This window comes from Cryptomeria japonica, chromosome 3, assembly GCF_030272615.1.
Source record: "Cryptomeria japonica chromosome 3, Sugi_1.0, whole genome shotgun sequence".
Lineage (NCBI taxonomy): Eukaryota > Viridiplantae > Streptophyta > Pinopsida > Cupressales > Cupressaceae > Cryptomeria > Cryptomeria japonica.
In genome coordinates, this window is record NC_081407.1 from 173,511,095 (window position 1) to 173,655,273 (window position 144,179).

Here is a 144,179-nt window from a genome sequence, read left to right on the forward strand (position 1 = left end):
ATGAGCTTATCCTAGATGTAGAAACAATCTAAAAAGTAATGTGATGCGATTGATTCAAGCAATATCTAAAAGATAACTTTGGGACAAGAACCTCTTAATGTTTTGAGAGTTGGAATGAATTGATGATGAAGTGATGATGGATGAGTAAGATAATGGATGGAATATTTTCAACTTCAATAAAAACTTTGTGTCACAAATGGAACAAACTCTACCTCTTCTCTTTCGGGTGTTGGTGGTATTTCTCGAGCTGTGTTGTATGTGATACAGACGTTTGGGAAAAAGTTGGGATTAATCTTACCTCCTTGGTTTTTGTGATAACTCAGAGCTTTATATTGCATAAAAGCTCTGTGGTTCAAAGTCTCTGAATCAAATTTGTTTGTTTTGCCTTGAAGGTAGAGACGCACGTGAAGAATGGTCATAAAATTTGACTCTTTGTTGTTTGCACTTTGTTTTTGATGTGTTTGGTTGTTTTGAGAAATGTTTGGTTGGATGAATACTTTGTTTTTGGAAGTGATTTTTTCTGATTTTTCCTTGACAAGAAAACAAAGCAAGCACACAAACACAAGAATGTTGCCTAAAAAGGCACAAATGAGTATGGGTCTAGATTAACCCAATCTTTGGACTTGTATATGAGTATGGGTCTAGATTAACCCAATCTTTGGACTTGTATATGACCCTTCATTTAGATGTATTTTAAAGTGTATTTCCAAAGCCTGAAGTCAGCTCAATTTGCACTTGGTCTTTAAAATGAATACACTTCAAACACTTTTTATCCCTAAGGTCAAATGGCCAGTTGTGATAAATTTAGCCCACATCTTGATATTTCTTCGACTTTGGTACTACATACCTTATGAATCCCGCTGTGGCAGGTAAAGATGTGATATACTAAGTCTTGCACGAGCATAACAAATAGATGATCCCTATGATGGGGGAGTCACCACTTTTATCAAGCCATAAGTGACTTTTCAAAAAGCTATGTTTCTACTTAAGGAAATATGTATGGTGAGTATCTTGGGAGAAAAAGCATCTATGTTCTTGCACTAAATTATATCACAAATATCCTCAATCAATAGAACGGGTGGGCTACTACTTAAAGGTGTTTAGTCATGTTCGATGCTTTTGGATATAAATTCATTCTGCAGTGACTCACTTAAGAGCCTTGTAACTGGTGGTGGGGCCCATTTGTCCTTTCGGCCAGTTACATTATAGGAATAGCTATACCCAAGGCTACAACTTTCGCTCTCACCTGATTTCTATAGCAGCTCGAAGGATTTACCGCGTGAGGTCGTTCCCAAGAGTGATGTGTCTCTTGGCAGGCCTCTATTAAAAAGATAAATTTTTTGAGTGTTACTAACACTTTTCTCTTGCATCTAGGACCACGAAAGCCAAGGGAGAGGATAGTGTGTGTTAGAAGTGGGACCACTTGACCGACTTTTTGCACAAGTGTGCCAAGCACGAAAAACACTTGTTCTTTTTAATCCGCCATTGCAATGTGATCTAACTATTTGGAGATGTTGCTTCAACAGTCATGGTGTTCTTTTTAACTTCAAAGGCAAAATATTTTGTAAACTAAGAACTTTGAAATCCTAGTCAACAGAATTGAAAACACGTCTTGCTTGAAGTAAAATTATTTTTGAGCTTGAAGGAAAAATGGCTTGTTCTTTTTAGATTGCCCAAAACAAAGTGTTGATTGTAAATTTCTTTAAGTTGATGCAAGAAAATAAATTTTGTTTTGTTGATTTTAAGCACCAAAGCGAAGTTTGTTTCCTAACTTGCAAAAAATAAAGTTGTTTTGTATAAGTTTGTGGTTCTTTTTACTTTGGACCAATGAAATTCTTTTTAAGAGCCCAAACAAATGTGTGATTCTTTTTTTAAAAGCCCACATTTGAAATGTGAAGTGAATTTTAAACCAAAATAAAAAGTGAATTCATTTTTAAAACCAACTTTGAAAACAAGTTAGTAAAAAAAAAAAAAAATCTACTTTTTAATCTAATTTAAATCTGCACAAAAGAGAAAAATAGTTAGTAAAATCTGCCTATTCGGTGGGCTTCTACAAGCCTAATTTTTTTTTTGGTTTTTTGGTTACAAGGTGATTTTTACAATGTTCTGTTACAATAGTGTTGGTCTGCGTTTGAACAGAGGCGCTATTTAACACAAACGCGCTAAAAGAAAGGGAAAGACAGAGAAGGCAAAAGCGCTGAAACAGGGTGAATAGTGCCAAAACAATGTCAAACGTGCCAAAACAGTGTCAAAAGCGCTGAACTTGATACAATAGCGCTATTGTAAGAACAATAGTGCTAGAACAACAAGTATTGATAGCGCTAGAACGAGTTCAATAGCGCTAAAGCGCAACCTATGTGACATTTTCAACATTCAAACATGCTATTGGTTAAAAAAATTGATCTTTTTGGTGTTTGGATTCACGTCGGGTTCACCAAATGATGTGCTATAAAATGGACAAGGTTAACAAATGACAAACAACACAAGACACAAGAAAATCGTTAGTGTTAATCAATCAAAAACTAATCTAAACAGGTATCAAGAGAGATACTAAAAACATGCTAATATATCTAACAAATGAAACAAAGATAAAGAGGCATCTCCAAATGCCTCTTAGCATGTTCTTAGCTCCTTCTCCCTTGTTCCTCTCCTCTCCAAGTTCCAAAATAGTGTAGCTCTTAGCAACTTTTTGCACTATGGATGCTTATGGAGGATTGAGATTGAAATATTGCTCTAAATGTAAATAAAGAAGCTAATATTAAGCTATTGATGCTAAAATGATTTATTTTAACCAAAATGACAATACATGAGTTTGCTATGCTAAATGCTCTCTAAAATGCTTATAGGTTAAATGCATACAAGTTTTCAGGATCTGGATTATGAAGAAATGGGCTCTATTTATAGGAAAAAATGGAACAATAGATGGTTGAGATTGAGCAATCTCAACAAGGGTCAGGATTGAATGATTTCAAATCCATGTGTGAGCTTTCAACCCAATCCTATGATGACAAGTGTCAATGTGAGATAGGTTGAGAGGAGAGGGAATAAACATTAAATGCTTGATATGACCTTGGGAGTTTAAAGTCAAGGTCAGTTGAATGAATAAACTCTTTATTCAAAGAATAAAGTTTTCATCCAATGGATAAACTCTTGTGCAAATGTGAAAAGGATAAATATGGTCAAAACAATAAATGTTTGGGGAGACAAGTTTGAAATAACCATAAATGGTTATGTAAGAGCCATAAATGGTCATGTAAGAGCCATTAGTGGTCTTGGAAGACTTTGGGGGTTAATTTGTTGAACACACAAAACATTAAATGCTTTTCAAAGACTTTTGAAGTCTTTGAGAAGTGACTTCATTTTGCTTAGGAATGTGACAATAATTAGGGGATGGATTAGGCTAATTAGGAAGGGGTTAGAAGAATCTAGAAGGGGTTTAGGAATGCAAGTGGATTTGGTGGGTAAGAGAAAATAGGATTTTTATTTAAAATAAATTAATTTATTTCAACAAATGTGTGCAAGTTGCATTTGTAGGAAAATGCAAGTGGGGGGGGGGGGGTAATGATTATTTAATTTATTTAAAAGAAAAAAAGGGGATTTAATTCAAATAAATAGATTTTATTCATTTAATTGATTGTGAATTTGATTTAATGAATTAATTAAAATAAATTGAATAATTTATTTAATTAATAGAAGAATGTTTGGAGATGAATTAATTAAATATTTATTTAATTAACTGATGGCTAGTGGTTTTTTAATCAAATAAATAGCAAATATTTATTTAATTAAGCTGGACAGATTTGTGTGACTACAGTTTGTGTTCTATCCAAATGTTGAGAGTGCAAATGTGGGGAGTCATTTTTACTCACCACTTATATTTGAGACGATTCAGAGATGTGAACATGAGTGCTATTTTGTCCATTGAAACCTATCGATGGTGGGAGCTAATCGTGGATGCCTTTGATGTAGTTAGGATGGAAAAAGTAGGTTGTAGAGAGAGCTCTTCATTTGTATAGGGTGGGGAGATAAAAAAAAAGTATCTGGGAAGGTTTAGCAACTATGTGAACCTTTTGGGGATCTATCTCTCCCTAACAATTGTCAAGAATTATTGATGTAGCTAAGAGTCTGATGCATATTATATATTGTATTGTAAACCTTTTTGGATTTTAATAGAAGGGAGAAACTCCTTTACAACACTCACCCAGATAAATTAAAAAATTCTTAAAAAAACATATAAAAAAATCTTAAATACAACGAAAAAAAATAAAAATAAAAATTTAAACCATCGTTTAAAAAAAATAAAATAATTAAAAAAGCTCAGATCAAATATTTATAGATTTAATTTAGATAGATGTATTCAGATATTATATAAAATTTAAGGAAAATAAAAATTAGTATAATTTGATGGGAGTGAAAGGGTGGGCAGTTGATATAAGAAGACCCCGGTTACAGAGCAGAACTCCCCATTCCAAATGAAAGCCGGAGGAAAAATTAAAGATGAGCAGAACCATGGGATGTTAAACTCAGTAACCAAAGTCTTACTATAATTGTTGAGCTGCGTGAGTGGTGGACAATTGGACATACATCATCAGTCATGAAGCAAATGAGGTATTCTACAGGTGCAAGTTCAAATGGTTGTGGTCTCGTGGATCGGTTATAACAAGGTATCGTGTATCTGCGCGGAAACATTTTATTTCAAATTATGGATAGCTTAGCATTACTATCTTCCACTACTACCCTCTACCGCCCTCTGTTTAGCCCTCCTATACTAAAATTTAGAACCAACTGCATATTCAAATCCAAAAGCAATAAAAAATTGCAGTTTATTGCATGTCGTTGCAGTTTGGGTAAGGGTGAGTATGGTGGTTGGGATGATTTTGATCGTTCCAATGCTTTGAGATCGAAGAATGGTATTCTAGGAGATTGGCTGCAGAACTGGGAAAATGATAGAGGGAAATCTTTACTTGTAATGGGTTTTGGAGTCGTGTTTGCCTGGTCAGTTGCAAGGCCCAGAGCATTGTGGTGGGTGTGCTTGCCACTCTGTGGCTTTATGTTGCTACTCTTCTTTCATGATTATACTACACAGGATGAGAGCTCTAGGTCTAGGTCTAGGTCTACTGCTACACCTAATTCGAACAAAACTTCGTCAGAGCAAGATGGCATTAGAATTAAATCTTCCTTAACAAATCAGTTTGCAATTTTGTATGATGTAATGCTAAATTTTTTATCTTTAGACAAGAGTGCACAGGAAACTCTTTCTGTGCATAATGATATCAGTTTTGGTGATCTTTGGCAATATCTAAAAACAATTAAGGCCGCAGTCTCAAAATCCAATAAATCTACTGAATCTGAGTCTTCGTCTAAAGAGTTCAAGTTGGAACCCCAAATTTGGAGACGGATTCTTGAAGAGGATGGGCTCGATGGAGCAGGTGTATCAGACCCAAAACTCGGATATGCTGTTTCTAAATCTTCACCTGTTGTAGCAGGGGCCAAAGACATAACTTTACGTAAAAGCGAAAGACAGAGAAAATCATCAGAATCAAGAACGAAGGAGTTGATCACCAATGGATACTCACAACAATCATTAGTTGCTGAATTAGGACAGGGTAAGCTTAATGGAAGGAAAACTCACTCTGGTCCTGTCCAGAGCGCTCACGGTCAGGAAAGAGAAATTAACATTGTTGATTTGGAAAGGAGCAGAAAGGGAGACAACAACCAGGGTGAAGAATGGAGAAGGAAAGTACGTTCACAAAATTCAGATGAAAGTGCTTCAGAGGAGCCCTCCACAACTAATTGTGGGTATGAGAGGGATCAACGTCCTCACAAAGATGGATCCGTTTCCTTGCAGTTAGGAAGTAGCAAGCGAAGTGAGGAATTTGGTTTAGAAGGCCAAAAAAGTTCTTCCAACTATAGGGGAATGATCAGCCAATCAGCAGAACATCAGGATGAAGAATATGCAGGGCAACAGAGGTTTGATGTATTACATAATTACACAAGAGGAAACTCTCAGGCCGTTAATAATCATGTCAATGTTCCAATGCCATCTAGTGGGATAAATGAAAGAGTTAAAAACCCCTTAACAACATCTGCTGCAGGAAATGAAGGGATAGTAATTGAACATGGGCTTTTGCAAACGGATAAGTCCTCTTCATTTTTCTTAGATGGAACAAATATTCTTCAAACTTCCTTGCATCTTTCCGAAGCAAGCATGATTGAAGAGCCAAGAATTAGCACACAAGATGGTAGTCATGAACGCAGAGGAAATGTCAACGACAGATATGGAGAACAGAATGGTGTTACAGAGAAGAAGTCTCTGGTGGACAATTCTGATTCTGACTGTTACACTCAAGCTGCAGTTAGCCGGAGAAAGGTTGCAGCCAATTCAAGTCAATCAGAGCATTCAGAAACTCCCAAGGCCCAAGATTTACCATTCTCAGAAAACGTAAAGGAGTTCTTTCAAATGTGTCTAGACAAGGGAGGAGCCCTTCTGAAAGATGCTAAAAAAGGCTTGCAAGGGAAATCTGAAGTAGTTGATGCTGAAGGCATGTTATATGAGGCTGCAGTTATATTTTCTACAGCTTCTGCTCTTGACCCTTCAAGCTTGGTAGCTGTAGGACAGTGGGGGAACACCTTGCTTGTTCATGGAGAATTTAAACTAAAACTAAGCCAGGAACTAAGGAGTTTGCTTCAATCGAGAAATTATTCCTTGTCTAAGAAGGCGCAGAGATACCAGCCTGATGAGTTGAGGCTAGCTATGATGGACAGAGACACGATTGCAGAAACTTTACATCAGGTGTGTGAAGAGTGTGATAAGCTTCTAGTTGAAGCCGGAAGGAAGTACCGGAAAGCATTGCTGTTGGATAAATATGATTTAAGGTCTTTGTATAACTGGGGACTTGCACTTTGCTTTCGTGCTCAGCTATTTTCAGGAGGGGGAGAGGTAAAAACAAAATTTTCAAGTATGTCTCTTGCTAATAAATGGATGGTTTTCAGTAATTTTTGGAACTTTTATTTTACAATTTTTCTGCACTTCAAATCTTCTGTCCACATGCCAAGTTCTTGTCAGTGGAAGGGAAAAAATGTAACCTACTTTGTTGAAGGTATAAATATACTAGGGAGCTTCCCTGTAAATAAAATTCGAGGAGTGAAAGACTATAACTGTCAAATTTACAAGTGTTAAACCAAAAAATGCAAATAGAAAATTCTTTTGTTACTAAGAGGAAGCACCACACTGTAAATGCTCAGTCATCCACTACTATCTGTTCTCAAAGATTCATGGGCCCACCAAACTTTAGGACTGAATTCATTGTAGCATATCTGGTTTCTTTTCTTTAGTCCTTCCGATCTTTTTCTTGTAGACAAGTAAATCCGATAAAAATACACTTCAACACTAAATCATTGGCTGCAATGCATATCCAACATTCATTTTAGTGCTGATACTATGTTCACTGATCACGCATCATGTGTCTACACTTTACAGTCTTTCAGCCCAATTGATCTTGTTATACAACATTATCTTTGAACTTCCCAAGCCCTTACCTTGTTATGCATCTTTATGCAAGTCATACTCATGACATTTGACAGTAAAGAAGAGACTGAGAGGTACAAATAGATTTTATTTTGGCAAGAAAAATGGGAATGATAAGTGAAAACCTTCAATTGATTTGTAAAAGAGATCTTGACTGCTGCAAAATTGGCACTCATACCTTATTATTAAAATTTAAAGGACCTGAAATCTCACAAGATACCATGTACACACACATTGTATATTCATGACCAGCTCATTAATGAAAGGACATGTGATACACGAGCAACCAGTCATTGTTAGCTGATGGTGAGAACAGTAGGGACTCAATTGTATTTATAGTGCAGAATTTTTTACAGTATTCCTAAAACTAAAAGCAATGCTTGACACATATCCTTTTCATCTTTTACTGGATTCTCCATCTTTTTGCAATTTAATGAGCACATGGTTGGTTCTATTCTATATGTTTTAGAACCCCACTAAAACTTGTATAGGAATCTTTCAAAGTTTAAATCATTGGTGAAAGCCCCGTTGCTTTTATGGGTCCCTTTGATTGTATGGCATTGAGAAGGTTGTTCGTGAATGTTCTTCAACCTGCTAGTAATCTATGTTGCTGTGGCACCGCCCTTTGTGTTCTTAGCTTGCATATAAATATATCACAATATAAAAATGGTGGATTTCAAGCTGGTTATACATTTCTGAAATCAAGGGTTCCAATTCCATGTTATGTCTGTCTGCTAGTTTTCCAGTCCCTTGAGTTCTTATAACAAAATTATGCTTATTATATATATGGTTTGATTGTTATAAATGCTGTATACTTTCCATGTTTAGTAGTCGGGATGTTGTAATATCCCTGTAATTTTTTTTGTAACAATAAGAGATACAAGCAATCACCACAACCCGTTAAGGTTAGAGAAATAATCCAAACTGCTGAAAGGGAACCCTTCCACCTTTTGTTCACCGAGAGCCCAGTCTGGGAGGATGAGAGCATACAGTGTTCCGGGGATCGTTAGCAACAATAATCAAACTGAAATTACAATGCCTGGGCGGCAAGCCAGCCCCTTCTGCTTATCTAGCAGGATAGAAACCAAACTCTTGGCGGTAAACCGGCCAAGGGAAAATGACAAGAAACTGAAATTCAATCACTCTACCGCATATTTCAACGGGAGGACATTACATTAAACTATCACTCTACTGCATATTTCAGCAGGAGGACAATTGCATTAAACTTATCACTCGACCACTTATTCAGTGGGAGGACTGAGTACATAAATTGAATTTCAAAGTAAGAAGGCGGCTAAGCCAGCCTCTTCCACTTATGCAGTGGGAATTACAAAATAAGGACAGCAAGAATGATTGATTAGTACTACTGAAACAACCTTACAAAATTAGAGATGAAAGGAGGAGAGTAATGCAGATTTCTACAGCAAGAATATAATTTTCTGTTACAATCAATCTGCAAGCTGAAAGTACAAAACAACAGCCCATGGAAACACCTAAATGCTCATAACTCCCTCATTTCTCATCCAATTTGACTCAAACCAGTTCCAAACCCACCATAATTCACTCACAACAGCAATCAATCAAAACCACGACCCAAACAACCCAACAATTATTTGGCATGCATCCCAATGCAAGCACAAAACCCAACGCTAGACCTAGGAAGTTCGATTTTGTCTAGAAAAATCATTGCTGAATTAAACTTGCTAAAAACTTACATAATGTATCGCCATGGCTAGGAAGGAAGGATGAGCTAGTACCCAGAATGATGGAAACGCCTGGTTAAGAGGTGTGAGCAAAATATACTTTCAGCAATCCCACGACCAGCAACTAGAAAACACTCAAATCCCACATAGAACACTCCACAATCTGCAACTCATTCACCAACAGCAATGGGAATACAAGGACACAGCTAGGTACTATCTTGCAAGTACGAAACTGAGACTTAGCTAGGAAGCCATACTTCGAAGCTCAGATTTTCAGTAGCCAAACCGGTAGCATAGCGATGCAATTTTCAAAGATGTCCCAAATGAGAGCCCAAGGCTCTTATTTATAACTTTCCAACAACCAAAATCAAATGCAAATTCCTCCAAACGCCACTTTTCATAAGTCAAACCTCACGCCAAAAGGGAAGGGACCCACGTTAATCACTTGGCAAATAATGGAGATGCAATATAACATAATATTCCTCTAAAATATTTTGCCATCCCATAATACACATGAGTTTCGCCAAACACTTAGGATAAAATAGGCATTAATCCCAAATTTAATAAATCAGTCGCAAATAATCAGATTAATTAAATATTAAACCTTAGGATAAGGAAATAATATTTAATTATGTCGCATATGACTCCCGTACTGATTATTAACACAACTAGGATGAAACCGAGCCAGGATGACCACAAAACTACTGCAGAATCAGAACTCCGTCTACTGCCAAAAATAGAATTGTGCCACACTGCCACTTACTAAAAATAGTAAGTCAAGAACTAATGCTCAGAAAAGCATGATCATCGCGTCCAGAGGCGAAACATGGAGTCCTTAGTAGGACAGTAACACCAGAATGGCCATTCCCTGATTTACTAAAAATAGTAAGTCCTCGTTTCATCAATGCTGGACCCTCATTCTTCATTCCACCTAGCCTACGGGTCTCAGGAATAGGCTAATGGACCACTGGAAGGTCATCAGTGAGAAGGGGACATTATAGATGTGGTGTGAATTGGGTGCTAATTTCACCTGGCATTGCCAAGCCAGAAGCATGCTTGTCTTTGACTTAAACACTATTGCTTGCTTTGGGCACAGATTCTTAATGCATTTGCTACTTCATGGAACTTTTTGGCAGAGTTTTTCTGTGGCATTGCATATTGAAATGGTTCCTAGTTTGATTGATTTCTTCCTCTTTGAATTAGGCATGCTTTGTTTCACTCTTTGCCAATCTTTGTGCATAATTTTGCATGGATACTCCATCCATTTTGTTAACCAAACATTGACAGCTCAAACACTTAAGGCTTGGGTGTGATTCCTTCATCACTTCGCTACTTTTCCTTGATGAGTAGGTGGAAGATTGAGGTGGCTTTGTCACTTGAAAGGTGCGCCACTTGAGATTTGTCTCGGTCATTCTTTGTCTTCTATCCATTGCCGAAGCTATCATCAGGAGGAAACTCTCCGTCTTTTACTTGGACTAGTCCAATGCTGAGCAATTTTCAAGAATTGTTAGGTTAAAAACTTGACCATGAGTGGACAACTTGCAACTTGATTGAGGAAAAACTTAGTTGACGTTGATTAACACAACAAGTATGACCTGATTAATGACAACAAATGGGCAAAGTGAGTTTGTATGGCTATGATAATTGGCTCTTTTTGGGGATGACAAGACAAACTTGGACTATATGAGAATTTTAAAAAATCGGGTATAATTTTTACCAATATATCATCTGCTGGGCAAGAGAGTCAAGCCTATACTAATCTACCTAAACAAAAACCTAGAATGAAACAATAAACAAACACATTACGCAAAAAGGGCAAAACATTACAACAACATGAACATTGACAACACATCAATCACCTACCTTTGACAAAAAGAAAAAACATAGTGGCTAGACAAAGTTGTTTATAGGCAAGGAAAAATGACAACTTCTTTGTTGAAGTTGAGACTTTAACAAGACATTGTGAAAACCTCTATAAAATTCTCATGAAAAGCCAAGGTTCAAGAATGTAGGAATGATCATGTAGCAAAAAATAAGCACAAATTGAGTCTTGTGCATTGGTTCTAGATGCTCCTCAAGGGAAACCTCTCCATCTTATGGCTGTATCACATCTTTAGGAATTTAATCACCACATATCTGATTTGATCCTCCTAACCCATTACTTCGGCATACTCAATCTTGAATCAATCAAAGTATCACCCCTTGAGAAAGGTTGAAACTATTGAAGAAAAATCTCTTTCAATTTCTCTTAGCTTTCCAGATCTACAATGGGTATTGGTTGTGCACCTTCAGCTGGCAACACTAATTCATCATTCTCATTAGTTGAATCTTCATTTGACAACCCATCCAAATCTGAACCTTCAACCATTAGATCATTCATCATTATCAAAGTATACATTTTGAAGAAACGTATCATCTTTTGGCACAAAAGTAGGAAATGATCTTCTAGTGCATGCATTCCTCTTTAAACTATGGGTCATCCTCAAAACGAACATGTTGTATGAAAATATCCATCTCTAGAAGTAATCCTTGCAATGTGCCCTCACATGTTGGTGGGCATTGGGCAAACTGGATCTCCTTGGTTTCATTAAGACAATTTGTTTTAAAGAACACATCCATTAGAGGAAGAAAACAATTAAGACTCCTCAGTATCAATTGCATAGCTGCGATTTTTTTACATAGAGGATGGAATGGAAACATAAGTTTTAGGTAACATATTTTCTTCTTCATACGTATCCAACCCTTGCATCAACTCATTGGTAATTGTTTACTATCAACTTCTAGTTCTTCATTGGTGTTCTTGTGAGATTTTGAAGATGAGGATGAGTCAAAACTCAAGATAAGATTCACCGTATCTTCAACAGCTCACCTGCTCTCAAGTTGTTGCAAAAGAATATCTAGGTTTTGCAATGAATCTTTTGACATACCTTTGACATAATACAAGCCTTCAGAGCCACATCATCTTCAAAATTAAGTATCTTGTTTTCCATCCAACTTTGCCTGATGGAGGCCCATTAGAGAGTCCGTCAAATGTGAAGAAAAATTCATTTGATGAATGGCACATCTTTATTCATGGTGCAATTAGTGGCTTTTGTCTCAATAGAAATAATTGGATCATCATTAAGCTCATCAGATGCTTTTGAGATTTTCTCTTCTTTAGCAAATAGGCGATATGCATTTCCTTCTAGTCCTGACATAAAAGATGGTTCCCTTTTATCATGGAAATTGAATAATACATTTGCTTGTGAGGTAGATGGGAAAATCAACTCAACTAATGAAGGGGAAAAAATAAGTTTTTGAAAACACATCACCATTGGAGTTTCCTTTGATCGATCTTCTTCGAACACTTTCCTACTTGCAGCATTTTGACTCTATGAACATGTGTAGTCATTTATAGTATGCACTTCTTAAGTATGAATGGGTTTACTTTGAAAGCATCTATTTATAGGGTTGCCAATGGCTTCATCATGAAGATGTTATAGGTTACCCAAGAACCTTTGATCGCTTAATTTTGAGTTAGCAATGAGTTGCATTATTTGGAGCATCTTCAGAAAATTTATAGCACTGTGTTTTTCTGTCACATGGAATGAATAAAAGGTGTTTAAGATGATTTCAGGAGGGGCCTTTGATGCAATTCTTTCAGATAGAGGAGGCACTCTAAGATATATTTTTTTTCTTCCTTGGAAGCTACCCTTGATACTTCTACGTTAGAGCATTATACTGAAACTATCTTTTCATTTAAGTCACATTAGTCACTACTTTTTGTAAGAGAGGCTCTATAGAACTTGGGACCATTTGCTTGGTGGAGCCTTTATTGATTTTGCTAGGGGTCATCATTTCATCTTCCATCTTTACTGCCTCTTCTTGAGCTTCTCCTAGTTTGTCAATTGCATAGATTTGATCGATAAAACAATCTTTGATGGAAACACATTTGTAGGAGTGTTTCTAGAGATGATTTCAAAGTTGATTTAATTCTTCCAATGACATAGTTGAATTGAGCTACAAACTCCCTCATTGTCTTGTTGTTATCTTTCTTTGCATTGGAGAGTTCAGAAAATAGAACATGACTATTTTCAATTGGTTTGAAGTGTGATAGTGTTGACGTTTCTAAAGTCGCAGAACTACGACTTCATCTGGCCAACGCAGAATATAAATTGCTAAGAATCCTATCCTCTCGAGATAATGAAATCCCTAATGCTGTGTGAATTTGATCAATGGGGATGACCTCAATGTTTTGTTTGTCAGGTCTTGACTGCAGGATAGCTTAGTAGTTTGATGTGTTTTGTTGGAAACACAAAGGGGACTTATGGTTAGACGGAATTGGTTTCGCACAGGTTCCCTAGAGTTTACAGTCCTATATCATCTGATTTTGCTTCTAATTGATGTTATTTCAGCTTGACTGGATGGTTTCCTTAATGAAAAAAGGGAAAAAGAGAGAGGGATAAAGAGTGAATAAGAATAACTAACTAATTCTAACTAAGACAACATATTTCAACACATAGACGGAAGTCTTAATATAACTAGAAATTACTTTGCCAGCCAATTAGTATAACTAGGTAAAAACCAGTGCAATTGCCTAAGGGTTTCGAATTTTCAAGCTATTTAGATATGATTGATAGACTCTTACACCTATTTATCCAAATCTAATAACCGCACTCAGCACAAAAGGGGTTCAGACTAACCATGCAGAGGAAACAATAATCAACTATTTCCTGATGGTATGAACCAAGATTTTCCATCAAATATATGCATAAATAACTGTCTAAAATTAAACACAATTGCAGAAATATGAAATAAATGGAGAAGAGGACCATGCACTCATAGTAAAACAAACACAGCTCTAACATCCATCAAATCTTGTATGTATTTTGCCAGAGTTTTTGCAACAATCTTTGTTTTTTCTCTCCTTACAAAGAGGAACAAATTCCTTTATACAGAATTCCAAAAACGGATGAATGGCCAAGATTAAACTTATACAAGTGGGCCAGATTCATCCTCTATCAAAACTGCCCATACCCATAAATGGGAGGCAAAATATCAGCTACAACAAAAGGAGAAACAATAACTACCAAAAAGGTAATTAATAACTACCCAAAAAGCTGCTCCAAAAAGTGCACATGCACGGAGCTCAAGATTTACAACTGTTTTGGCAGTTAGAAATGAACTTTATGCCTAAAAAGTGCTTTTTAAGATTTTTAAAAGAAACTTGCACTTTATGAAAGCACTTCTTCCTTTTCTGCTGTAGACCCTTTTTCCAAAAATTCATCCTTGTTGTGCAAATACTCCTTCCAGATGTCCTGACCCGCTGTACACTCTGCCCGAACATATTCTTGAAATCTGATGCATAGCTGGAACAACACCATGCTTTGGGGCATGGGAGGATGGCGTATTTTATATTGCATACCCTCCAAGTGGCGATCTACATGCTTTAACCCCTCCTTCCAGTCAGACTGATGAGCCTCAAAACTTAATATGTCCGAATGCAACCCACTGACAAACTCTAGGTCCTCCATGGAGTATGCGACCTTATCAATTCTCAATCTGTCCTCCCAATCTGGTTGTACTTGATCATCGGACAAACTATTTTTCCAACCTAGAACCATTGATTGGAGGATCTTTCCACCAAGATCCCTCATGTTTTTCAAGATTTCCTTGCATTCCTCCTGCTCTTTATTAATGGTGTCTTTTGTTTCATTCTTCATGTTGTCAGTCCATTACCATTCTTTAAAAACACTGATGTTATAAGGATCCAGGATAGTGGACAATGTGGGAATCTGCGTGTGGGTCCAGAAAGAGCCCTCATGAGGGGAAGAATTGTACCAACCACCTCATGGACCCTGAAACACTCCTTTACCTCGAACAATTTGACAAGAATGGTCTCTCAGTGGTGGGCCATTTCCTTTACACCTTCAATGATCCGCTCACCCTTTTCCCTAATGTCTCGAATCCATTCCTTGACAACTTTGGCGGTATCACGTACTCCTTCAAACTCTGTTGTAGTCCTTTGTGCCAATGCCAATGGGGGAACATGGGATTTAGGGGCATGTTGCAATAGTTTTAGCAGGTGATCAATAAATCCCTCAGCCTGCTCAGCACGAACTCGGTACATATTTCTCTCAATAGTCATTTGGTCGAGTTGTCTGAGCATATTCTGCACGGAATCCTTGAACTCTTCCCTTTCTTGCTCTTTAGTGGCTCGCCCCATCGGGATGGTTGCAATGCTATAATCGGCCAATGCAATTTGATCTGCTGGCTTATCGACAGGTGGGGTAGCAATGTGAATGGTATGGTTCCTCTGTTCATCCTTGGTGATCCGGGAGTAGGTCTTAGGCTTTTTCTTACCTTTGGACTTTATCTCTCCAATGCGAGAGAAGATATCCACCAAGTTGATAGGCGGCTTGACGACTGCTTTTTGCTGTGCACGAGCAATTAGCGAGTCTTGAGGGATGGTCTGTTCGGATGTTATGGCCAAATTCCCACTTTGCTCCTTAGAGGTTTCAGTTGGTTCACTACCTATCTGCAATTGATCTGTCATAGAAGGAACAGATGTAGTATCCAGTCCTTTACTCATAGCTGAGTTCTCCCCTACCTCACTAAACAACTGTTGGGTATCCCCTTGTGATGGTTGTTCTTCAGTTTTGTCGGGTTCTTGGGTCTCATCCCCCTTTCGTTCTCCCTCAACGGTGGTGTCATCCTTGTCGGCGCTATTCAATTGTAATTCATGCCGACTCCCCTGGGTGAGCTCACACCTACTAGCCTCTTGATTAGGTGGAATTTCTCCCTCCTCAACTTGATTTCCAGGTTCATCAGAACCAACGATCTTGACTTCTGCATCCAGCTCACCTTGTGTTGGAGGATTATTAGCCTCGAATGCATCCACATCACTTTGGGAGGGCAGAGCAGGTATATAGTCAAGCTCGACTACGTCATCCTCGGAACTGGGGTCTTTGGATGACGAACTGACTTCCGGCCTTCTGATAGGGATCTTCCCCCTTCTAGTTCTTTTTGATGTCCGAGTCCCTCTATTAGCTCTGGCTTTCTTCCTCTTCTTTCCGGGTTTGTCAACCTCTTCTTTCGGTGCACTTGAGGTTCCCCCATCCTCCGAAGACTAGGAATCGAGACTGCCCATCATATGGTATGTAAATTGAATTCCTTCATGGGTTAGTTTCTCAATCTGTTGGGATAACCAGTGATTGGTATATCTTCCTGAGCTGCCATAACTGCCTCAAAATCAGTAATCGGGACTTGAGACCAATCAATGCTCGGCAAGAGATATTTTACTGCCTCAAACTCTTGGACTTGCAAGCAATTGCCATAATCTGTCACTTGATCTGGGACCTGACGATACTCATAAAATCGCATTCGCTGCACACTTAGCCTTGAATACTCACGCCGTCAGACCTCATAGTCATTGAAACAATTGCTCCAATAATCCTCAATTGATGCCTTCACTCTGTAGCGCCTGCCATAGGCTCTTTTTGCCAAATTGTCATGATAGAAACACTTCCTTGGGAAATGTTATTGTAGGCCATAAGATGCTAATTCAGCAAGTGACTCATCAACTTGTACCGAATTCTTGAAATGCACATCGAGGGCACCCAAGATCATAGGGAAGGTGAATCCAGACTGTTTCTTATCTCTGAGTAAGCTGCCCGCTGCATGTGCTTGCCTTGTGACTTCCATAAGGACTATTTTGTCTGTGGGATAGCGTGGAGGTCAGAATGGAGCTCCCTCAAAGCCGCCTATCCTGATATAGGTGAACCTAGGGAATTGAATAAACCATGCGCCATACTTTTGTACCAAAATGGTAGCCTGCTCTGAGAGCCTTATGTGCAATCCCCCTTGCATCAACCTGACTAGGCGCATTGTAAAGGCGTCATTGACATGCTCATATTGACCAATTGCATAAGCAACGTTGTTCTTTTCTCTTTGAGCAATGTCATAGTAGTGCAGTTGAGGGTAGCATTCATACACCTTGACTTGATTTGGGCCGTTCCTGACTTCACCCTTCTTGATTAATCCTGTTAGTGGCTGGTGTCAGGCAAACATGTAAATCAGGTAGGAGGTCATGGTGAAGTACTTCTTTTCCTCAAGTTCGACCAGCTATGTATGGATATTATCATTGATGATCTGAGTGTCAAACTTGGATTTCTCGGCAAAAACTTGCTTCATAAAGTAGAACATCCACTCTTCAAAAAAGTTAGACTGAGGGAGTCCCATAACCCGACTGAGTAAGGTGACCATATCACCATGCTCGTTATGAAAGTCACTTCTGGGGGTCTTTTTACTGAGCCTAATATTCAGAGGCCTTCTCTCCTTATACCATTCTTCGTTTATCAATGTCTTGCATTTAGCAGGGTTCATGTCGTAAGCAACTTGTGCCTCATCTATAGTTGTGGCAATGGGATTATTAGGAAATGGGATGTCAAATGCTTCCCCAATGGCCTCAGGTGTGAAATCAGCTGGCACCATATTTTCTAGAACCACTAATTTGGTCTCTGGCTGATAATGTCGAGCAGCCTCAGCTACTAGCTCATAATTTTGCACGGATGGAGGGAAACCTGCTGCCTGAGCGATACCACTCTCCATCATCCACCTAGGCTTGCCATAGGCGTTAGGAGAATATACCCTATTTCTGATCAGTATCACCTATGTTCTCCCATATGCTCTGGACTTTTGACTCCCTCACTCCTCCTCTTTGGTACTGGTACTTCATCTTCTCGCTTTTGCAGGGAATGTCAGATTTAGAGACCCGAGATGTTCTAGTTGCACCAGGTGTTTTTGAGGATTCTACCGCTGATTTAAGTATTTATCCTGCACAATCGGACGCGGATTACGAGACGAGATGAAGGAAGTGAACAAGTTAGTCAAAATAGAGGATGATGTTAGCACATAAGGATCAATGGGAAAACCGAAACTTGAAGAAAGTACGATGCCTTAGTAAACGAGCTTGCTTATCTAGAAGCGAAATGCTATCTGAACAGGAAATTAAGTTCTTTGTTTAAAATTTGCCACTTGGCTGCAGTTGAGTTTTAAAAAATGTTCAAAATTTTCTTAAGTCTGAATTTTACATTTCAAGGTTAATTTTCCCAACAGGCTTTGCCTTTGCGCTATGTTTAATGCTTTCAAATAGACGACCAATTTTGCATAAATAATGATTTGAAGGAGAGAATTGAATCATACCTGGCGAATTGCCTAATTGATGAGCGAACTTCAGAGACTTGGGTGGTTTTGCAAAGTGTTGTGCCTTTCTGCTTTTCCCTCCTGCGCGATATGAGACTACAAGGATTTTGCAAACTTGCTGAGGTAAATGTCGCCTCTCTATCTTCCCCAAACTTGCGTTTTCGGGCTGGAGAGGCGAAATGAAATTGCAAAGATAAAACCCTATCGTGCGGATTCGGACTGGGAGGGCCTTTTGCAAAGTTTGAAGAGTTATAACGCCTTTCTGCCTCCGCAACTTTTATGTGTCTACCGATTTTCGGGTAGAACTACTAAAACACATACTTAAAAGTGATGCCATGTCCTATGCCTTGCACTTTCGGGGTAAAATAACGAAACGTCAACTCCACGATTTACCAGAAAAAAGCCATTCTTCCTTATGCCTTGCGTGATATTGGACTGGGAGGGGCTTTTATTGGGCGAGACCATAAAAATGCATACTTTTAAAAGTGACGCTATGCCCTATGGTTATGCGATTTTCCCTTTCCTACCCAATTTCGGGGGGAAACCTGCTTCTGAAAAGTTAATGAAGTCTAACGCTCTCTCGTTTTGGCATTATCGAGCTAGAAGAACAAGATGCATATGCCAAAACGCCTTTTTCATACTTTGCATGATTCTTTGCTTGCCCAATTTTGGGCTCAAATGACCTTTTGCAAACCTGGTTTTAACGTCAAACGCCCTTTATGACTTGTCTTCGGGTTAGAAGGGCCTTTTGAAAAGTTTCCACATTTAACGCTTTTTACTTTCGGCATTTTCGGCATTTTCGAAAAATTTTAGAGTTCAAAACGTTTTCACTTACTTTTGCGATTTTACCACTCTGGCAACTTTGGGCTACAAGGCGATTTTTAAAAAAAGTTGAGTTTAACGCTTTTTACATTGGCATTCCCAGTGGCTTTGTCGATTTTCAGGCCAAAAGACATTCTGAAAAGTTTTTACACTTTTATGTTTTTAACGCACTTCTTGCGAAGTTCGGCCTAAATGGGCCTTTTGAAAAGTTTCAAAGTCTGCAATTTCACTTGCTTTGCCCAATTTCGGGCTAAAACTCACTTTTGCCAAAACTTAAAAAAAATAACGCCTTTCTCATACTTTGCGAAATTCGGCCCATGAGGCCTTTTTGAAAAGTTTTAAGATTTTGCGATTTAACTTGCTTTGGCGATTTTCGGTGTAAAAGTGCATTTTGAAAAGGTTTTAAGTTATATCGCCTTATTCACTCTTCGTTTTTCGGCCCATGAGGCCCTTTTGAAAAGTTTTTAAACTTAGACGTTTTCGCCCTATCAGGCGATTTTCGGCCCAAAGGCGACTTTTGCAAGCTTTTCAAACTTAGATGTTTCTCCTTATCAGGCGATTTTCGGCCCAAACAGGGAGTTTGAAATCTTAGAAAGTAGAATGCCCTTTTGAAAAGCCTGATCTTGAAACCAAATTTGGCCTTTAAAGCGATTTTGCAAACCCTAGGACAACTGACACCCTTGCCTATTTAGCCGATTTTCAGGCTTATGCTAAAACTAGTCTCTCTTGGATTGATTTTGATCGTTCAGATTGCGAGACTCTCTGCAACATGACCCCTGGGCCACGTGACTTAAAACTCAAACACACCCTTTCTCCTAATGGCTATAAAGCTCATTGCTTCACTACTACTTGTTGGATCCCAAAACGGTGGATAAAAATTCAAATTCGAAACTCAGCAGGACGAAGGTTGGAAATTAAAGAGGGGGACCCTGTCGGCGACAGGGAGTGTGTGCAACACACAACAGATAGGAATTTCATGCACACAGTCTCCTAGTTGGTGATGGAACTTGCAATGAGATGATGGAACCATTCTAGTGTTACTCCAGCTAGGATTTCAACAAAAAGTCTGATTGCAACATTTTTGTGCATTATTCCAAGAATGCTGCAAGTTATGGTGAATGCTGACATATCCTTGAGCATTGTGGAAAGACATGCCTAGCTGCAAGTGCTGCGGGACTAATATTGGTTCCCTATGGCAAAGAAAGTGGAGGTGGATCATTGGGATCAGTGTCACAAGTGTTATCACCTATTACCTAAAATGGTCCTTTACCTTGATTTTGATTTCCTACAAATATACCAATAAGTTCATGAACCAGTGGTGAAGATGAATCTTCACTTGAATGTGCTTGAGTGGGTGTTTAAAAAGTAGGATCAAGAAGCTCTGCCTTTCTTCGTGATCTGATATACATCTTGTTAGTTAGGATGAAAAGGCTCTAGTTGGAGTTGATAAAATTTTCTGCTACAAGCTTGGCTTCTTGTGTCTCTCTACCTAGTAGAGTTGCTAAAAATAATTAGTGTTTGAATTTGTTTGTTGCCAAACAATGCAAGTAGACAAACACATATGGTAGAGTTGTTTTGCAAGTTGTAAGGGGAAGCTCCCTAAGATCTAACTAAACCTAAAACTAACTAACTTTAGACAAAAACTATAAACTAAGTTACCGGTCCAACCCCTATAGAGCTTAGGTTCTAGTTTGGTCCGTCCAAGGTGTGGGTTTGGGTAGGATCTCGCTTAACACTTGTGGGTTTGTCTTGGGCGAACTCGAGACAAATTTGGTGGGTACCTGTTGTGACCATTTCACACATCGCCCCATCGCAAATGGGGACCCCCTCTTTTTGCTTGTTTTTCGCTCGTTTTCGCTTTCGTTTTTAGGGTTTTGTTAGTTAGTTAGTTGTCTGGATTTAGGGCCAAGCCTTAGGGTTTTAAATTTTGCCTTTTCAAGCCAAAATCCAGTCATTTTTGAGAGCTTTTGAGCTTCTTTTCTAGAATGCAAATTTTGAATGCAATGATTTCGCCAAAATGGTCTAATTCTCAATTGGAATGTTCATGCAGAGCTTAAATTTTTCTAAGTGTTGAAAGTGAAATGTGAATTTTTGTCCGACTGAATATTTTGACCAAATTTTGACTTTTTTGAATTTTGATCCTGGGCATTAGAATTGATTTATTTTCGCCTCGTGAAGTGTTAAAATGTGGAAAATCTTGTTATTTTGGCCTGTAGGAGCAAAATCGCTCCTGTCCCTCAGTGAAGGACGGGAGCTCATTTTCAAATATCTCATCATCCTTACAGAGTCCAGACAAATTTTACGTTTGAAGTGATGGAGAACGACGAGATCTTTCCATTGAATATAAATTGAAGATTTTTACGAGCACAGAAATGCCTCCAGGAGGAAAATCGCTCCTGTCCCTCAGTGAAGGACCGGAGCTACAATTCAAATTTCGTCTTGTCCTTGCAAGATTTTGAAAACTTAACAATTTGAGGACGTCCAAGGGAAGATACTTTGCCAAATGAATATAATTTGATATGCAAAAACGAAGGAGAATGACCTATATTGACCAAATCGCTCCTGTCCCTCTCAAGGGACCAGGGCGAGGTACCTTGTAGCTCTCGTCCCTCTCCCAGGGACCAGAGCGATTTCCTTCATTTTGCAAAATCCAGACAAGGGTCAAGGCAAGTTTACGTTCAAAAACAAAGGAGAACATGAGATGAACGCATTGAATATAAATTGAAGATTTTTGGGACGTCCATACCAGTGTTAAATGCCTAGTTCGCTCCTATCCCTCAGGAAGGGACCAGAGCGATTTTTGATACAATTGCTTTTCTTGCAAAGTTACAAATGATGTCGAGGCATGGACGAATAGAGTGAAGAAGGACGAGTCCGTTGAATATAAATTTGGGAGGTGACAAAGTGAAATGAAGGCCACAAGAGCAAGATCGCTCCTGTCCCTCTCCAAGGGACCAGGGCGATACAATGGTGATGATACTTCCTACGCAAGTTCAAGGTCGTTCCTCCAAAGTTCAGGGTCGACACAAGTCAAGACAAGGTGGCGAGGGACATTTCAAGGCATCTTCATCATGCGCAAACACTCAAGGGACGTTAAAATGAAGAAATTGACACCATATAACATAGATCGCTCCTGTCCCTCAGGAAGGGACCAGGGCGATGTTAGATGTATTGATCATTTTGAGCAAGATTTACGTAAGGACAAGATTTCGCAAGGTCTTAGAGGGTCCACGGAAGGGTAGAAAGGTGATGCATGAAGATTTCAAACGTTAAATAATCACCAAAATGGACCTAGGGACCATATCGCTCCTGTCCCTCTCCAAGGGACCAGGGCGATTTGCTTTGGATTCCTTGTTTTGCTTTAAGATCAAGCTAAGTCAAGACGCCCTAAGATTGCATATGGTCCAAGGCACCGTTTGAAGATAATTCGCAAGGGTTTTGAACGTCCAAACATCGCCAAATAATGTAAAGGCCTCACATCGCTCCTGTCCTTTGGACAAGGACCAAGGCGATATCATCAAAAGCACGCATAGGTCAAAGCCAGGCGAGGATAAGCAAGGTAAAGGACATCGTTGAGAAGACGTTGCAAAGGAGATCGAAGTTTAAAAGTCGCCAAGATCAAGGAGAAATCATGGATCGCTCCTGTCCCTCTCCAAGGGACAAGGGCGATGATCCCTTTAATACGTCCAAACACATAATGAAGACAAATGGAATAAGCGCGGAAGGAATGAGCATAGACGTTATTCGCCTTACAATGGAAGTTCGAAGGTCAAAGATACAAGATGAACGTGAAGACATGGAGATCGCTCCTGTCCCTCTCCAAGGGACAAGGGCGATGTTAGGCAAAACACATGATATTCTTTGAAAATCACGTTAAGACAAGGACGCACAAGGTTTTAAAAGGCATTTGGAAGATGATACAAGGAAAGGATTGTACCAAAATGGAGAATTTCAAGCAAAAACCTTAGGATCGCTCTTGTCCCTCTCCAAGGGACCAGGGCGATGATGGTCATAAGATGCATTTGCTCGCACAAGAAAGAAATTCAAATTCGAAGGACCACCAGATGATCGATTTGGAAAGTGGAAATGAAGGAGTTGAACATTGAAAACGCAAGAATCAAGACCAAAATCATGGATCGCTCCTATCCCTCTCCAAGGGACCAGAGCGATGAGGTACGTCCCTTTATTTTCATATTTTTGGCGCCAAATTAAACAATTCAAATTTCCTTAAATGCTAAATTGATTTAAAAATTGAAAATCCTATTTAAATTGGCATTTAATATGGCGTTAAACATTTATTAATTATTTCGCCTTGATTAAAATCGAAATTTGCAAATTAAAAAAAACGCAAGGCATTAATAGTTAATTAATTAATAAAAAATCGAATTGGAGCGCTCATATATGGAGGTCGGCCTTGTTATTTAATTTAAAAATCATTTAAAAATCGTTTGAAATTGTTATATTTTATCAAGTCGGCCTAAGGGGTGAAGGATGAACGCGCTATATATAAGGGGTGAGAGATTTCATTTTCTACATCATTATTTTACCTTCCTTCATGCGAATTGAGAAGAGGCGAATATAGTGCGAGTTTCATTTCATCCAAGGGTGGCGCGCTAAGTTATCAAAAGGTGGTGCGATTTCAAACCAAAGGTGGCGCTAGTATCATCTTGTGTGGAGTGCGAAGTGTGTTTGAAGAGGTGCGAATTCCATCCAAAGTGGCGTAAGCAATCAAAAGGTGGTGCGAATTTGAAGACCACACCAAGTGCGAGCTTGAGGATACATTAAGGCGAATTTGCTAAGGACTTGGAGACCACGCCAAAGTGCGAATTTGAAGATCCATTTGAGACCACGTCCAAGGCGATAATTGAAGATCACGTTCTCTCCAGAGGTGGCGAAGTCAATTTTGAGGAGATCATATTGAAGATTATCTCATACCTCAAATTTTGCCTAGGCGAATTTTGTTTTTGCATTCTAGAGTTAGCTCTCTATCGAGGTATGGCGATTTAATTGTTATTGTTTTATTCATTCATCGTCATATTTCAAGTTTTTGAATTTTGAATCTCTTAGCTCAATCGTTGTATTTTAGGAAATGATAACTCTAGAGACTTATCATGAGGTTTCCTAAAATTTATCTCTCTTATTTACGTTATTTATTGCAAAATCTATTTCTTATAATGAAATGTTGTGTAGGTATGGCGACCCCAAAGGCGGGAGCATCCACCAGTCGCTCGGCTCTCATGAAAGAAGATCAGAAGACCGAAGAAGTGGAGACCAGGATCGTATCCAAGTGGAGCAACATTGGAGATACCAACTTGGGGAACTTTAGCACAAAGAAGTTCCGGGAGGTCCCTTACATCGGCAAGCCATCACCTGTCGCCCGGAGAATAATAGAGAGTGGCATCATTAAGGCGGCCGGTTTTCCTCCAGCCATTCAGTGCCACGAGTTAATGATCGAGTGTGCCCGTCATTACAATCTGTAGTCCAGGACGATTGTGTCCAATGAGGGAAACACTTTGGCGTACCTTTCAGAGGAAGCCATAAGTGAAGCCTTCCATCTTCCAGAGCACAGGGACATGATATACAAGAGCATTGAAGGAGCCAGATCAGTGTATGATGATGATCCAGATGCTTGCCTAAGCATAATCAACAAGAACTGGCTACTTAAGAGTTGTCCCCGTCTGAGCAAAGTACCGAACACACCACACAGGATTGATTTCCAAGAGGAGTACAGAGATTTGATTACCATGCTCAACAGAGTTACAGGAGCACCTCATGCCTTATATTTTGAGAAATGGATGTTTTACTTCATCCAGGTGATTGTTCAAGGAAAGGGTACAATACATTGGGCTAGGATAATTAGCCATTGCTTGGACGTACAGTTGAGAAGACTCAGGGCTACTAAGTCCTTCCACATGAGTTCATACGTCATCTATGCCTTAATCAGGAGCGTTGAGTACGCAGGACTACCTCACAGAGGAGTGATTGGAAGAGGACCCGACGAGGTCAGAGTTTGTGAATCCTATACCTACTTGCATCATCCACCAGGGAAAAACTACAAGTTAGTCAATGATACTTTCACGATGAACATCACAAGGACGTTGCAAGGTGGAATTCACAACAGATTATCTCAAGATGCCCAGGAATTCATCAAGAGGTACGGTGCTTGGTTCATTCAGTTTCCCAAGTTCACTTACATTAGAGTGCATGGATGTCCTTTACCTCCATACATGTTGCCGAGGTACCCGACAGATAGAATTGTGTTACTTGAAGTAACAAGGCAGTTGGCAGCATATGTGAAGGCATTCAGACACAGACATCAGAATGGAGTTCAGGTACCTATTATTTTGGGTAATTCAGTTGAGGTATGTCCTAATGTCTTAGCCATGGATGACGCAGAGAAGGAGTTAGCCTTGTATCCTTTTTCATCTTTTGCTTGGAGGAATAGTTTTGATCCACATGGACACTTAGAGGAGACGGTCGGTAGAAGATTTAGACATGAGTACCAAATTGAAGATTTTATGATGAATCTCCTAGATGATCTCGAAGTGAAACGAAAAATACATTCTAGATTGCCTTTGGATTTCATCAGGAAATGTAAGATTTACAGAGTAGCCGACCAAGCTCAGGACAACGACAGGCACATCCAATCTTCATATGATAGAGAAAGCAAGACAATAAGTTTGAATTGGAATGAGCCCGAGGCCGTGGATTTAGATGATTTGATGGCACTAGTCTTGTCTTGTACTCGCAGATGGGTAGACGTTCAGCATCAGAAGTTGAGAGAACAAGGCATAGCCATGTCTTTTATTTTGGAAGAGAAACCAGCCGAAGGTGGAGCCAGTGTTAGTGAAGGCAATCCTAATCCTAGGAATTCAGGTGAAGGTAACCTTCAATGTGCCAGTGAGGGCAATCTCCATTCGAGAGGTTCAAAGAGAAAGGAAAGATCAGAAAAGAAAGAGCCTTCCAAGAAAAAGCAAGGTGCCAACAAAGATCAAACACCAGGTACTTCTTCCAGGCCAGAGGATAGAACAGTTCGAGTGGAAGAGTCCATGGAATCGATGGTACAGAATGATAGGCAGGAGGAAGGACAGGTGCAGCATGTTTCATCCGATGGATCTCTCCAAGACTATGATTTAGATAATGATAATGAAGTAACATCTCCTCCCAGACAAGAAGAAATGGTACATAAAGAAATTCAAGTTCAAGAGACAAGATCAAATATCCCAGATTGGTTGAAGGAAAGATTGACTAAGGTGATCGTAATTGAGGACGAGGACAGTGCAATTGATTTAGAGAGCCTCGTGGGACGTTCACATATGACAACAGAGAAAAAGAAGGCTACAAAGATGTCCAAGATGATTCGAGATGAGACTGGATCTAGAAAACTGCAGATAGCTACACCGGCAGCAGACAAATATGAGGGTGAGATCCTAGCAGAAGACTATCATATACAGACTATTGAGTTAGGCCCATCTACAGCAGAGCAGACTTTAGATGATGCCACCGACACATTTGAGGCATTGAAGGACAAGTTTAGAGAAGAAGTAGAAAAGAATAGAAAGCTTGAGAAAGAGGTCGGTGCATGGAGGACATATTTCAGTCACATCAATGAACCTTTGGGACGTCAAGATCCAGTTAGATCACCATTGCAGGCATTGCCCCTTCAATCAATCAATGAAGCAGAAAGATTCAGGAACCTGGTCCAGCGTACATGTGGTTGGATGGATAGATCTCACACGGTGGCCATAGAGTTTGTTACAAGGATGTCGAAGATCACCCATCAGGCTATCCAAGTTCTTGAGATTATTCACAGATTGATGGCAACAGTAGCTGCATTTGCCCATACCAAGGACGTTGTCATCCCTGTCTTGAAAGTTATAAGACACACATCCAGAAGAATTTTAGCACAAGAGAGGATCTTAGAAGGTGATTCTCACAGTTTGTTTCAGTGGTCAACCTTACTCCATATAAAGAGTGTTCTCTTCGAGGACATCAGTGTTAGATGTGGTCAAGTTGAGGAGGTGATCAATCCGATCCAGGACAGAGTATTTGAGGTACTTCGTACCATTCTTGGCAGAAGGATCGAGGTCGAGACAGATGTGGATTTACAAGAATTTGAGGATAGAATCAAGATCATCTTTCGCAAGGACGCAGATGTTACAGATGAGCAGTATGATCAGATGTATGCCACCATGCTCCTGATTGATAGAACAAAGGAACTTGAACCTACTTGGGACACAGCTCTTCTAGATGCATTTGATCAGGTTATCCACTTAGAGGAGAGTATCAAGAATCTTCCTGAGATTCCAAGCACAGAAATCGAAGGAATCGTGACAAAATTCATTGCATATGCTAAGAAAGAGAATTGGAAAGGGAATAAGATTCTAGATGAAAGGTTGTTACAGATGACATGACATCTTGTTTCTCATTGGCTGATACCTCTTAGATTTTTGTGCCAAATTTAATATTTGGCTATATATTTAATATTGTTCAGTAAAAAGGAGGTCATTTGTAACAAACCCTAATTAGGGTTTAGGTGTCATGATCTTGTCCATTGATTTACTTTCAATCTGGACCTTTCATTGTAACTGGGGATGCTATTTATACCCCCATTTTTCATTTCATTTGGTAATAGAAAAATAGTGAATAAGTGTGAGAGATAATAGTGGATGTAATAGAGAGATTAGAGTTAGAAGCAATTTTTATTTTGTAGCAAGATTGAGTCTTGAAGAGAGAAATTCAAGCAATTGTTGTATATGATGACTTGGAAATCAATAAAATATTGAAGTTATGGTGTTTTGTTGCAAATTTCTTAAGTTATCTTCATGGTTGTTGGATGTACTTGAATCACGCTCAATCAAAGTAGTTTGTTAATTTGAAAGGCTAAGTGTGAGATTTGATATTTGGTAGGATTCGTTATCTAAACCACTAGCTTCTTGCTGATTGTAGGAACGCCTTGCGTGGTCGACTGGAAAACATTTTGAGTCCTTAACCTTCAAGCATTTTCGCATCTAGGATATGTACCTTCGTAGTAGTGTCCTTGGTCTTTGATGCATTGAACACCATTATTACCTTAGAAGATCGCACTAATTTCAATTGAGTTGTTATCTTATGGCAAAATTGAAGTTGGTTGAGTCTTGCCAAATCTCATTCATGCTAAGTCGTTCATAGGGTTAGGCTAGATTAGACTTCCTTAAACCCTGTCCTTTTTCCATTTTTTTTGAAAGTTCCTTTTAGTTTAGTAAAATCTTCGAACTTTTGAATCCGTAAGACGCCTTGGAGGAAACAGCAAATCACATCATACCACTAAAAAGCTTGTCCACACGTGGAGACCCCACTAAAAGAACCTTGGAGTCTACCTAACTGATCCTTTTTGCAGATCTTCAGCAGTTAGAGACTATTTTCTCAAGAGAGGATAAGATGCCTGTCGGTATTTTATTCTGTGTATGATTGTGTACAAAATACACGTCAACAGTACCCATGCCAAATCGGCAAATTTTACCATTTTTTTATTGACTTTTTTTACACTAAAAAGTGCAATTCGCCCCCGCAAACCCTAAAACACGGAATAGAAAACATCCAAAAGGCAAAAGTAAACTCATTTTCTATATTGTGAATGAAAAAAATACATATTATTCTCCATTGCTGAACTTATTTTCTTGCTTGCCATTGCATGAATAGAGTTGAAGATTGATCATTGAACGTTCCAAGCTGGTTGTTGTGCTATTCCTATGCATTTTGCAAGAATTTGTTGTCAAGGAGATTGTAGAGGAATGTTTTTTTAAAAGAGGTAGGTTTTTTAAATTTTAAAATTTTTTTTTCCCATGTTTTTTTACAAATGAACTCTCTTGTTTTGTTGTGAAGTTTTATGTTTGTTTTCATTCTTCTAGTTATCTATAACACATGCTTAATTTTCAAAAATGAATTAACTATTGAGTTCTATTTATATATTTTTGTTTTCATTTGTTTCAAGTCTTTGAATGTGTTGTTTATTGAACTTGTTGTCTTAGGTATTATAATGGCAACCATTTTTAGCTCTATAAACCAACCTTGCTTCAAAAGTTAAAACAGACTTAAACTCTCCCCTTTGTAAATATTTAGGTATTATAATGACAACCATTTTTAGCTCTATAAACCAACCTTGCTTCAAAAGTTAAAACAGACTCAAACTCTCCCCTTTGTAAATATGCTGAAATGGTACAACAACTTTGAGGTGGTGGGCATTATGTTTGGATTTGTAGTGAATGTAAAGTTAGATATTCGAGCTCTCAATTGAGTGAAAGACCATTTGTGCAAGATCCTTGGACAAGACATCAAATTTTTTCTAGGGAAAGATCATATTGGCATTTCAAAATTACAAGTTTTGGCATATATTGAAGAGCAAGAAAAATCAGATCAAGCTGCAGGCTGTAAATCAAATTGTCCTTTGTTAAAGAAAGGATCTCAAGGGATGAAGCCCCCTCCATCGCCTTCTCATTTTAAACCTACAAAGAACCAACCATTTCTGTACACATTCGAAGAACAACTTGTGGCTTCTATACATAAGAGATCAAAGGGACCGTTGAAAATGGCATTTTATAACAAGTCTTGAGAGATTTCTAATCACCACATATCAAGGTGTGTCTATGTGGATGGATTGGCATTGAATGTTGTTTTCTCACCATATTGGTAACAAATGGTGAAATCAATTAATGAGGCTCCAAAAGGGTACGAGGGCTCGGGTTTAGAAGGTTTTGTAGCACCTTATTGGAAAAAGAGATGAAATTTGTAGAGGATTCATTGAACCCGATAAGGGATTTTTGGGTCTAAACAAGAGTGTCCATCATTTTTGATGGATGGGAAGATATAAAAAATTGGGCATTGATCAATGCTATTGCAGTGTCCTCTAAAGGGGCAATATTTTTGAGAGTAGTGGATTGTGAAGGGGAGGTGAAGGATGGTGCATTTATTGCTAACATTCTTTGTCAAGCCAATAAGGAAGTGAGCCCTTGTAATGTTGAGAAAGTTATAATAGAAAATGCCAAAAATTGTAGAACTATTGTGTCATCGGTTGAGGAGCGTTATTCACATTTTTTTTGGACATTTGTTTGTCCACTCCCTCAACCTTATGCTACAAAAAATTGGCACCAAAATTGATTGGATCAAATAGGTGTATGCTCAGCCAAAGAGATCCAAATGTTCATCACCAACCACCACATATCACCAGGAATATTTAAACATTCTTGAAATTGGTGCTGCTGAAGGTAAGTTAAATAATAAATATGTTTCACATTAGTAAACTCTTCAATTTTATTTTAATTTTAATTTTTGAATAGGTTTGAGACCCATTTTGCCTCCAACACAATTGTGTTGAGACGACTTGTGAAGGTTTATGAGGCACTTTCTAACATGGTCATCAGCCCAAATTGGTCCCTTATATTGACATGGATAGGCCTTGTTTGGGTGAGGTATATGATGGCATTGACTCAATGATTGAGAAGATGAAAGTCATCATAAATGCAAAAGTGCAAGATCTTGAAGAATTTTTTTCCAAACAACTACACAAAATCATTGAAGAGAAATGGAACAAAATGACCGCTTTGCTACATCTTCTTGCCTTTGCATTGAGTCCCAAATATTATAGTGCTGAGCTCCTTTCTGTGACAACAAGAGTTGCAGACTTTTCATTGATCTTGACATGCCGGATGCAATGAGGGTTGAGTGCATGGGTTTTGCAGCTCTAGCGACTTTAGTCTTGATGCTCTTTGGGACAAGTATAAGGTTGATGCTCATAGTCGGTGGTACTTCCATGGACAACCATTGACACACCTACAATCTCTTGCAATCAAAATTTAATCCCAAGTAAGACTTATAAAAAAGTTCTTCTAATTTAAGTTTTGTAACTCAACTTTCTAATTTCGTTTTAATAGGTTGCTAGTTCATCTGCATCTGTGAGGAATTGGAGCATACACTCCTTCATCCACTTAGTAAAGCGCAATCGAATACACTAAAATATGGATGGTGATGGTGATAGTTTTGAAGACCCATATGATTTTTGATCAACGATGCTGATTGTTGACACTTCACATTATTATTTTTTTACTTTAATATGTATCGTGACATTCGATTTTGACTAATATTTGACTGTTCACATGGTGGTTTTGTTTATTATGTAATGTACGCTGCTATGTGTAGTGTATTTTGAACTTAATTACTGCTGGAAGTATGTATATATTTCTGACTTTTATGTTTTTGTATGGACAAATCCAAAACGAACCCAACCCCAAATTTGTTTTGAGCGAACCTGCAAACTAAACCCTTGAAACTGAACCTGAACTTGTACCAAGACCGGTTACTTAGACTATAAACATAATGTACAAGTATTCACACTGCACAAGATTTCATGGGGGCTTTTGCATAAATGCAAATTACTGATTTCAAAAAATGTGGTTGTACACACCCTTCATCATCTTGCTAGATAATTTGCGTACATGTGCTTTATTGACAACTTGTACAACATTTGAGGCTCCAACCTCCTCTATGACATTTAAAAAAAATTGAAATTGGAAGGTTGCATCCTTCTGCTTCCCTGAGAACCAATACCTTTAAGAAACTAAAAGCCACTTTCACATGTGACTATGATTTGATGAGTGACTAATTTCTTTTTTGTCCACACATCCATGATAATATTGCAGCTTGTTCTCCATCACCAAATTCGCTTTGGAATACTTTTATCAAAGTGGTTGGTTTGTAGTTTATTTTCTCTAGGGGTGGGACCAAAATATTTGTATCTTTCAACATTTGTTTGAAGTAGGGAGAACATTCAACATAAAATGGAATGGCATGGGAAAGTCTTCTTTAGCAACCAAAGAATTTGTCACTTCTTGTGATTGCATATTAAATATCCTGACAATATTAGTGTGTCTCTTTCCCTTAGTAGAATTTCCTCCCCTTTGAGTCTCAACATCTATGATTTAGTTAGGCAATTGCAACTATATTGCATGGATTGTACTAGTATTCCCTTATTTCTTGCCTCATCCTCCATGAACAATCTAGACACCCCCACCTTCTAGTTGGGATTATTTTTTCACATCCTTTTACCCCTTATCCACCTATGCACAAAAAATGATTGTAAAGCCTTGTGTATCTATCCATGCAACCCTTGTTGCACAAATTACAGCAAACTTTATTCCCCCTTGAGTTGTTTTCTTGTCTTTGTCTATGGCTGTTGCAAATCATAGAGAATTTATTTATGATTGAATGGGTCCTTTGCATAAAGTTTTAGGATATTAGAAAGGCATTCGAATGGGTTATTTGAATCCATAGTACCTACAACACTCCCACACTGAAAAAAACCTCCAATATCTTTATTGAAATTTAACTTCATCTTCTCTAGCCTCATTGCTCTTCATATTGTTTTTAATTTTGAAAATACAGTTGCAAGTGCAAATGTAAAATAAGAAACCAAGAAAAAGTCTTTAAATGTTTGAAACTTTAAAAAAGCAAAAAAATTCAAAAGGATTTGTGCAAATGAACAATGAGTAGTAAACTTACCCGAAAGATGTAGTTTTGATTCTTTTGTCGTTTTCTCACTGCTGTTCTTTTCTCTTCTTATTTCTGTTCTCTTTCTTTGTTGTCTTCTCACAGAATACAAAATGAGGGATTTTTTTAAGGTTTTAGTGTCTTTGTTTTAGGTTTAGGGTTGTTTTGTGGGATCCTCACGCACCCTCTCACAACCTTTTTTCTTTTTTCATTTCGGTGCTTCTATTTAAAATTGAAACTTTTAGGCTGGACTGTGGGGGATGGCTAGCCATTCCCTAATGTTTCCTACTGTCCCTAGTTATTTTTTCAGCCTACTAAATGTTTTTGTTTTTGGTAAGGGATGGCCCTAGGGATTTTTCTCTGTTTCGCCTGCATCTCTGAAATATCCTTGGTGCAGGAACAGGTGGATAATTCAAGGGAATGTATCCCCATTGAACGTAGCTAATTCAATTGCATATAAATCATAAGTTTTTGGGTCCCATTGACTGACTTTGTTCGGTTTTGTACATTAGTATAAAGTTTTCTCCATCTTTCTTTCTATCATGATTACATTATGACTTAATGTATCAAGTGTTCACCAGTGATCTAACATATTCATAGACAAATGTCCTTGATATTTTAATTCCAAAATTCCTGAATAACTTAGTATGCCAACAAAGAGTCCATCACAAGGGCTAATGTTAAATACACAAGCATTTAGTGGGTGAGGTCTGGAATGTTTGCATTACTTACAACCCTTATTTAGTTTTTATTGTTTGAAGAAGAAATTCTATTTGTAAGAGAGTATTTAGGAGCAAAATCCTTCGATTTTTTTTTTCTATTTTGATCAGTTATCTTTGGATTTGTGAAAATATGTTTTCTTTTTAATTATCAATTAAATCAATCTTGAATCTTTTCAAGACAGGTAGCAATAGTTGATATGTTACTCAATACTTATCTTTCTGGCACTTTCAGAGAGCACTTAAAACTGCAGACAAGATATACCTGGCAGCCATTGACAAATTTGAAGCTGTGATGGGAATCAGTGAAACTTATGCACCAGATGGTATGTTTTTGTTACAAAGACTATTTAGAATTTGAGCTGATGGTGTGTGATTTATCTTTGAAGTGTGTCTGTTATTTTTTAAAAAATTCTTAACAATTATATAGTTGTGTTCATTGTCTGAACTGTTAATTGCTGTTTTAAGTTGGGGTTTGTTTTTTGGTCTGATATATAATAAGATGATATATATTTAGAATTTTAGAGTTTCCTTGAGTAGGAGCTAGAAGTCAAATTTTTAATGATAAGATCAAAGGCTAGAACAGATAATTGAAAATACTTAAAGAAGATTAGGTGATATAAACATATAAAGATGAAAATGTCTTAAGAAAAGCATGTGACTTAACTGAGCTTTTGTAGGGTGATCTACTGAGTGGCATTGTATTTAATTCATTTACTGGGCGCTGGATTATATAATCATGTATTGACAATACTGATTGTTCACAATGCCTAAAAGTTGTATCTGAAAGGATATACTAATTAAAAATTCATCCAGCAATAGCCAATTGCCAAGATACTTTTCTTTATCAATTTGTAATTCTTGGAATAAAAGCACAAAGGATGCTTTTTAGCAAGTTAAAAAAGTGAGTTGATAAGCAAAACCATTTTATATTCTGTATGGTGGAGGTTTTGTATTTTTGTGTACTTTTTATGAGAAAACACAAAAGAACTGGAAAAGAAAGGAAGAGAAGGGCAGAAAAGAGAAAGAGAGATGCCCTAGGTTAGCTAAATACGTAGAGGAAGCCCTGGTGAACTCGGGAATAGGGCAGTAATGTAGATTTAGAACCCTTCTGTCTAATTTCAACACAAAGTTGTGTATGATTTGCACAATTGAACAACTAAAACCTCAACACAAAGTTTTTTTAGGTCAAATTCAACAACATATGGGTGATATGCGGGTGAGAAAAAGACTCACCTTTCAAACCCTACATCACAAAGTATTAAAGAGAGAAAACACGACTTGCAATAAATATGGTTTACTGGGTATGACCAAATTCCATTTGACAAGTTGAAAACCAAATTACGTAGAAGCGAAACTATCACATCTTCATGAGCAACATTGGATTCCATCATGTTAAAAATTGCATATCATTGACAATACTACAAAGATTATAAACAAAGTTGCATCATCATAAGAGAAAAAGAGTTTACTAGTTTCTGATAGATTTAAAAAACCTAGCACCTCCTAGAGAGAGCCTCCAACTTCTAAGATTCTGCTTCCTACTGCAAAATACCTAAGCTTCTCATTGCATCTTACTTTTGCATGATTATTAAATTGCATGTTGAAATTGTTTGCATAATAATATTCCATCTTTCCCACCAATCACAAACTTAGATTTATTTTGCATGTCCTTGCTCCATAATACGTTTTTACACTTTAATAATTTATATAGTTTAAAAAAATGTTATTAAATAAATCAGAGAGCCTCCAACTTCTAAGAAACTGCTTCCTACTACAAAATACCTAAGCTTCTCATTGCATCTTTCTTTTGCATAATTATTAAATTGCATGTTGAAATTGTTTGCATGATAATATTCCACCTTTCCCATCAATCACAAACTTAGATTTATTTTGCATGTCCTTGCTCCATAAATATGTTTTTACACTTTAATAATTTATATAGTTTAAAAAAATGTTATTAAATAAATCTTATCATGTGCAAACTTGAATATAACTTAAAAGTGAACCCTTTAAATGGCTCAAAGAACAGAAATGAGACTTCCCAAAAAACACTTGATGTTCACATCATGACTATAAGTCCATTGGACCACCTAATAACAAATGTAGATTGATTAGTGAAGTAGAATACCGAGCTAGTGCCTTAACCTTTAGACAATAGAGTTGATGAAGATTACATTCTATGTTGTCCTCACTGCTACTGGATTGAGTGTATGAACCACAATTGAAATCACATGCTTTCTCTTGGATTGGGGTCCCAAAGGGGAATAACTTTGACCAGTCACCATGATGATAAACGAAAAGCAATCTTATTTAGGAAGTGTTGATTGCCAAATTGAGAGGCTTCAATGTAATGTCCCTTTTGGTGATATTCCTCAATTTTACCCTGAAACCACAATTCCAATTAAAATTAAGAAATGTAGTACATCTTAGAACATAAATTTACCAATTGAAATGCCCTTTATAAGAGAATTCCTTGTCTAGGTCCTGCACACAATATTAGTTACTGGAAATTGACATTAAATCATTTTACTAATCATCAATATGCATCATGAAATCATATAAACATTACTCCTATCAAAAATCTAATTAGGGCAATAGCCATTCCAATGTGGATTCCCATAATAATCTTATTAGGAATTTGTTGAAAGGCTTGCAAACTGCAGTCTCAAGGTTGGTCGTCCTTGTACTATGAAAGCATGGAAGGTTGGTCGCCCTTCCATCCCTTAGTTCACCTTGGAGGCTGGCCGTCCTCCTCGATCAAGCCCAAGAGCATGGAAGGCCTGTCTTCCATTCCACCTCCTGGCCCATGGGCATGGAAGGTTGGTCATCCATTCCATCTTGGGGTGGCGTACTCAATAAGAGCACGAAGGCCGGTCTTCCTTCACCTCTCGTGAACTCGGAAGGCTGGCCGTCCTTCCTATTTGCAATCCGTTTCTCTAAATTCAAAATAGATTATTAAATGAATCCCTTACATATTCATATTGAAGATAACCAGTTAGATTACTCACAAAAATCATTAATTTCTGCAAATATTATTATAGCATGAACACATATATACATGCCTATAATTTAACTTGATTCACAGAATTTATCTCTAATTTATTTGCTGCTATTAAATATTTACTTCTGCTCTTGATTCAGATCTGATTTCTTATTTTCTGATTTTGGTAAAGAAGTATTGGAGCATTTGACGAATTAAATCCGCACAGTTGAGATCAATCAAAATAAGACATGACCTGTGTTAAGTTTTGGTGATCAGATTATAATTTCAAAATTATTTGCCAATGAATCAGCCTCACCTCTAAGATTAAAACTATGACTTCAAACTGCCCTATCAACGATGATCTGCTGGTCGACAGAGGAATCACGACACAAAGGAGGAACTCAATCTAATTGTTGATTGTGTAATGCAGATTGGGAGATGATAGAAAGTTTGCAGAACAAGAAATACGATCTGCAGAGAAGTATATAATCTGCCTGAGCCTTTAGTCGATATGTATCAAACACGACCCGCTGTTTGGTGATGAGTTAAATACGATAAGATATGAATCTGTTCTATTTCTTATTTTCTTAACACACTGAGGGAGAGAGCGATCCTAAATACGTGACAAGATGTCCTTCTAATCATCACGTCTTATACCAATCATCGTGTCTCTTCCTCAGATCGAATAGTTAGTGTAACTTAATCAACACGTCTTATCAAGTGTTAGTTAACATGTATTAACATATAATCGATTCACAGATGTTAATCGATTCATGTATTAATCAATTTATAGAATCGAGACATATATTAATCGATTCATTCACAATGTTTATTAATTATTATATAACTAATTTGTAGACTAAGTTGTCTCAGTCAGATCAGTAGATTACTGACCGACACTATACTTCAACAACCTGACCCTTGCCATAATTTCTATAATCTTAGCCCTATTTTCAAAAGAAGGGCCTCTGGTATCACCCAACCTAGGAAAGCTTCCAACAATCAGCTTTAGAATCTTTCTCATCACATCATCGTTGTAGGTTGCTACAGGAGCTGTAATTCTTGCGATCTCATTGAGGCAAGAGGTAACTGCAAGTCTTACATCTTCACAAGGATGTTCCATAAGCTTATGCTGGACCAAAGCAAGCATTGGTGTCTTCAAAGCCCAATTTTTAAAATACTCCAACCTGATTGGTCTACCTTTGACAAATATGATTACGATTTCTCCAATTTAGAATATCATCAGGAAATTGCATGCAAAGTTTTAAAACTCGGACTCGGCAAACCAAAAAGTTGGACTCGGACTCGGACTCGTGAAAGACTCGCGAAAGACTCGGCAAAAAAAAATCATAGTTTTACAAAAAAAACATAAAGAAATTAATGCCTTTAGAGAACATAAGAGCCATAATTGAAACATTACAAATGTCATATGATCTACAAACACGAAATATTTGAAATTTCATCATTCATACTCATAGTTTCAACTCTAAAATGTATAATAGCAGCATAAGTTTATAAATGTTCACAAAATTACATATAATGATATGTCCAACTCCAAATGTGAAAAACAACAATGAACAAACCAAAGAGAAGACTACGTCTTACTCTTTGTATTTCTCCTAATATAGCTCAATTTTTCAGGCCTTGAGCTAGAAGTAGTAGCAGTGGGTGTTGTGGTTTCTAAATGGTGAGATGATTCTTCTTCAAAGTCAAAGTCCTCATCCTCGTCCTCATCTTCGTCCTCATCTTCATCCTCCATTTCATCCAATCTTGCTCCTTCTGCATCTTGTGCTGCTCCTCTCTCTATTTCTGCAATTTCTTCTTTGGTAAGGAGGACATCGTCACCATCATTTTGTTCATTCACGGTCCAATCACCATATGGATCAATTTCATCCAAGTCAATGGCCTCATGTGAAACACCCTCCACTTGTCTAACTTGAAGGCGAAGGTTGTACCGAATGAAGACTAGATCATTGAGCCGTTTTTGTGTCAATCTATTTCTCTTCTTTGTGTGAATGCTCTCAAATACACTCCAATTTTGTTCACACCTAGAAGCACTGGATGGCTGAGACAAAACACGAACGGCTATCTTTTGCAGATTAGGCGTGCCAGCACCATTATTATCCCACCATAAATCTACAAAAAACATTTAGAAATATTAGAATTGAGGAAAAAAATGTAACAATCAAGTTTGTAGTTTTTTTCTTGCAGTATTGAACTAAGTTACTAAATTTTTTACCTGGTTGTTGTTTTCCTCTCCTATCAATTGCTAGTTGTGATGAGAAGAGTCTCCCCTCTGCACTCTTGTAGATCTTGAACAATGAACATTTCCAAATTCATAAATAGATAGTCAAAGTGTCAAACTCAAATTCAATAATGAACATTTCCGAATTCATAAATAAAGATAGAGCAATTGCAAATGTCAAATCTCACCTCCAACTCATCAAGAACCTTGTCTCTCAACTCAGGATCAGGTGCCATGTTATCAATGCATGGAATAACACCTGCCATGACCTCCTCATCAGCCCTAAATGAATAAGAGAAGTAGAATTTCACGTTCAAAAAGTAGGCAAAGGCATGTATCGGTTGGTGGAGTTGGTTTGTCCACCTACGATCAATGATGTGCCAAAGGATTTCACATTTTCTTGTATTTCCACTATAGTAATGTGAAATGGCCTCTTTGGCCCTATCCATGGCCTCATAAATGAAACCCATTGGCATGCCCTCTCCATCCACCGTACAAAGAACCCTTACCAAAGGTTCTGTCACCTAAAAAAATGAAAACAAATTTTAAATTAGTACAAAATTAACCCCTAAAAAATAAAATCAGCAAATAGACAAGATTGTATAAAGTTTTTTTTTGTGTTTGCTACTTACCGCAGTCAACTCCTCTCCACTTTTGGTGAACCCTTCATCAAAAACAATGCTCATAATCTTCTCTGCTTCAGGTCTTTTGGAGTATGTAGACCCCAACCAAGCATCAGACACAAACATTTGTTTAAGATGAGGAATGGCACTAAGAATGCTCTGCAAAGTGATGAAGTGGCTAGCAAATCGTGTCACTCCAGGTTGCACAAGGTCCTTTCCATTTGTGTGTTTTCTCATCAAAGCAAGCACCCAAGTATGGCTGTAGATGAATTTGGTGACACTTCTTGCATCTTCAACCACCTTTTTCACCCATCCAATCTTCCCAATGTCCTCTAGCATCAAGTCCAAGCAATATGCAGCACAAGGACTCCATGTAATCGTAGGATGCCTCTCCATAAGAATTCTACTTGCAGATACATATGCAGTTGCATTGTCCGTGATAATTTGGACAACATTCTCAACTCCAACTTCCTGAACCACTCCATCCAACAGATTACAGAAAGTCTCTGCATTTTTTATTTCATTTGAGGCATCAATAGACTTAGGAATACCATTGCACTATTTGGAGCCACCAAGAAGTTGAGAAGAGTCCTATTTCGTCCATCTGTCCATCCATCAGATAAAATGCTACATCCTTTTCTCTTCCAATACCTTTTCTGATCATCAATCACAACTTGTGTATTTTTTACAGCTTTCTCTAGCAATGGCCCACTAAAGTCATGACCTATTGGGGCCTTAAACCCCTTACCCGCATCTGTTAATGCATTAACCAAACCTTCCCAATACACATTGTTTGCTGCATTGAAAGATAAGTTATTGTAAAACCAAAAGTTTGAAGCTGCTATCCTTGCTTGTTCATGCTTCTCTCTATTCCATCCTGTACCTTCAAGTGAAGGTTGTGCACCTGGAACAGTGTGTGGTACAAAAAAATTAGGGTCTGATCTAACAGGAGTGCCACTAGCCTCACCCTCATTGTTAGATCAGACCCTAGTTTTTTTGTACCATGCAATGTTCCAGGTGCACAACCTTTACTTGAGGGTACAGGATGGAATTGAGAGAAGCACGAACAAGCAAGGATAAAAGCTTCAAACTTTTGGTTTTACAATAACCTATCTTTCAATGCAGCAAACAATGTGTATTGGGAAGGTTTGGTTAATGCATTAACAGTTGCGGGTAAGGGGTTTAAGGCCCCAATAGTTCATGACTTTAGTGGGCCATTGCTAGAGAAAGCTGTAAAAAATACACAAGTTGTGGTTGACGATCAGAAAATATATTGGAAGAGAAAAGGATGAAACATTTTATTTGATGGATGGACATATGGACGGAATAGGACTCTTCTCAACTTCTTGGTGGCTTCAAATGGTGCAATGATATTCCTAAAGTCTATTGATGCCTCAAAAGAAATAAAAAATGCAGAGACTTTGTGTAATTTGTTGGATGGGGTGGTTCAGGAAGTTGGAGTTGAGAATGTTGTCCAAATTATCACGGACAATGCAACTGCATATGTATCTGCAAGTAGAATTCTTATGGAGAGGCATCCTACGATTACATGGAGTCCTTGTGCTGCACATTGCTTGGACTTGATGCTAGAGGACATTGGGAAGATTGGATGGGTGAAAAAGGTGGTTGAAGATGCAAGAAGTGTCATCAAATTCATCTACAGCCATACTTGGGTGCTTGCTTTGATGAGAAAACACACAAATGGAAAGGACCTTGTGCAACCTGGAGTGACACGATTTGCTAGCCACTTCATCACTTTGCAGAGCATTCTTAGTGCCATTCCTCATCTTAAGCAAATGTTTGTGTCTGATGCTTGGTTGGGGTCTACATACTCCAAAAGACCTGAAGCAGAGAAGATTGTGAGAATTGTTTTTGATGAAGGGTTCACCAAAAGTGGAGAGGAGTTGACTGCGGTAAGTAGCAAACACAAAAAAAAACTTTATACAATCTTGTCTATTTGCTGATTTTATTTTTTAGGGGTTAATTTTGTACTAATTTAAAATTTGTTTTCATTTTTTTAGGTGATAGAACCTTTGGTAAGGGTTCTTTGTATGGTGGATGGAGAGGGCATGCCAATGGGTTTCATTTATGAGGCCATGGATAGGGCCAAAGAGGCCATTTCACATTACTATCGTGGAAATACAAGAAAATGTGAAATCCTTTGGCGCATCATTGATCGTAGGTGGACAAACCAACTCCACCAACTGATACATGCCTTCGCCTACTTTTTGAACCCGAAATTCTACTTCTCTTATTCATTTAGGGCTGATGAGGAGGTCATGGCAGGTGTTTTGCACGCATTGATAACATGGCACCTAATCCTGAGTTGAGATACAAGGTTCTTGATGAGTTGGAGGTGAGATTTGACATTTGCAATTGCTCTATCTTTATTTATGAATTCGGAAATGTTCATTATTGAATTTGAGTTTGACACTTTGATTATCTATTTATGAATTTGGAAATGTTCATTGTTCAAGATCTACAAGAGTGCAGAGGGGAGACTCTTCTCATCACAACTAGCAATTGATAGGAGAGGAAAACAACTAGGTAAAAAATTTAGTAACTTAGTTCAATACTGCAGGAAAAAAACTACAAACTTGATTGTTACATTTTGTTCTCAACTCTAATATTTCTAAATGTTTTTTGTAGATTTATGGTGGGAGAATTATGGTGCTACGCCTAATCTTCAAAAGATAGCCATCCGTGTTTTGTTTGAGCCATGCAGTGCTTCTGGGTGTGAATGAAATTGGAGTGTATTTGAGAGCATTCACACAAAGAAGAGAAATAGATTGACACAAAAACGGCTCAATGATCTAGTCTTCGTTCGGCACAACCTTCGTCTTCGAGTTAGACAGGTGGAGGGTGTTTCACATGAGGCCATTGACTTGGATGAAATTGATCCATATGGTGATTGGACCGTGAATGAACAAAACGATGGTGACGATGTCCTCCTTACCGAAGAAGAAATTGCAGAAATAGAGAGAGGAGCAGCACAAGATGCAGAAGGAGCAAGATTGGATGAAATGGAGGACGAGGATGAGGACTGTGACTTTGAAGAAGAATCATCTCACCATTTAGAAACCACAACACCCACTACTACTACTTCTAGCTCAAGGCCTGAAAAATTGAGCTATATTAGGAGAAATACAAAGAGGAAGACGTAGTCTTCTCTTTGGTTTGTTCATTGTTGTTTTTCACATTTGGAGTTGGACATATCATTATATGTAATTTTGTGAACATTTATAAACTTATGCTGCTATTATACATTTTAGAGTTGAAACTATGAGTATGAATGATGAAATTTCAAATATTTCGTGTTTGTAGATCATATGACATGTGTAATGTTTCAATTATGGCTCTTATGTTCTCTAAAGGCATTAATTTCTTTATGGTTTTTTTTTGTAAAACTACGTTTTTTTTTGCCAAGTCTTTCACGAGTCTGAGTCCGAGTCCAAATTTTTGGTTTGCCGAGTCCGTGGCGAGTCCGAGTTTTAAAACTTTGGGTTACATTATTTAGTTATGCATAATCTTATGTTTCTTAACGATTCTTTGATTGATGGAATCAAAACTTGTTCATGATTTGATATGGGTTTACTGCTTGGTTCAAGGGGAATCGATGTTTGTAATGGCTGATGATCGTGTCCCCCCCTCACCCTCCGTTCAATTGATGGTTGGTGGATATTAATTTGATCTTATTATCACTTTATCAATAATTGATAATATTGATCGTTATGGTTATTGATCACTGACATGGTATTTCAATGGAAATCGATCATCTTATTCCATAGAGAGTTATTGATTTCATGTTTCTTACTTGATGTCTATTCCTCCAATATATATATACCGTTCTGTATATAATGCTTGATGTCTTCTTTTAGCGGAGTCTGTGAGGAGATATCTTTGTTTTGATTGATTTGGGTGGCAACCCGTAACTGGCAGCTCTGTAATGTCCGCTAAATACTTTGTCATTATTCTCATAAGAAAGTCGCTGCATTTCAACCTTGCTACCAACCGCATCCTTGAGTTTGTTCGCTTTCTAAGTATGTTGGCTTATACATCAATACTATCCTATTTAGTCGTTTATGTAATTTATTGTTATTATGGATTAATTCTGTCTTTCATAAGTATATAAATTATATATTTATTATTTTAAATATATAAATTGTGTTTACAATTAAGAATATGGAAAGTATGTTTATAATTTATAATATAATAATTTAAATTTATTTTTATTTGAATATTCGAAGAATATTATTAGTAATAAATATTATTAAATAATAATATTTATTAAATAAATATTATTAAATAATAATATTTATTAAATAAATATTAATTAAATAATAATATTTATTAAAGAAATAAATTTTAAATAATCGTTTGTTGGTAATTATTCTATTAAATAATAATAATTAGTGTTTCATTATGCTATATATAATGATCATGGAGGGGACATGACACAGCCATAAATCAGATTACAGCCCTGAGATAAATGTAAGTTTGTACCAGATAGATGCAGGTCCAATTTGCACAGAATTTTCAAAATAGTGTGTGATAGATAACAAGTGATTCCACATTCAAAAGAATTGACCTGGAGGTGCTATACAACTGGAAAATTTGATGCAGTGGAGTTGAATTCACAACTATAGGCTAGAAACCATTAACGAACTCACTCACATCCTCCCAGGACTGAAAAACACAGTTAAAGAAGTCTCCACATGCCTAGAAAAAGGTATAAAACCCACTACCTCCCCTGCTGCCCTAGGATTCACATGCTAGAATGAAAAGGAGAGAACAACAATACCAAGAGTTAATTGTAGTGATCCATCCCGGATCACTAAATGTTTTTTGCAGTTTGGTTTTTTGGTTTCTTTTTTCTTTTTTGGGTTTTTTGTGTTTTTCAGATTTGTTTTGTTTTGTGCTTGGTTTTGCAATGCAAATGAGAAAACTACAAATAAAGAATGCTGGGAAATAACAATACAAGCAACTAATGCAATAATGGACGAATTTGAACTTTATTTTTGGGTTCAATTGATAGTTACATACCATGCCCAATCAGGTACAGATCTGATTGTACTTGCTACATGCATAAATTGTCCTCTTTTTGCCATGTTAGGGTTTTATCAGCAAACCCTATGACTGATTGCCCCCAAATCTGAGACCTCTATGTGAACTTATGGAGGAAATGGTGCTGCTGTATAATGAAGAATGAGGTTGCAGCAACATCATATTCTGATCTGAAGTTTCTGCCCATCAAAAGCCCACAAAGTCCTCACACCAACAATTAGGGTTTGCTGCAATTTCCCCAGGAGGTGTATGGTTGGCTGCAAGTGTGGGCATTGCTGGTGAATGGTGCTTGTATTGTTTCAGATCTGCTCCTTGGTCTAAAATGTTGAATATACCTTGCATATTTCTTTGATGCACCCTGAAAATGAACTTGTTTTACCAATTTCTCTGAAAGAATTTATTAATTCAGACCCTTGGGAGATCTTCCACTCCTGCAGGCCCTTTGAATTGCAAGGGTTTTCGTCCTTACAAATTGTAAATCTCACCTTGAATGCTAGAGCTCTGAAAATTCCAATCTTCACTTGTTATTCCTTGTTAAACCCTAATGTTCCTTTCAGGGTTTTCATGACTTAATAAATTAATTTTTGTTCTCCTCCTAGGCTAGCGTAGCACTTCATGGACCCTTGATTTAATTTAATTTGTCATCTTTTAAAAACAACCTTATGTCTACTAGGGGTTCATCCTCCATGGTGGCCCTTTATATTATACAATTTATTAAAATATTATAAAGTTACTTTATATTAAAGTACTTTATTTTATTTAATTAAAACATTAAAGTTAGCATTTTAATATTTTAAGTTTATTTTGAATCCATCCATCTGACCTCTCCAACTGGAAATTGATGATGCACCTGGTCCGTTGGTGATGTCTAAAATTTGTAGGCCAACTCCTAGTCTCCTGTAAAAATAGGAAACTATCTTTGGACACTTGAAATGGCTCATCAAGCCCCCTGCAAGGCTCTACAAGCTCTGGGTGGTTAACAGGGGAACTGTTAGTCTCCTACCAAAAAATAAGAATCCCTTCTAAAAAATAGGAGATTGGTTCTGAGCTCCTGAAACGTCACACAAACCTCCAAAAAGGCCACATGACCCATGAATGGGCTCCCTATCCACTGCTAATCTTGCTAAAAATAGAACTGCCTAAGGAGGGGACATTACATTAATCTACAGTTAATGCTTACCAAAATCACCTCCAATTGTTTTGTTGTTTGTCTCTTTATCACCACGTTGGAATGAGGAGTATGCCGTCTACCAATCAACTCCAATTTTCAATATCCCCATTCAACCATTCTTAGAAATATTAATTTCTGATTAAGGCTAAGTATACATGTCTAGATTTGATATCAATGTCTTTAGATATCTCCACGATTCCTTTCTTTTTTACTTTGTCTTTTCCCCATGATCTGTCTTTATTTTTTCTTCTTTTAAATCAGCATATACCTTCAACACGTCCAACTAATCACAAGGTTTGACTCCCTTCTTGGCATCTAGTGAGGTATGTGGCAGCCCTTTCTCTTCTTTGAAAGTCCAGCGAGTCCCCAAAGTGGCTTGTTTGTGAAGGATTATTTGCTTTGTATTCACATGGCTCCTCTTGTTTTTTTATATTTTACAATAAGAATTAATTGCCTAGTATTAAGTCAGCATTTGCATGTTGTGATGATTAAGTTGTGGTGTTGCTGTTCTTGACATCAAGGTTCAAACCCCGCTGGGGTGCTATTGTTTAATGTTTAAATGGGGATGAGGTCCCCCATTTGTGACCTTACCAGTTCATAGCTCCGAGTTTAAAGCATTTACCCCTCTAGAAAAAAAAATTGCCCAGTATTAAATCTTCAAGACCCAATTTTTAATTTAAAGAGGTGTCAAATGAAGGCAAAACTTCCTAGTTCCCTTGTCTTATTCAACTTTTAATTCCACGCTTCTATATTACCATTCAGCAGTAGGTTTGATTCTCAAGTTAGCAATTATAATATCACCTTAAACCTCAACATATTACTCAGATTTGTTGTGCATCCAACCCATTATTGTGATAAAATAAATCACCCAACAATAAGGAATTATATTCCGTGGCGTCATAAATGATAGAAGCCAGATGATTTCATTATTTAAATCAACCCTCCACTCTGCAAATAAACAACCTTACACCCAACTAGGAGTGAATATGAAATATTAAATTAAAACCCCGAATGCCCAACCGATATTGATCTCTAAAATTTGTCTTAATATAAGATTTCACAAATTTCAAAATAATCTCTCAATCGATTAATTCACTTGAAGAAAACTTTTTTGCACAAATGCAAACCCTTAGTGAATCTGCCTTAAATATGCTCCAAGAATGAGGGATTTGGCCCCACTCCAACTTTAAATGCCCCATCAATCCCTATGTAGAACCGCTTTGGTGAAGCATGAGGATTTCCATCCTCAGCTCTGGAAACCTTTGGGTTTTTTGTCCTGCTAGAAAATGTTTGGCTCTCAGGCACAAACGTTTGAATCTTCAGTATATCTCCAAATCAGACCCCTAGCCCACTTTTATAATCTTTCCGAGAAACTTTTGGAAATAATAAATTAAAATCACTTTATAATTTAATTTATTCTTATTGCTCCCAAAAAGACATTTTAATATTAAACATTTTGGCACTTAGTCACTTAAACCTTCACTTCAAAAATAATTAATCAAAGTTGTCTTTTAATCTGCTTTTTTAGATAACTTAAAATTAATTATTTTCTTACACAACCATTGAGAGTATGAAAAAATGCAGAAACAGTCCAGAACTAAAATTTGAGGGTGTTGACATGCTTGGCAATTCACCGGAAACTCGAAAGTGGGCACATTAGATACAATTTGGCCTCAGTTTTTTGTGGGTATTTTGCTTCTTTTTGGTGTGTCTTTTACTGGTATACAAATTCCCAAGCCCATTATTTTGGAGTTGTATCTTTAACAATACAAGTTAGTGTAGTTTGACGGTGTTACACGTCACAAGGTTTGCTGAATTTCTAGTTTGAAATTCAAAATTTGGTGACGGGCCACACGTTGTCAACTTGTGAAAGGAAGGTGTGGTGAGCGATATGAGGGTGTTAGGGCAAGGTGCCACTACAAATTAGTTACTGCTGTTTCATCCCACATTGCTGTGACTTGTTTTTAATTTAGTTTTTTTTTTAAAAGTTTTTTCTTTAAAAGTTTTTTCTTTAGGTTTTTTTATCACCATGTTCATTGTTTTATAAAATTCTTAAAGATTGCTTTTTTTTTCTATTTTTGTAATAGAGTTTATAAAAAATAACTATTATTTTAGTTTTATTAATTTTTAATATTTTAAAAAGTTAGCATTTAAATTTTAATAGACTTATGTATAATATTATTATTTTTAATTATATTTATATAAATTTTAAATTAAATTCTTCAACTTCTCAATATTTTTAAATTTATTATAATATATTTGAACTTAATATGATATTATTTTAGTATTTATAAATTAGATGTTTCTTAAATAAATTGTTTCCTATGGCTTATATTTTATAAATGTAAAACTATTTTGATAGCTTTATAGATATATTACTTATATTAAAAAAAAATAAAAATTATATAGGATGAATTTAATGCCATTTTTTTTATTGAATTTTTCACTCTTGTTGAACTTCATCCGAATTTTATAGTTGCCAAACGTGAACTTGAATTCGAACCTTGTGACTTAGATGTTATAGGTGGTATTCCACTGAGGTTGTTAATTTATCTTTAGCTGTATTATTGCTGTTGTTTTCAGATTTGTATACACTGTTGCTGATGATTACATGACAGTCATAACAGTCAATTTGAATGTAAAAATCAGATTCATATTTTATATATAATCCAGAGTTTCTATTTTGTTATTTAGTGTTGATGGGTGAAATCGGGTGTAGCGAAATTGATTGTTTCGTATGCAAATTCCTGTTGTGATTAAAATATGGAAATTACTGATATATAACAGCATAAGTCCATACCATTACTGATATTGTTGTTATTTATCATTATTTGAAGTGTAAATAAATTTTAAATTGCTTGGATGTTAAAATTGCCAATTTTGCAATCAATTGGTACAGGGAAAAACTATGTGTTTTGAAAGTTGACTTAGATACATTTTCAGATTTGATTGTTGGTTGCAAATATTTTGTGTGGGTTATTACAATATATCATTGAGAAAATAGCTTGTTTCCATATAATTAGAATTGTAGTTGAACTACTCGGACTCACAAAAACTCGCCAAGCCCAAAAACGACGACTTGACAAGAACTCAGCAAAAAACTCTTCAACTTAAAAATTTGCTTAAATTTCATGAGAAACACATTCTTTTTGCAAAATTCAATGGGAAGGTGCATCCAATGAGTCCATAAAAGAAACAAGTTGAGTCTAGTTATATGTGATTGTTTTGAATGTGAAAGGAAATACAAGAACAAGGAAAGAAAAACAAAATCCAAGTAAGTTTATTGATGAAGTAAATGTTGCCAAGAGAAATGCAGAAACCTTGGAGCAATCACCCAAATGTGAAGGAGGCACAAGAACTTTTGAAAGGGGAAAAACAAAGAAAAACCCTTTGTGTTATTATGAATGAGGCAATGCCTAAAATGTGTGTGTGTGTGTGTGTGTGTGAGAGAGAGAGAGAGAGAGAGAGAGAGAGAGAGAGAGAGAAGCTCTTTATGATAATGTCATTAAGAAGAAATGAGAGAGAAGACATCTCTTAAATAGAGATGAGGATTGAAGTTACAAAGTAACTCCCAAATCTATGAATGCCACCATTCATAAAATGTGTGTGCCATGTGTCCTAAGTCACAAGGTTCGAATTCGAATTCAAAATCGACGGCTATGAAATTCAGATGAAATTCGACGAGGGAAAAATTTGAAAAAAAAAAATCGGATAAAAATCGCCTTATATAATTTTGTTTATTTTTTAAATATATGTATACTTCTAATAAATTACCAAAATAGCCTAACATTGCTAAATAGATTTGAAGTCGTTATAAAAAGAAGGCACATTTATAAAATATAAACCATAAGAAACATGTGAAATCACGATTGCGAAGATGTTTTCTTTTCAAAAAGTTACAATAAAAAAGTTAAGACTTTAGAACTTCAAAAAAGCTTTAAGTCATCAAGAGCACTTGGCTTAGATGGTGTAGCATCATCATCTGTATCACTATCCAATTCCTCATCAAGAAAGTCAGGCTCATCTGCAACTGGCACTTCTATGTCTTGTGGAATGCGTTGTTGTGAAGATGTGGAGTCGCTTGCTGATTTGTTCATGAACAATTTCAAATTGTTGCGAACGTAGACAAGATCTCCCAACTTTCCAAACAACAATTTGTTCCTCTTCTTGGAATGGATGTGGTCAAAGCAACTCCAATTCCTCTCACAAGCTGATGAACTTGCTCCCTGACTCAGTATTCTAATGGCAAAGCGCTGAAGTTCAGGAGTTTGTGCTCCACAGCTCATCCACCATCTATAACTAGGTACTGCATCTCGTGTCATATCATATTTGGCTCTTGCTACTCCAAACAACCCTTCTGCTCTCTTGTATAGCCAACTTTGGTCTCTGATTAGACATGCAATTGCTGGATCTAGTTCAAATTTGCTAATGGCTTCATGAAACCCTGCCATAATTTCAAAATCAGCTTGTCGATCAATATGAAATAGCTTAGGCTCCAAATAGCAAGCTGCTGCATGTAAAGGTGTATGCATCATTTTCCATCTAGAATCAATTGCTGCCCATATCTCCATGTACTCTGCATCTACATTATTTAGTGCTCTCTGAATAGCTTCCTTACAACGATCCATGCTTTCATAAAGCATGCCAAGGCAAGGTTTGTCACCATCAACCATACGAAGACATCAACAATTGGCTCACATATACTCAAACCTTTGTTCCACTTTCCCAAAAGTTGTTGTTTAAAACAATTTGCTCTATGTTCTTGCCCTTGGCACTTTTAGAAAGCGCTGAATTTTCCCACTCATTGGAACAAACAACTGATCTCAAAGCTGCTTTCTCTTCAACAACTCTTTTCAAAGTGATATAAAATGAAGCAAATCTTGTGTCACAAGTCCTCAACAACTCCCTAGATGCATGCTGCCTGTAAAGACTCAATGTGAGACGATGATTTCTAATGAAGTTTGCAAATGCTCTCCCTCTATGAATTGCTTCATGTATCCATGGAAACTTAGCCAAATCATGAAGCAACACATCCAAACAATGTGCTGCACATGGACTCCAATATATTTGTGGGTATTTCTCAACAATTAGTTTTCCAGTTGCCACACAATTTGCTACACTATCAGTTACCACTTGAACCACATTTTCCACCTATACTTCAAGAATGGCTTCCTCTAATATTTGAAATATGTATTCAAAAGTTTTCTTGTGGTTCATGGTGTCAACCACTTTCAAGAATGCAACACCTTCAGGACAAGCCACCAAAATATTGATCAATGGCCTTTGACATATATCTGACCATCCATCACTCAATATGGTGCAACTTGTTGCCTTCCAAGAGGCTTTGACCTCAACTAGTTTCTCAATCACTCTTTCCTTTGACCTCTCCAAAAGACTTGTCCTGAAAGCCTTAGATGTGGGAGGCGTGTACCCTTTGCCAAACTCTGCAACTTTTTGAATTGCATTGCGAAAATGCGGATTTCTAGCTACATTGAATGGAATAGCACTTGTGTAAAACAAATCTGCTAGTGCATCATCCACCTGTTGTTTCTCTACTGGTTTCCAAAGACTCTTCAAAGTTCCACTCTCTTTGGATGTCCCTGTGGCCTTGGGTAGACTCGACGAGGAAGACATAATAGATGTGGATCTAGACACATCCTCTTCAATTCTCTGTTTCTTTTGTGCCACCTGCATCTTTCTTGCAATCGAAGAGGCTTGCTCTTTCTCTAAAATATCTCTAATTTCTTTGGACACATTTGGACATGTAGTAACACCTCCACCTTTACCCCCTGAAATACCAAGCAAGTGGTCCTTTATCCTTGTTAAAGTTCCGGTATAAACTTTCGGGGGCACAAGTTACAATTTAGATAAGTACCATTGCGGGTCACATGTTTCCATCCCTCTGAAGTTGATTTGTTGGGAGCCATTACAATTTGTACAGAAGAAAAATGATTTTTAATATTTAAAACATGGATTAAATTTTAGCTTAAAATGAAAAAATAAAATAAAATAATATTAAAACTAATTATAATAAATGCTTCATTTTCTAATAACTAAATAAAATAAAAAGTTGCATATAATAATTTTATAAACATCTATTTTTAAAATAAAAATACATCAAATAACAAAAAAAATATTTAAGACTTATCAAATAACAAATATAAAATTATATTTCTAAATTCAAAACACAGTATATATGGAAAAAAAACTTAATACAGTAAAAAATAAAACTAAAATGCATTCTGGGAAAAAATAAAATTATTACAGTAAAAATGCATTTTGGAAGAAAAAATAAAATTATTACAGTAAAAATAAAACTAAAATGCATTTTGGAAAAAATAAAATTATTATAGTAAAAATAAAACTAAAATGCATTCTGGAAAAACAAAAATTATTACAGCAAAAATAAAACTAAAATGCATTTGGAAAAAAATAAATTAAAATAAAAAACAGTGTTCCATGGGCGTCGGGGACGGGGGGACGCGGGGACCAAGGGTCTAAATTTGGGGACGGCGGGGGGACGGCGGCAGGGGGGTGGCGGGGTGGTGGTGCTCATATACTTATACATATACATATAGTACTTGAAAAACTAGTTTTGAAAAGATGTATAACAGTATAACAGTATAAGAATTAGATTTCAAATGAAACTATAGGAAATACCAAGATTACTTAGATTAGTGATATGTAACTAATTGCTAAAAGTAAATAAAATTTGACAAATGAAATTGTCAAATTGGAGATTTCTCATTTCTATCATATGAATATCGAAAAAGGAAAACGAAAATACGAATATCTGATGCCATTGCAAAGTCTATAATAATAAAGATGATTACATGATTCATCATTACGATGAGTAGCCAAATACAAATACGTGTAGCAATAGCATTACAATACAAAATGACAAAACTGAAAAGTGAAAACTCAAACTGTAGCTAATGGAGGCCTCTAATCATCTGCGAACTCCTCCTCACTGGAACTGCTGGACTCCTGAGGATCAAGGTCCCTCAAGCTCACACCAACTAGCCCTGCATCTGAAGTGGTAGGATCATCCTCATCAATCTGTGAAGGCTCCTCTGGCTCTACATCCCATCGTGCCGCTGGACTCTCCTTGTACATAAGTGTCTTGCGGTCAATGAGACACAAAGCATTGTGTACAGCCACAAGCTTCTCTGCTCTCTTAGAGGTAAGTCTGTTCCTCTTAAGAGAGTGGATGAAGCTATATGTAGACCAGTTCCACTCAGCAGCTGAAGAACTGGAAATCTGGGATAGCAGACGGATGGCTAGAGTGGTGGTCAAAGATTTCGGGCCATGACAATTCCACCATAAAAGTGGGTCCTCCTGTGCCATGTTGTCTATATCCATCTTTGCCACATCTGAATAACCTCTAAGAGTGGCAAATCTTCCCCACTCAGTGCGCATTGTGCCGACATCTCTGGAATCAAACATCTTCTCTATGCACTTAAAGAAACTCGCCTTCACCTCATCATCCTGAATCGGTGTCAATCTACCCGGTCTAGCCTTGTACCACTTAGGATTCAAGGCAAAGGCAGCCATACGCAAAGGAGTGTTCAACTTGTCCCATCTACGTTGAATGATAGGCTGGATTTGCTCATTGTAGAATGCTAAAGAGGGGTCCTTCACTCGCACAGCAACCCTCATTTGGTCAAGCATAGAGTCAATGCACTCATACACCTCTCCAAGGTTAGGTGCATCCCCATCCCCATATCTGATCACCTGGAATACTGGAGTAATGATAGAGACAATGTATTTCGCATTAGTCCAAAACACATCACTCTTCACTATCTCCTTCACCCTTCTCCCTTGCTCTTTCTTGGCCTCAGCCCACCTATTCCACTCATTAGTCATAACCATGAGTTGCAATGCCTCTTGCAACTCAATCATTCTCTCCAAGAGAATGAAATAGGATGCATATCTAGTCTCAACTGGTTTCAAGAACTCCTTCTTCGCGAAGGACCTGAAGAGTGCATGTGAAGTGTGGTGGTTGTAGATAAACATCTGCACATCTCTTTCATCAGTGACCACTCCTCTAATCCAGTCTATCTTCCCCATGTCCTTGAGTGCATTGTTCATGGCATGCACACAACATGGGGTCCACCAAATGTGTCTATAAGCTGCCTCAACGAGTCTCCCTGCTACTCTACACACATGGGCTGCATCTGTCACTACTTGGACCTTATTTTGTGGCCCAACCTCCTCAATAGCCTCCCCGAGGACTTGAAACTGGAAATCAGCATCTTTACAATGCCCTGTACAATCAATTGCTCTAAGGAAGTATGGGCCCTCTACACATGTGACCATGACGTTGATGAGTGGACAATGGCTAATGTTTGTCCACCCATCCATAACTATGCTGCACCCCGATGCCACCCAACATGCCTTCATCTTCTCCATCAAAATATTGATCTTGGAATAGCTTTTATCCAAGATTGAGGTCCTCATTTTCGTCTCCCCTGGTGGCACATAAGATGGTCCTCCCTTGGCCACCATATCCATCATCTTCCTATAATAAGGAGACCGTGTAACATGAAATGGAATGCCATTGGCAAAGAAGAAATTGCCAATAGATTCATCTATCTCATCTCTCAGCCGCACATTAAACATATCAGTAATGGGGTTGCTCTGTGTTGTCTGCAACTTACGTTTCCCAGCCCTGGCAGCAGTAGAAATGGAAGTGGATGGAGATCCAAACATCATTCCTCCCGTCTGCGAAGCATGAGAAGTATGAAGTGCTGCCTTAGCAGACAAAGTAGTAGGCATTGAAATATTTGTGTCATTTGGAACCCCCCAAATCCTGTTAAACTCAATTCTGTATTGTATATTTTTGGCTTCCTCCAAAAACTTACAATGTTTCAAGCCTTTTCCTCTCCAAAACAGAAAGTGTGCATTCACCCTACTAATGCTACCGAACCATTCTGTGTCACAAATATTGCACTTCCACTTCCTTGTTCCCCCACTTGAATGTGATGCAGTGCCTTGTATTGATATTCGTGAAGCAAACTGTTTTAGAGGAGACTTAGGATCAAAATGACCCCTAGCATATGGTGCCAACAACTCTGAAGGGCAACCTGTACTAGCCGGTGCACTTGCCATAGAGCTAGATTGGGCTCCAGGATCAGCCCCATGGTCACCCCCCTCATTTTCAGGTTCATATTCTGAATCATTCTCACTATGAGAATGGATTTCCATGTCATCTTCACTCATGCCTTGGGAGCTCATTTTGAAATTGACACTACATTTCACAAAATGAAAATAAAATTAGCCTAGTTTAACAATATATTTTTAAATTTTTTTCCTATTCATCTCAAAATGAGATTTGATGTTGAATCTTGAGGGCAAAATGATGAATCATTTTGCCCTCAAGATTCAACATCAAATCTCATTTTGAGTCTTGAGATGAATAGGGAAAAAAAATCCAAAAATGACATAGAACAATGAAAATCAGAAAATATTCAAAAAAAAACAAAAAAAAAACAAGAAAAAGTTGAAAAACCCTACCTTGTGCTTGAAAAATCTCTCCAAAATGTAGAAGAATCTTCTTCTTCCTCTTCTTCTTGCTTCTTCTAGCTCCTATCACACTTGCAATCAGCTTTTCTCACCCCTTCAATTAGTCTTCTTCAAGTTTTTCCTCCTCTTTAGCTTGCTGGAAAAAAAAATCAGTTTACCAAAATGAGAGTTAAATCTTAAAAAAAAATGCTTTTGTGTTGTTTTGGGGGGTTGGGTGGGGCCCACGTCCAATTAGGGTTACCCCTTAATCCCCCCAAAAGGCACATGTTTTTTAAAATGTTGCCTTTTTGGTTTGTTTAGGCGTGGGGACGCGGGAGACGCCTGGGCGTCTCCTCGTCCCTCGAGAAACGCCTAGGCGTCTCTCGAGGGACGAGAAGACGCCTAGGCGTCTCCCGCGGAGACGCCCAGAAGTCTCCGAGTAGACATCTTCACGTCTCCCTGGGAGATGCGGAGACGGGGAGATGTGGAGACGTCCCGGCGGCGATTGGGTGGCGGTGGCGGGACGACGGGGGACGTCGCGTCCTCGTCCCCCCCTCCCCGAGACGTCCCTGACTGGGGGACGCGCCCAAAAAGGCGGGGGACGGTCCCCATGGGATGGGGATAAAAAATAAAACTATAAATATATGGTAAAAATAAAACTATAAATATATGGTAAAAATAAAACTATATAGCTATCAAACTATATAACCAAACAACTACACTCGAGAAAAACAAAATAAAATGGCTATGTCGAATGCAAAGAGTGAAAAAAAAAGAACTCGGCACGACGGCACCTACCTGAACAACAGTGATGGCAATTGGCAACTATGGTGAGGGCAACTACAACCCGCGAATTCTGCCACCCACGACCTTTGCAACCCGCGACCTCTGCAACCCGCAACCTCCTGCAACGGCAACGCAGTCCACTCGTAGTCCACATGCAACGGAAACAGAGTCAACGTGTTTTCAAAAGAAATGAAAAATATAACCAATAAATTTGGAGACGTGTTTTATAGAGGTGGAGAACGACGCTTTATAGATAAAATCCGCCAAAAATCTAAAGCAAACCCTAAACGATGTTAAAAAACCCTAAACAAAATCACTTTTAAAGTTTTTAAACAATAAAAAAAACCGACATTGAAGCCGTACGATTTTGAAACCGATTTTAAACGATTTTAAAATAAAAATTTTAGATTCGATAAAAATCGAACCTCATCCATTAAATTCGCCATATCCTGTGACTTAGCATGTGTCCACATCCTCTTAAGGAGGAAATCTAAAATTCCTCAATAAAGGAAAATAAAAGAAATGACTTGTCCTCACACATGTACAAGAGGACAAATTACATGTAGAGATTCCAAAGGAATATCCCAAACTAAATACAAATAAACCTAAGCCAAGTAAAGATTAAATATTCTAACACCCCCCCTTAAGCTTTACTTGGGTAGTTTACATCAAACCCTTCAATGGGTTGCAAACCAAGATTTTTACAATGAAATTGGAAATTCAAAATATTTTCAACTTGGTCAAAATATTCGCAACTTGGTCTTCCCCCTTGCAATAGAGAAGTGAAACTGGTTTGTCTTCAATTTGTTCTCTAATAATGTGGTGTTGGAGAGCAATGTGTTTTGTCCTTGCATGGAAAACTGGATTTTTAGCCAAGGCAATGGCACTTTGGTTGTCACAATATAATGGAGTTGGTTCGTGTTGAGGTAGACCCAAATCTTCGAGTAGTCTTCTAAGCCACAAGGCATCTTTGTAAGCATTAGTGCATCCTTTGTACTCAGTTTCAGTGGATCCAAGAGAGGTAGATTGTTGCTTTTTACTATTCCAAGAAATTGCCTTTGAATCAACAAAATAATAATAACCACAAGTAGATTTCCCATCATTGGGATCTCCACCTAGATCGGAATCAGTAAAACCTTTTAAAGTAAAATCAGAATTTGCATCATAAAACAAACCTACATTAATAGTTCCTTTAGTATATCTTAAAATTCTTTTAGCAACTTTAAAGTGTGTTTGTTGAGGTTGAGACATGAATCTTGAAACCAAACCAACACTATAAGCAATATTTGGCCTAGTAAGAGTTAAATAATTCAAACTTCCAACTAATTGTCTGTACCAAGTAGGATCAACAAGTGGAGTTTGCATATCAAGCATTAACTTAGTGCCTAATTCAATAGGAATTGAAACATGGTTAGCATCATTCATTTTAAACTTGTCTAAAAGATCTTGAACATATTTACTTTGAGATAGAAAAATACCATTATTTGTTTGCCAAATTTGCATTCCCAAAAAATAATATAAAAGTCCTAAATCAGTCATTTGAAATTTTTGATTGAGTTGAAACTTAATTTCAGAAATCAAATTATTGGAACTTGAAGTTAGAGTTAAATCATCTACATATAAAATAATAATCACAATGTCATCTTCACTATGTTTAATATACAAATTTGGATCATTTTTACTTCTAATGAAACCTTGAGAAAGAAAAAATGCATTAATCTTAGAATACCAATCCCTAGGAGATTGCTTCAAACCATAAATTGATTTCTTTAACTTGCAAACTAAATGTTCATTACCTTCCTTAACAAAACCAAGAGGTTGAGACACACAAATTTCCTCATGTAAATCACCATTTAAAAAAACACTTTTGACATTCATTTGATGAATAGGTCAATTCATATTAGAAGCTAAAGCAAGAACAAGTTTAATAGTGTAGGCATTTTAGCAACGAGAGCAAAAGTTTTAGTATAATCTAAGCTTTCAATTTGAGAAAAACCTCTAGCAACTAATCTAGCTTTAAATTTACTAACTTGATTATTAGCGTTCAATTTAGTTTTATAAAGCCACTTGCAAGAAACAAGATTTTCACTATGAGGCAAGGGAACTAAATCCCAAGTTTGGTTAGAAATTAAAGTATCATATTCTTCCTTCATTGCTTTTTGCCAATGTGGTTGATTTTTAGCTTGATGAAATGTTTTAGGATCATTAGAATTCATAATAGTAGACATTAAAGAATAATTACAATAATTAACTCTTCTAGCTTGAAGTCTATCCATTCTAGCTAAGTATTCATCACTATCTTGAATTAAAGATTTAAACCATTTAAGTCTTCTTTTAGAAGTAATGGATTCATCACTAGAAGAAGAGTCATGAGGAGTAGAGTTATTATTATCATCATCACTATCATTAGAAGGAATAGAAAGAGATGCATTAGGAGTAGGGTTAAGAGAAGGAGGTTGGTCTTCCACAAGCACAACTTTGCTTTGAGCAAGCTCATCATCCTCCACTTTAGAACAAATCATGAATGCCTTTTTCTGCAATACAAACATCTCTTGCAACTTTTTCCTTGTTAGTAATAGGATTGTAAACTCTATAACCTTTAGTATTTTCATCATAACAAACAAAAATAAAAGGAGAAGATTTAGCATCTAATTTTTGCCTTTTCTCCTTACGTTTGTGAACATAAGCTGTGGAACCAAAAATTCTTAAATTCTGCAAATTGTGCTTTCTACCAGACCAAGCTTCTTCAGGAGTATTATCCTTTAAGGCTTTGGTAGGTGTTCTATTAATTAAATAAATTGCACAAGCCATAGCTTCAACCCAAAACTTGTAATCCATATTTTTTGCATGCAATAAACATGCCATTTCCACAATGGTCCTATGCTTCTGTTCTGCCACACCATTTTGTTGTGGTGTATAAGGAATGGTAAGCTTATGTTTAATTCCAAAAGATTTCAAATAAGCATTAAATGCATTATTGACATATTCTCTTCCATTGTCAGTATGAAGAATCTTAATTTTAGAACCAGATTGCCTTTCTACAAACATATGAAATTCAGTAAACACATCAAGCACTTGATCCTTACTATGAAGGAAATATATCCACGTTCTCCTTGAAAAATCATCAACAAAGGTAAGAGCATACCTTGAACCTTGGATGGAGGGATTCTCCATGGGACCCAAGAGATCACTATGAACTAGATGCAATTTATTGTATGCCCTCCAAGATTGACCATGAGGAAAGGGTTCCCTATGCATCTTACTACTCATGCAACCATTGCAAACAATTTGAGAAGGAACAATAGTAAGCAATCCATCAACCATATTTTCTTTTTGCATCAATGACATATAATCAAAATTGAGATAGCCAAGTCTTTCATGCCATATAGTAAAATCAATAGTAGTAAGCAAGGAATACTTTGTAGGAGCAAATTCATAGAACTTGAATAAGTTATCAATATCCATTTTAGCAATAGCAATAACATGATTAGTTTTTGGATCAATGATATAACACACGCCCCTATAAAAGTTAATCTTATAATCTTGACAAAGTTTAGGAATTGAAAGCAAATTTGATTTTAATTCAGGGACATAAAGAACATCATGTAATTTCCCATTAGGGACATTCACATCACCAATAGCTTCAACTTTGCAACTATGATTATTAGCTAATTGAACATGAATATTGGAAGTATCAAGATGCAAAGATTCAAAACATTCTTTATGAGAAGTAACATGTCGAGATGCACCAGAATCAATAATCCACTCAAGTGGTTGCGAAACATTATAAGTACATGTAAATGCATGACGAGATGAATTACCATTATTATTACCTTTCTTATAATAAGGTTTATGTTGTTGATTATTTTGATTATTTTGGTTATTTTGGTTCATGGGCTTTTTACCATTTTGCTTCTTAAAACAATTATTAGTCACATGATCATCTTTACCACAATACGCACAATGGGGCCTCTTAGAATAATTATTCTTTTGATTATTATTAGAATTGTTATTATAGGATTTAGAATGAAATTTATTATTAGAATAATAATTATTATGATTATTATTATTATTGGATTTAAAATGATTATTATGATTTTGATTTTTAGACATAAAAGCATGCTCACTACTTTTAAGAGTACCAAACTGAATTAATTTAGTTTCATCTTGACGTAATAAATTACGAAAAATATCATAAGTTAATTGAGTAGCTAAACTAAGAATAGCAAGTTGAGCATGAATATTAGTAATAAATTGCTAAAATTGACGAGGAAGACATTTTTTAAGAATAAGATGAATTAAACGTATTTCAGCTAGTGTAACTCCTAAACCAGTTAATTGACTATTAATAGAATCAAACTTTAATAAGAATTCATCCATGGTTTTAAAATCCGTATACCTAAGATCTTCGAGTTGATCTTGAATCTGAGTTTTTCGGGATTTGAACTATCATAAGTTGTTTTTAAAATTCCCCATGCCTCATATGCTTTTGTACAATTTCCAATTAGAACATACAAATCAGGAACCATTGAAATTCCAATCAAACCAAGTGCTTCCTCATTTTGAGCTTTCCATCTATCTTGATCGGTTTGAGGAACAGTTGTAGCGGGCTCTGAACTTTTATCAGTTGCAACATCCAAAAGGTGCTTGAAACGAAAAACAAAGGAAATATGTGTTTTCCATGAATGATAATTAGTGCTATTTAACTTAATTTCTGGAATTAATGTAGACATGATAGCAAAACAATGAACAAATTATAGTTAGTTAAAAAAAATTACCCCTTTGATTAAAAAACAAAAAAAATTAACCTCCTTGATTAAAATTGAACCGAATAACAATAATAACTTTTTAAAAAAAAAAATTTATGAAAAAAAAATTAATTTGAAATTTGTAATAGTAAATTTTTAAAAAACTTAAATTTTAATTAAACAAACTTTATTAAAAAAGTTTAAATTTTTAATTAGAAAAGAAACTATTTATATAAAAAAAGTTTATATAATTAAATTTTTTTTTTTTTAAAAAAACTTTATAAACTTTTAAACTTTTTATATATTAAAAATATGTATAAACTTTTTAATGTATGTATTAATAAGAAAAGAACTTAAAACTTTTTATTTTAAATAAAGTAAGCTATAGTTTATACGTGGAAGATAAAGACTTAAACTTCCAAAGAATTAAAGAGTAATCGTATGAAATGAAATACAAACTAATAATTTTTTTCAGAAATAATGCATGTAACAAAATGTTACAAAGGAATCAAAAGCATAGGCTACTGGTAAAAAATGACTGATTCAAAGACATAGGCGTTTGATGCAAGGCAGGATGGGCTGAACACCTTCTACACTATTAGCGCAATATATGGACAGTTGAATTTGACGCCAGGGCACTAGAGAGGACGATATGAAACTTTTAAATTTAAAAAACACAGATATGTAACAGGGCAGAGAATCTAGAGAGACATTAACCACAACAAGATAGAATAAACAAACTTAAAGCCAAAGGTGTTCTTACACTTATGCAAAAACTTATGTACCAAATATGAAAGGAACTGCAATACCAAATGTGAATAGATATGTGCAGATGTAGAACAATATTAGTTTGAAGTAGGAATGAAACAAAGAATGGTAAATAATATATGAATCAGAGATTTTTATTACGAAGAGATTTAAAGAAAACTATCAGAAAGATGTAAGATTTAACAAAGATTGAAATAATATTAAAAAACAAATGACTAAAGTAGAGAGAAACTTAAATAGTTTTTTAATCTGTAGACATAAACAATTAGAAAAATAAATCAATAATAATCTGCAAGTGAAATAAAATTTTAGAACCTGCAAACAAACAGAGAATGTCTTGGTGGCAAGCCTTTCAAAAAAAGTTATACAAAATGGTTTTGGCGGCAAGCCTTCCAAAACCAAAACTCAAACCAGAAAGAAGACTTTGGCGGCAAGCCTTCTAAAGCTTAAAAAATCTTTAAACTAGAATCAAAATGGAGTAGACTTGCATGCAAATTTGTTTGAAAAAAAAACTTAAAACTTAAATTAAAACCCGCACAATAAAACATTAAAGAGCAAACTACTTCTCTTCTCTCAAAGAAATGCCTCCAAGAAAGGTGAGCTCCACAGAATGGTAACCTTCATCAATCTCAACTTGAAACAAGGATTAGAAACCTGCTTTGATACCATGAAGGAAATACAAGAGCAAGGAAAGAAAAACAAAATCCAAGTAAGTTTATTGATGAAGTAAGTGTTACCAAGAGAAATGTAGAAACCTTGGAGCAATCACCCAAATGTAAAGGAGGCAAGAACTTTTGAAACGGGAAAATCAAAGAAAAACCTCTTGTGTTATTATGAATGAGGCAATGCCTAAAATGTGTGTGTGTGTGTGTGTGTGTGTGTGTGTGAGAGAGAGAGAGAGAGAGAGAGAGAGAGAGAGAGAGAGAGAGAGAAGCTCTTTACAATAATGTCATTAAGAAGAAATGAGAGAGAAGACATCTCTTAAATAGAGGTGAGGAGAGGAGTTACAAAGTAACTTCCAAATCTATGAATGCCACCATTCATAAAATGTGTGTGCCATGTGTCCACATCCTCTTAAGGAGGAAATCTAAAATTCCTTAATAAAGGAAAATAAAAGAAATGCCTTGCCCTCACACATGTACAAGAGGACAAATTACATGTAGGGATTCCAAAGGAATATCCCAAACTAAATATAAATAATCCTAAGCCAAGTAAAGATTAAATATTCTAACAGGTTACAAAATGCAAATAGAGCACAAAATGGCATCCTCATGTGGAATGTTGATGGCTGATAGTCTGAAACAAAATGAAAATAGCAAACTGTTTTTGTAAAGTAAAAGTAAATACCACGTTAAAACATTTTACATCTTCCTCTTCCTAACTCTAGTGAAAACTATGGGAGAGTTAGAACTAGAGGGTCTAGTCCGAGGAGTCCATTGTGGCTCCAACACCTTGCTTGGTATAACAGGCTATGGCTCGACCTCCATCTTGGTTGTAGATGTTGGTGGCAATGATTACTCATCCTCATCAATGTCATCCAATGACAATTTGAATGCACCCCCTTCCTCCAATGCTTGCCTCTCCAAATCATAGATGTCATCCTCGATGAGCAATGGAGGCTGCTCATCTTGTTCGCTATTTCCAATCATTATAAGGATCTGTCTCATCCAAATCAATTGAATCACTAGATATTCTCTATACCTTTCTTGTGCGTAGCCAAATATTGTATTGCACACAGATTTGTGTCTCTTCTTTGTGTGGATGGCCTCAAAAAGCTTCAATTGCAGTCATAGCTAGATGCACTACAAGGTTTTCTGAAGCAATCACCGGTGAGGAGGGACCTCAAAGAGATCAATCCAAATCGGTCAACAAGAGTAAACACAACGGAAACACAAAGATATGATGGAGGCAGTGCATAACAGATTGTTTTATTGCATGAAATTCGATTACATCCAACCGGTAACAACTGGGTTACAACATACCGGCTCACAGGCTTGGTAGAATAGGTCACAACTAGGACCTTGAATCTTATGATCTATCTTCTACGCACAATCTAGCTACTTGATTCTCTGCTTTATTCTAATTGATTACATTCTAATGCGTAATTACAAATATATATATCGATCCAAAGGATCGAGTCGGCCCGAAAGGGATCAAAACCCGAAGAAGAAGACCTAACGTGCAAAATAAACAAGGTTGGCTTCTGCCAAGAGATTCCTCTGGAAAATCCAAAGGATGAAACGTAGATCGCATGAAAAGGTCGGCTACATGCCAAGGAACATCGAAATCAATGCCCAAGGCTCTGAAAGCTTCGGAAAAGGTTTCGATAGATCACCATAATAGGTCTCAGGCAACTTGTAACAAAGGAACAACTGGTAACAGGAAACTGTCATGGAAACCGGTAGCGATATCTTGCCGGAAAATGATCCAAATGCGATGTGGTCTGGAAGCAAGAAAGATGATCAAGTCTTCAAGTAGAATCCAACTCCACAGGATTCGGTGAGCCAAAACCGGGATACATAGAAAGGAAAACTAAAACTGCAAACAGAAAGAAAAACATAAAGGAAAATGTTTTTGGTTGATGCAAGATTGCTAAGAACCGGGGATGCTCCTGCATCAGACATCCAGGGTTATTGAAAAAGTGAGCCTCTCACTTTGTCGGGGTCGGAGGGAAACCAAGGCGGTCTTCCTCTGCCTGAGAAATCCAAGATGAATCTTCAACTGGTTTGTCCTTCCACTTCACAAGATATTCTTTATACTGACTGCTCCGGGTACTACGCCCAATCCTACTGTCCAAAATCTCTTCAATTTGATCCGGTTGCTTCCGGGGCAACTGTTTCTCCAAGTCTGCAACATTGTTCTTATTGAATTCTGGTTCATGGTACTCATGAAGATGTGCAATGTTGAATATAGGTGAAATACTCAGACTATTCAGTAACTCCACTTCATATGCATTTCCAGAACTGAACTTCCTCAAAATCCCGCAAGGTCCAAACTTCTTCATCTACAACTTATTATAAGTTCCAACCTGGAATCTCTCTTTTCTCAGATATACCATCACTTCATCGCCAACTTCAAATTCCTTATGTCTCTTCTTGTCATCTGCTTTCTCCTTATACTTGTTGTTCATGTCTTCCAAATGCTGCTTAACTTGAATATGCAATGCTGCCATGTGATCTGCAAAGTCTTCTGCTTCTGAACTCCTCCGATCTTCACTGCTAATGTCGTTTAATTCTGATATCCCTCTAGGATGCACTTCGATAACAATATCAAAAAGTTTTCATCCGGTACTTCTATTCACTGAATTGTTGTAGGCAAACTCTACTTGTGCAAGGATTAAATCTCAACAAATTTCCCAAACTCCAGTTAACAACTTTTGTCTGTCTATCAATCTATGGATGAAAAGTAGAACTGAACTTCAAATCCGTCTTCATCTTCTTCCCAAGTGTTCTTAAAAGATAGCCAACAAACTTAGGCAATCCAAGGCAATCCAAGTAGAAAATCCATGCTTATATCCTCCCATGGTCTTACCGGTACTATCAAAGGTTTATACAATCCCACATTCTGATTACTACCTTTTGCAACTTGACAAACTCTACAACTCTGCACATATCTCTTAACATCCTTATGAATCTGGGGCTAAAGGTACTGTTCACTCACCAATGCTACTGTTTTGTCAATGCCAAAATGTCCAGCTAGTCCTCCACTGTGTTTCTTCTTTATCAGTTTTTCTCTCATAGAACTCTTAGGTATGCACAACTGAACTCCTCTGAATAACATCCCATCCTGAATGAAATAATCCAACCATTTGCTTCTATCTACCATAACCGGTTCTGTACATGCTTTCCAAGGTTCTGCGAAATCCAGATCTTCATCATACAAGGTCTTCAAATTTTCAAATCCTAATACTGTCACTCTCATCTCTGTTAGCAAATTCCTTCTCCTACTCAATGCATCAACAACTTTGTTAGATTTCCCACTTCTATGCTTCAACACAAAGGTGTAACTCTGCAAGAATTCTACCCATCTCATATTTCTCTGATTCAACTTACTCTGACTGTTCAAATACTGCAAAGCTTGATGATCTGTATACAACACAAACTCCTTAGGCAACAAGTAATGTCTCCACTTCTTCAAGGCTTGAACTATGGCATAAAACTCCCGATCATACGCTGAATATCTCCTTCGGGCATCATTCAATTTCTCACTGAAATAGGCTATTGCTCTTCCTTCTTGACTCAAGGCTGCTCCTATTGCTGTTCCACTTGCATCACAATCCACTTGAAATACTTTATTGAAGTCCGGTAAAGCTAACACAGGCTACTCAGTCACTTTCTGTTTCAACAATTCAAAACTTTTGTTTGCTTCAGTGGTTCACTTGAATTCCTTCCGATCTCCTCTCATGGTCTCAGTCATAGGGTTACAAACTGAACTGAAATTTTTGATAAACTTTCGGTAAAAACTAGCCAATCCATGAAATGATCTTACCTCTCCAATGCTTTCTAGTGTAAGCCATTCAACAGTTGCTTTCACTTTCTTTGGGTCCATCTTCAAACCATCCTCGGATATCACAAATCCCAAATAGACTAACTCATCCTTCATGAAAGTAAACTTCTTGATATTGATCAACAACTTCTCTTCTCTCAATCTCTGCAAAACTTGTCTTAACTACAACAAATGCTCCTCTTTTGTTTTACTGAAAATCAGAATGTCATCCAAATACACAATAACAAACTTACCCAAGAGATGAAACTACTCGGTGCATTAGTCAATCCAAAAGGCATCACCAACCATTCATACAGTTCTTCATTTGTCTTAAATGCTGTCTTCCACTCATCACGTTCTCTGATCCTGATCTGAGGATATCCACTCTTCAAATCTATCTTTTTAAAGTATTTTTCTCCACTCAAACAGTCCATTATGTCATCCATCCTAGGCAAAGGAAACCGATATTTCACTGTGATCTTGTTTATTTCTCTTGAATCAGTACACATTCTCCATTCTCCATTCTTCTTAGGTGCTAATACTGCTGGTACTACACAAGGGCTCAGACTCTCCCTGATCAAACCTTGTCTATTCAGTTCTTCATTCTCTGTCAGTGTCAACCGATGTGCAGCTTTGTTAAGCAAACTAGCTCTGGGAACCAAGTCCATGCAATGACTAATACTTCTCACAGGTGGCAATCCATCAGGTACATTATCTGAAATGATGTCCTCATATTCTGTCAATAAATCTTTTATCTCTTTTGGGTGTTCTCCTTTCGGTTCCAGTTTCTCAGTCTTCTTAGGAATTAAGGCAAAGCACACATTCTCATGTCTCAGTCCATCCATGAATTTCCTTCCATCTACTAAACAAATTCTAGCATTCGTATAGACTTCATTCTTCAAAGGTTCCTCCAAAGGTAACAAGGTTTGTTTCATCCCATTGACCACAATGGTGTATGTACTCTTCCTTCCATCATGCACTGCTTGTCTATCAAACTGCCGAGGTCTACGCAACAAAAGATGACAAATATCCATAGGCATAATATCACACAAGACTTCATCATGATAATTCCCAATTTTTAATTTTACCAAACATTGTTCACTTACTAACAACTTATGTTCATCCTGAATCCATGCTATTTGATAAGGCTAAGGGTGTTTCAATCTCTCCAATTTCAACTTATTCACCATCTCTTCTGAAACAAGATTATTTGAACTATCACTATCTATAACAACTTTACAACACTTACCAGATACCTTACACCTGGTCTTGAACATATTCTTCCTTTGCAAGGGCTCTTCATCTCCTCCTGTATGACACAAAGCTCTCCTCATCAACAATTCTCCATCTTTCGGTTTATTGTCTAATCCGATGGGGTTTTCTTCCACCACTGCTGCTCTTTTGGTAGTCTTTGTCTTCTTGCACTCGAATGCATGATGTCCTTCTCCTCCACACTTAAAGCAGGTTCCTCTGAATGTCCTCTTGTCTTGTCTTCCAAAGTTCTCATTCCGACAACCATCCGGTAGAAATTTCTATCATCTTTCCGATATGAATTACCTTCTTTGCTCACTTCCTTGTCCTTGCTCTGACCTGTACTGGTTCCTTTTCCTCTGGTATATCCTCTTACTCCTTGAAATCTTCCTTTGGTAAACCTTCCACCTCTACCTCTCTGTCTTTGCTCATGTCTTTTGTTTAACTTCTCTTTTGCCTTTAGGGCATACTGGTAAGCCTCTTCAACACTCTCCAATTTGATCATACTCAATTCATCTTGTATAGACATCTGCAATCCATTCAAATACCTTGCAACTGGTTCAACTCCATCATCAACATGTCCAGATCTGATATTCAACTTGTAAAATGCTTCAGTGTACTCCTTCACACTAGATTCCTTCTATCTCAAATTTTGCAACTTCCGAAACAAATCCACTTGATAATTCGGTAGCACAAACTTTGATTTCAACTTAGCAATCATCCGATCCCATGTTTTAATCTTCTCTTTACCTCTTCTCTGTCTATCAACTTGCAAATGCTCCCACCAAAGAGATGCATGACCTTTCAATTGGGTACAGGCATATTTCAGCTTCCTCTCTTTTGCAGTGTTTTCAAAATCGAAATACTTCTCCATCGCCGAGATCCAATCCATCAATTCATCTGAATCTAATTTCCCATCACATTCCGATGGGGTAAAATGAGGTTTAGTATTCGCCCTACTCAAAACCCTCAAAAACCTTTCCTCATTTGGATCAACCGCGGATAGGTTTGCTTGTTCTGTCGGGGCTTCTTCTCCTTCATCTTCACTTACATCTTCAATATGTCGGCCTCTTCTCTGGGCTGTCTCCACGGCTTCTAATCGGGCTGCTATTCTTCGCAACATCTCCATCACAGCAGGGTCTACATTCCCACGCACTCCACCATTCCTAGCTCCTCTTCGTGCCATCGTTCATGCTAGTCCTTTGCAGCTGTAGGTCGGATCCGCAATCCACCACCCTACAACAAAATTTCAGGACACACAACCTCCAGAACGAAACTTCGCTCTGATACCACTTGAAGTAGTCATCGGTGAGGAGGGACCTCAAAGAGATCAATCTGGACCGGTCGGCAAGAGTAAACACAACGGAAACACAAAGATATGATGGAGGCAGTGTAGAACAGATTGTTTTATTGCATGAAATTCGATTACATCCAATCGGTAACAACTGGGTTACAACATACCGACTCATAGACCTGGTAGAATAGGTCACAACCGAGACCTTGAATCTTATGATCTATCTTCTACGCACAATCTAGCTACTTGATTCTCTGTTTTATTCTAATTGATTACATTCTAATGTGTAATTACAAATATACATATCGATCCAAAGGATCCAGTTGGCCCAAAAAGGATCAAAACCCGAAGAACAAGACCTAACGTGCAAAATAAACAAGGTCGGCCTCCACCAAAAGATTCCTCCAGAAAATCCAAAGGATGAAATGTAGATCGCGAGAAAAGGTCGGCCACATGCCAAGGAACATCGCAATCAACGCCCACGGTTCTGCAAGCTTCGGAATAGGTTTTGGTAGATCACCAGAATAGGTCTCAGGCAACCGGTAACAAAGGAACAACTGGTAATAGGAAACTGTCATGGAAACCGGTAGCGATATCTTGCCGGAAAATGATCCAAATGCGATACGGTCTGGAAGCAAAAAGATGATCAAGTCTTCAAGTAGAATCCAACTCTACAAGATCCGGTGAGCGAAAACCGAGATACATAGAAAGGAAAACTGAAATTGCAAACATAAAGTAAAACATAAAGGAAAATGTTTTTGGTTGATGCAAGATTGCTAAGAACCGGGGATGCTCTTGCATCATTTTCATAAGATGCAGAGGGCAATCTTTGGAGATTGGTGGTATTTCCACCCCAATTTGTCCACCAAAACTCTACAAAATAAAATATTGACGAGTTACAATGCAAAATCAAAACATATTTTTATCAAATTATCAATGGTTGTAAACTTGTAAGTTTGAAATTTGTAACTCGTACGATGCATGTGAAAGACTCCAAATTTTATACCCAGTGTTTGAGTGGTCTTCCTCTCTTAGCCAGCTTTGAAGGGAAGTGCATACCCCTTGATTCCCTATAACATTGCAATTCATTGACAATGAGGTCTCTCACCTCAACCTAGGGTGCAATCCTTTGAATGCATGTAGTAATGCCCTCCATAACCTCTCCACTAGGATCTGAGCACAAAAAATCGGGGTTGAGGAAGTACCCTACTGCATGGATTGGTTGGTGGAGTTGATTGTCCACCTCCTATCAATAATCTCCCATAGGGATCAAATTTGAGGTGTTTCCCCTTATAATAATTTCTGATATACTCATTGGCCCTATTTATGGCCTCATAAAGATACCCCATTTTGATTTGATGCCCATCTACCAAGCGGAGAATTTTAACCAAAGGCTCCGACACCTACAATTTAAAAATACAAAAAGAATAAAGTTACAGATTTATAATGAAAGACATAAATTAAAAAGATAATTAAATATTCAATTTGAATTCAAACTTGAAGTTTTGAAGTTACCTTCACAATATCTATAGCTCTTTGTGCAAAAAGGTTGTCAAAGACTATGCATGCAACTCTCTCTCCTTTAGGCTTCTTCAAGTAAGTTGAGTGTAGCCATGCTTGACTCAAACATTTGTTTCGAAGCCGTCAATGGACCAAGAATGCTTTGCAATGTTAAAAAAATTGTTGCAAACTTCTGACACCCGATCTTACCAACTCTTTCCCTTAGGTATGATTTCTCATCAAGTGAAGAACCCATGAGTGATTGTAGATAATTTTGTGATCGTCCTTGCATCATCAACAACCGGTGTCACCTAATCAAGTTTGCCTATGTCCTTCGAAAGATGGTCAAGGACATGTGCTGCACAAGGTGACCAAAAAAGTGTCTTGTGTTTCTCTTGGAGGATTCTCTTGGCCGCCACATATGCTTCTGCATTATCAGTTACTATTTGCACCACATTTTCGATTCCTACCTCCATGACAACTTCCTCCAACATTAGAGCCAAAGCTTTTTCTTTTTCACTTTGTTGGAGGCATCTATTGATTTAAAAAATTCCATATCATTTTTGCAAACTACCAAAAAATTAATGATGGTGCCGTTTTCCCCATTCGTCCACCCATAAAAAAGAATAGTGCAGCCATATTTTTTCTATTCCTTTCTTTGATCTTCCACCAGTACCCTTGCCCTATCAATTGCATTCACTAGCAACCTACAAGTACAAAGTGAAATTAAGTACACGATTTTATCTTTAAACAACATAAATTACTATAAATTAAAGAATGTAAATTTATTCTAAAACTCAACTTTAATTACTATAGTTATAAACTATAAATTATTAAAAAATTAAAATTAACTAACCTCTCACTCAAGTTTGTGCGAGAAGGTGCCTTGTAGTCTTTTCTTGCAACTGTCAATGTAGTAACTGAATTCTCCCAATAAGGATTATTTGTCGCATTGAAAGGGATGTTAAAGTACCAAAAATCAGCACATGCAATGTTTGCATGCTCATGCAGCACTCTGTTCCACTCAATTGCCTCTAATGATGGTTGTGCTCTATGTGTGTTTTTAGGCACAAAAAAATTGTGGCGTGCATGTAGGCGTTGATGCTGGCACTCTACTAGAAGTACATGAAGTGGCCATGGTGGTGGTGGATTTGTTTCGGATACGTGGACCACGAAGAGAGCCCACTATTCCCTGAAGTGCATATTCATCTGATTCAAGGTTGATTGGAGCACCTTGAGAAGCAGTTATGGATGCTGCCATGGCTGCCTTTGCCCTCTCCCTTTGCAATTCTTTTTTTTTGGGGCTGCGAGTAGGGCATGCATTCATTTCTCTTTTTATTTCTTTAGTTGTCCTAGGACAACTCTTGGCATCACGATGAGTAATGCTTGCAAGATGGTATTTGAGGCGGTTTATGCCTCCATGTTATACTTTTTCACATCTAATGCAAAAAATTGATCTAGGTTCCTGTCCTTGATAGCTATATTTCCAAGAAGGGTCTTTAGCTCCTAGAGGGTGAGTGCCTACAAATGATGATGGTGGTGCTATGGTGTAGAGCCTGAGGCTGAACTAGATGCAGAAGCTTCTCTATTTGCCATTATAAATTAACCTACACATACAAAGTGGAAGCACAACTTGTTAATTTGTTCATAAAAAAATTAGAAAACAACCTAAATTGGTTTAAATCAGTAAAAAATTAATCTAATATAAGATTCTAAACATTTTTTTTTAAAAAGGATTTAAATAAAAAAATAAACTGGGTATGAAAAAATTGTGAAAACAGTGAAAAAATTAGAAAAAATTGTCAAAAAAGGGTGATGAGTCTTGTTTTGTGGAATTTAAATCTATTTAGACTATTAGTATTAGCATTGATGGATTTTTAAAACCTAGATGCAGCAAAAATGAAGTAAAATGTTTTCAAAAAACAAAGGAAAAGAAAAATAGAAAACGTATTTGTGATTCCAATTTGTCTTTGAAATTCACCATAAAATCTCTTCTAGTCTTCTCTGCTCAATGCACAATCATTGCAAATGGCATGCTTGATGGTTGGCAGGGTTTCCTTGGCTTGGACAACAAAAGAGAAGCAAAAATGAAAATAAAATGGGCTTTTTGGCAGCCATAGGCATATAAGTTTGAGCAGCTAAGTTTTTTTAATCAGACTTGTAGAGAGTTTTTTGGAAAAACTCACTAAAAATTCAGAGATTTTTTTGACAAGCCTTGGCAAGTTAAATTAGTTTTCTATAGAGATTAAATGAGTTTAAATTAGTTTTCTAGAAAGACTCAGTGAGTTTTTGGTGGAAAATCTTGCTGAGCCAAAAACGCAGTACATACTTGTTGATTCATTGAGTACTTAGTGAGTGTTTCATCTATGGTTAGAATCATAATAACCAATATGCGACTAATATTGTATGTTATGCTTAATTTCCAACAAAGTTGAGTATGCTACACTTAGCTTTATACAAAGCTTGCTTAATAAATTTGATGACGTCTATAGATTTCCATTGATTTGGAAAATGGGAGGGATGACGTCATTGACCAACCTCATGTTGGAAGGCAATCAATGCTTCAACGACAATAATTACTTGTGGAAATAGTGCATGCTCACTATTTTTGAATATTGGTGGCTGGACTAGATTGTTTTGGGTAAAATTGCTTATCCCTTGGCGATAGGAAAAGACCAAGACAAGTTCGATGAGCGCAATTGGAAAGCAGTTATGCTCATTAAGTTGTCAATCACCGATGTTATTCTGCTGTCTGGCAAGACAACTACGTAGATTTGGACGCATCTGAAGGATCACCCTAAAACGTCAGACAAGGGTAGAGCATTCTTTTTGAGGAATATGTTGTTTTTAGTCATGATGAATGATAAGATGTCCTTGCAAGAGCATCTTATGAAGATCAAGGATATGCATGATCAACTAGAGGCCATTGGTCACAAGATGGAAGAAGAGGATATGGTGGTTATCACACTGAAAAGCTTACCATGATCCTACAAACTCTTCATTGAAACACTCAACATTATGTCCACCAATGTTGACCTAAAGTTTCTTGACCTATGCAACAAGCTTTTGCAATAGGATAGATGGAAACAATAGTTTGGGAGCAGCATCGACACCCCCACTGCAAAACAAGCGTTTATTGCCAAAGCCAAAGATAAAAGCAAAGGCAAGTCCTTTCAGCCAAAAGGACAAAGCAAACTTGAAGATATCTTGAAGAAGGTTATCACATGTCATTATTGTGGTAAGCTTGGCCATATGAAAAAATAATGCAGAAAACGGTTGTTTGATTAGAAATCCAACCAGAGAGGTTCTTAGCAGAAGGCCCATGTTGCAGAGCATATTGAGCAAAAGGAGTCTGCCTTTTATGCATTTATGGCCAAAAGACTAGCAAATCATGTTAATCATCTGCCTGGTACATTGATTTTAGAGCTTCTCAGCACTTTACACAAGAGAGATTGGCTCACAAAGCATAAGGCTTGCTCCGATTCAGTGATCTTCGATGGAGGTGAAGAGTATATAGTTGTCGGCAAGGGCAACATTAAGAATCAAGATTACATTTGGTGGGAGAAATCTCATATTTTTCAATGTATGCTATGTTCTGGACATGGAGTTTAATTTGCTTTTCGTTAGTCAAATGATGCGACACTGTCCGAAGTTGGATGTTGTCTTCAGTGCACTCAAGTGCCACATTGTTGATAAGGAGTCCAAGAAGGCAACTGCAGTTGGCCTTAAAGATCATGGATTGTATAGATTGGTTGATATTGGAGAGTCTCAGGAAATTGCAATGGTTGTGAAGAGTTCATCCATTAGCACTTTTTGGCATCAACGCTATGGGCATCTCAACCTATCATATCTCTCTTAGTTGGCTTGGAAGAATTTGGTAGAAGGCTTACTTGAGATTCAGCAACAGACACAAGGTGTGTGCGGAGCTTGCCAAGCAAGGAAGTAACATTGAACTCCATTTTCCGATGGACAAGCTTGGAGAGCATCCAAGGTCTTGTAGCTGGTTCATTTAGATGTTTGTGGACCAATGAATACAACATCAGTCATTGGTGCCAGGTATTTTCTTCTGTTTGTCGATGATTTAATAGAAAAATGTGGGTGTTTTTTCTCAAAGTAAAATCAGATGTGTTTAATGAATTTCAGAATTTTATGTTAAAGATGATGGCTTCGGTCAGATAAATTTGATCATGAATAAAACTTACATCATTAGAATACTTTATATATGTATACCAATATACATAGTAATAATCATTGAGTTTATTATTACTATGTATATTGATATACATGCATATTCTTTTCATGAATAAACCAAATCTGATTAAATGATCTAATGGATGATCATATATCGATTGTCATCTCCCCAGTATAAAATCGGCGATCATGTATGATTTACTTCCTATCGATAAAATGTATCGGCTATCCTCTTCACCATAAATCGATAATGTGTATCGATTTATCTAAATTGATTATGTATATCGATTAACTGATTTTCAGTTTAACATACCGATTGTAAATCGGTTGTGTTAACTGAATAGTTAACCACCGATTATGAATCAAGATTGCCATTGCAAACGGATTGTAAATGGTTTGCTAATGCCACCGATTATGAATCGGTATTGGTAATATTAAATGGACAGACATATCGGTGGAGAGACATGCCTCCACACGTGTGGAGACATGTCTCCACACGTGTGGAGACATGTTTATCCATCGATGTGCCTCCCCATTTAATATATATGATTCACAAGCAGATCAATGGAGAATGTACCAAAATCAATCAGTGCAAATCTTAGAAGATCGATCTTATTCTAAACACAACGATAGTTGTGATATAATCAGCAACACTTGAAGCATTATTAAAACTTAGGAAATCAATATACTTTGTGAACATACCATCTCCCTTCACACTTGCTGCAACCTGCAAAATTCATAGGTTAGTGAGATCATCAATTGTGAGATAATAAAATTAAAAGATACCTCTGTTTTATCTACTAAGAAATCTAATCTACATTAACATGGTATCAGAGCAAGGTCAAGGAAGATCCGATTAGATTTGAGCTAGTAGAAATCCTTATAAGGTTCAAGGAATTCAAAGCTCTTGTAGAAAACATGTCAGGTAAGAAAATCAAAACATTAAAGGACAGACAATGGGGGGGAATATACTTCAGACATTTTTAAGAAGTTTTGTGTAAATACTGGGATTAGAAGGGAGTTTACTATACCTTATAATCCCCAACAGAATGGGGTAGCAGAAAGAAAGAATAGGTCCATAGTAGAAGTTGCTAGAGCTATGATGTATGATCAAAACATAGAAACTTCATTTTGGGCTAAAGCCTTTAGAACAACTGTCTACATCCAAAATAGATGCCCTCATTCACTTCTAGATAACAAAACACCTGAAGAAGCATTCACTGGCATCAAACCTGATATAAGTCATCTAAGAATCTTTGGTTGTCCAGTCTACTTACATATACCTAAAGAAAAGAGGTCTAAGTTAGAACCCTCAGCAGAAAAGGGATGTTTGTAGGCTATAGTGAAACATCTAAAGCTTATAGGATATACATACCTGGCCAAAGATTAATTGAACTTAGCAGAGATGTCATCTTTGAGGAAGACATTGCTTTTAGGAAATCCAAAAGCTCTCTTGAGATAGAAGATCAAGATCCTCCTGACAATATGGAAGAGGATCATGCTCCTGAGATTTAGAGGGAGACTCCTGAAGAAATTGACAATGAAGATCAAATTGCTCCTTTAAATGAACCCGGTAATGCAAACCGAAAGAGACCACTTTGGGCTAGGAAGATGATTCAGGAAGCCAAGAATTATACTGCACCAAAGGGAGCCTTCATGGAAAGCAAGAGACCTCACAAATTCTCTAGTTATGTTGCCTTGATGAGTGAGATCATAAATTCAAAACCATCCCGTGTTAAAGAAGCTCTCAATCATCAAGTGTGGAAAGATGCTATGTCAGAAGAGTATCAGTCCATTTTAAAAAATGATGTCTGGGACATCGTACCAAGGCCTAAAGAAAAATCTGTTGTTTCATCAAAATGGCTCTTCAAGATCAAACATGCTGGAGATGGTAGCATTGAAAAACACAAAGCCCGGTTTGTTGCTAGAGGTTTCTATTAGAAAGAAGGAATCGATTATGAAGACACTTTTGCCCCTGTTGCCCGATACACTTCAGTCAAAGCAGTAATTGCCATTGCAGCATAAAAGGGATGGAAGATCCATCAAATGGATGTAAAGACTGCATTCCTAAATGACACTATTGAGGAGGAAGTCTATCTAGAGCAACTTGAAGGATTTGTTATACATAAGGCTGAATCACATGTTTGTAGATTGAAGAAGGCTTTGTATGGACTCAAACAGGGCCCTAGAGCCTAGTATGAAAGAATTGATCACTACCTCTTGGGATTAGGGTTTTCCAAGAATGATGCAGATCCAAACCTCTACTTTAAGGTAATTGATGGTGATATGTTAATTCTTATCTTATATGTTGATGATATGTTAATCACAGGAGAAGATCACCTAATTACCCAATGTAAAGAAGACTTAGCTTCAAAATTTGATATGAAGGATTTGGGTATCCTACATTACTTCGTTGGATGACGGATGGCATCACTTTGAATTAGGGAAAGTATACTATTGACATTTTGAAGAGGTTTGGAATGATGGAGTGCAGACCCATGTCTACACCTATGGAAACAAACTTGCACAAATTGAAGGAAGCAACAGTAGACTATAAATTTGCAGATCCCACTCTCTACAGATAGATAATTGGATCCTTGATGTATTTGGTCAACACTAGACCTGATATTTGTTATGCAGTAAATGCACTTAGCCAATTTATGTGTGAACCAAAGGAGATACATCTTGTTGCAGCAAAACACATTCCGAGATACCTTCGAGGCTCCATTGGATATGGTCTTAGATACAAACATGTAGACCTAGATCTACATGGATGCACTGACTCAGATTGGGCTAGAAGTGTGGTTGACAGAAAAATCACATCAGGATGTTGCTTCAGTTTAGGATCAGTAAAAAAAATCCACAGTTGCACAGAGTTCTACAGAAGCTGAGTACATTGCAGCCTCCATGGGAGCAAGAGAAGCAGTGTGGCTTAGAAAATTGCTTGTAGGACTGTTTGGACATCCCTTGAATCCTACCGTCATCCATTGTGACAACCAAAGTTGCATTAAGTTTTCAGTGAATCCAATGTTTTATGATAGATCAAAACACATTGAGATTCCTTATCACTATGTTAGAAATATGGTAGAAAGGAATGTGATTCAGTTGGAATATAGTACAAGTGATCAGACAACAGACATCCTCACCAAGCCACTCTCCAAGATAAAGGTTGAACACTTTCGGGATAAACTTGGTATGGTTGAACATGTAAATTAAATTTGAGATTGAGTCTCTAATTATTCTTATTTGTACTAATATTTAAAGATGTTTAATGTGTAAACTCTTTTATCGTCATGTGTGTGACTCCATGACTTCATGGCCCCCCTGTGAACATTGTTGAAAGGTGACGACTTTTCAAAAATGAACACTTGTATCAAATTGATATTGTAAGGTGATGACTTTGCAATGATCAATTTCACTATCATGATGGATATCATGTGACTTGATATCTATGGACATATCATGATAGTTAATATCTCTTAGACATTATGGTAGATATCATGAGACGTGATATCATTAAATAAACCATAATAACTCTACAAGAGATCTTCATGGTGGATATTATGAGTCTTAATATCCGTGGATATGCCATGATCTGATATTCATTATGGTAGGCATCATGAGACGTGATGTCAAGTGCACATATCATAAATATGAATATTTGTGAGATATGATGAATATCATGTGACTTGATATTCTTGGTTATACCATATCTTCCTTCACAATTAATGGATCTATTGTGTTATACTCTTGGATAAGATTTTATCCTCCCTAGTTAAGAGGGAGTGTTAAAGATGATAGCTTCGGTCAGATAAATTTGATCATGAATATAACTTACATCATTAGAATACTTCATATATGTATACCAATATACATAGTAATAATCATTGAGTTTATTATTACTATGTATATTGATATACATACATATTCTTTTCATGAATAAACCAAATCCGATTAAATGATCTAATGGATGATCATATATCGATTGTCATCTCCCCAGTATAAAATCAGCGATCATGTATGATTTACTTCCTATCGATAAAATGTATCGGCTATCCTCTTCACCATAAATCGATAATGTGTATCGATTTATCTAAATTGATTATGTATATCTATTAACTGATTTTCAGTTTAACATACCGATTGTAAATCAGTTGTGTTAACTGAATAGTTAACCACCGATTACGAATTGAAATTGCCATTGCAAACAGATTGTAAACGGTTTGCTAATGCCACCGATTGTGAATCGGTATTAGTTTACAATAACAAACGGTTTGCCAATGCCACTGATTATGAATCGGTATTGGTAATATTAAATGGACAGACATATCGGTGGAGAGACATGCCTCCACACGTGTGGAGACATGTCTATCCATCGATGTGCCTCCCCATTTAATATATATGATTCACAAGCAAATCGATGGAGAATGTACCGAAATCAATCAGTGCAAATCTTAGAAGATCAATCTTATTCTAAACACAATGATAGTTGTGATATAATCAGCAGCACTTGAAGCATTATTAAAACTTAGGAAATCAGTATACTCTGTGAACATACCATCTCCCTTCATACTTGCTGCAACCTACAAAATTCATAGGTTAGTGAGATCATCAATTGTGAGATAATAAAATTAAAAGATACTTCTGTTTTATCTACCAAGAAATCTAATCTACATTAACAATTTAAAGCATTAGTTGAAAAAGAGTTAGGACATCACATCATAACTCTTAGATTAGATAATGGGGTGAATTCTGTTCCATTGAATTCACAAACTTCTATGCTAAACACTATATCAAGCGTTAACTTATCACACCCTATACCCCTTAGCAGAATGGTGTTGTTGAGAGGAGGAACCAAACCATAATAGAGATGGCTTAGTGTATGCTAGAAAAAAAGAACGTGCTTAAGAAGTTTTGGGCTGAGGCAGTGCATACTGCAACATACCTTCTGAATCGGTCTCCCACACAAGCCGTTAAGAAGATGACTCCCGAGGAAGCTTGGTCTGGGAGGAAACCAAAAATTAGTCACCTCAAGGTTTTTGGATCGACAACATATGCTTGGATTCCAGGTGTAAAGAAGACCAAACTAGATTCCAAAAAACAGAAGTTGATGCTTACAGGGTACAATGACAATCATAAAGCCTATTGGTTGATTGCTATGGACATTGATCATCTCACATTCAGTATAGATGCGTTTTTTGATGAAGAAGGTGGACCTTGTTTGCTCGCTTCTCCCATCCAACGTTTTGAAGATCAGCCTCTATAGACAAAAGATATAGGTGTTAGACTTCCGAAGGGAGGGATTCTGATGATTCTAAACTTGAAGTTGTGGAATCTCCTAGGCATGACATTGTACCACCAAAGTTCCCTAAGGAAAACCTAGATCAACATCCAAATGATTTTATTCTAGGCAGCTCGAGTCATGTTGATACTTTTGATTTGGAAGTAGATGGTTCTTCTCTCTGGCCTAAGTTGTGGGAAAAACTTATTGGTGATGTTTGGGATGATGAGCTTGTTGAGGGTAGATCTTCTAGAGGCAAGAGCAAGAAGAAGACAATCAATTTTGCTCTTATGGCCAACATTTAGAGTGTTTATGAGCCCCAAACTTATTTAGAGGCAAAAGGTAAACCTAAATGGGAAAAGGGTATGTAAGTTGAACATCATAGTCTTCTAAAGAATAAAACTTGGGTTTTGTCAGATCTTCCCCTAGGTAAGAAACCCATTGGCTATAAATGGGTCTATAAAGTGAAGTACAAAGCTGATGGAACACTTGATAAACACAAAGCTCGGTTGGTGGCTAAAGGCTTCTCACATATTGTTGATTGCAAGGAAATTTTTTCTCCTACAACAAAGATGAGTACCATCCTATTGGTTCTAGCCTTTGTAGGATAGTCTGACTGGAAAGTCCATCAAATGGCCGTGAAGAGTGCCTTCCTCAATGGTGATTTGGAGGAAGAGGTCTACATGACATAGCCTCAAGGTTTCAGGAAAAGAGCACCAGTTATGTAGACTAGTAAAGGCTCTTTATGGCTTGGAGTAGGCCCTTGGGGCATGGCACATCAAGATTGATAAATATATGGTTGAACAGGGTTTTCAGAGAAGTCCTTTGGATCCCAACTTGTATGTCAAGAGTGCTGGTAATGACATCATTTTTCTTGTCATCTATGTGGATGATATCATCATTACTGGTGGTGGAGCATAGTTGCTTGAGCAAATCAAACTAAATTTGTGTCGGACATTTGATATGACAGATTTTGGACTTTTGCATTATTGTCTCAATGCGTAGAGGTTTAGTAGACAGGTGGCAACATATTCATTTTTCAATCGAAGTTTGCCAGGAGTTTGTTGGATAAGTTCAGGATGATAGTTTGCAAACCTTCATCTACACCTATGGAGAAAGGGCTGAAACTATTAGCCAAATCAGATTCACCTATGGTGAATGAGTCAACTTTTAGGCAACTAGTTGGCAGTTTCATCTATCTTACATCCATTAGAGCTAATCTTAGTTATGCTGTGAGCTACATATCTCGTTTTGACAACCCCTAAAGCAAAACATTGGGTTGTAGCGAAGCGTGTGTTGAGATATGTGAAAGGGACACTTGACTTTGGCATTCTATATAGCAGAAGCAAAGATCCTTGACTAATTGGTTTTACATACTCAAATTGGGCAGGTTCTGTTGATGCAGGAAGTCTACTTCTAGGTATGTCTTCAGTCTTGGTATGGGTGCAGTTATATGGACTAGTAAGAAGCAGCAGGTAGTAGCTCTTTCCTCGATCGAAACAGAGTATCGGGGAACTGTTAAGGCAACATGTGAGGCAGTATGGCTATGGAGGATGCTTTCTGACATGAAAATGTCTCAATTAGGGCCTTCACCCTTGATTTGTGACAATCAAGAGGTGCTAAACTTGCAAAAAATTCAGTTTTCCATGAGCGAACCAAACATGTAGAGCTTTATTGTCACTTCATCTGACAGCTTGTTGAAGATGGAACTGTGATCTTGCAGCATGTTCCAACAGAAGACCAAACTGTAGATATTCTAACCAAGTCTTTGAGTCCGGACAAGTTTGTAAAATTTGCAGGGCAACTTGGTGTAGTTAGTAGAATGACCATTAAGGGAGGGTATTAAAGTAACATATGATATAATGGTCATTTAGTTCTCTTTAGTTGTTTTAGGTAGTTTCTATTTTCTGTTCTTTGTTTCTATTTAAGAAACTTTTGTATTGTATTTTCTTTATAAGGAGTTTTCCTCTCCTCCTCTAATCAATCAATACCATACAATTTCAGAAATTTGTGCATATCAAAGGTAATTCCCTGGGTATGGAAACATTGGAATTTGCCAAAGAAGGGACAAAATGATCTAACTGAGAATGATGTTGACATAGCCACCACCCAAAGATATAAATCTTGAAAGGTACTATCTATCAGCAAAAATATCAAACCCATGATCATACGAGTCTATGCTAGTTTTACAAAACTCTGATATCTTGGTTTTAGTTCCCATCAGGTTATGCAAGTCTGATGGCTTGGTTTTATTATCTAATTGGTTTGCATCTCAAATTGTGCACTTCTCTATATTTAAATCTTAATGACATTTTCTCTTTTTCACTTCAAATCTTATAGCCCTTGGTACCACAGCAGGCATTTCTTGTAAGTAACAAATGTTATCAAAAATGTTTCTTGTTATTTTATATCTATGGAAATAAATGCTGTAGTTGATGATAAATCAGTGGATTGATGATGGACAATAGACATAAAAAATGCATGTAAACAAATTTCATAAATAGAGAATTTGCAGAACACTGGAGGGTCACATATTGCAATGTGCTTAGAGCCATTATGCTGCAGTATTGATTTTATGAAAGACATTTCCATGGTACAAATAGCCCAAGAGTATGAGGCTTCTGTTCCTATTAACTATAGGGCTGAAAAGGCATTTCATTGTCATCCCAGTAGCATTTAGTCATATCAAAGTATGTCCTTAAGAGTGCTACATAGTTTAGAGAAGGAAAACTGTTTCCAATATTGCAAGTAAGAATTTGTACACAGATACATGCATTTGGACATGCACAAGTGTTGGTGATATATATATATATATATATATAAAGGGAGAAATTTTTTCTGTTGTAAGATCTAATCTTTCTTTTATTTCTGCCTCTAAATTCAGCACTGTTCAGTTGGGGCTTGGCTTTGCGTAATCGATCCCATATGCGAACAATTGGAAGCAAGGAAAGAATCAGATTATTACAACAGGCCAGGCAGCTTTTTGAGGATGCACTTAAATTCAATCCAAACCATGGTCAAGCTAAAACAGCTGCCGTCTCATGTATAGATGAATTAAAAGAACTGGAGTGTGCGTCATTGAAAAGACCAAGGCAGGAGCGGTTTAGGCCCAGTGCTTCATGGAACATTGATTAATACTTCTATGTGATTTTTTTTTTGTCGATACATTGTACCTTGAAGGCTTTGCACATTTCTCACTTCTACCTGGTGAGTTAGATCATTCCAGTTTATCTGAACAGAGGAATTTTTACTGTACGAGACAGCACATAAATATGGTGATCATGTTCTCTAATGACCCTACTTTCTTTAATATTACGTTATGGTGTTGTTTTGCAGTGCAAACTAATTTTTTTTCTGGAGAGAGAAAACAGTAGAAGCATTGTAAACCATTTGATCTCATTGAAGATGAAAAAGATGTTCTACAGATGCTAGAGATTCTAGAATGTCTTTACAATTTGCAAAAAGTAAAAGTTGCAAGCTTTGCTTGTTTGCAGAGAAACAATGCGCAGAGCTGTTTCACAGTATTTCCAGTTATTTGAACGAGAGTCAGCTAAGAAGAACAATTTCATTATAGGAAATCAGTTCATGCCCTTATCAGGCAGTGGAGATGTAGCTAGAAATGGCATGTACGAAAAGAAATATGATAAAAAGGAACTCGTTGGAATTCCAGCAATGAGAAAATAGAAATTTTAATAGTTGCTCTGCATGACGAGTGCAGTTATCTTTAAAATAGCTGTTGCATTCAGAGTGAGGAGGCAGTCACAATAAGAAGTATCGGACTTTCAGAGAGAATGATCTTTCACTACCAATCTTTTATATTGCTTTAATCATTAATTTTTTTCAGGGAGCATATATTTGTAGAAAAGTATAACGGTGAACAGAATGATTTGTAGTCATCCAAATAACTACCTGTTTGCCCGATTCAATTTCTTCCAAGTAAATTGCTATTCCGGCGACTTCAATGTTGAAGTTTTCCTGTCCTATGATTGAATTCAGTGACATAAGAGTTGCTCCAATCTCCTCTGCCCCTATTGAGCGATTGTCCCTATGGGCCTATTCTCATTAAGCAGATCTTTTTTTTTTTTAAATTGGTATTTAGCTCATTGGTAGTATTCATCTTACAAAAACAATCATAGCTACAAATTACTGTGATCATTTTTCTTTTTCTAATTTAAAGTTGAATGAAATATTCATTGATAAATTGCAAAAAGTGTATCTCCTAAAGAAAGAAGCCTGTATATTATTTCATAACCATAGCTCTTTTGACAGTTGCATATTCGGACAATACCATCTTTCTTTAACTGTTTAACTTGGAACGCCCTATTTGACTATGGAACAAGAAAACGTTTATAACATGGTATGAATGAGATGTTTGTCAAAATCACAGGAAGCAGTTTTTAATAGCAATTTGTTTAGTAACTTGAAAGATGAAATGAAACCGTCTCGACTCCTCGCCACGTATGCGACATAAGCAATTGATAAGTAAACAATGGGATCATGATGCTGCAAAGTGCAATTGTTATGTGCTACATTTGCATATGTATCTCATTGCTCGATTTTTCCAAAGTGAACATTATAGCCTATATTTTCAGTTTGCGCTACCATTGACTATATTCCAGACCCCAGCAAATTGGTGGAACTCAAATTAATAGATGAAGTCACACGAATAATGTTATAACGTCAAAGAAGCAGGTTAACGCACTTGTTTATCTCAATTTATCTCTATGAATACATGTCATAATATCAAGATAATCTAAATTAGAATTTATCAACATTAAGATAACATTGAAAAAGAAAACCAATCATGATGTCAACTTAACAAAATAGAATAATAGACGAGCAACTACACCTCAACTTAAACATCACTCAACTTGAACATCACTCTGATAACTTAGATATTTTGTCTTGCTCTCTTTTTCTTGATAATGGATCATAGATTTAGAACCGAAATATTGAGAAAATTAACTCCTAACTTGAAAGTTGAGGTTGGAGGGAACATGAAACAAGGTAGGGAAAATAATATTTTCAAGTCTATTATATGTTCTCTTATGCTTACCACAAATTTTTATATTTTTTAGATAATTTTTTACTAGTTTTGGGATGCAAATGCTAGAAGAATGAGAACTACAATGACAATATATTTTTTCACCATCTTAAGGATACTTTATTGCAAATTCAACATCACAACCACCAATACATACATACATATGTGTTGCATGTGTGTGTACACATATATAAACACACGTATATACAATTATCTACATACATATTACATATACATACAAGTGTGTGTATATAATTGATGTTGTCACACCCATCAAACCCTAATTTCACTCATCCCAACAAACGTGACAAGAAAAAATAAATAGTTGCATTTACATTATTTTTCTAAACTTTGACAAACAATCATGGAGACATACTACTACAAAAAGATGTATTTTTGCAAACAATTTGTATACTCTATGAGATACATTCTTTTATTTTAAATAGATTAGTAGAGTTTGATGCCCTTCAACAACTTGAAAAGTATTCCGACCTAAAATATTGGTTCAACGACAAACTATTTATATGAACAACCAACTAATATGCATGCATGTAAGTTACATATACATATACATACATAAATACATACATATACATACACACACACACACACACACACATTTATATACATATATTCTTGGCAACAACAATGAAGGAAAATTAGAGGTGGGGAGGAGGGGGACGGGGCGGAGGGGGGGTGAATCAGTTTTCACCAAACTTAAACCAATTAAGTACAATTTCAAATTTGATCAGCAACAAGAACAAAGATGAACACCATAAGAGCAACACACATAATACAAATTTTGATGTGAAAAACTCGGTTAAGGGGAAAAACATGGTGGGAACTTACTCACAATAAGATGATACTTTGTAGTACTATGTGAAAATATTACAATGGGGAATGCACATGCATTCAGGCACATTGCCTAGAGCTCACTGCTCAAAACAACAAAGGGCTACAACCCAGGGAAGGCTCACTGCTTTACAAAGATAGGACACCAATCTGGTTTACATGAACTCAAAGAATAACATCTCCAAATGCCTAATCACTATTCCGGTTAAGCACATTTGTCTGCTCTACAACACTTCTCTGCTCTCCACGTCACACTGAAAGATCAATTCACTTGTTTACACATACAATACTCTCTAATATTGAAGACACAATATTGATCCTCAACTTACATGGATAGTACACTTATTTATACAAATCATCAACCTTGGCCTCACACGATACATAAATCTGATATATCTTAAAATTCTTATGTATCATATGCAAGCAATAATCTAACAACTTCAATTCTAGCTACCAGAGAAAAAATCTCCTCATAATCAACTCCTTCCATCTGTGAACATCCCTACATACCAATCTAGCTTTGTTTCTAACAACTTCTCCAACTTCATTCAATTTATTCTGGAATACCCATTTAGTACCAATTACATTCTTGTCTTTAGGTCTCAGAACAAGTTCCCATGTATTGTTCTTTTCAATCTAATTTAACTCTTCTTCTATAGCTTTTATCCAATTTTTATCTTTACAAGCTTCAACAACATCTTTAGGTTCAATCTTGGAAATCAGACACATCTCTTCAACAACAATTCTTCTTCTAGTCATTACTCCTTTATTTATATCGCCAATAATTTGATTCTCTGAATGATTTAATTTTACATACCTCAAAGTCTTCCGATTCTTCTGATTTCTCAGTTCGTTGAATTTCTTCACCGACAACAACATCTTGATTTACTGTCTCTTCTGGATCACTCTGCTTTAAGCTCTCAATTTGCACTTTCTTTGAAGTAACATCATGATCATTAGATTCATATCCACATGCTCTGATTTGCTTCTCATGACATTCATCAACTTTCACATTTGCACTTTCCACTATCTTTCTTAGTCTTTTGTTGTAACACTAGTAGACCTTGCTCTTTGTAGAATAAACCAAGAAGATTCCTTAATCACATCTTGCATCAAATTTTCCTATATCCTCATCTCTTTTGATATAATATTTACTTTCAAAGATTATGAAATATCTAACTGTAGGAACATGACCAAACCATAACTCATAAGGGGTCTTATCAGAATCCCATTTTATATGAACTCGGTTGAATGTGTACACATTAGTGCTAACAACTTCTCTCCAATAGATATGTGGAACATTTTCTTTAATCATCATAGTCCTAGTAGCATCCAAAATAGTTTTTTTCTTTTTTTCAACAACTCCATTCTGCTGAGGGGTTGTCTTCTGATTCCATGCTCTTCACAAAATGAATTAAACTCACCGGAAGTGAATTCTCCTCCTTTCCCTGATCTCAGACACTTCAACTTCAATCTTGTCTCTGTCTCCACTTTAGCGTTGAATATTTTGAATTTCTCCAGTGCTTCAGATTTCTCCCTTAGAAAAGTAACCCACATCATTCTAGAATAGTCATCAATCAGTAACATAAAGTATCTGTCACCCTGTACACTTCTCACCCTTGTAGGACCACACAAATCAGTATACACAAGATCTAATAACCCATTAGATGCATACTATTTACTCTTGAATGAAATTCTTGTTTGCTTTCCCAATTGACATTCTTTACACACTGGATTAATAGGCCTCACAATCTTAGGCGAATCTCTAATAGCTTGAGTAAAACTTATCTTAACTATGCAGTCAAAATTAACATGACACATCCTCCTATCTCACAACCAACTTTCATCAATTTGAGCAATCAAACAACTTTTCTGACCAACATTCAAGTGAAAGATATTACCTTTAGGTTTAGTCCCTGATGCAATCTCTATATCGAAGCTATTTAGAATTTTACATCTCCCATTCTTGAATTGTAAATCATATCCCTTATCAACCATCTATCCAACACTCAAAAGATTATGGTTCAAACCCTCAACATATAAAACATCATCAGTATTATGTTTACCATCAAGAAAAATAGAACCTCCACAGATTACACAAGCTTTATCATCTCCAAATCTCACTATACCGCCATCATACTTCTCTATATTCACAAATTTACTTTTATCACCTGTCATATGATGTGAACAACTGCCGTCAATCACCCATTCATCTTTCTCTTCAATCTTAGCAACCAAGGCTTTGTCTTCAACAATGCAACTTGTAGAGTCAATAGGTACCAAATTATTTTCCTTGATAGCAATGAATACAAATTCATCTTCTGAATTTCCTTTCTCAGACTCTTCATCTGTCACACCTTCATCAGCAACATAATAAAATTTCTTTTGATATCTATTCTTGTGATTGGGCTTGTAAGACTTATCATATTTTGACATTCTCTCAGGGCACCTAGAAGCAAAATGACCTATCTTATTACATGCCAAACATTTCAAAGGTAACTTCCCATCATACTTATCGGCTCTCTTAGGCAGTCTTCTGGCAATAAGTGCTTCAAGCTCTTCCAATTCTCTTTCCCGTTCTTCCATCTGCCTCATTTCTCTTTCATATATAGAAATCCTAGTTGAAATCTCTCCCAGATCATACTTTTGTTTCTTGGATATAGTAGCTTTAAATGTAGTTTTAGTTTTGCCATGTGATTCTCCAAGTTCACTTAGTTCAAAAGTAGTAAGCTTACCAACCAACATATCTCTTGTCACAATGGTCACAGTTCGGATCTCATCAATATCAACAACTTTGTGTTTGTAACCAGGATGCAAGGATCTCAACACTTTAGCTACAATATCATCTTCTTCAATGGTTCCACCAACACATGTGATGTTCAATACAAGATCATTCACTTTAGCCATAGAAGATGCAATATTCTTATCTTCTCCCATTTTTAGTGTCTCATACTTTCCTTTCAAGCTCTGCAATTTAGCAACTTTCACATGTTTGTCTCCTTCATACAAGGTTTCCAACTTCTTCCAATTTTTGGCATTTCAATAGAAGGAGATTGTTGGTATTCATTAAGGATATTGAGAAGGTTGTTGAAGAATATTGATATAACTGAAGAAGGATGATAACTATCTTTATAACATTATTTTGTTATTGATGTCATGAAATCGATATTTTGATTCAGTATGATGTTTCCATATCTTGAGAAGATTGATTTGAAGAGAATTAAGATGTCGGTAAAAGACACAAAAAGAATGTGATGAATAAGGGGAGAAATAAGTTATTCAATGGGCAACTACTACCGAGTTAGACAATGATGAGATCATGATGTTTAGATTGTTTTGATATCCTACATATGTTGTTAATTGTAAGGTTAATACTATACTATGTCACCGAGCAAAGAACCTAGTCGGTAAACCCTAAGGTTATCGATATCAGTTAATGAAGGCGGAATGTCTATCGAGTGAAGTTTAGTATTTACCGAGTTACAACCGAGAAGTAACAAAATGCATTGGATGAATAAAAACATTATTTAATGAAGGAAGCTAATTAGTTGGAGTTGATTAAATGATTGGTATGGTGTGCAAGAAATTTGTTAAGGATCTACGGGTTTGAAAAATCAGGAGCTAGATCTATAGCACAGATTGAACCGCTTAACCTAGCACAAGTTCCAAGAATGGAATGTAAGTCCCTAGGCGAAGTAAAACATTTTTCAGATCGAAGGATACATTGAACCTAGTCAAGATTGAAGATCTGATGGCTATGATTGATCATGGGAAATGTGATCAAGGAGATTCAGCGGTTAGCAAATTGTTTATAAATAAGAAATTATTGATGAACAATACAATGCAGGCAAGTGTAAGCACAGGGATGCTTCATAGTGATTACCGAGCACAGAAGCTTGAAGACCTGTTTGAATAACAAAGTAAGGAGCCCAAGTTCCAATATCTTACTCAATATCTCATATTGTTTAGCAAAAATGTTGATTTTTCGTTCCCACTATTGAAGATATGAAACTAAATCTCTTTCTATATGTAAGTCTCCCTTGTATATTACCATGGTATTCTACAAAAATATTCTAATCTTAGAGGCATTACCCCGCGCCCATGTCTTTATTGTTGTAGCCACCTTTCTTATTTCAATGAATGTTCTCATTTCACCCTCAGGAAGCGATGGAACTGAAGGTAGAGTATCGTCCACATGTGAGTCCAAAAGTTTACCCATCTCCACAAATAACTACTTGTACTACTCCAATTGTATTTTAACCTCAGACTGAGAGCTATGTTCTTTTTCAATTCTACTGTCCATTGCACTGGTAGAAAACACCGAGCTATCTAACTCTCCTCACTTGGTCTACTAACCCAACCTAACATGTGAAACTTGGTATTTCAGAGAGATTTCCCCCTCAACTTGTATTGGAGCCGCAATGTCTGCAACGACTTCTCCAAAAGCCGTTCTTGATAAATGATGTATTCTCTTTTCTTTTTTCATTTTCCTTGGTTCTTCAGTGATTGCTTGTTGTAAGGTGAGGTTTGGAAGCACCACTTTCTTCTTCTTCTCAAAGGTGAAACTTAACCACTATGGTGTGTCTTCATCCTTATCACCTTCCTGTGCTACAATCTCTACAATCACCTTGTGTGTTGTTCATAATTGCTCTTGTTCTTCATCCTTCTCTTCCTCTTGACCATTACCCTTATCCTCTTCTTCAACTTGTCACTGTTCATGTTGAGGGATTTGGAGTTTTTGAGTTGGAGGAATCTGTTGAGCTAAATTTGTCTGAAGAGTACTATCAACATCAAGTTGCTACTACTGAAGTTCTTCCAACTTTTCATTCACTTTCTCTCCAAAATCCTTCTCAACTTCTTCTATTTGTTTCAATTCTCCTTTACCTTCTATTTCCTTAAGAAAATTATCTTGGTCTTCATGAGTTAAGACAAATCTTTCATCTCATTCTTCATCAAGTTCATCCTGTTCTATATCTTTGTCAGTTGGCTCATCTCCTTGTGGATTATGCTCATCCACCTCCATAGGATCAACTTGTGCTTGCTCAAGCATCTGTGGCTTCTTGTCACGTCGAGCGGGTTTCTTTATTTTCTTTTTCTCAACCTTTTTATGTGCTAAATGCATGATAGTTTGTTGATCTTCCTAATCAGAATCAGATTCAATATTGTGAATGATCACCCTTTCAGTAGTAGGAGTGATTGTAGGTGTCACCTTTTGTACCAATGGGGGTGGTGTTGACATTGATGTTGTTGTAACAATTGTAGCAATGGGTGTGGAGACTGGCGTTGTTGTTATAGTGAGGATCCAGTTATTACTGAGAGGGGGGGCGAATCAGTAATAATAGTAAACTAAAATCTTCATCCAAAAAGATCAATACTACTGATAAACAGTTCATTATTAGTACCGGTAGCTGATCAAACATTCATCAAATCAGATTTACCAAAACATTACCGGTAGCATCAAGTATAGTAAAGATATCAAATAAACAGCTCAAAAATCCATCCACAACATGAACACAAGGATTTTTCACGTGGAAAGCCAAATGGGAAAAACCACGGTGGGAATTAGTACCCACAAGATTTGCACTCTTTCAAAATGTGCCCTGTTAGGAGCCTAGCTCGGTTAGGAGCTTTACAACAATGCCTAATTAGGAGAAGACCCTATTAGGAGTCACTTGATTAAGGGATCTCAACCTGAGCTCTGTTAGGAGCTATATCCTGTTAGGAGTAACCTTACACAAGGATTTAAACTCAAGTTAATGAGCCACCCGGTAAAGGGATTTACAATGATAGGCCTATTAGGACCTACCCGGTTAAGGGATTTTAGTGTTGTTGCAATTGTTAGGAAACAATGGGTAAATGATCTGGTCTTAGCACTTCTCTTCTTTCTTGTTCAGATCCTTATCAACTCCAATTTGCTTCTCTCATGTAGATATCTCAATCTGGTTCGAGACACACACTTCTTTCTGATCACCGACACACTAAACTTTCAAAAACATGACCTAAATAACTTTTACAATTAGGTCGGTTACATAACCCTAGAAAATTTGAAATTACATCAAGCGCGGGAAAATAATCTGCCAAAACATATTACAAATCATTACAACAATTTACAAGACAATTACAACCATTGAATGATCATAGCACATCACCGCAACTCGATCTCATACACTTTCGAATCCTTAGCTCATTCTACTAAGCACTTCACTGCTTTCCAATAAATTCACTACTTGTACATGCCAAAACAACATCTTATCTCTTCACATGGATTTTTCCACGTCATCACCAACTTATGAACATGAAAATAATCACCACCAAGCCATAAAACATCATCGGTCAAAGAGATATTGTTACCGGTTCTCAAATCCTAGCAGAAAGTCAACAGTCAATTACAAACATGACTTTCGGTTCTCCACTCATGATGCGGTTGATTCCATAGACTCAATATGATGTCATAAGCGCACATTCCAAACAGCAACACATAAATCAACAAAGATCACAATCGCAACCATCTCCTTCTCTGTTCTGCTTACCGGTTCATTGTCAACTTAGCATTTTAGCTTTCCAACTCAATCCATTCAATCTATTACTGGTTAGGCTATACCAATAGACTTATATGGCATATCAAACATAAACAAACATGAAAAAATATGGTTGTGATCAATGATAACACAAATAAATGATCATATCATAATTATATCATCACCAATAGTCCATCAATATATCATCACCAACAATCCATCAATATATCATCACCAACAGTCCTAACGACATCATCCTTTACCGGTACACCACCATCTTCATCAATTATGCCAACAGTTGTTACAAAAGTTGTAGTAGTTGATGGTGTAATAACAGGTGCTTGTGTCATTATAGTAGGAGGAGGTTGAGTTGATGTTGTTGCTGCTTATCAGTCTTTCCCTGCTCATCTATCTCTGTGTCGCCTTCTCTTGGCACCTATCCAATGGCTACCCAAACAAGATGTATTTCTACTTGCAATATGACTCCCAATCCTTCCTTTATTCCTAAGTCCACTACTTTCTTTAACAACTCAACCCTTTGCATTTCTTTCTTTACTTGTTTCATAATCTCTTCTTGGGTTGGTGGAGGCTCTGAGGCTTCATCAGGTTTTGTAGATGTGTTCTTTCTAGAACTAGACCTCGTTCTTCGAGTGTACTCTTTGTGTACCTTAGACTAAGGATTGTCTGTAGCCTGTCCCTTCAGTTTCCCCTTTGAGGCACTAGGTATAGGCATAATCCTTAGGAACAACCATTGCCTAGTTCTTTTTACTACCTTTTGGCTTACTGTATTTATATCTACCTCTTCCTTTCCTGACCATCTTACTGAGAAAAGGAGCTTCTTATCCATTTCTTGTTCCTTGTACATTGGGTCTAACGATTCACCACCCTTAATTCCTTAGGGAGATTTGTCTCTATTTTAAAATCTCTTACTTGTGGTACCGTAAGCCAGTAATAACTCCTCTCCCTAACTTCAAAATTGTCCTGAAGGTTAGCCCAAAAGTCTTCCAACTCAGGTTTATGTCCATCATACGCTTTAGGCATCATTGCCTTCAATCTACCATAGGGATCATGATATTCTCGAGCATAATTAATTTTTTTCAAATGTAAATCTTGTAATTCCTACTCGGATGTCTTAGCTACTTGTATTTTTCAACAAGAAAAGTGACCAACTATTATAGAAAAATCAACACCTGATTTGTTCTTTGAGGATAACAATGATTGTAATCCGACCATCTGCCTGACATACTCTAAAAGTATCACCCTGTTATTACAATACCTGGGCAACAGTATTGGATTTTTTGTAAAGCCACTGACCTAGATGTATGTAGATCATTGATTCTAGAGGAACCGACATCCCCATTCTTTTATTACTACCATCGCCTCTGGGCTTATCCTGTATCCCTCATCACCTGTGAGTTTTATGATAATAGGGAAGAGGAAGGCATAATTTATTCCCTTAAAATATGATTTTGCCTGAGACAAAGGGAGTTGTGTATAATACTCCCATACTCTCTTTTGCCCTTCTTCATCCCTGAGTTTACCTTCTGTTTGTAATCCTGAGAACTTACTCGCTCGAGTAGCTACCCAGATAACATAAGAAGTAAAGAAGAATTTATTCATTTTATGCACATTAATCAATTGGTTATGTATATTATCTAATAGTATTTGAGCCCAATCATAATATTGTTTCTCAATCAGAATAGTGGTCATGAACTAGAACAACCATGGGTGAAAGTGTCAGGAATCTAGTTTGTTGAAGACCTTACTCAACATGATTATCAAATCTCTTTGTGGTTTCTTAAAATCAGCTCTTAATATATCACTTTCCTTCAAACCCGTCTTTCTCTCTTCTTCCAACCAATGTTCATTCATATGCTTCTTACAAGTGGCTGCATCCTTGTCCCAAACTCCTGCAGCCTCCTCCTCAGTAGTCAACAACACTTCATCACTAGAAGGAATACCAAATACCCAACCCATCATGTCTGCTCATAAATGTATCACTGCCCAACCTTTGTCATCTACACATTTCTTGGTGTAAGCATCATAAAATTATGCAATAGTCATGATGAACTCTGGGGCTTGTAAAGATTGTGTAAAAATTGTTGCCTCCACCAAGCCTGACCTCTTGATCCTCCTATAGGGAGCATCCAATCTTGGTTTGTCCAATTGTGTTCTAACATCCTCCAACTCTATATGAACTACTTCTCTATCAGTCACCCATTCGATCTGATCTTCCAATTTAGAATTTGGCCCTGGTAATAGTACTTCATTGTTATAGGTATCTTATCTAGGTCTTTGGCCTTCTTTTTGGATGTTGGGTCCATTCAATTACTTTAATCTGCAAGAAGAAACCAGAAATTAGCTTATCATATTGTCAAAACATTAATTTTATAACCCACTTTGGGACTTCAGGGTTCTGAGGTTTCGAGTTGTAAAACACTTTAAAGATAGCCAACATCGGTACTTTTGGGTTCCGAGGTGAAAACAAGATAAGAACTGCAAAGTTTGGAACTCTGGAGTGTCGGGCTTGTCAAAACTCAATAGTCAAAACTTGAAACTCCGGCGTTCTGGACTTCCGAGGTGCAAAAACCTTTGGGATGACAATGGATCTTAGAACTTCAGGAGTTCGAAGTTCTGAGGTGTATGGAATGGATAGTGAAGAGGTGGCCTGGAACTCTGGGGTTTTGGGATTCCAAGATGACAAATGGGAAGCGGCTATCGTATGAACTTTGACATCCCATAATTTCAGGGTTCCAAGGTGAAAAGTCTGGGCAAGACAAAGGACCTTGGGATTTTGGACTCTTGGAGTCTTGAGGCTAGGGCACACCAAAAACTTAAATAGGCAAAACCTTAAAACAAAAACAAATGAAAATAAAATCTAGACCACAACAACTAGAAATCCAAAACTATCAAAACACAAAAAATGAAAATCAATCCACCAACTTGATGGAAGAGGAAACATTGGAAACAGGAAAATATGGGTGCATGAACTTGGGAAGTCAAAGCCAAAGAACTCGGAAGCTTGAATGCACAAATGAACTCAAAACATTTTATTTTCACTATTTATACCCCCCTGCATGTCGTCTGTACAAAGACATTAAAAAGACCTCGCGAGTCTGGGGTTCCAAACTTCTGAGCTAGACAACAACAAAATAAAACACACCTTGGAACCCCGGGGTGTAGGGGTTCCAAGGTGAAACCAAAAAAAAACCTCGGGAGTCTGGGGTTCCGAACTTCCGAGGCTAGCAGGAAAAACAAACAAACAAAAAGAAATCAAGACCTCAGAGTTCCGAGGCTCCAAAGTTCAACAAAACACACCTCGAAACTCCGAAACTCCGAGACTCTGGGGTTTCAAGGTGAACAAAAGAAAACAAACAAAAAGAGAAGAACAAGAGAAAAAAGAAAAAAGGGGGACCTATATTTTCAAGATGAGGAAAATGATGGGACTGGATATGCAAGGCATAACAACATCCAGTTTGCATCCATGGTGATTGGGTATAAAATGTACTACTCCAGTCATATGAACCTTGTCTCTGGTACTGCAATATATGTTGCATATGAGATGCTAAGGAAGAATAAGGAGTATGATATTTGTGAATTTCTCTAGAGTGAGCTCATTAATAATTTGAGGAAGATCAAAGAGAATAAGAAGTATTCCTTCAAGTATGGCTACCTACTTCTGTGCATATTCTTCTATTTCAAGAATGAGGTTCTGGGAGTTGGTCTGGTACAGTGGGCTTATGATAGGCTAGTAGGAGTGCAGATCCAGGAGTACCTTTACAGCTCTGGTGATTCCAAAGTCCACAATTCAAATCTATGGTGTTATTTCAATAACTTTCAACAAGAGATGCATGAAAGGGAGAGAATCCCTAAGGCCATTGTGGATAAGTATGCTGACACCATCTATTTCATGGTTGACACCGACTAGTTCTTGATGGAAGCGGTAGAGCCCTGAACTTCATGGATTCTATCGATGGGCTATGAGGTTGATGAATAGATTTTGGAACTATATGATTAAAATTTGCTAAGTCAATCGATTGACCCCAATGAGGAGAGGTTTGACACCTACAAGGAGAAGAGCCTAAAATTACATCAATAGCGTAAGAAATCGGTCATTTAAAAGAAGGTCTGGAAAGAAGTTGAAGGTCTTGCTAAGAGCAAAGGGATAACTAAAGAGGTTGTCTAGAAAGCCATGAAGAAGAACATTCTCTCTGAGGAGAAAACAGTTAAGGTGAAGAAGGAACTGACAACAACTCCTAAGCCTAAGGCAAGACAAACAAAAAGTGCTTCTCTCTCCTTCGATACTACTAAACCAACAACCAAGCCTAAATCATTAGTTAAGCCATCCGATAGTGTGCAGAAAACAAAATCACTAATATTTGTGGTTGTTGATCAAGAGGAGACCGAATTGGATGAGGCAGTGAAGGAGGTGAAGGCCAAAGTTGCTAAGGCCACCAAAGTCACAAAGGAGAAGCTATTCGGTGGGGTCAAAATCGGTAAGAAATCAAAATTTGAACTTGATGAGGCATTGAAGAAAGAAAAAGTTACATTTAATCTTCCTATCACATTGGAACAGATTGTAGACGAAGTAGTTAAGAATGACATTTTGAAACCATTATCCAAATGGTATGACAATTTTGATGACAATTGCAAAAGAACAGTAGAGGAAGCTACTATTGAATATATGAATGTATATAGTAAAGATTTGATAGAGTTATCATCAGTGATTCAGAAAAGTTTGTATGAAATTTTGGATGTAAGAAGACCAACTATAGGAAAAGAAGATGGGAGACTAAAAGAGTATGTCCCAGTGGAACTCTGCTCGGTGATAGCTAAGGCAAAGATAGCTAGAATTCTTAATCTAGCTAAACCTGAGTTTCAGAGTAAGACTAGGGTAAATAAGATTATGATTGGTAAATTTAAAGTTGTAGAAGATAAAGAGAAAATTTTGAGAAAGATTTTTCTTGAGAATCAATATGAGGTTAATCCAGAAAAAAGATCAAGATGACATTCATCTGGAAGCTGAGCAGACCAAGGTGGATACCCCTCCCATTCCAGAAATGCAATTAGTTGAGTAGGCAATGGATGATACGTCTGTTTCATAAGTTCAAACAACAAAACATGTAGAAGTCAATATTCCGTTTCAGGTAGAGTGGAGGATGTTGTAGATGTGGTGAAGCTACCAAAGCTGATAAGGTTGAGATCCATCCGACACATGAGAAGGAAGTAGTTGCAGCGGAAAATGTGGAGAAGGTGGAGGTTAAAGTTGAAGTTGAAACCAAAGTAAGAGACACTGCAGAAGTAGCAAAGGGGAAAAATGTAATAGATGATCCTAAATTCATTTAAGGACCAATCAATCATGCCTCCTTGTTTCCTATCCAAAAGCTTCAACTTGCATCATTCGTGTAGGCAAAGGCTAGTGAGGATCTATTAAAGTATCACATCGAGGATAGTTTGTTATTGACCATGGCATCCAACATTTTGGAGAATCTTATGCCATCATTTCAGAAAGATCCATCTGATATCCCATTTAGCCAATTAAAGAGTTTGATTAATTTTGTAAATACACATTTTGAATCTTTTGAAAAGTCTATAGAGGAGAAAGCTCAAAATGAATTTAATGCTCCACACCTTGAAGAAAATGATCACAAAATATAGAGCCACATTGCGTAATTGTGTAAAGAGAAAGCAAAATGCAATGACCATAGGTGGAAACTTGTATAAATCATGCCTATCCTTGAACAAGTTCACTGTGGATATTAAGAAGAAGTCTCAGGAACACAAGGATCAATTAGAAATCATATCTTAGTCGGTTGATCCCTTGTTAATGTTAAGGCACAAATTTGCACCCTACTAAACTATAAGTTTAGCAATCTGGCCTAACATGGGATTCACTTCTGCATGTGGGCAATGCATAACCTGAAATGAAACCTCCGGTTCCTAGGCCGGTTCCTATTGGATAATCACCTGATACTCTCTAGTATTGAACTAACTTTGCAGGGTAAAGGATAAGAAATTGCAGAAACGAAACTTAAAACTGAACTAAACTTAACTAGAACCTGGTGATACACCAAAATGTGAGAGATAAATGATAAAAACCGATCTCAGTCTACAATATTCTACTTTAATTGATAAACACTTTTTTCCTATTATAAGTTTGCATAAGTGTTTCATAATAAGGTCTTGAGATGAACCAATGAGGAATAGTAATGTTTCACTCAAAAATTTCAAACTTTTAAACACATACTATGACCTGCAAACATACGCACGTTCCTATATTAAGGTACTGACTGAGACAAGTAAACAAGGAGCAATATAACTCACAAATTTAACTTCATCAATCATGCTTGTACACAAAAAAAATGGAAGGAAAACAAGGCTTGATTCCATAGAAAATTGCTCCAAAAGATGCTGTCACATATATAATATCTCTAAATCTGAGTTATAGAATCCATGCAAAAGAAATGCCAAGGACAAGAAAACTGTCTCTGAAAACACTGTTCTTGCATAAATCTGAACTAACTCCAAATCAAGTGTCTCCAAGCACTAAGTACAAAAACTCTCCAACTGATTGGGTCGGATGCAAGAAAAGGGCCTCAGAAAGAGGAGTCTAGAAGTCACCAAAAAGGGCTACAAACATGGAAAAGTCTTCTTCAATCAATAACCAACCCAACAGACCACTAGAAATAGCCTTAAAAAGCTCAACCAAGTAATAAAAGCTCCCTAAAATGGTGGAAAAGTCCAACTTCGACCCTTTGCCTAAAAGTGCTCCAACCTCCCTAAATTCACTCCATTTGATTTCAAACAACCTCATGTTCCTATAAAAACGTTCTTGTCTCCAAAATTATCTCAACTCCTTTTGAATATTTCCCAAGTGGTTATGCATACTCCTATATGCTCTCCTTATGTCTCCAAACCAAAAAGACTTCTTCAATGATAGCCTTATCTCTCCAAAATTAACTCATCCTTCAAAACTAAGTCAAAAGACTTAGTCTCCTTTTAGCACATGGATACACCTTTTACATTTTAAATAATAATAATATTTAATTACAATTTATAATTATATTGTAATTAAATACTTTTACAAAAAGATACCAGCTTTGGACAAAGAAAGAAAACAAAAATATAAAAAATAAAACATATTTGATAATATCAATGCTTAATGAAAAATTAAAACATTGATATCACCAAATAAATTTTATTATTGTTTTCTTTTGTTTTCTATGCTTGCAAAGCCTAACGGACTTGAAGGAAAAATAAAAATTACAAAGGGCTTTGATAACCCTAAAAGCTTATACTCCTTTCACACATTTCTCATTTTGCAAGATGAAAACTATTGGAGAAGCTTTTCGAGGGTTTGAGACCCTTTGGTGCCGCCATTGCTGTTCTGATTTTGGTCGCTTTGTGAAGTCTTTGATGAAGAATATGTGTTTTTTACTGGGGTTGCCGCCCAAGATAAATTTGATTGCAGTTTTCGAACAACTTAAGTCACGACTGTGCATTAAAAGTTAGACTTTTTCTTGAAGGCATGCTGGGGTTTTCTGAATCTTCTCTTTAAATGCAAGTCCCATTTTCTACAGGTATGAAACAACTCCTTCTTGCTTTATTCTCTGTTAATATGCCATTGTTGGAAGTACGAAGAGGATTTTTACTATGATACATCTTCTCTTTTGTTTCTTCGACATTTCAAATCTGTGTAAAGCTTTTAAACAAACCCATTTTGTGCGTAGCCTACAATCATTGCATTTCGTGAGAAGACATCTTTATTAGGAGTATTGTCAAACAATTCACGTGCTCTGTCTATTTTTCCACATTTTGCATACACATCTGCCAGGGAAGTTGCAACTACATCATCTGACAGAGCTGAAACCGCCTTTGCCTCGATTCACTCCAGACCGTCTTCTCGGCCATTGCTTATAGAGATAGGTTCGAGTCCATCCAGTCCATGGTTGCGTCCCTTGTTGTTCAGAGAGCGGGCCATTCTTGAATCACTCCCTTCTCCTCTGGTTAACTTCCATGCATCAGCTTTACTCATTGAGCACTTTGTGAGAACCAGCCCGATCCACGGTGCCATTGGCCTTCTTCCCTTATTCGGATCCACATTTTGCATACATGTCTGCCAGGGTAGTTGCAACTACAACATCTGAAAAAATTTTCTTTATCTTTTATGCTTTGATGGATGTCCATACCCTGTTCTAAATTTCCGACTTTGGCACATTCTGGGAATACGCTGGCAAATGTGAAACGATCTGGTTGGAGACCTGTTTGTTGCATTTGGTAAAATAATGTGACTAGTTTGTGAAGATACCCATGTCTTCGGTATGCTGTAATAATTGTATTCACTTTACGAGCTTCTCCCAAACTTCCGCACTTCACATACATGCTAATAAGCTTATTCTGAAAAATTGTGCATGTAGCAAATACAAATATTCTGTGAGCGATGAAAAAGTGGACTTTTTCCCCTTTTGAAAAAAAATGTTCTTGAGAATGCAGGTCTCTAATAATTGAAGATATGTAGAGGAGTCTCCAGGTGAACTGAAAATGCTCCCAGACTTACCAACATAGATTGAATAACAGTGCAGATTTTCCTTGCTCCAATTAGTCATAAAATGCCATTGCTACCTTATGTCTCCTGACTGTGCATTTTGATCTTATGTAGAAATGAAGTTCGAGCACGGGCTCGTGACACTCATTTCATTACCAATTGATTCTGATTTCATTGAAGTTTACTGTTTGAACATGCATTAAAATAGCTCAGATACTCTGTTTCTATACCAACCTGTTGCATTGAATCATTTATCTTCACTATGTAGCATTGACCTTTTAAAATACTGTAAGGTTTCACATTGAAATAATATGTCCCTTAAAACAGTCTATCCATTAATGCTTTCTTTTTATATATATCATGAATAGTAAAGTAAAAGGTTTCATATTTAAAACAAATATGTCCCTTTGATACTTCAGTTGGTTTCTTCATCATTCCATTTTGTTATTTTGAGATTAGTTACTCTAAAAAAGGTATGTCGGGCTCATACCCGAAGGCAGCCTCGGTCAGGGGCACATGCCAATTAGAGTAACTAATTATCTGCACATGAAACAAACACATTAGCATAAACATTTCTTTCTCCTGAAGCAGTGATTTGTGTCTTTATCTTTCCTGCCCTTTCAAAACAGAAATAAGATAGGATATGATAAATGATATATTGTAGGTTAATCTTTCATTGCTTAGATCGGTTGGATCTGACACCTTTTCTCTTTTGTGCAGGAAAGTAGGGTTTGTTCAGAATTCGAAGACCGAGAAAACAGTCATAAGGGCAACAGGACAACCAATAACCAGTCAAAGCAACCCAAGGCAATGACTGGTTATCCTTACACTTACTATTTAATTCTATCCTTTTCTGTTTTGGATATGTAGGAAAGATAGAAATGCTAAGCTCACGGCTTGTGTGAGGTTTTAAGGAATTCAGTGCATGTATAAATATGCTTCAAATGCATGAACTCAATTTGTAATCTATCATTGTTCAATACAAGTGAAAATACCTTTTTTTTTAAAACACTGCAATCTACCTTCTGTAAATGCAATCATTTGATAAAAACACATCCTTTGGCTAAAATTACATGGGTAATGAAATTTTAGGTAATAGTTAAATTCATTGAGAAATCATGAAAATTAGGTAATATCTTTGCTTGATAAGATCCAGTGTCTAAGCTATGATCGAGAAAGGTCAATCGACAAAGTTCAAGAACTTAGGAGCCACATTGTTCCTAGGTTGGATATAATGCTCACTTCCTTGCATGATGCACAAAATGCTCCGACTGCTAGTGAACCAGAAGAACTGAAGACTGCAAAAGCACAAGCCTATCTCTTCAGTGGTCTTATAAATATTTTTGAGAATCTATAGAAGGGTTGGGACAGTTACTTGAATACTTTGAAGAATTATTATGCAGATGTCTTTAAGTTTTTGTGAGTTAAGTTTGTGTGTATATATGTGAATAGCATTTTTGAATTGAATTTTTGGGTTTCGGTATCCTACCTTTGTCATTGAAGTCAAAGGGGGAGTGTATATGAGAGAAAAATGTTGATCTTAGGGGGAGTTCTTTGATTATTTGAGATCTAGTGACTAGATTTTTGGTTGTAGTGTATATATTTTGGTTTTGGTCTCACACTTATTCCTTTTTCACTAAGTGTTTTAATCAATGCCAAAGGGGGAGATTGTTGGAAAGAGACACTGCATGTATGTTGAGATGTTGTCGTTGATGGCAACTCACATCAGATTTGACATCCACAGTTCATGTTTTCATCATTCTAAAAGATTGATTAAGTATTGGTGAGGTGCGACAAGAAGAATAGTGTATCCGTGTACATTATTTTGGTCAACAAATTATTTTAGTTAAGTATTTTTCTTTGTGGACCTTGGATATGTATTGTGATAATGCAATTTTCCTTATTCTAGGTTTGTAGCCTTCGGTGATGAGTCTAGCATAAGTTGGAAGAGCTAGTAATCATGTTTTTGGTATGAACAATGTTTATCAACAATGATGTGTGGAAATGCATTATGAAGATCTTGCGGATCAATTTTGGTGAGTGTTTATGTGTTTGAGGTTGATGATCCGACATGTGGGAAGCGTGTGGACATTTTGTTTTGGTCTGCATGGTTGTTTTGGTCTTGATTTGAGCCGACTTGTGTGCACGTTTCATCATTTGTATATTGTTCTTGAAGCTGACATGGTGGTGACCTAAATTGGTGATGCAAATATAGAAGATAGGTTTATTTTATCATTTTTGATATCGATGATTATGTGCAAAGTGTGTATGAGAGATTATGCGTATTTCCACGTGCACATGGTGAAGATTTGTGCTCTAGTATGATGTAGAATATCAGATTAGAGTAGTGTTGCAGAGCAGAGTAAGAATATGCATTTTGTGCTTAACCAAAACTATACTCAGGCATTTGTTGATGTTATTTCATAGTTCAAATCTCATTGTAATCTCTAATAAACATTTTGTAAGGCAGTGAGCCTTCTGAGGTTGTAGCCCTTACTTGCAATTGAGCAGTGAGCTCTAGGCAATGTGCCTAAATGCATGTGCATTCCTCCTATGTAATAATTTTATACTTTTAGCAAAGTATAATAATATTGTGGGTTTGAATCCCACTGTGGTTTTTCCCTTAACCAGGTTTCCATGTAAATTTTTTGGTGTTATGGTGTTGTTGTTCTTTGCTTTGTGTTTATGCACTTTAATTTTCCTCATATGCTTTAAGTGGTTTAAGGATTAGGTTAACAAAGTTAAAAATTGTAGAACACTGATCTTCACCCCCCCTCTCAGTGTTCCTTGATTCCAATAGGGATTTCCCCATGTATATCTTGTGTTGTGTAACTATCTACTTGGATGTCATGTTATATTATCTTCTTTGTATTGTGCATCTTCATCAGTATAACTATTAAAAGATAAAAAAATAGTACAACTACTATTAGATTAATATAAGAAGTTTATTTTGTGTACCTTACTTCCTTTCAATTTGTATTATAGCTTGACCAACTTTGGTCCTAGTTGTTGGATAAAAGGTTTTTTGAACTAATATTATTTTGAATGGTAAATTGCAAAAAATATTTTGAAATATTTGTTGTAGGAAGGAGATGGCTAGCACAACTATGAGGATAAAGATGAAATTTTTTAACAAAGGAAACTTTAAGTTGTGAAAACTTAAGATGGAGGATGTGCTAGTGGATAGAGAGCTATGGGTTGTTGTATTAAAAAAAAATGCCAAGCATATAGCAAGAAGATTGAGATATGATGGAATGAAAGGCTAAGGATCTTATAAGACTTTGTTTGGCTCACACTATTCTACTAAATGTCCACGCCTTGAGACTATAGCCAAAACTCTATGGAATAAACTTAGTCAAATTTATTAGGCTAAATCCCTAGTTCATAAGCTATCCTAAGAAAGAATTTATACTCTCTGAAGATGGAGGATTAGTTTATTTAACATAATTGTTTTCCAATTGAGCTTTGTTGGTGATAAAATGGAGGATTAGGATTGATATATGACTTCTCTATATTCTTTGGCAGATTCATGGGACCAACTTATCATGGCCATTATGAGTGCCACTACAACGTTTAAGTTGGATGATTTAGTTACATCTTTACTATCTTAATACATGCGGGAAAAATTGAAATGGCTAACGAGGATCTTACGGTTTATAGTAGATCTAAAAAGAGAGAGAAGAAGGACAAGAACCAAGGGAAACCTAGATCCAAATCTCATTGGAGATATAAGTCTCCTTTAAAGTCCAAGGTATTTTGCTAGAATTGTAGAAAGCTTGATCAATTTTGTAAGGAGTGTAAGGAGGAGAAGAAAAAGAAAAATAACTTCTCATATTCAAACTCAAAAAAGTCCTGTCAAGATGATGGATAAGTATTTTTCACTCTCTTGGAAACACATGCATTGGAATATGTGTGATTGATAGACTTTGGTGCATCTTTTTACATGATCTCACATCAAGGTTGGATCATAAAGTATGAATATTTTGATTGTGGGAAGGTGTACTTGGGTGATGATTCTCATTTGAAAATTATTGGCCATGGAAGATTATAGATCCAATTTTTTGATGGATGAGTTAAGGGTATCAATTATTTTCTACATATCCCTAGTTTTGCATGAAACCTTTTATCTATATGTGAATTGAAGTATGTGGGTGTGTATATTGTTTTCTTGAGTGTGAGATGAAAGATCACTAAAGGAGCTATGTTTCTTGCTAAAAATGTTCGTATTGGAGCTCTATATAAGTTTGATGCATGCACATTTCAATCCAATAGTTCTTCTCTTTCAGATGTTTGAGTACCCAAGGGAACCCTTTCTTTGGAAATGAAACTTCATGTTGGGAAGAAATTGTTTTGGAATTAAATTATTGGTTATATTAGTGAGAAGGGTTGTAAAGATTTGAAAAATAAAGACTTTGTTGAGGAGATGAGTGATTGCAATCTTGAGTATAATTTTTTTTGTGAAAATTCATATATGGAAAGCACATCATGTTCATTTTAATTCTTGTTATTCTAAATCTTTCTAGGTATTGGACTTGATACATTCTAATATTTTTGGTCCTATGAATGTTCATTCATTTTTTAACTCTATTTATTTTATGTCACTCATTGATGACTACACTACAAGGACATGGGTTTATTTCCTTAGAAGAATGTCTAAATTCCTTAGTTTGTTCAAAGAGTTTAAAGATTTATTTTGAGAATCATACTCATAAAAATATTAAGTGTATGAGGAATAATAATAGTGGCAATTTTTTTCAATAAACTTCGATAAACTCTGAAAAAAATGGGATTAAAAGGCACAACAAAACTCAATATAGCCCTTAAAAAAGTAGAGTTGTAGAGAGGATGAATAGGGCATTGATGGAGAGGGCTATGAGTATGCTTATGGAGTCAGACTTGAACAAAAAAATTCATGAATTTTTTGCCACTTCCTACTACCTACTTAATAGAACTTCTACATCAATCCTTGTTGATAAGAAACTTATGGAGGTGTGGTTAGGAAAAAATCCTTCATTGATACATTTTTTAATATTTGGTTATGAGACATATGCACATGTGCCTAGAGAGAAGAGGTCAAAGGTGGAGAACAAGATGGTGAAGTATATCTTTATTGATTATGGTGCATCAATGTCAAAGGGTACAAGCTTTGGGATCCAGTGGCCAAAATAGTCTTGTATATTAGGAGTTTTATTTTTAGAGAGATGAATCCTCATTTTGTTGTTTTGAAGCCCAAAAAAGGAGAGAAGAAAGTTGATGTGGTTCAACTTCTTTCTACTCATAAGGAATTTGATGTAAAAACACCCATTGGACTTGATGATGTGATGTAGTCAAAGACTAAGTACCCACTTTAGTGCAATCAATCTTTGCAACCAAATACACATCTTATACAAATTTATTAACAATATCAAATCATGAAGATAAATTCATACTAGAATGTAACAAGATGAATCAAGCAATACACTTTTGAAAACAAACTTTGCTAAGATAGACTTTATTTCAAAGTAACAATATCCCTTTTCTTGAAAAACAAGCTACATGAAACTACATAACATTCTTGGATTTAACTTTGCAACAAATTACTATACCAAAAAGACTTCTACAAATCTGATTTAGACATACCAAAATCAGCTACAAGAAAATGTAAAAATACTCTCTTTTATTTGAACATTCTCCTCTTGAATGCCAAAGTACTATTCTCCTCTTTTGTCTTCCTTTTTTCTATATTTTCCCACTCAACCATTTAACTTCCGAAGATTTAAAATCAAATATAAATGTTCACAGGAGTATGTAGAGAACAACAAATCTTTCCTTCAAGACAAAACACAACAAAATTAAAAAGATAAATACAATATTTATTTTTTCTTTTGCAGGATTGCCCATTGACTTGGATACTCCTACATCAAACACCTCGGGTAAGAAGAAATTTTTCATGAGTGGAGCTCATGAACATTTGAAAACCATGTGTTTATTCTAGATCCACCTTACTTGTCATCTTGATTTTTCTTATTCACCTTACTCTGCACCTTTTGTCTATTCCCTCTTTCATCCTTCCTCTCTTTCTTCCTCTTTTAACATAATCTAAATCCCACCAATATTTACTATGAAATAAGTCAAAGTATCAATTACCTCTTCTCTGGTAAAATAAGGATTTTTTAATGCATTATTTCTTTCTTTGTCACTAGTAAAATTTCATCATCAATCTCGATTACAACATTATGCTCATATTGTTCCATGCCTTCTAAAAGACATGTTTTAGATGTAAAATCTTTCTCCTCTACATTCAAATCAATGTTAGAAAAATAAACATACTTGATTAATATTTGCCATCCTACCAAAGAGTATCAAACAATAAACTATCAAATAACTCCACTTTCATTTTGTTCATCTACTTCCTTAGTTTTAACGATACTTATATCTTCCAAAGGATTCATTTTTGCAATATCCTTCTCTATTCCAATCTTATCATTCTAAAAAAAACTCAACTTCAACAAAATTTTCACAAAAATCAAGTTTTACTTTTCATGTTCTAATGAAACTTTTTCTTTACTTTTCATGTTCTAATGAAAATTTTTCTCCACTTCTTGTCAATGCAATGCAGTCTCTCTCAATTGTTGCAACTCACATTAGTAGATCATCTTCTTCACTTTCATTTGAATTTTCTAAAACCTTCTTGTCCTTTAAAGGACTCTCATCCACTATTGCAATTTTCTCTTTCTTTTCCTTAGCCTCCGCAACTTCATTGTTGTCCTTTCCTTCTTGCGATTCTCAAGGCATATCACTGCAATATTGCCTCTTTCCTATTCACATGCATACACAAATTTATTCACAAATAATTTTTCATCAAGATAAGAATGAGATTCAATCTTTACCCATTTTATTTTCTTTTCATATATTTTTCATCTGCATTTGCAACCCTCTCATGCACCTTTCTTTGTAATTCTCATGTCAACCACAAATATTTTCCTTCTCTCCTTAAGCACATAAATTATCAAAACTTATGACAAAATTCACCTCTTTCCTCTTTTAGATTTCTTCAACCACTTGCCACACACTATCAATCTACAATTCAACTATCCTTAACAAAAATTCTGGAAGATGATTCCTCTACCTACTTTCTTAGTGGAAGAACTCTACACCTTCTACCTAGCCTTATTTATGCTAGAGAATAGACAACACTGTTAGTGTGAGTGAGGTTATTTCCTATCTATTTGTTAGTTGAAGCCTATTTAGATGTTAAATTAGATCCTAAATGTCATTTTCTTGAAGTTAGTTATAATGGGGCCATGTTTACCTCATTTACTTTTGGTTAACTAGGCATTTAATATTTGTATCGAGGGTAATTGTCATACTCCATCATACCTTTCCTATATAAATGAGGCCTCTCATTATACATTAGTTATTCAACCAATATTCAACCAATGCGCTATTATGAAACTTGTCTTGCTATTCTCTCTTGCGAAAGCTATTTTGGTTAAGAAAGGACTATGAGATGTTGAGGAGTCACCTATCTACTTCTACAAACATATACTCTTAGTTATATGACTCTTGCAACAAACTCATACTCGACACATTTCATATCCCAACAAGACAAAACTCGCTTTGATGCCATTTAATGTAGTCAAAGATTAAGTACCCACTTAAGGACAACCAATATTTGGAGCCAGCTACACATCTTACAAAAGATTCTCAACAACATCAAAGATTAAAGATAAATTAATATTAGAGTTTTACAAAATGGATGTAATTAATACTCTTTTGAAAACAAACTTTTTTGAGATAATCTTTATTTGAAACTAATAATGTCTCTTTTCTTGAACAACAATCTCCAAAAAATTACATAACATTCTTGCATTTAACTTTGCAACAACTTACAATACCTAAAGAACTTCTTCTAATTTGATTTAGACACATAAAAATCAACTATAGGCATATGTAAAAACAATCTCTTTTCTCAGAGCCTTTCTTTCTTCGATGTCAAAGTACTAATCTCCTCTGTTGCCTTCCTTTTTTTTCATTTTCCCACTCTTCAACTTTCTTTGTTCACCCCAAACTTGGGTATGGATTTTTGCTGCTAAGACCACCAATATTTAATGCTATTTTATTATTTTCTTAGGCATGGGAATCTCATTACTTTATCACTTTCTTGTGTTAGACAAGATTATTGAATTCTTTGCCTAAAATTGCCTTCCTCTATCCAATTTCACTATCTGCATTTTTTTGGCACTAGGAATCTTTCTTAACTAAATAGGACAATTTTACACAATTAAAATGGAGATACAAGTGGAATTTATTGAGCCTCAACTTTTTTGTTTGTGGAGTTTTACTTGCCCATTAATGTTACAAAACAATTAAATTGGCAAATTTACAACTTTATGTCATAAACCATTTAACTTCCTAGTTTTAAAAATCAAATATAAATGTGTTGGGGAGTATATAGAGTAATAAATCTTTCCCGTATGAAAAATCATAACAAAATTAAAAGGATAAAATTATGTTTTCTTTTGCAGGATTGGTTATGCACTTAGATGCTCTTGCATCATGATGACAAGATCTCTAGTGTGTGAAGAGGTGCACTTGAATCCGGTGACAACTTGATAGATTTGATATTCATTACATAATTATAGTTGTAATTTTTATTTGATTGTTAACACTTATGAGCATATAATCATAAGTGTTTGTGGGTATGAGTAATACAAATTCTTGTAAAGAGGTCATGGAAGAAGAGATGGTCGCATTAAAAAAAATAACACGTGGGATCTAGTACCCTGAACTGATGGATGTAAACTTATTGGATGTAAATGGATGTTCAAAAATAATTTTGGTTCAAATGGTAGTATTGATAAGTATAAGGCAAGGTTGGTCATAGAGGGGTATTCCTAGGTTGAGGGAATAGATTACAATGACACTTTATCTCTCATTGCAAAAATGAAATCCATTATATTCTTATAATCCCTTATTGAAACATATGATCTCAAAGTTGAGTAGTTGGATGTGAAAACAAATTTCCTTCATGGTGATTGAGAGAACAATATTTATATGTCACTTCTTGAGCAGTACATTGGAAAAGGTAAAAAGAAATTGGTTTGCAAGTTGAAAAAATATTTGTATGGTTTGAAAAAGTCTCCTAGAATGTGGTACTAAAATTTGGATAATTTTTATTGAGTTTGATAATTTTTAAGATCAAAATTAGATCATTGTGTTCATTACAAGATGTATAATGATTAAATTCTTCTTATTGCAATGTATGTTATGATATGCTATTATTTGAGGATGGTAAAAGTGTAATTTGTGATTAGATGTCTCAATTGTTAACATAGTTTGAAATGAAACATTTAGGGGTAGCTAAGTATGTTTTAGGAATGTAAATAAAAAGAGACAAAATAATCATAAAAATTGGGTAAACTAGAGTAAGTATGTGAATACTATATTAGAGAAATTCAATATGGAAAATTGTAGACCATTGTATGTTCATTTTATGTAGGGGACAATTCAACTATTAAGAATTATCCAAAATATCCTAATGAGATGAAAGATCTGAGTAGAGATCCTTAAGTTAGTGTTGATGGTAGTTTGATGTATGGTATGGTATATACTATTATGTTGCAGCTAGAACAAACTAACATGAAGATATGATTCAATTTCCTTCTATGCCTGAAAGAGTTGAATTAATACCCCTAGATATGAAAGAAGTTGAAGAGAGATCATCTAGCTCCGAATCTTCAAAAGAGAAGGAAGAACGTCCAAATCAGCTTGTTTGAAGGTCTACAAGACATAGACAACCACCAAAAAGGTATTCACCTAATGATTGGAGATGTATTTTTGTTTTAAATACTATTGTGGATGAATTTATCTATCTGTAAAAGTGGGATTAGGCATAATAATGCAAAAATCCTGGAAGATTGATATAAATGAAGAAATGATTGCTTTGAAAAAGAATGATACATGAAATCTTGTGCCATTTCCTGAAGGACTGAACCTGTTGGTTGCCAATGGGTGTTAAAAAAAAGAATTGGTTTAGATGGAGATATTGAGAAGTATAAATCAAGGTTGGTTGCGAAAGCCTACTCTCAGGTTGAGGGTGTTGATTATGGTGAGATATTTTCTCTTGTTGCAAAAATGACATCCATTAGTTTTTTTTTCTCTTTATTACTTCTTATTATGATTTAGAGGTTGGGAAAATGGATGTGAAAATTGCTTTCCTTCATAGTGATTTGGAAGAGGGTATTTATATGACACAACCAGAGCACTATGTGGTAAAGGTAGAAATAATTTGGTTTGTAAAATGAATAAATCTTTGTATGGCCTCAATTTGAGTCCTAGGATGTGATACCTAAATTTTGATACATATGTGTTAAGCTTGAGATTTGAGTGTTCTAAATCAGATCAATGTATTTATTATCAATTTGATGGTGATTATTTCCTATACATTGCATTATATTTTTATGATAAGCTATTCATGGTAAAGCAAAACGTACGATTTCAAAACTAAAGTCTCAACTTGTTGCAAAGTTTGAGGTGAAACTGAAAGATCTTGGTGCAACGAAACACATTCTTGGGATGAAAATTAGAAGAGATGGAGTGAATAGAAAGATTTGGCTAGGCCAATTAAATATGTGAATTTAATTTTATAGAGGTTTAACATACATGATCGTAGACCATTATATGGTCCCTTTATAGTCGGAACAAAATTATTTGTTTTAGATTATCCTACATCCCCATCAGAGATGGAAGATATGAGTAGAGTTCCTTACGAAAGTGCAGTTGGAAGTTTGATGTATGCTATGTGTTAGGATTCCCAAAGATGCTGAGAGTGGTGGGGGGGGGGGGTGAATCAGTATCTGCCAGTATAATAATTTTCTTAACTTATAACAAGAAAAGCATATCAAAACTATGTACCGGTAAACCAAAAAAAAGAAGAATAACAACCACAACATAAGAAACACACCATAACACAATATTTTAACGAGGAAAACCGGTGTGGGAAAAACCTCGGTGGGATTTGTGACCCACAATATTCACTTACTGGCCAATAAGAGAATATTACTACTAAAATAGGGGCCTGTACATGGAGGAAGGCCAAGTGCCTAGAGCTCACTGCTCAATTACAAAAGAAGTCACACTGACTTACAAAAATGGATTATACAAATCCAATGTCTTGTACTGCTTCAAATTAGCATCTACTATGCCAGATTCAGTATCGGTTTAAGCTTTGCTATATACATAAACCCTTATCCAATAATTCGCATATTAGGTCTGCTATCTTCTTCCCATACTTCACCTATTAAATGATCTACAATGATCTCATACATATATGAGTCATATTACAATCCGCCATGTCGACTTTACAAAAGATTTTACATTTAATTACAAAATATATATACACAAAATTCCTGTCGGCCAGGGTGCCGGTAATCTTCCTTTCCAGTGCCAATGATTTGTATGCCGGTGTAGAGTCTGTCCGAGCCAGTGCCGGTGCTTGCTTGTCGATATCATATGATTGTAAGGTTTCCATCAATGACAATACCTTCAATCACCTACAATTTCTCATTGGAGTGTGTATTTGCCAACACTATGGTGTGCACTAAACTAGAGATTACCTAAGCAGTGAGAGTTATTTCCAGATATATGTCTAATCATGGTAGAGTTCATGGGATGTAGTTAAAAGAGTCTTCAGATATTTGAAAGGTACCTCAGAGTATTCTTTGTGTTATCATGGTAATTTGATAGGTGATAAAATTTCCTTTGATATTTATGGTTTTGTGCATTTAGATTGGGCAAACAATGTTGATAACATAAGATCTACTAGAGCTTGTGTGTTACATTATTTGGTGGTGCAATTGATTGGATGAGTAGGCAATAAGTTGTGGTTGATTTGTCCACTACTGAAGAAAAGTATATGACAACTACTCATGCTTGTAAAGAATCCATTTGGATCAATAAACTATGTTAAGATATTGGAATAAAATAAGGTGTAGTGATAGTTTATTGTGATAGTTAGAGCATGATATTCCTAGCTAAGAACCCAACATTTCATGCCAAGACCCAACACATTGATGTTCACTATCATTTTTTCAGAGATATGCTTGAGGATGGCAGGGTGAAGATGGTAAGGTAGAGAATTTGATGAATGTTTTTGATTCTTTAACTAAGGCTATGAGAATAGAGAATTTTTGATGGTGTTCGAAGTCTATGAGCCTCTTAGCCCCTAGTGATTAAACAATGATGTTGGAACCCCTCCCGTTTCTCTTTCAAGGTATTTGACAAGTGACAAATTTGTTAGGAAAATGGTGTCTCAACCTTGCAACAATAAAAATTGTATTGGTGCATTTAGATGCTTGGAAAAATACAAGTGTTTAAGTGTGTTTAGAGTGTTGGATAGTGAATTCTCAAATTTTCCTACTAGTGCATTCTATGTGCTACTCTAGAATGCTCGATAGTTGATAAAGACACATTTTATGTATAACTTATCATTGTAAATCCTAACTGTTTATCATAGGTCATAGGTCTAGTAGTAGATATTTTGTGTGCTTTATTTTCCCTAAAAGGTAAACCTGTTAGGAATTGCATGCAGAAAATATCAATTATATGTAGATAAGTATTAACACAGGAATGAAAAACATAGAAATAATAACAACGAAGAGACAATATTTAATGTGGTTCACCCAATCTCGGGCTACATCCACCAAAAAGAGAGTCCAATATTATTATCTAGTAAATCAAAACCAATTACAACCAACAATCCCTTGCAACTCAATACCGCTACAAAAATGCTATAAAATTCTCTACAGAAAACCCCTAACCCTTAGCCTTTTTATCAAGACTTATGTCGGTTACAAAATTTTAGCCAAGAGAAAAATAATACCCAATGCCTTTATAAAATAATAATGCTACCCCTTGACCGCACCTTGGGGGCACTGCCCCCAAACTCCCATCAAAAAATATGGGGGGAAACTACACTGATAGAAGTAGCGAAAATTTAACCTACAAGTCTGATTAGGCTCCATATAATAACAAAACCTATATTATAAGGGCATAGTGTGTGGTGTATTCAAAGAGTCTGATAGACATTGAGTTTCGCCTGGATCTACATTGGTGATACTCTTGTAAGAATCTATCTCTACAATTATATGTAATTTGTTGTTGATTTCAGAATAATATATTGGGCAACTTTTGGAGTTTGGGGTTGTTCTTGATAATATGATGAAACTATAAAGATCCGGTCAACTACTGAGAGGGGGAGTGGGGTGAATTAGTAGATAGAAAATTAACTGGGCTTTCACCAAACTTCTTTGCAAATGAAAAACAACTCACAAAGTTTACTGGTTTAGACACTTTAACAAATCTGTAGCAGCACTGTCAAACCTTACTGGTTGACCTAATATTTTAGTGATATAAAGAAATAGATCTGAAACTTAAATACCATTTGACCAAAACCTTAAACCACTTCACTAATACCAATAATAACACATTTCATATCATTTCCAACCATTTAGATATATCTATGCAGATTTACCAATCATTCATATCAACCACATCCACAAAATCATTCACCACTTGACACAATGATTTTTCACGTGGAAACCCAAATGGGAAAAACCATGGTGGGGATGAAACCCACAAGTATTTTGATCTCTTCTGAAGTTTTCCATGTTAGGAGCCAAGATTTGTTAGAAGCTTATACAATAATGTTCTGTTAGGAACATGTCCAATTAAGGACCACCCAGTTAAGGGATTGACTACAAATACCCTGTTAAAGGCAACCTTGGTGGAGGGTTTCAAATCCAAGCTAATGGATCACCTAGTTAGAGGATTTTAACAACAAGCCTATTAGAGCTTTCCCAGTTAAGGGATTTTACTGTTGTAATGGTTAGAGAACAACAAGTTTTTGATTGATCTAGAAATAACACTTCCTTGCTGAATCAGATCCTGTAGTGCTCCTATTTGCCTTCAGATCATTCTGTAGACACAAATCCTAGTTCGGCAACAATCACTTTCACACTTAACCAAATTTTCCAACACATCATTGAATCAAATCATCAACCTTATAAACAAATACATTAGGTTGGTAACACAACACAAACCCTACAAATCTCATAGAGATTATAAACACATCGGTTCAATCTTGAACGTTAGATTACACGCAATCAACTTTACATTCTTCTAGGCACCTACAAACGCTCTTGGATCGGTGCACTTTGAATCTTGTAACACATCACGCGCTTTTCACTTCATACTATGCATTTGATCATTCCCAAGATAAAAAGTTATCTTTATGCACCAAAACCTTTTCAAAACTCATCACGTGCAACATGCTTACATGGTATCTTCATCACCGATCATCATTTGGTCATAGATCATCACAACCAATCTCCAAGCTCCATTGGTTAGGGTTCTACTTCTCAACTGAGTAGGGTTACCGGTTGATATTCACTACATCATTACCAGTTTCTTTATTGTTTCATTACCGGTTGCTTTACTACTTTACTATCGGTTGCAATTGACATTAGTGACAACACTATACTTTTTCAATGCAATCTTCATGCAATGCCAATATTCTCCCCCTTTGGCATTGATGGCAATACAAATATAAATACCAATTGATTGTCATGATTGAGAGTAAAGCATACACACAGGTATAGGAATCCTGGTTTACATTTTTCAACATATACTATCCTTCAACTATATCTTCATGTCTTCAACTAGTAACTGGTCTGCAATCTATCTTCTCTCCTTAGCATATAAGACTATCAATCATATACTTTTCTTCTCCCCCTTTGACAACAATGCCAAAGTGAAGGTAAACCATTCTGTTTCTCATCCATTCTTCACCGATCTACAATTAGTTGTTCTCCTTGTGGAGTAGCTCCATTCTTCACCAATCCTTCTTCAAGATTTTCAATAAGCTCAGGGATTGATGGCTTCCATATCTTCTTAGTTGACTTCATGTAGGGGTACAACCCCTAACTCACCTCTAAGATATTCAAATGTAACCTTAGGTAGAGGCTTAGTAAAAATATTTGCAAGCTATTCTTTAGTGGAAACATGCTCCAGTGATACATCTTTGATTTGAACTTTCTCTCTCAGGAAATGATACTTCAACTCTATATGTTTTGTCCTAGCATGCAACATCGGGTTCTTAGAAATATTTATAGCACTAGTGTTATCACAGAAAATTCTTATCGGTTCTGATATCTTCAACTTAAAACCTTCCAATATGTGTTTCATCTAGATTGCTTGGGTAAAATTCATGTAAGCTGCAACATACTCAGCTTTTGCTGTTGATTGAGAGATACAACCTTGTTTCTTGCTGCTCCAAGACACTAATCTACCTCCAAGAAAAAATGCTCCTCCGGTTGTATTTTTCCTGTCATCAACATTGCCTGCCCAATATGCATTGGTATAGACTTTTAAGTTAAAGTCTCCTACATATGGATACCATAATCCATATTCTATTGTGCCTTTCAAATATCTAAAAATTCTCTTGGTTGCAATCATGTGTGACTCCTTTGGATCTTTCTGAAATCTAGCAACCAATCCTTCTACATGAGAAATATATGGTCTGCTATGGACAACATAATGTAGCTTACCTATCGTGGATCTGTATTCTTTTTCGTCAACTGGTGCAGAATCATCTTCCTTTGCCAATTTACAACCTATAATCATTGGTGTTCCAACTGGTTTACAATCTCCCATTCCAAAAGTTTTCAACACTTCTTTCACATACTTGGATTGAGTAATAAAAATACCTTCCTTCAACTATTGGATTTGTAAACCTATGAATTCTTTTATCTCACCTACCAGTGACATCTCAAATTTATTCTTTATTTCATTAGCAAAATCACGACACATATCATCATTACCTCCAAAAATGATATCATCAACAAATACCTCACTTACCAGTATTTTATCTCCTTCTGTCTTGAGATATATGTTACTATCTTCACAAGTTCTTTGAAAACCTATCTTTACTAAGTGAGAGTGCAATATTTCATACCATGCTCTTGGTGCTTGTTTCAAACCATATAGTGCCTTCTATAGCTTGCACACCATATTGTTTTCTTCTGTTAATGCACAACCATCTAGCTATTCTATGTAGACTTCTTCTTCCAATATTCCCTTTAAGAATGTTGATTTAACATCCATCTGATATACCTTAAATCCTTTGTATGTTGCAAATGCAACTAGAGTCCTTACTCCTTCCAATCTTGCTAGTGGTGCAAATGTCTCGCCATAATCTTCACTTTCCTCTTGTGCATATCCTTTGCATACCAATTTGGCTTTATTCCTGACTACTACTCCATCTTCATTCAATTTGTTTCTGAATACCCACTTTGTGCCTATGACATTCTTGTTTTCCGGTCTAGGTACTAATGACCATGTATTATTCTTCTCTATGTGATCACGTTCTTCTTCCATTGCCTTGATTCGGTCTTCATCTACAAAGGCTTCTTTTGCAGTTCTCGGCTCAATGGTGGAGATCATACAAGAGTTTTCTCTTAGCCTTCTTCTAGTTAACACACCTACATTCTTGTCTCCAATAATTTGATCAGAGTTGTGATTGAGTCTGACATACCTTGGAATAACTTGATCTTGCTTTTCAGGTTCTTCTTCTTCTTCACTTTCTTCATCTTCTACTGGAACTTCTTGTTCTGGTTGAACTGGGGCTTCTGTGTTCAGTTCTCCAACTTCTAGCTTTACCGATTCTGGTTCCAAAAATAGTTTGTTTGGTTCTTCTTCTTCCTTCTTCTTGCTGGTTTCTTCATATTTTTCAGGAAATTCATCTACTCAGACATTGACACTTTCAATGATCTTCTTAGTCTGGTTGTTGTGGCACTTATAAGCTTTTCTCTTGGTGGAGTAACCAAGAAATATGCCTTCATCACTTTTGGCATCAAACTTTCCAATATAATCACTTCTTTTAATAAAACATCTACTACCAAAATTTTTGAAGTAACTGACATTCAATGATCTACCATACCAGTATTCATAGGGTGTTTTGTCTTTACCTCTTTTGACCAGTATCTAGTTCATTGTATAAACAAGTGTGCAGACAACTTCTCTCCAAAATGTCTTAGCTACACCTCCTTGAATTAACATAGTCCTAGCAGCTTCAACCACTGACCAATTGTTCCTTTCTATAATACCGTTATGTTGTGGTGTCCTTGGTGCATATAGCTGCCTCTTGATCCCATTGTTTTCACAGTATCTAGTGAATTCCACTAAAGTAAATTCACTACCTTGATCAGTCCTTAAACATTTTAGCTTCCTTCCACTTTCATTCTCAACCAAGGCTTTGAATGCTTTAAATTTGCTGAATGCTTCTGTCTTGTTTTTCAAGAATGTGACCCACATCATTCTTGAGCAGTTATCGATAAATATCATGAAGTACTGATCTCCTTGAATACTCCTAGTCCTCATTGGTCCACATAGGTCAGTATGAACCAAATCTAGCAAATGTTCACATGAGAAAGATTTTCTCTTGAAGCTTGAGGATGTCATTTTCCCTAACTGACATTCCTTGCACAAAGCATTCACCAGTTTGTCCAGTTGTGGAAAACCTCTTACTAATTTTGACTTGCTGAATCTTACAATGTTATCAAAATTCACATGGCAAAACCTCTGATTCCAAAGCCAACAATCTTCTACTTTTGCAATCAAGCAACTATTGATTTTAGAATTTAAGTGAAAAAGATTACCTCTAGTTTGTTTGCCTATTGCAATCAGTTCACCTTTTCTTCCAAAGATCTTACAAACTCCATTCTTGAATTCTAACAGGTAACATTTGTCATTGAGTTGAGCAACACTCAAAAGATTGTGTTTCAGACCTTCAACCCAGTAGACATCATCTGCACTACTCTTACCATTCGGGGAAATCGATCCTTTGCCTTTCACCATGCAGGGAGAGTTATTCCCAAAGCTGACAACACCTCCTTCAAATTCGTCCAGTGTTAGTAACTTGCTCCGGTCACTAGTCATGTGGTGTGAACAACTACTATCTATAATCCAGTCATCTGAATTATCCAAGTGAGAGACCAATACCTTCTGATCTGATATGTCTTCTTTGATAGCAACAAAGACAATGCCCTCCTTTGTATCTTCCTCAGATTATTCATTTGTAATACCTTCATCTACTGCAATGAAACAATTTCTTTTTCCTTTTCCTTTAAACTTCCTATATTTCTCTCATTTTTCCTCATTATCTTCATTAGGATAGTTATCAACAATACGTCTATCTGGTTACATGCAAAACATTTCAATAGTAGTTTACCTCTATACTTACCAGTACCTTTGGGTAACTGCTTGGCCAACAATGCTTCAAGTTCCATGAGGCTATCTTCATCATCTACCTCTCTATTGGATCTAGATTCATGACTGTAACTTACTTCTCTGCTTTTCCTTACTGGCGGGGTTGAGACCGGGGCTTTAAATTCAGATTCTGACCTCTGAACACTTCCATCAAAACTATTTAATTCAAATGCAGTTAATTTACCAATGATAGAGTCAGTAGTTACCTTTGTCTTGTCAATAGATTTGAGTTCTTAAATGACTGCAACTTTGATAATGTAGACTGATAGAAGGGTTCTCAATACCTTGCTAACCACAGTGGCATCCTCCACTGTACCTCTCACACTTTTGATTTCTCCAACTATCTCCTTGATTCTCTAACCATACTGTTGAATGTTTTCACCTTCAGCCATTCTCATGTCATAAAATTTTCCTCTGAGACTCTCTTCCTTGGCTATCTTTACATGCTCATCACTGCCATAGATTTCTTCTAGTTTCTTCCAAACTTCATATGCAGTCTCCAATCCATGAACATCAACATATTCTGAATCTCACAAGGTATTGATGATGGCCTCCAATGCTTGATTGTTCTCTTGTTGCTCCTTCTTCTGAACATCTGTCAGAATTCCACTGGGCAAGTTATACTTAGTAACGACCTGATCCCAATACTGACTTCCTAAGCTCTTGATGTAAATCTTCATCCTATCACTCCAGATTTTGTAGTTATCTATATTAAACTTTGGACCTTCTCTCTTCATCATTTTCTCCTACATCTTTTCCTCAAGCTATTAGGCTAAAACTCAAGAGGACCTGGAACGCTCTAATACCAATTGATAATATGATGAAACTATAAAGATACGATCAACTACTGAGAGGGGGGGGGGGTGAATCAGTAGATAGAAAATTCACTGGGCTTTCACCAAACTTCTTTCCAACTCAAAAATAACTCACAAAGTTAACCGGTTTAGACACTTTAACAAATTTGTAGCAACAATGTCAAACCTTACCGGTTGATCTAATACTTTAGTGATATAAAGCAACAAATCTGAAACTTAAAGACCATTTGACCAAAACCTTAAACCACTTCACTAATACCAAGAATAACACATTTCAGATCATTTTCCAATCATTTAGATATGTCTATGCAGATTTACCAATCATTCATCTAACCCACATCCAAAAAATCATTCACCACTTGACACAATGATTTTTCATGTGGAAACCCAAATGGGAAAAACCACTGTGGGGATGAAACCCACAAGTATTTTGAACTCTTCTGAAGTTCGCCCTATTAGGAGTCAAGCCTTGTTAGAAGCTTATACAATAATGTTATGTTAGGAACAAATCCGGTTAAGGACCACTCGGTTAAGGGATTGACTATAAATACCTTGTTAAAGGTAACCTCGGTGGAGGATTTCAAATCCAAGCTAATGGATCACCTGGTTAGATGATTTTAGCAACAAGCCTGTTAGAGCTTACCCAGTTAAGGGATTTTATTGCTATAATGGTTAGAGAATAACAGGGTCTTGACTGATCTGGAAATAGCACTTCCTTGTTATATCAGATCCTTTACTACTCCTATCTACCTTCACATCATTCTGCAAACACACCTCTTGGTTTGGGAACAATCACTTTCATACTTAACCAAATTTGCCAACACATCATTGAATCATATCATCGACCATATGCAAAAATACATTAGGTTGGTAACACAACACAAACCCTACAAATCTAATAGAGATTATAAACACATCGGTTCAATCTTGATCGTTAGATTACATACAATCAACTTTACATTCTTCTAGGCATCTACAACCGCTCCTAGATCACCACACTTTTAATCTTGTAACACATCACACGTTTTTCACTTAATACTATGTGTAGTCACATAAATCTGTCCACTTAATTAAATGAATATTTACTATTTATTTGATTATCCAACCTTCAATAATTAGTTAATTAAATTAATATTTAATTAATTCATCCTCAACCCCTTCTCCTATTAATTAAATAAATTATTCAATTTATTTAAATTAATTCATTAAGCCACATTCAAAATCAATTAAATGAATAAATCCTATTTATTTAATTTATCTCCTCTTTCCTCTTTTAAATAAATAATTAAAACATTTATATAAATCCCTAAACTACCCCCCCCACTTGCATTCTCCTATAAATGCAAGTTGCAACCACAATTGTAAAAAATAAATTTTATTTTAATTAAAATCCTATTTTCCCTCACCCACCAAACCCACTTGCAATCCTAACCACCTTCTAAGTTCTTCTAATCATTCCCAATCAGCCTAATCCCATTTCCTAAATATTGTCACTTTCCTAAGCAACTTGAAGTCACTTCTCAAAGCCTCAAAGTCTTTGAAAAACATTTAATGCTTTATGTGTTCAACAAGCTAACCCCTAAAGTCTTCCAAATCACTAATGGCTCTTGCATGACCATTAATGGCTCTTACATAACCATTTATGGTTAACTCAACTCACCCACATGGTTAGAGACATTACCTCTAACTCAACCTCCATTTGACTCATGGATTTCTTCAAGCATTTATTGCTTTGACCATGGTTATCCTCACTAACTCTTGCACAAGAGTTTATCCATTGGATAAAGGAATTATTTATTGGATAATGACTTTATTCATTCAACTCAACATTAACCTTACCTCCCAAGTTAGCCTTCAAGTCATGTCAAACATTTAATGTGTCTTCCCTCTCCTCTCAACCCATCTCATGATGACATTTGTCATCCTGAGATTGGATTGAAAGCTCTCACATGGATCATAAACCCATCAATCCTGGCCCTTGGTGAGATTACTCAATCTCAACCATCCATTGCTCCATTTCACCTATAAATAGAGCTCATTTCTTCATAATCTAGATCCTGAAATTTTGTATGCATCTAAGTTATAGTGAATTTTAGAGAGCATTTTAGCATAATAGTCTATATTGTCTTTTGGCTAAAATTAACATTAGCTAATTACATAACATCTCATATTTAGTTTGTTTTACACTTGCATTGGCATAATCAATCATTTCAATCTTGAATCTCCATAAGACATCCATGATAGTGCAAAAAGCTACTGAGAGCTACACTCATTTGAAACTTGGAGAGGAGAGGAACAAGGGAGGAGTAGTTACAAGCATGGTGGAGGGCATTTGGAGATGTTCTGTTACATTTCTTCATTTTGTTAAGCTTTCTATTTTGTGTTTGGTATCTCTCTTGATATGCTTGCTTAGGATAGTCTTTGATTTGTGATTTCTAACACTAACACTTGGATTGTTTCTTGTGTGTTTGTGTTTGTCTTTCTAACATATTCTAACATCCTTTTTGCAGAGCATCATTTGGTGAACCCAACATGAATCAAACACGCAACCTTTTGATTACATTTTTGAAACTACTAATATTTTTGCTTAGTTTAATTGACACACAGGTCTCATTTTAGCGCCATTGATCACGCTCTAGCACCTTCGAAAGTTGGTGATTTAGTGTTATTGTTCACTATAATAGCGCTATTGTCTTCCAATTGGTGCTATCATCTTTCTTATAGCGCTATTGACCATTAAATAGCACTATTGTGTCTTTTTTTAGCACTTTTGCACTCTCCGTTTGGCAAAATTTATTCTGTTTAACAATGTCTTTTGGTGCAGTTGTCATTCTTGTAGCACGGTTGTAGTTAGAATAGTGCTTCCGTCATTAATATAGCACTTTCATGTTAAATAGTGCTCTTGTTTTCACATAGAATAGCGTTATTCTAACAGAGTTGTAAAAACTTTTTTTTTGAAACCGAAAAATAAAATAAAAATTAGGTTTGTAGAAGCCCACCAACAATTTTGATTTTACTAAACTATTTACTTTTTTGTGAAGGTTTTTGACTAACCCCCTTTGCAGGATTTTTCAAGAGTTAGATTAGGAAGTAAGTTTTTTTTTGGCTAAACTTTGTCTTTAAAGTTGGGTTTAAAATAAATTCACTTTCTATTATAGCTTAAAACAATTAACTTCACATTTTCATTTTGGGCTTAAATAAATTACCTCTTTTAAATTTGGGTTTAAAAAAGAATCATACTTGTCAAGATAAAAAGAAACACAAACTCAAACCCAACAAATTTGCTTCTTTTTGCAAGTTAGGATTCATTTTATTTTGGGTTTAAAATAAGATAAAACAACTTTTTATTTCTTGCATCAAACTAAAATTCACAATCCACACTTCATTTGTGCAAATTAAAAAGAACCCCCAATTTGTCAAAGTTTTTGTTTTCAAAGCGATTTACTTCAAAGAAAAATGTGTTTCAAATTCAGTTGACCAGGATTTCAAGTTCCTAGATTACATAACATTTTGCCTTGAAGATTAAAAATAACACCATTTTTGTTGGAGCAACATCTCCAAATAGTTAGATCACATTGCTATAAATTGGTTAAAAAGAACAAGTGTTTTTGGTGATTGGCACACTTGTACAAAGTTGGTCGAGTGGTCCTACTTCTAACACACACTATCCTCTCCCTTGGCTTTCGTGGTCCTAGGTGCAAGAGAAAAGTGTTAGTAACACTCAAAATTTTATCTTTTTAAGAGAGGCCTACCAAGAGACACATCACTCTTGGGAATGACCTCACATGGTAAATCCTTCGAGCCGCTATAGAAATCAGGTGTGAGTGAAAGCTGTAGCCTTGGCTATAGTTGTTCCTATAGTGTAACTTGCCGAAAGGATATATGGGCCCCACCACAAGTTACAAGGCTCTTAAGTGAGTCACTGCAAAATGAACTTATGTCCAAAAACATTGAACATTACTAGACACCTTTTTATATAGAAACCCACCCATTCTATTGATTGAGGATATTTGTGAGAAGTTCAGTGCAAGAGCATAGATGGTTTTTCTCCCAAGATACTCACCATACATATTTCCTTGAGTAGAAACAGGGCTTTTTGAAAGGCTACTTGCAGCTTGATAAAAGTGGTGACTTCCCCATCATAGGGATCATCTATCTATTATGCTCACGCAAGACTTAGTATATCACATCCTTATCTGCTACGATGAGATTCATAAGGTATGGAGTACCAAAGTTGAAGAAATATCAAGATGTGGGCTGAAATTATTAGAACTGGCCATTTGACCTTGGGGATAAAGTGTGTTTGAAGTGTCTTTGTTTTGTGTCAGACTAGTGATAAATTGAGCCGACTTCAGGCTTTTGGAAAAACATACAAAAACATTTGAAAAGGGGTAAAAAAAGTTCAAAGATTGGGTTGATTTAGACGCACACCTATTTGTGCCTTTTGAGGCAACATTATTGTGCTTGTGTGCTTGCTATGTTTTCTTGTCAAAGAAGTTCAAAACCAATTCAAACCAAGTATTCATCCAACACAAATTTCCATCCAACATTTGACAAAAAAACATAAAAAAAGTGCAAACAAGATATCAAATTATATGACCATCCTTCAAATCTTGAGAAAGAGGAATCTTCATCAACATATCAATTTGAAGAGAAGACCATTGAGTTCAAAGGCTTTCATCAAAAGAAGGAAATTTTTCTATCTCAATAGACAAATTTTTATCTCACACAGAGCCTTCTTGCATCATATGCGTCTATATCTTCAAGCAAAATCCAACGATTTCGATAAAGATCCTTTGAACAACAAAGCCTTTACTTGGTATAGAGCTTTGAGTTATCATAAAAACAAAGGAGGCAAAATCAACCCTTCTTTCTTTCCAAACATCTACATTACATATAACATAGCTCGGGAAGAACCATCGACCCTCGAGAGAGAAGAGGAAGAATTTGTCACATTTGTGACACAAAGTTTTTATTGAAGTTCACATTCTATCCACTCTCACATTCATACATCATCAATCCATTTCAACTCTTAAAACATAAAAGGGTCTTTTCCTAAGTTCTTTTTAGATATTGCTTAAATCAAAACAACACATCACTTTTTAGAGTGTTTCTACATCTAGGATAAATCATCCTAAGAGGCATTTCTATGTAGGTTAAAACTAGTCTATGAGTGCATCATCTCATTACTAGGTAGCTTGGTTTGTAACACATCTCAGACCTTGCTATACCTTATCACATCAACATTGTTGACAACACAAAGAGAAATTCATAAAAGAACTTTGGTAACATCAAACCTTCAGTGTTAGAGATCCATCTTCTAAACACTTCACAAAACATAAATATCTCTCATTCAATCACCAACTCATAATCACTTTCACCAAACTTAAAAAAGAACTTTCAAACAAAATGGCTCACACCAGATAAAAAACTAGACAAATAGAGATCGAAGAAGAGGAGGACGAAAATCTCAATGACTTTCAAGAAGCCATTGAAGGAGGTACAAATGATGAAGAACCTAGTACTCCCACTCCTGAAGCAATAGAAAGAGCACAACACAACCCCCTCTTCAATCACCCAGGGATTAAAATGTGAATGAGCCGTTATCAAAAAGGGACTTATCAAGATATACAATGAACCAAAAGATGGCCCTCGCCCACGTTTTAACAGTGATAAACCTAACTTTAGGAATAAAAACAAAAACATCATTAATGACGGGGTCGTAGATGTGAGGACCATAAAGAGTGCACAACCCGTGGTCAAATTTGTGGGGCAAAATCCCCCTCCTAAAAACAACACCATTGCTCCTCCACAAAATCAAGGTCGCAATGCACTGGAAGAGGAACCAAGACAACAACAACAAAATTATAAACCAAAATGTACATACACACCCTTAGGGGAACCCATCGAAATGATATTATGTCAATTGGTCTCTTCAAATTTGGTGACCTTACCAAAGACATCTAACTATGAACCTTAGGTCAAACCTCCATGGTGGAGAGATAATTAACATTACAAATTCCACCAAGGGAAAGGGCATAAATTGAGTAACTACCATAGACTGAAAGATCTTGTTCAATATCTTATTGACCGAGGAGAAATTAAAATCGAAGGACATGACCCAAAAATCTCAAATAATGATCGTCTCATGTTCAAGAATCCACTTCCATCACAAGATCAAAGGGGTCCTTCCACCTCAGGGCGAAACACAGATACAACTAATTATACACAAGCTACCTATAATTATACTGTGAATCGCCTATATCCAATGAACAAATTGCAACCCTCACCATCAAAGATCAGAACCCTGCTTGCAATGTTGTTACACGTCGTAGCAAGATCACTATTAAAGTAGCTCCACAAGGCACAACATCCATCCCAAAGCAATATAATCTTGTGGAGTAGTTATATAAGATGCCCGCATTTGTATCGATCTTAGATATTTTGCGCTTATCCCTATCTCATAAAACAATCTTGGATCAAGCTCTCCAAGAAGCGTCAGTCCCTGCCAATCTTAATAAAGATCAATTCCAAGCTATGGTTGGTAATCTGAGGTCATCACCATGTCTCACTTTCTCTAAAATCCATAATACATCCTTCCAACAACCTCATAACGCCTCACTCCATATTGAAGGATTTATCAACCAACATAGGATCAAGCGAGTCTTGATTGACAATGGCATCGGGCTGAATATATGTACATTACAGTTGGTCACAATATTGGGATATGCAATAGAATCAATGGACCCCCGCAAAAAGATAAGCATAAAAGCCTATGATGATGCAGAGTGTTCTTCCAAAGGAGCAGTTGTGTTACCAATCCGAGTAGGCCTAGTGGTGAATCACATCATCTATCAAGTTGTAGATCTTCCTCTACCATATAATCTCTTGTTAGGAAGACCTTGGATACACACCATGCAATCCATTCCATCCACCTATCATCAGTGTATCAAGCTTCCCCATAATGGTGTAGAAATCACAATCCTAGGTGATGCAAATCCATTTGCATATTGTAACAATATTAACCATCAACCAGAGATCACCATTCCTAACAATAGAGAAGCCATCCCATCCACATAATACGTCCTAGGGAAGGTCCTAGGGAATATAATCTAAGCCAACTCTTTTGTGTTGGGAAATTACCCACTTCTTTGAGAACTTATGGAAGGCCTTAAAGGTTACTTCAACCACCACTAGTCAAGCCAACATACACTTTGGCATAATTTATCCCTGGAAAAAGTTAGGAAGAGGAGACCCAAGATGAGGACCTAGCGGAATAAATCTACAAGGACCCTATCAAAGACATCCCACTGATAAATATGGCAATGGTCTTATTATCATGCGTAGAATGGGCTATGATGGTCATAGTGCTTTGGGACCTGGCAAACAAGGACGACACGAGCCATTGCAACCTGAGTTGAAACCCAAAGATTACATTGGATTAGGTTTTCAAAAGGAGGTTCTTCGTAAGCTCAGATTCAAAGGGAAACCCAGTAAACCTCTATATCAGCCTAATACTCTAAAGAGGCCACCCTTGATTATATCGGCAACACCAAGAACAACACCAACTACCCCAACAAGGCTGAGAATCCCATCAGTAGCATCCACAACACCAGTCACACCGCTAAAAATACCTGCAAAACCCACGATCCCACTAAAAACACCAATAATATTACCTACAACACTGATAATCATACATGCAACACCAATCATCCCACCAATCAAACCAACAACCCCATCAATAGCATCAACCACATCAATAGCACCATCAATAGTATTTGTACCCCCAGCAGCATCAACAGAACTGGTAAACCCATCAACAACATCAGTGACACCCACAATACCAACAATTCCATCACCAACAACACATCAGACGATCACAACTGCAGTGTTCAACTCAAAAGATATCCTGGTTTGGTATAGTAATTGGATACTAGAAAGCGACTCAGAGACTGACTCACATGAGTGGGAATTTGATTCCATACATCTCAATACTTCAGACGAGGAAGACGCATCACCATCTCCACCTCGCAAAGAAATACTTGTATATGAAGAAGCACAAATTAAAACCTCTCGGGTTCCTGAACTGGAAACACCTTCCACAGACCCCATGTCACATCCTATGCCTGATTCTAATAGGGAAGTACCATCAATGACCTTCACCACAATGTCTTAACCCTCAGTGACACATCCCATGAACTTAACCTAATTGATGAGGTAATGCCCATTATCCATCCTGAACTCATCGAATGGAACCAACCTAATCCCCCATGCCTTGACCAATTCCAAAATTATGAGGTGATCATTGACTTTTTGGAACTACAATATAACATACCAAGTGGGGATCACAAAGATGGATTTTCCATTGAGCTTAATAGCGCATCATACTTTAGGATGGATACAAAACCTTTCAGCTGCAAAAATATCACAATAAAACATGGATCATCCAAAGAAAACCACATTGTGGCACTGTTTGATCCCAAAAAAGTAAAAAGAAAGAGTGTATCCAACAGTGAAAACTGCTCTAAGGCGCCTGAGGATGAAAGGTTTGACATCCTCCCCTCTAGTACAAATCAGGAGAGATTGACAATCCTAATCGATGAAACAAAATAATTCAATGTGGGGACCCCTGGGAATCCTCACCAAATACATCTGGCATCTCTTTTAACTCCAGAGGAACAACCTAAATTTGTTGAATTCTTCCAGAAGCATCAGATCAACTTCGCATGGTCATATTTGGACATGCCTGGTCTCGATCCTAATTTGATCATGCAACACCTCACCGTGGCAGAAGGAGCGAAACTAGTAGAATAGGAACTTCACAAGATGCACCCCCAAATTGTTGTACTAGTCAAAGCAGAACTTAAGAAACTCCTGGATGTTGGTTTTATTAGACCAATTGATTATGCATAGTGGATCTCCAATAGAGTACCTGTTGGTAAACCAAATGGGGGCATCTATATCTGTACTAACTTTAGAGATTTGAACAAAGCATGTCCTAAGGATGACTTCCCCTTACCAAACATCGACATGATCATGGACTTAACAGCTAGACATGTCATGCTTTCTCTTATGGATGGCTTTTCAGGGTACAACCAGATAAAGATCGCACCAGAAGATCAACATAAAACTGCCTTCACATGTCCATGGAGAACATACTTTTGGAATGTGATGCCTTTTGGTCTAAAGAATGCAGGGGTGACCTATCAAAGAGCAATGACCACCATCTTTCATGATATGATGCATACCATAATGGAGGATTATGTCTATGACTTACTGGAAAAATCATTAACAAGAGAAGGTCATCTTGCCATATTAGATAAATCTTTGACAGACTAGAACAATATCATGTTTGACTCAATCCAAATAAATGTGTCTTTGGAGTGACCTCGGGGAAGCTTCTAGGATACATTGTCTCAAGCAAGGCCATTGAAGTAGATCTAGTGAAAGTCAAAGCAATCATGGACATGCCACCTCCCAAAAACATCAATCAGTTAAGGACACTACAAGGGCACCTACAATCAGTTCGAAGATTCATTGCACAACTAGCAGATAAGTGTCACCCCTTTACGCATCTATTACACAAAAACATCTGCTTTCAATGGGATGCTAGATGCCAAAAAGCATTTCAGATGCTTAAGGACTATCTCATGAATACACCATTGCTGATCCCACTAGATCCAAGTAGACCTCTATTGCTCTATATTTCAGTTACAAATACGACATTGGGAGTACTACTCGCACAACACAATGCAGAAGGGAAAGAGTGTGTTGTATACTATATCTCTAGCAAACTGGTCGGTTATGAACTCAATTACATACCTATTGAGCAAGCTTGCCTAGCAGTTATCTTGGCATCCACTAAACTAAGGCACTACATGTTGACGCATAAGGTACAACTCATTGCAAAGATCGATCCACTCAAGTACCTACTCAACAAAGTAGCATTGACAAGCTACTTGGCCAAATGGGTGATGATTCTGAGTGAAATTGACATTGGGTATGTGGAATGCAAGGCTATCAAGGGCCAAGCTATTGCAGATCAATTGGCTAATGCACCCCTCACAGGTGATCATCCTCTTGTTTTAAATTTTCCAGATGAAGAGATCTTCATGATCACAGTAACACAACCAGGGAAGCTCTACTTTGATGGCTCATATACTAGACATGGCTTGGGGGAAGACATTCTATTTATTACACCTCAAGGTGACAGGATCCCGAAGTCTTACAGGCTAACTTTTTCATGTACAAACAACATAGCAGAATATGAGGCCTTGATCATAGGACTTAGACTAGCCATACAATGGAAACTGAAAGAGCTATAGGTATATGGTGACTCCCAACTGGTCATCCGACAAGTCACAGATGGATATCACACCAAGGATGATAAGCTTATGCCATACAAACAAATGGTGGATAGTTTAAAAGCATCATCTATAACTATCACCTTTGAGAAGATACCCAGATATCTGAATCTAGCTGCTAATGCAATGGCTACAATTGCATCTCTCCTGGATCTTCCACAAAATTCAACATGCTACGAGTTCTTGGTAGAACAACTTTGGATTCCCACTTATGATATCCCCAAATCCGAGATGATATGTCACCTTGTCGGTTCCAAATCCCCATAGTACGGTGAGTTCTACACCTACCTTCGCAATCACACACTTCCTACTAACCAATCGAATAACCAACGCAAAACCTTCATCTGACAAACTGCTTGATACACCATCATTGTTGAAACCCTATACCGATGCAGTCTTGATGGTACTCTCCTTCAATGTTTGGAATAGGATGAGACAACAAAGGCCTTAGAAGAGCTACATGAAGGAATTTTTGGGACTCAATCAAGCGGTTCTTCCTTAGCAAAGAAGATCATGCATGTTGGATACTATTGGCCATCCATGGAAAAATACTCCTATTTTGTCAGAAAATGCAAGAAGTGCCAAGTTCACGGAGAATTGATACATGTACCAGCACAGGAATTGCAACCAATCACAACACCATGGCCCTTTTGTCAATGGGGACTTGACCTTGTGGGTAAAATTCATCCATCTTCATCCAATGGCCACAAATTTATCATTACTACCACCGAATACTTCACAAAGTGGATCGAAGTTGTTCCACTTACCCAAGCCACTGGAAAGAAGATAGCCTCATTCATCCTTAATTACATCATCTGTTGGTATGGTGTACCCATGTCCATCATCACAGATAACGGGCTTCCTTTCAAAAATTAGGATTTCCATGAGCTCTGTGAGAACCTTCACATCCAACACCGCTTTTCTACTCCCTATTATCCACAAGGCAATGGTCAGGCTAAAGCATCAAACATGAATATATTGAGAATCCTCAAGAAGACAACCAATGATGTTGGCTATGATTGGCACATTCAATTAAATCTAGCACTATGGGCGTATCGAACTAGCATTTGAACCCCTATAGGCGCAACTCCCTACTCACTGGTCTATCATGCAAAATTCATCCTTCCTATTGAGGTTGAGATACCATCTCTACAGGTTTCCTTGTACAATCTGATAGATGATGAAACATACTAAGTCTCACCTTGCACAATTTGATAGATGATGAAACATACTGAGTCTCACATCTTCAAGACTTGGAACTACTTGATGAAAGGCGACAAGCTGCATACAACCACCTCAAATCCTATCAGCACCGCATGAGAAGAAGCTATAATCATCAGGTTAAACCTTGTACATTTGAGGTAAGTGATCTTGTTCTCAAGGAGAATCCTTGTAATCAACCAAATAGAGAACATCAGGGAAAGTTTGAATCAAACTGGCTAGGTCCATATGTTATCACTAGGGTATTTGGGTCCAGGGCATATCAGTTGACTACTTCAAAAGGAGAACCACTAGTAGATCCGATCAACAACATGGACCTCAAATGGTTTTATACATAAGCTATACAGAGCATCAGGCTCCAATACATATTAGAAAAACACCAAAAAAAACATTTAGATAAATGTCTTGAAGACAATACAGAAAAAATAAATCAAAATAGTAAAGAGAAAAATCATACATCCAAACGGTGAACCACTCCGGTGGTAACATGGGTAAGTGCGATGGTCAAAACCTGGCAAACAGGCACCACTCGTAGAGGCTATAGCTCCATTGTCTTTTAGGCTTGTTGCAATCACATTCATTGCATCCATTCATCCATCATTCAAACCATGGCTTGTTATTGATTTGAAATCAAGGTTAGAACTTCATGCGTCTTGCATCTTGCTTTTCATAGTAATGTCGACAGCTGGGGGCAATGCTCTTAACTTATTGATGGAAGTGGATTCTACATTACTTGTGATTCATTGAGTTCTTCATTCACAACTGTCTTGAAACAAAATCCAAAAATATTCAAACCAACTCACAAAATCCAAAAACAATCAAAAACACTCACAAAATCCAAAAACATCATAAAACATCAAAAATCAATCAAAAACCTTGCAACGCATAATATCGTTTGTACATACACATTGCAAACAGACATCAAACAAACATTTTGAGCTACTCAGATGATGATCACTTATCAAATCAACAAAAATTGTTGGCATTATGTGAACCGGTATGAGGACATAATGACACTGTATGTTGTCATTGATGTCAATATGATGAAGAGGTGTGAACTAGCATATGTGAGAACTGGTATAACATTGTAAATCGGCACTTGTGCCCAAGTGAAGCGGTGTGTTTGTTCAAGGTGAACCGACACATGAAAGGTGAACCGACATAAGGTTATGGGAACCGACACATGGAAGTAGTGTATGACTACCGGTTGGTGTTCTCAACATCAAGGTTTTCAGTTGGAGTGCTTCAAGCCTGTGTGGCTCAACCGGTGACTTTGTGTGATGAGTTAGCATGGTAACAATGAATAGATTGTGTTGCCACATAAGATTTGTGTGCGTGAATGATCTTGCATGAAGGAGATTGTTCCTATCTACCTCGGGAATGTGCGAAGTCTGTAAATGGTGATAACGTGTGATGGGTTATCAGCCACCATGAAATTGATGGAAAATGAACGATGGAGAATGTCTTGAGATTGGATCAAGACTGTTGCATTTAATGTTGTATGCTCAATGATCAGGATTGAACCATTTGAATTCCTTAACCTAACAGGTTTAGGGTTTAGGGTTTATGCTACCGACTTGTTTGTTGTCCTATAAGGTCGATGTTGTGATTCTTCCAGAGGTTGTTGGCAAAAGTTGTGTGTGTGTGTATCTAAGAGAAGAGATATGTGATTCTTGCTAGACCAAAGGAGAGAAGTCATATTTGCAGAAGGTGAAAAGGAGCTTAAGCGGATCTGCATTGGCATTGAGTGCTATTGTCAGGTCATTGATATACCTATTGATCTTTAATCACTTCAACAGTTGTGAAATACCCTAACAGGGTAGCCTTAACCAGCTTGTTGAAAATCCTTTAACAAGGTAACTCAAAGCTACTGAGTCATTGTTATCCTTTAGCTATTGAGTTCTTGAAATCCTCTAACAAGGTAACCTTTCACAGGGTTTAACCCTTAACCGAGTATTGTAGCCATCCCTTAACCAGGTGATCCCTAACAGGATCGGTTCCTAACAAACCCTATTGTATCTGTCTTTAACCGGACAAGGCTCCTAATAGAGCGGACTTCTAAAGAGTTCAAAAAGTAGCTTGTGGGTATTCATACCCACCGTGGTTTTTCCCAGTTGGGTTTCCACGTGAAAAATAAGTGTGTCATGTGTGATTCTTTTATCTTGTGATGCTTTGTTATTGCCTGTTAAGCATATGATGGTTCTGTGTTTTATGCCTGTCAATAAAACATGTTGAACTAGCTATTGTGAAGATTTGATGATAGATTATCTATTCATGCATGAGGGTGAAATGGTAGTATAGTATTGAGCTAAGAGGAAAGCTAAGTGAGTAACCGGTTTATGATTGTTTTAGTTGTTCTGGGTTTTACCGGTTGCACTCTGTTTCAAATTGGTGTCACTGTTTGCCAGTCATTTGAAGTATCTGTTGTCAAACTGGTTTAGGACTATATTTTAGTCTGTACTGATTCACCCCCCCTCTCAGTATTGGTTTGGTACTATTCGTTCATCATTGAGTTATCAATTGGTATCAGAGCATCCTCCAGGTCTTCTGTGTTATTAGCTTAACCGCTTGAGGAAAAGATCCCAGTCTAATGATGAAGAGGGAAGGTCCAAAGTTTAACAGAGAAAACTTCAGTATATGGAAAGATAGAATGAAGATATTCATCAGAAGCATGGATGCTCAAGATTGGAGCTATGTTGAGAATGCCTATGTTGCCCCTACCGGTACTCTCACCGATGATCAAAAGAGAGAAATACAGGAGAATGGGCAAGTCATGGAAGCCTTAACTAGTAGTTTATCCAACATTGAGTTCATTGATGTCCAAGATAAGGTAAATCCCAAAGAGGTATGGGATACTCTTGAAAATATCTCTGGTGGTGATGAGCATGTAAAACAAGCTAAAGAAGAAAGCCTTAGAGGGAAGTTTGAAGATATGCGGATGGTTGAAGGTGAGACCATTCAACAGTATGGTATAAGAATCAAAACTATTGTTGGAGATATCAAGAGTGCAGGTGGTAAAATGGAAGATTCCACTGTGGTAAGCAAAGTCCTAAGATCCCTATTGCCGGTCTATGCAATAAGAGTTGCTGCTATTCAGGAGCTGAGATCAATAGACAAGACTAAGGTATCTCTAGACTCCATCATTGCAAAGTTGACAACTTATGAGCTAAATAGTTTTGATGGCAGTGTTCAAAAGACTGAATCAACTTTTAAAGCCTCTATTGTACCATCTAGAAAAGGAAAAGAAGCAAGCACCAATGCTGAAACAAGACAAGGCAGAGTAATGGATGATAAGGATTTTCTAATGGAGTTTGAAGCTCTTCTTGCAAGGAAACTTCCTAAAGGAACCGATAAATACAGAGGTAAGCTTCCTTTGAAATTTTTTTCTTGCAACCAGATAGGACACATTGCTATGAACTGTCCTAATGGTGATAACAAGGACAAATCGAAAAGGTCAAGAAATTCAAAGGAGGAAACTGGAGAAACTGTTTTGTGGCAGTTGATGAAGGTGTCACAGATGAGGAATCTGAGGATGAAGAAAATGAAGACATTGTGTTTGTTGCTATCAAGGAAGATGTGTTAGACAAGAAGGCTCTTGTCTCCCGATTTGATAATTCCAAGGAGTGGATCATTGACAATGGTTGTTCTCACCATATGACTGGTGACCGGAGCAAGTTTCTTTCCTTGGAAGAATATGATGGTGGTGTGGTTCGCTTTGGAAATGATGCACCATGCATGGTTAAAGGAAGAGGGTCTATCTCTCTGAATGGAAAGAGTAGTGTTGAAAATGTGTATTGGGTTGATGGTCTCAGACACAACCTTCTGAGTGTTGCCTAGCTGAATGATAGTGGTCTCACTCTAGAATTTAGGAATGGAGTGTGCAGAATCAAAGGAAAGAATGGTGAACAGGTGTCCATCGACATGCAGACCAAAGGTAACTTATTTCAGTTGAATGCAAATATAAGTACATGTCTTGTGGCTAAATTTGATGATAGCTGGATATGGCATAGGAGACTCTGTCATGTAAACTTTGACAACATTGTAAAGGCTAGTAAGATCAAGGCAGTTAGAGGGTTGCCAGTGCTAAGAAAACCAAATAATACCTTGTGTAGAGAATGTCAATTAGGGAAAATGTCTTCCTCAACCTTCAAAGGTAAACCTTTCACTACTAACAATTTGCTTGATCTTGTGCATACTGACTTGTGTGGTCCTATGAAAACTAGAAGTGTGTAGGGTGATAGGTACTTCATGATTCTCACTAATGACTGCTCAAGAATGATGTGGGTCACATTCTTAAAAGATAAGTCTGAAGCTTTTGGGAAGTTCAAAGCCTTTAGAGCATTAGTGGAGAAGGAAAGTGACAAAAGGATCAAGTGCTTGAGAACTGATCAAGGAGGGGAATTCACTTCCAGTGAATTCAACAAGTACTGTGAAGAATATGGCATCAAGAGGCAACTATCTGCTCCCCGAACTCCACAGCAGAATGGCCTAGCAGAGAGGAATAACCGGACTATGGTTGAAGTATCTAGAACCATGTTGATTCAAGGAAAGGTTGCTCACACCTTTTGGAGAGAAGTGGTGAGCACTGCAATCTACACAATGAACCAGGTACTCATTAAGAAAGGTAAGGATAAAATGCCTTTTGAGTATTGGACCGGTAAGACACCTGTTGTTAGCTACTTCAGAGTGTTTGGTAGCAAATGTTACATCAAGAGGAGTGAACACCAGAGTAAATTTGATGCAAAATGTGATGAGGGAATATTCTTAGGAAATTCTACCAAGATCAAAGCTCTTAAGTGTTTTAATAATAGGACTCAGAGAATTATGGAAAGTATCAATGTAAGAGTTGATGAAACCTTTGAGAAAACTAAGGAAACCGACAGTGAGAAAGTGGTAAATGAATCAGTTGTAACCTTTTAGGAATTGGTTGTCAGTCAACCAAGTACCAACAACAGTGTTCCTACACCGACAGATGCGGATGCTGATACTGATAGAGATGAGGATGAAGAAGAAAAGCAAGAGGAATCTGTTAAGACCATTCCTTGATATGTCAAGCTGAATCATGATCCTAAGCAGATCATAGGGGATAAGGATGCTGGAATCCTTACAAGAAGAAGAGTCAAAGAGAGCTCATGTTTGATCTCTAAATTTGAGCCTAAGTCATTCAAAGAAGCACATAAAGATGAAGATTGGATAAAGGCAATGGAAGAGGAACTTGACCAGATAGAGAAAAATGGTACATGGTCCTTGGTACCTAGACCGGAGCATAAAACTATCATTGGTACCAAATGGGTTTTCAGAATTAAGCTAAATGAGGATGGCATGGTGATTAGAAACAAAGCCAGACTGGTGTGTAAAGGATATGCCCAAGAAGAAGGAGAAGACTATAGAGAAACTTTTGCACCTGTAGCCAGATTGGAAGGAGTTCGTATGATTCTTGCATATGCAGCCTTTAAAAGATTTAAAGTATATCAAATGGACGTAAAATCTGCATTCCTAAATGGTGTACTTGAAGAGGAGGTGTATATAGAGCAACTAGATGGGTTTGCCCTATCATAAGACAGTGACATGGTGTGTAGGCTACATAAAGCCTTATATGGTTTAAAGTAGACACCTAGAGCATGGTATGAATGTCTGTACTCCCATCTTGTGAAAATTGGATTTGAGAGAACAAGTGAAGAGAGTAATATCTACTTGAAAATGGAAGGAGATCAGATTTTGATATGTGAGGTATTTGTTGATGACATTATCTTTGGTGGAGATGACAAGATGAGTCATGAGTTTGCAAATGAGATGAAGAAGGAGTTTGAGATGTCACTCATAGGGGAGATTAAGTTCTTCATTGGACTGCAGATTCAACAGATGAAAGATGGAATCTTTATCACTCAGTCCAAGTATGTCAAAGAGGTGTTGAAGACTTTTGGCATGGAGGATAGCAAACTGGTTGGTACAACAATGGTGACCGGTTGTAAACTATCCAAAGAGGATGACTCAGCATTGGTTGATGAGAAGGAATACTGATCAATGATTGGTAAGTTGCATTATGTAGTACATAGCAGATCGGATATTGCACATGTAGTTGGCATTACTGCAAGGTTCCAGAAGAGTCCAAGAGAATCCCACTTGGTTGCAGTCAAGCAAATTCTTAGGTATCTAAAGGGAATAGTTGACTATGGATTGTGGTACCCATATAGCAATGATTTCAACCTGAAAGTATTCATAAATGTTGATTGGGTAGGTAATGTGGATGACCAGAAGAGCACAACCGGTGGTGCATTCTTTCTCGGTGGTAGACTGGTCTCATGAATGAGTAAGAAGCAAAGTTGTATCTCCCAGTCTATAGCAGAAGCGGAGTATGTTGCAGTTTTCATGAACCGCACTTAGACAATCTGGATGAAGCATGTATTAAATGGCTTCAAAGTTCCTGTATTTGAACCGGTAAGCATATTCTGTGATAACACAAGTGCTATCAATATTTCAAAGAATCCAATTTTACATTCTAGAACCAAGCACTTTGAGCTTAAATATCATTTCTTGAGGGAAAAGGTTCAGAACAAAGAGATTGCACTAGAACATGTTTCCAGTAAGGAGCAGTTAGCAGACATATTCACCAAGCCTCTCCCAAAGACTACATTTATGTATTTAAGAGGTGAATTAGGGGTTCTACCCCTTCAGGAGGTGAACTAAAAGTATTTGCTCCACATCAGTCAGGTATTACAATAGTCATTTCCTTTTGGATTGATGTGTTGAAGGATGCTACTCCTTAGGGGGAGCAGCATAATGGAACAGGGAAGCCTGTGCCTCCACTTTGACATTGTTGTCAAAGGGGGAGAAGATGTGAAGCGGAGAAGATATCTGTAGCAATTGGGGGAGAAGATGTGAAGTGGAGAGATATCTTTGTATATTGCCATCAATGCCAAAGGGGGAGATTGTTGGCATTATGTGAATCGGTATGAGGACATAATGACACTGTAAGTTGTCATTGATGTCAATATGATGAAGAGGTGTGAACCAGCATATGTGAGAACCGGTATAACACTGTGAATCGACACTTGTGCCAAAGTGAAGCGATGTGTTTGTTCAAGGTGAACCAACACATGAAAGGTGAACTGACATAAGGTTATGGGAACCGACACATGGAAGCAGTGTATGAATACTGGTTGGTGGTCTCAACTTCAGGGTTTCCAGTTGGAGTGCTTCAAGCCTGTGTGGCTCAACCGACAACTTTGTGTGATGAGTTAGCATGGTAACAATGAACAGATTGTGTTGCCATGTAAGCTTTGTGCCCGTGAAGGATCTTGCATGAAGGAGAATTTTCCTATCTACCTCAGGAATGTGCAAAGTCTGTAAATGGTGATAACATGTGATGGGTTATCAGCTGCTATGAAATCGGTGGAAAATGAATGATGGAGAATGTCTTGAGATTAGATCAATACTGTTGCATTTAATGTTGTATGCTCAATGGTTAGGATTGAACTATTTGAATTCCTTAACCTAATAGGTTTAGGGTTTAGGGTTTATGTTGCCGACCTATCTGTTGTCCTATAAGGTCGATGTTGTGATTCTTCCAGAGGTTGTTGGCAAAAGTTGTGTGTGTGTATCTAAGAGAAGAGATACGTGATTCTTGCTAGACCAAAGGAGAGAAGTCATATATGTAGAGTGTAAGTGCAGAAGGTGAAAAGGAGCTTAAGCAGATCTGCATTGGCATTGAGTGCTATTATCAAGTCATTGATATACCTGTTGATCTTTAACCACTTCAATAGTTGTGAAATCCCCTAACAGGGTAGCCTTAACTGGCTTGTTGAAAATCCTTTAACAGGGTAACTCAAATCTATTGAGTCATTGTTGTCCTTTAGCTATTGAGTTCTTGAAATCCTCTAACAAGGTAACCTTTCACAGGGTTTAACCCTTAACTGGGTATTGTAGCCATCCCTTAACCGGGTGATTCCTAATAGGATCGGTTCCTAACATAACTTGTTGTATCTGTCTTTAACCAAACAAGGCTCCTAACAGAGCTGACTTCTAAAGAGTTCAAAAAGAAGCTTGTGGGTATTCATCCCCACCGTAGTTTTTCCCAATTGGGTTTCCACATGAAAAATAAGTGTGTCATGTGTGATGCTTTGTTATTGCTAGTTAAGCATATGATGGTTTTGTGTTTTATGCCTGTCAATAAAACATGTTGAACTAGCTGTTGTGAAGATCTGATGATAGATTATCTGTTCATGCATGAGGGTGAAATGGTAGTGTAGCGTCGTAAATTGTACGCACTCGCTAGGGTGGTACAATTTCACACCTAGTTTAGCACCCGCCTTAGTGCATTTTGCATTCTGCATTGCATTTCTCCTTAAGCACTTAATTAATCAAATTAATTAGGTCTAAGGTCTTATTTCATCATTCTCTACATCATAAAGTTGGGCCCTTTCACTAAAGCGCGCCCTTCGCATTTTATTCCTCCAATACACCACTTAATCAAAAACCCTAATTAAGTCCTATTTCGAACTTGGGGGCTTGGTTTCGGGGTCTAAACATCTCGAAATCACCTGTAACTTCGGGATTCTCTCTAAAATCATCATATCCGACGGCCCTGAAAATTTGGTGAAAAGTTGTCGGGACCATGGCGCCCGTGCACATGGTCCCAGAAATTTTTCCCGAAATTTTGGGAGCATGATCCAATCATAAAATAAAGCTTAACCCCAAGAAATTGGCGAGATATTCAATCTCTAGGTCAGTCAAAATACGAATTTATGACCTAGGGTTTCATACATAAGAGCTCTCTTTCCTCATTGGAAGGGATCCGATTTTTGGTTTCCAGGAACTTCATGTGCAGCGAAAGAGTAGATCTTTGAGGACTTCAACAACATTCAACATTATTCTATCAAGCATCAATCAAATTCATTTATCCACTTAGGGCTTGGAAGACATTGAAGAACAATAGGAGATTACCGACTGAAGATTGGCTTGTACTCCTCCCTTGAGGGTTGGGTATGATTTCATATTGTTTTCATGTCTTTGCATAAGATTTGATATATCATTTAGTCATGCTTTAGATCACATTGCATCTTGATTTAGAGAATTTGCATTATCATTTACAAGCAATTAGGGTTTACTTTCTAGGTTGCTCTAGTTTGCTTTCTTGCATTTTAGGACCTTGCACACACACTAGGTTTGCACACACAATACATTTTAAAAAACAACTTGGCTATTCATGGAGGTGGAAATCACAGAAGCGGGGGTTTGACTAAGGCAAAACCCTATATAGCCGCCCCTTCCCCTTTTCAGATATTATTGCAGGTTTCAGGATTCGGATGACGCCGCGGGATACAGATCCGGAGAGAGAAGGTTGGAACAGCACTCTGTGTGAAATTGCAGAGCAGAAGACTGGGACAGGGGCGCTGGGCGCCCTGGTCCTACCAGGACAGGGGCGCTGGGCGCCCTGGTCCCTGGGACAGAGGCGCTGGGCGCCCTGGTCCTCCGGACAGACAGTTTACAAACAGCTTCCCGACAGTGTTTCAGAGTGCAGAACAGTGGTTTCTGGTGCAGTTTTCAGGACAGTGGCGCCCGCACCCCCGTCTCGAACATTTTCAGTCCGATTTTGACTCCGGGTACATATCTGCATTCTCATTTCATCCTTGTACTTACAACTATTCATTGCTTAATCTCAATTCTGCAATCTTGTTATTAGTTCATACTTGCATTTTGGGGTTAGGGTTTGAACTTACATTACTTAATCTTACAATTTCAACAAGGGAATAGAAATCCTAATAGATATCCCGTGGCTCTCTCTTTCACCAAAAGAAGTAGCCAATTGTGTGATATCTCTAGGCTCTTTCGTATTCCGCAATGTGTGTCAAAAGGTAGGATTAGGGTACATTGACCTAGTCTCGCTTTTTCCTCTACACATTTTGGTGAACCCGACGTGAATCTATCATTGCTTCCTCTTGCATTGCATTTGTTAGATCTAGATCTAGATTTAGTGTGTTTTCATTAAAAAGGAAAAAGAAAAAAGAAAAAAAAAAAGTGTGTTTCTTTGCATTGTGTGTTAAATTTTATGCAATCTTTTTAAAATGTCAGATTTTTTGCAAAATGTTCATGCTTTTGATGATTATTATGAGTATAGCCAAGATGAATTAGATGAAGCTTTAGATGAGTTTTTAAACCCTAAGGATGCCAAACCTTCATTTTACCAAAAACTCATAAACCTTGTTACTATGCCATTTAGGTGTGATGAGAAAGATAAGTCGAATGATTCCTCTCAAGGATACATTCCTATCCACTCTTCCCCTGAATCTAGTGACATGGTTGTTTTCAATAATCCCCTCTATGAGGAGATGTCTCCTTTTGAATCAAAAGACAAACCTTTTAACCGATATGATCATGCTTTGTTGGAAGATGCTCTTGATGACTTTGTGGCTTTGTCGAAACCTATAAACAAAAACAAGACTTCTAAGTTGGTTAACATGATAAATTTGAATGAATATAACAAGCCTCTCTTTGAAGTCCAAGGTGCTTATCCTTCTCCCACCTTTCAAATTCCTAAAACTCCTCTCCTTACTGTCCAAGGGAGGTATGATCATGATTCCTTTTGTACTCCGAATAAACCAATCATCACCATACAAGGAAGAAAACCTATAAGTCCTTACAATTATGCTAAGTAAATAACTAGAGAGAGTTATCATGCGGTTGCCCATACTTATCATACCAGAAATAATAAGCAACCTAATCCTCCTCCTGTTATTCCAGTGTCCCTTCCTAATCCTCAACCAATTCTTCCTCAAGCTCCCTGTATTTCGCAAGTTATGGGTAAGGAATATGATCTCATAGAACAACTTAAAACTACCCTTGCCAAAATATCCCTTTGGGATTTGATTCAAACTTCTTCCGCTCATCATGGAATGTTACAAGATGCCTTGAAAGATTTGAATGTTCCTCCATCGAATACATCTAGTAATATAGCATCTTTTGTTAACTCCGTGATGAATCCTAAAGCTCAAATTGTGTTTACCCAAGATGAGTTGCCTACAAGTGAAATTCAACAACAATATGATCCCTTGATGATTGTGGTTGTCATGAAAGACACTGCTATAAGATGAACACTAGTAGATAATGGCTCTGGCCTTAATGTGTGTAGCATTAATCTATTGCATAAGATGAATGTGGATACATCTCTTATCGAGCCTGACTCTCGTCCCATTCGTGGCTTTGACAATGTGGCTAAAACTTCATTGGGTATCATCACCTTACCTCTCATAGTGGGACCTGTTACTTTGCCTACTCCTATCCATGTTATGCCGGGAAATTTAACATACAACTTGTTATTAGGGAGGCCTTGGATTCACAACATGCAAGCTGTCCCTTCTACATTGCATAGACAAGTTAAATTCGTTTATAATAATAAGACATATACTTTGATAGGAGATACTAATTTTCAAGCTTGTCTACAAACATCTAATTCTAAAGGAGATTCTTCTAAGCCATCCTCGTCTAGTGATGACTCTTTAAACAAGAAACCTATCGATGAGTCTTCGCTTTCCGATGATCAAAATCCTTTGGATAAATCTGGAACTCCTGAAGAAGATCCTTCTCGGCTTGAAACTACACATAAAAAGGATTTTGATCCTGAGAAGGTTCTCGCAGAAGATGATTGGGGATCTCTTGATTTTAACCCTACCTTTGTGGGTGAATATAAGATTCCTTCTAGAGAACTTAAAGTTGAAAAGAAGGAAGAAGCTGAAAATCACAGAGTTGAAAAGAAAGAAGAAACTAAAAATCAATCAACCTTACCTGAATCTATGAGTAATAACTTTGTGGCCGCTTCTCAAAATTCTTCTCCTCACATCTATAATTATGAAGAGTTTGATTCTTTGTCTTATGAAAAACCACCTTCCCTTCCTGAAATGGCTGATCGTTATGGTCATGGTTTTTGCATTTTTGCTAAGCATGGGTATCATGGAAAAGGTTGCGGTGCTAATGAACAAGGGATAAGAGTTCCTCTAGAGACTAATTTTCAACATTATGCCTTTGGACTTGGCTATAATCCCTGCAGACGTACTAAAGCCTCTAAAAGACCATGCATTAGTGTTAATGCTATCTCTACATCTTTATCAATACAACACCCTGAGTATATTGATGAGGATTCTTCGGGTGATTGTGCTCTAGATATCTTCCCTACCGACGATGCTTTAGCTGAGTTCTTGGGAGCCTATGACACTCTTCCTCGTTATCATCACAATAGGGGACTCCCTTATTGTTTAAACACTGAAGCCTATTTCGGAAAAGAGATTGATAACGATAAGATTGTGAAAGAATTCCCTTAGTTAAAGGATACTCCTCAACAAAGTAATCTTCTCATAAGTGATACCCTTGATGTTAAGACGGATCCTTGCAACAAAGAAAAAGTCATTAAAATTGGAAAATGTTTGGATGAAGAGGAACAGAAACAATATGAAGAACTATTGCATGAATTCCCTGAGATCTTTGCTTGGACATATTCTGACATGCCTGGTATAGATCCTAAGGTTGTTACTCATAATATTGTCTTAGTTCCTGATGCTAAGCCCGTGAAACAAAAGATTCGAAAAATGAATCCTAAGGTGGATCTGCTTGTTAAGGCTGAGATTGAAAAATTATTGGAGGCTGGATTTATCCGCCCTATTGATTATTCCCCATGGATTTCAAATATTGTCGCTGTGGCTAAACCAGACAACAAAATAAGAATGTGTACCGACTTTCGGGATTTAAATAAGGCTTCTTTAAAAGATGATTTCCCTCTTCCAAACATTGACATGATAGTTGATTCTACGGCAGGACATGCCCTCTTATCCTTCATGGATGGTTTTTCAGGCTACAATCAAATTTTCATTAACCCTCAAGATCAATTAAAAACCGCTTTCACCACTCCTTGGGGTACATTTTGTTGGATAATGATTCCTTTTGGACTTAAAAACGCCGGTGCAACTTATCAACAAGTGATGACCCTTATCTTTCATGATTATATGCATAAGATTTTAGAGGATTACGTTGATGATATCTTAGCTAAATCCTTTCTTCGCACGGATCATGTTAAAGTCCTTCGTCAAATCTTTGAAAGAATTCGTAAATATCACATGCGCTTGAATCCCCAAAAATGTGTTTTTGGTGTGGA

General features: G+C 36.8%; 1 protein-coding gene across 4 annotated transcripts; it reads left to right on the top strand.

The window, feature by feature from the left end:
- Positions 1–4,429: 4,429 nt before the first annotated feature.
- On the top strand, positions 4,430–83,461 carry LOC131029219 (uncharacterized). 4 transcript variants are annotated; one of them, XM_057959637.2, is made up of 4 exons: positions 4,431–6,940; positions 33,712–33,802; positions 82,258–82,648; positions 82,868–83,461. In XM_057959637.2, exons 1-3 carry the CDS (start codon positions 4,703–4,705, stop codon positions 82,506–82,508), a joined length of 2,580 nt encoding a protein of 859 aa, XP_057815620.2. In that variant the 5' UTR covers positions 4,431–4,702; the 3' UTR covers positions 82,509–82,648; positions 82,868–83,461. The 4 variants fall into 4 exon arrangements, with proteins under 4 accessions (XP_059074117.1, XP_057815620.2, XP_057815621.2 ...); XM_057959638.2 differs by having other exon boundaries at positions 82,258–82,580; positions 82,710–83,461; XM_057959639.2 differs by having other exon boundaries at positions 82,258–82,580.
- The last annotated feature ends 60,718 nt before the right edge of the window (positions 83,462–144,179 follow it).

What these genes read in the sequence shown, in the direction of transcription:
- LOC131029219 (XM_057959637.2), top strand. Translation starts at nt 4,703, where the DNA reads ATGGATAGCTTAGCATTACTATCTTCCACTACTACCCTCTACCGCCCT. An exon ending in TATTTTCAGGAGGGGGAGAG is followed by an intron (nt 6,941 to 33,711) that starts GTAAAAACAAAA and finishes TGGCACTTTCAG; the next exon opens with AGAGCACTTAAAACTGCAGA. An exon ending in TGAAACTTATGCACCAGATG is followed by an intron (nt 33,803 to 82,257) that starts GTATGTTTTTGT and finishes CTCTAAATTCAG; the next exon opens with CACTGTTCAGTTGGGGCTTG.